General features: G+C 40.0%; 5 protein-coding genes across 14 annotated transcripts in view; 1 reads left to right on the top strand and 4 right to left on the bottom strand.

Moving 5' to 3' along the window:
- The window catches only part of LOC131592650 (protein kinase C and casein kinase substrate in neurons protein 2), a 53,864-nt gene extending 10,643 nt beyond the window's left edge, over positions 1 to 43,221 (bottom strand). For 3 of the 4 annotated variants that reach the window (XM_058864304.1, XM_058864305.1, XM_058864307.1), the window contains exons 1-6: positions 43,067 to 43,221; positions 15,457 to 15,567; positions 4,484 to 4,640; positions 3,529 to 3,764; positions 2,648 to 2,803; positions 1,425 to 1,600 (exon numbers count right to left, since the gene is read on the bottom strand). In XM_058864304.1, the coding sequence (XP_058720287.1) occupies positions 1,425 to 1,600; positions 2,648 to 2,803; positions 3,529 to 3,764; positions 4,484 to 4,640; positions 15,457 to 15,516 (785 nt within the window). In that variant the 5' untranslated portion in view covers positions 15,517 to 15,567; positions 43,067 to 43,221. The remainder of the gene's footprint in view (positions 1 to 1,424; positions 1,601 to 2,647; positions 2,804 to 3,528; positions 3,765 to 4,483; positions 4,641 to 15,456; positions 15,568 to 43,066) is intronic. The other variant, XM_058864308.1, reaches the window with a different exon arrangement.
- An 11,510-nt stretch (positions 43,222 to 54,731) lies between these two features.
- LOC131592651 (polyglutamylase complex subunit TTLL1) lies at positions 54,732 to 74,679 on the bottom strand. Of its 2 annotated transcripts, XR_009280687.1 has the most exons (11): positions 74,592 to 74,679; positions 71,109 to 71,241; positions 69,711 to 69,919; positions 68,310 to 68,490; positions 67,089 to 67,223; positions 66,821 to 66,929; positions 62,924 to 63,067; positions 61,137 to 61,223; positions 59,873 to 60,036; positions 57,832 to 58,373; positions 54,732 to 57,171 (listed from the first exon to the last, which is right to left on the bottom strand). XR_009280687.1 is itself a non-coding variant. In XM_058864309.1 (10 exons), exons 2-10 carry the CDS (start codon positions 71,219 to 71,221, stop codon positions 58,244 to 58,246), a joined length of 1,272 nt encoding a protein of 423 aa, XP_058720292.1. In that variant the 5' UTR covers positions 71,222 to 71,241; positions 74,592 to 74,679; the 3' UTR covers positions 54,732 to 58,243. The 2 variants fall into 2 exon arrangements, 1 of the variants encoding a protein (XP_058720292.1); XM_058864309.1 differs by having other exon boundaries at positions 54,732 to 58,373.
- An 18,014-nt stretch (positions 74,680 to 92,693) lies between these two features.
- Positions 92,694 to 96,476, bottom strand: LOC131592876 (malonyl-CoA-acyl carrier protein transacylase, mitochondrial-like). The gene is made up of 5 exons (XM_058864725.1): positions 96,385 to 96,476; positions 94,721 to 95,721; positions 94,536 to 94,623; positions 94,055 to 94,272; positions 92,694 to 93,779 (listed from the first exon to the last, which is right to left on the bottom strand). Exons 1-5 carry the CDS (start codon positions 96,464 to 96,466, stop codon positions 93,357 to 93,359), a joined length of 1,812 nt encoding a protein of 603 aa, XP_058720708.1. The 5' UTR covers positions 96,467 to 96,476; the 3' UTR covers positions 92,694 to 93,356.
- Positions 95,348 to 105,900, top strand: LOC131592877 (translocator protein-like). 4 transcript variants are annotated; one of them, XM_058864729.1, is made up of 4 exons: positions 95,348 to 95,477; positions 101,271 to 101,471; positions 103,960 to 104,098; positions 104,953 to 105,337. In XM_058864729.1, exons 2-4 carry the CDS (start codon positions 101,284 to 101,286, stop codon positions 105,127 to 105,129), a joined length of 504 nt encoding a protein of 167 aa, XP_058720712.1. In that variant the 5' UTR covers positions 95,348 to 95,477; positions 101,271 to 101,283; the 3' UTR covers positions 105,130 to 105,337. The 4 variants fall into 4 exon arrangements, with proteins under 4 accessions (XP_058720712.1, XP_058720711.1, XP_058720710.1 ...); XM_058864728.1 differs by lacking the exon at positions 95,348 to 95,477 and adding an exon at positions 95,594 to 95,721; XM_058864727.1 differs by lacking the exon at positions 95,348 to 95,477 and adding an exon at positions 96,384 to 96,482.
- Positions 105,901 to 110,471: 4,571 nt separating this feature from the next.
- LOC131573134 (tubulin--tyrosine ligase-like protein 12) lies at positions 110,472 to 142,974 on the bottom strand. 3 transcript variants are annotated; one of them, XM_058826766.1, is made up of 14 exons: positions 142,855 to 142,974; positions 130,815 to 130,990; positions 125,274 to 125,472; positions 123,939 to 124,098; positions 123,220 to 123,353; positions 121,630 to 121,706; positions 118,037 to 118,153; positions 117,716 to 117,910; positions 116,072 to 116,183; positions 115,125 to 115,276; positions 114,967 to 115,048; positions 114,463 to 114,531; positions 112,841 to 112,979; positions 110,472 to 110,985 (listed from the first exon to the last, which is right to left on the bottom strand). In XM_058826766.1, the coding sequence occupies exons 1-14, from the start codon at positions 142,972 to 142,974 to the stop codon at positions 110,834 to 110,836; spliced, it is 1,884 nt and encodes a 627-aa protein (XP_058682749.1). In that variant the 3' UTR covers positions 110,472 to 110,833. The 3 variants fall into 3 exon arrangements, with proteins under 3 accessions (XP_058682749.1, XP_058682751.1, XP_058682750.1); XM_058826768.1 differs by lacking the exon at positions 142,855 to 142,974 and adding an exon at positions 135,555 to 135,622; XM_058826767.1 differs by lacking the exon at positions 142,855 to 142,974 and adding an exon at positions 135,107 to 135,296.
- Positions 142,975 to 144,179: the final 1,205 nt, after the last annotated feature.

The raw sequence follows: 144,179 nt of genomic DNA, 5'->3' as shown, positions 1-144,179 counted from the left end.
TAAGCAATAGAGAATCATGTATTTTGAGAAAGGGAATACATAATTTTGAATGGCTTACTAGCCATCAGTTAAATCAACAATAAACTTTAGGTCTACATCTCTGGAAAACGTGTCAGGCCATTTTCTGGAGTGTGCTCTTTAGCATCATTAAATTTAAAAATCAAGCTATCTCTCTACTGAAACAGGCAAAGATAAGGAAATAGATAAACAGCTATAGCTGCTTTTCCCCTAGTTTCACCCTAATAGTTCTGTTCTTTGTTTGCACCTTATTATGACCAGTCCTGGAATTCTAAGTATCTTAAAAGGAAATCATTGCCTCTCCACTTGGTCATTTTCTGCGGTCTTCCCCCAACCTCGTCCATTAAGTCAACTATTTCTCATTTATTTCTGTTTTGTAGTTTCCTTTAATCTGATGAAACTGAATTAAATGGGAAGCAATTCTACCATCTACTCTAAAAAGTAGTAAAAGGAAAAAGAGTAAAAAGAACCTAACTCCCACAGCAGTTCCATAAGAAGTTTGAAGCAACCCAAAATGGCAACGATGCCAAAATAAGTGGTTTTGCCCTTACCTACTGCTTGCTCTGTTTTTGTTCTTGTGTCTATGTTACTCCTTTCTCTCATGCCAGCATTAACATTTGTGCGACAGCATAGCAAGCCAGTTTGGGACACCGTTCAGGTTAAAACTAAATTCTGCTCTTCCTTTTCTCCTTGCACTTGAAGTGCTAACCACAGTGCAGGTGACCTCTGCTGTTAGAAGTGGGATGTAAAATACCACCATGGTTACAGCACTCACTGTGCGTATTTCTGTGTCTGGAACTCCCTAGCAAGAGTTTAGCTTTCTTGGAATACAGTGAAGGCTCACGCAGAAAGAACAAAATACAAGGCATGCTTGATACATATGACAGTATAAAGAGCAGACTTTGAAATACAAAGGTTGAAATTAAGATGGACAAGAGTTCAGAAGTGGTTAACTTATGTATATTAAATTTATCCCCATATTAAGGTAATTTCATTACTGAGCTCTAATATTTTAACAATAAATGTATTGACTATAAATTTCATGCTGTCCTGCACTAATAAATTCTAGTTTGTTCTCCAATAAACATACAAGACACATAATACACCAAAATCCTCTTTTCCCAATCTTGATCCAGCATTTTTTTGTTCTAAGCACTGAATCCTTTCTAACTGGAACATATTTGATTATAAAATACCACAAGAATGAAGGTGTGTTGGTTCTGGCAAATGTTAGAGATAGGTGCTAATCTCGTTTTAGACAAAACAAAGCATTAATCTCTTTCACTTACACTTTCAAACTGAATCAACACATTAGAAAGAAATCAGAACTCTGATCTACTTGAAGTATTTATTACTTTTCACAGAAAAGTGTATTAAGCATTAATTTTGAAGTCTTACAGTTTTACCTTGCAACGTTGGACAAATCAAGGTGTTTCTGAACTTCCAGTAACACTTCTCGGAAGAAACGCAACCGTTTCTCCTCAAACTGCTGGCACTGTTCAAATACCTGCTCCATGTTCTCCATATATTGAGGAGTAGCATTATCTAATTCTTTCAGTGATTTTTCATACTTTTCTTTTGTCTGGGGGTACAAAACCAAACTGTTAGCAATATATTTTATTACTGCCTTACAAAATAGACTTATCTATGCAGTAATGACCAAGGTTTAGACCAGAAGTTGCCAAGCTCCCATCTCCTCTCACAACCATTGTACCCACCTTAGGGCACAATGAGAGTTATCTAAGTAAACTGCCGAAACAGTTCCAATAAACCTCCAAGCCTCTTCTCTGGCTTTTTAACAGAAACCATGACAAATGTTAATGTAACACTAAAGGTAAAAAACAAAGGAGCTACAGAGTAAATCAGAGCAGAAAGTCTTTCAATTTATTGAAGGTATTTGGAGATCTTTTAAAGCGCTGTCTTTTCTTTAGTAATTTACACAGTGCACTGTGAGTTATGACCAAAACCCCAAACATTGTGTACATCCTTGTGAATATAAATTGCACACACTGTGAGCTCTGCTAACAGATACAATCTCAGACTGCACTAATTTACAGAAGTAGTCCATAGGCAGAAATTAAAAGATCCCAGCTGGTGGAACACAACATTCCAGATCCCAGAACAGCATTCTCAAAGGAAAAAGACATCCTTGAGGAATCACACATTAAAAGCCTCTCAGCTGCAGCTCACTAAAGAGATAAAGCAAATTGTGTAACAGAACAGCATTTATTTAAGTGGATTATATCAGCTTAAATTTTTTTAAAAAATGCATTTTGCATTAAAAAATGATGACATATTCAGTCGTCAGCAAGTTTTAGGCATATATCTCTCAGATTCACAAGTGAAATAGCTGAGCTCTCACTAGTAAATAAGTAAAACTCTGCCCTAGAAGTTTGCTGGCTTACTGTGCTTAGTTTCCTTGCCTAAAGAACTTAAATGAAATAGAGGCCATACATTATTCATTTTCAGAGAAGAAAAATTTGGCAAGAACACATTTTTGGGAGAAAACTAAACTTTAGTACAGGACTACAACTGACAGATCTATGCAAACTGGTGTTCACAGCATATTCAGGAGGAAAAAAGAGCTTAAATATGCACAAGCTATAGGTTAAAAAAACATCCAGTATACCTTTAGTACATCTTGTTTGCTTCTCTCCACCTTGTCTTGTAATTTCTTGAGCTGTTCAGGATTCAGTGCTGGGTCAGCTTTGCTGTTTGTTTCTCTGGATATAGCCAGCTTCTCCTCCTTGCAGGCAGCATGGTAAGCTTTCTTTGCAGCTTCCACCTACAAAAGAGTTTTAAGTCTTTGCATCTGGAACAGTCTACAGCAACATAAAACCTTAGCCATAAAATCATGTTGCAATGAAGAAACTGTCAGGGTTTTTTTCAGGATGTTTTCTATTTTGGGTGGGAAATTGTTTTCATTTAGGCCAAAGAATGAACAACACATAAGAATCAACATAAGGAAATTTTTTGAGCATTCTTTCACCACACAAGAAATGTCACTCATACAGCTTAGAGGAGTGCTGAATACTTCAAGTGAGTGTTGAATACTAATACTAAGTGTTGAATACACTTAGAGAAGTGACTCAATAAAAGGTTTATAGAAAGTCCCGACTAAACACTTTTCCCTCGTGCTCATGTTCACCTGCACCCCCTTTTTCTATCAACCTGTTACTTAAGAATAACGTTATATGAGAGGGGAAAAATCCCACAAACACATTTATTTTACCCTCATTTATTTGAGCAATTCGTAACTTTCAATTGCATGAAATACGATACTGTTAAAATGATAACTTAAATTCCACTTTTTCCAGATTTTCACTGAACTCACCAAGATTAGGAGAGATCAAGAGAAAAGTATTTATTTTCAGAAGAGGACAGAAAGCATGAGATCTTTAAGAGAAAGGAGGGTCCAGCAGAAAGAATAGGGAGTTTACTCCCTTACAGAGATTTGAAACATTAGTATATTATAACACAGGATATCTAATACATAATCTACTGCTGTACCTCTTTTAGCTTTTTTGCCCAAGGTTTTTGAGCTTTCCTAAATCCATCTTCTGCTTCTTTGGTTTCCTTAAATCCTCCCATCATTTGTTTATGAAAGGCTTCCTTCTGCCAGTTCTTGATTTTTTCAAAATCTTCATTCATCAGTGAACCTTTTACTTCTAGATGTAGTTCACTCACTTTTTCAGCTTCTGACATAAAAGCACACCAAGCCCTTTCTACTGTTCCATACTGTGGGCCTAAACACAACAAAAAGTGTCATTCTCAGTAACCATCACTCCCATGGAACTTAGATTCCCAAGAAACTACCTGAAACTATTGACTTATATTCACTTGTAAACAGCAATGGTGATGCAAACCTAGAAAAGGGAAAAATTTCTTTTTGTATAAATTTAGAGTATTACAGACTTTTAGGCCAGAAAAAAATAGTTTTCATTTAGTCTGGAGTCCTTACCCCCAGTACCACAATTCTCAGTATTCCACATGTGAGCTCCCCTTTGAACTGCCTTCAGTTTCTCAACATACTTTTTGAAGAGTGAATAACCATGGAAGTACAAACTACTGCAGAATATATTAAATAGCGTCAGCTTAGCCTTCCATTAGAGCAATGCCTAGGTCTTTAATTACTAGTCTTTCCCCCACAGTCACTGCCCCCTTGTTATTCAGAATCCCTTTTCAAATTGTACTGGTAATTATCTAGAAACAGACAGTTCTCTAGTACTCAGTAGATCCATCTGCTTCAGCAAGAAACAAGTAAACTTGCAAAAGAGCAGGGCTTTGCTTGGTTGGGTTTTTATCAAAAAGTTCTTAGTCATTTGTCACATTACTGAGCCTCTTGCAAAGACTCCATTTTAGGCTAAAACATACTGTATTTCTATTTTGTACTTACCAAAACAAAGATACACAGAAACATTTTTTTCCATTTGAGAAAGTTGTCAGAGTTCAAACTCAGCATTACCTTTCTCCACAAGTTGCTTCCACCTTTTAGCCCATTCTGTGAGCTGCTGAGCATAGACCTTCTCTATCCGTGCCCGCTCATGAATACAATTCATAAGATCATTGCAAAGTCTGTGGCCATCATCAATTCGTTTTACTGTTCTCTTGTAATTTCCAACCTACCAAGAGACAAAGACTTAATTTCTGCTTGAAAGGTCCGAAAACAAGACAAATCTCTAAGTAACATGAATACTGTAAACTAAGAGTAAGATAATACAATAAAGGCTACAAGTTCCTCTGTAAAAAAAAAAGACATTAATTTAAAAAGTGAAAGCTATATTATATTTTACTGAGTGTGCAATGTAATTATGGGCAGTCACCACAATTGTTCTGCATTATTATTTCTTCGTAATGTTCTAGATAGTGGAGAAAATTAAGAGAAATAATAGAGTATATCTTTTCCTCTTCAATGTTTATCAAGTACCTAATACCTTAATTTTATGCTGTATTCAATCTTTCAGGATTAATAAAACTGCAGAGACTTGCAAAGGAGCATTGCAACATCTCTATCAACCATAATAACAGGTTTTAAGAATGCGGTCACTGTTGACAAACCAGACAGCAATTATTTCCAAAGCATACTCTAGAATTTAGTGTGGGAAGATACTGACTGCAATGACATGGAGTTACCACACTTAGAATTGTAAATACAGGAGAAAGAAAAACCCCACAGTTGCTCAAGGTACAAACTACAATAAAATGAGGACATGGAGCAAAATGCACTTTATGTAATGAACATCCATTATATAACTAACACTCCCTTTTCACTCTTGTGCACGCACCAACATGGAATAACAAATCTAAATGTCTGAAAGGAAAAGAAGCCTTACACTGCTCCCAGAGTAACATTTCCACTTAATTCAAGGTCACTCAGGTTGGCTTTTGTAAATATTAAACAAGACCTAAGAGCTCTGTTAAGAGAACTTGCACAGCCTATAAAATATCACAGCCAGTTTCTTATCTGCCATAAGAACCTGACTGAAAAACAAAGATTAGTAGCAAGACAGTAGATTAAATATTCAAACACTCCAAGTGCATTAGTAGTTTTTACATTTGAATCATATCTGTTTCACATCTGACCCAGAGAAAAACATCCAACTTTTAGGTTCACGTTTATTCAGAATTTTTTCAGCAGATGTACATGCAAGCCATTTGCTTGAGAAAAATGGTATACAGGGAAATACTATTTAAAGGGGAAAAAAATCCCTATACTAAAAGCTGAGGAATAAATGACTATACCAATAAATACAGACATATGCTAGGTCTTCTCATTAAATCTGGGCAAAAAAATCAAAGCCATCAATGACATGACAAAACCACTTCTCTTAGACAGTGGCTTCAAAGCATTCATTGAGCATGTTTTATTTGGTTTGGACTAGATCCACTTAAACAGATCAAAGTAACTTAGTTAGCATCTAAAAGTAAGACATTAGTTAGCAGCCACTGATTTGCCTAAATCATGTAAACAAATGCATACACACAGTCCCTGCACATTTAAACATAGCTACAACATAACTGAAGAGAAATAGCTACCAGAGATAGTCAATACATCCAAGTCAACTGATTGCATCTGTTAACAAGAAAGCATGAAAAATAACCTTCTATTTTCAGGAGAAATGGAAATGGAGAAGTAGGCAGTTATAATACATCATCAAAGTGTTAAGGGAATTAAATACCTCCAAGAATATCTACAGTCTTTGTAATGAAAGACAAATCATTCATCTGCTCAAAAGTACTCCAGCTGTAGGTTCACAGTCAAGCAGACTTTCAGAACAGGTTATGTTAGCTTACTGAAGCCTTATATTAACATCAATTTGTGTCTCCAGTTAGGTGTCCAGGGATTTATGTGTGTAGCACAAACATTTCCTTTCATAAATTTTCACTATTAAATTAGCATTTCAAATACTAATATTGGATGATAGCTGGCTGCCTTGTGATATATTTGATCCTTTCATTTTGCATTGTCTGGGCAAACTCTAACCTCATGGCAGCATCCAGCAGTTGCCAAATTTCAGGCGGGTATTCAGAGAACTGAACTGAGCTTACCTGTGATGGTCCATTCACTGTTATCACATAAGGGCACCTTTAAAGAGCTGCATGCACACCACAGATAATTCACCCGACCTCCTCCTCCTCCTAACAGGAGGACTGAAGGAACTCAGCATCACAGTTTAGAATGAAGAGGAACCACCAAGCCTACGATGCTAGAAAATAACCAAGTATTGCAAAGAAAGCATTTTACACTGAAATTTGCCCTATGAGGAATGGTAGAATTTTGGAAATACAGCATTTTTTCTGTGTTGTATGGCAGAGAACATAACTTATATAACTTGGCATGTAACATGTTGAAAACCTAGTCGTTTCTTTTAAAAATTGCATTTTAAGTTATGGACACTGCAATGACACATTTTAGAAATGTGGGATGTGCAGCCTGCCACTGTAGGATGCAAGATTTGAGACGCAAGGTCTTTAGGCCACAGAGCCAAGTAAACTGAACAGAACTTTGGTCTTTATGTGCCCAAGGAACTACTACATTAACTGTAGATAGGTTGAAACAATAAATGAAAAACTTAGAAACACACTCAAGACACCTGGAACTCTGAAAAACATGATGTTGTACATTATTTATTCAAGACCCTTTTCTCCAGTTTATGAGGTAAAGGGCAAACATTCTGCAAGACTTCCTCTTTCCCCTTCTCAAGAAGTATTTGAGGAAATGAAAAATGAAGAATTATTTTATTTGTAGCAACTGACCAGGAACCACACAAACAGAAAATTCTGTGCTTCTTTATTTCAGTCAGAGCCATATTTACATAATGCCTGGAAATTTTCAGATTTCTCAATTAGCCCTGTACAGTGCATGAACATAGATGATTTTGCTAGTTAGAATAATTTCCTGATCATTCTGAGCATTGGGCTACTTCCTGCTAAACAGACAGCAGACGACTAAGACATGAATGAAGTTATGATGTGCAGTTATAAGTTTTCATGTTCTACAAATAAAATATTTGTTTCAGGAAAGTGAACTGTAAGATTACAAACTTTCTTACAATTTCAAAAAGTAAAATAGATATTTAAAAGCTATATCCCACTTTCATTTTAACATCAACACTACTTCCATCTGAAAGAGATAGTTTATTTCACGATATCAAATTCAGTTGCTGTTTACCCACAGATGTCAGAAACACTTCAAAATAACCAAGAGTTTATTTCTTAAAAAAAACACTATAATGGTCACTTTTTTTTTATGCAATCAGTCCATTCTGGGAAGATTGTGATTCATAGTGTTGTGTCACTTTCCCTACCTGTTCTAATTTGAACTAACCATCAGTTTTAACCCTTTTCCACTGCAAAAAATACTGAGTTATGCTACTAATAAACCTCAGTTGATCTTATTTTGCCCCGTTTCTCTTTTACAGGTCTCCATTTAGCTTAATCAAGAAAGCATTCCTTCTGATTTTACAACTTCCTCTCAGGCATGAGCACAGCAAATGCACCTCAAATCCTCTGCCAAATCTAATATTTAGGGAATCTGTTAACATCCAGAAAAAACACAGAGACACCCTCTGATGAGGCACTGATAATCCTATAGTTGGCAGCGCAGGCAGCTTTCCTTGGACCAAGGGAGCCAAGCACTGTCACTGATAGGAACTTTAGTGGGGATATCTAAGAGTTTACAACCTCGTTATTCTACAATTTTGCAGCACTAAACACAAAGGGAGTCTTAAATTATGTAGGCTCCTTTACTGTTAGACTCTTAAATTTTAAGGCATATTCACAGAGCAGCACGAAAGTCTAGAGTGTTAAACACACCTTGCAGGTTTTTCTGATACACTGAGAAAAAAGAAGAGTATTTTCATTTATTAGCAGTCCAGAAGGTGGCAAACATTCAGCTATTGCTAAACTCCTGTTAGGTAATTTCAGCATGCCATGATAAACAGTATACCACAAATACTTCAGGAGTTTCAAATGCCTGAAGATAGATTTGATGTCAACTCTTTTTCCAAGCTTACAGATCTTATTCATAGCAAGTCAGCCTTTATGAACTGGAACCATTCAAAAGAAAGTCAACAAGGGTATTTTTAGGAGCAAATACTCCTAGGCATGAAACAGAATAATAAGCTTTAAAGGTTCATAGTCAAGCCCACACACACCACTGGCCAACATGGGGATACACACTATTTCCAGCACTCCATTTAACCATGAGTAAAATTTCTTTCCAGCTATATCAAACAGGAAGCTTCCAAACATTTCAACCAGCAATAACATGTATAACCACTATGTGGTTTTTATATATAAGAATAATTATCGTGGTGCACAATTAACACATATAGTCCAAGTACATATTAGCACTAGCTCTAAGTAAGTTTAATTTTATGCATATAAATTCACCTCTGGTTACAAGAAAAATCCTGAGGAAGCTCTTAAACACACAAAATCTTAAGGCAAATACACCATTAAAGCAAATACTAGCAATATAAATGAAAAATATTCCACTGCTCAAAGTTAGGAGATTTAAAAAACAACTATGTGACAGGAATCTATTATTTCAGAGCCCAAGTATTTTTTTATCTGGAGTGTTGCATTTGGGCCTTGCTTTGGGTGGGTTTTTGTTTTGGGTAGGGGTTTTTTAGTGGTTTGTTTTGTTGGTTTTCTATGTGTTTAGGAGGGGGCAGGGGACAATGGCAAATTGATTCATCCATACTACACAGGGGATCAGCTTCCACTTTATGAGGCTGAAAGTCTTATATTTGTAATGGATTCTCAGCAAATCCTTCAGAAAGCAACGGAAGTCCTGTATTCAGCACTTCAAAATGCATACCAGGTCCTGTCCTGTCCTCCAAGGGAATCACTCACAGGGCTAAAATAATCCCAGCTGCAGGTTTAGCAGCTGTTCAGCGTGACTATTTCTGTTTGGGTAAGTACGTGTTTTAAACACCCCTGCAATAAACGGGCTCCATACTGCTGATGTTAGCAGAAAAAGTCAGGGAGATAAGGAAGCACACCTAGGGGATAAGGAACACGCAGACTCTGAGGGACCCAGAGCTCAATTAAAATAAGTGCCTCCACAGGCAGGGTAGCTGCTCCTTTTGATGTCTTCCCTTGCAAGACATGCATACACTTTCACTTTGACCTCTAGGAACACTCACTCATTGGCTTTCTCACCTTCACAGGTATGTAACTGAACAAGACTATTGGTCTCATCTTGCTCAAGGCATTTTTCATTTAATATATCCCCAATAGTGATTACCAAGCATAAGGTTGGAGCTTAATAAACAGAAAAGCAAACTTTATTATACATTTCATTAATTATTAATATACTAAAGTCTTTCATGGGCATTCCAAAATGTCTAATACTCCTGAAAGAGAAGGCAAATTGTCCTCATGCCCATTTCTCATGTTTAACTAAAGCAACACAATATTGGAACTAACGAGTTTTGCCACGGTCTATTTCTGGATGCAGAAAGTGCCCTAAATGATAATGATGCATTTACAGCAGTCATGCAAATGCTTAGACTCCATATGATAGATGAGGACAAAATAGAAAGGCTTTTAAATTGTGTATTTTCCACTTTCCCTTGGAAAAACTGCTGCCACCCAGCTTCAGGCTATCAGCAACAACCTCTGATTACCCAAAGCACATCATCCTTGTCAGCTACTAACACAGATGAAGCAATTCCTTCTTGGAGCTTATCAACAAGATTCCTCAGTCTCCAGGATTTCTGCACCCAGAGAGAGTTATGAGCTTAACCAGCATCAAGGTACATTGAGGCCTGACAAAAAAAATAAATTAGGAGAGTGAAATTTCCATTTCTTAGGTAATTTAAGACACTACTACAATTGAAACTTTGATGAAATCCTCCACTGCTATTGTGGGAATTATTCTTCAGAAAGCCTTTTCTTAGTATTTTGCAGTTATTTGTTCTCTAAGCAATCTATTTTAAAACATCTACAAAATCCTCTGACTCCCAAAGTATTTCTGTTGACTAAACACCTGAAGAAGTTAGAGGGGAAAAAAAGGATTTGTTCTACTGAAAAGGATTTGTCATTCTGCTAGAAGACAAAAAAACTTAAAAGTTTTATCTTGGGTTTACCAAATATGAAAAAAACACTTCAATTTAATTATGAAAGCTGTTGCTATTTCTTTGGCACACTTAACAAAGGCTCTGAAAGCCTTTTTCTTTCAGTCATATCAGCTGTTCTGATACAACATACTACCCCTGCCTAAGCCTTGACCTACCCACCTTTTCTGACTCCCAGATCTACAGTAAGCCATCAATATGAATACAAGTCCAAACAGCAACTTGTCCAATTCCTTTTCAACAAGACAACAATTTTCCAACCACAAAGCAGAACCTGATAACAATATCTGTGTTGTAATAAAAAATACTAACCTTTAGAGGAAACAAGTTAGAATTTGTATTGTATTTCCAGCACTGAACTTAACTCTCAGTGCTAGAACTGGAAATTTCCATGAACAGTATTGAAATAGCAACTTAATAAAAACAAGCTTAACAGATAAAGTAACCTTCATTGAACCGCTCCATGGACAGTCTGAACATATGCAACCAGACAAGGTTAGAGTAGTAAATCTACTACGAGGCAACTACAAAAACTAGATTCACACATTTTAGTAAGAAAGAAAGCAAAGGCAATGACAGTTCCAAAAGAAACCAAAGCCTTCTAGAGTCAGAAAACTGATAAAGAAGAAAGTGTTTAATGTCCTAAAGACAATTAAATTTCTGTCAACAGCAATGGCAAAAGCTTTGAAGTTCACTTGTCAACATTTTATCAGGTACAGATCACATCAGCTCAACAGAACAACCAGCTTTTAACAACTAGAAGTGTTTTAGTTTCAATAGATATATAGTCAGCAAAAAACAGCTTTTGCAGTCAGTTTTTCAGCTAGGTACCACAGCCAGCTTCCTTACTCTTTCCTAAATGCCTTTACAAAAAAGATGGGCTTTGCAGCACAGTCCGAAGGTAAATAAATCTGAGCTATTTTGGATGTGAGGGAAAAAACCTGAAAGCTCACCCTGCCAGACTGTCACTTCTGTACCACAAAGTTCAAATACATTCACTGCTTTCAGCTACAGCAGCAAAACATAACAAGGTGGATTTTAACAAACTGCAAGCTGACTTCAAAAACAAAGAAAAAACTTACTGTGTCAAAAACCTTGAAAGACCTCTAACAAGAGCATAAATGTCAGAATGTGTAGTAACAAAACAACTTCCAAATAGATTAGGAGTTTTTTACTTCCTGTGACTGAGGCATGAAGCACTCAGCTGGCATTCCAGAGGCACCACGTCTTTTCTACTCAAATCAAGCAAAATACATTGATCAAAAATGTTTAACCCTTTTGAGAAAGATTAAGACCAGCAGTCAAAGTTGCAGTCTTCAGAAACAAAACAACCGATTCCTAACATATAAAAAAGGATGAGTTTTAGACTAAACTGCAGTCAAATTTAGTTTGGATAGATGACTCCAAACCAGAAGTATCATGGAATGGCTTGGGCTGGAAGGGATCTTAAAAGATCATCTTGTTCCAACCCTTCATGCCATGGGCAGGGACACCTTCCACTGTCCCAGGTTGCTCCAAGCCCCACACAACCTGGCCTGGAACACTTCCAGGGATGTGGCAGCCACAGCTTCTCTGGGCAACCTGTGCCAGGGCCTCAGCACTCTCACAGGGAAGAATTTCTTCCGCATATCCAATCTAACCCTGCTCTCTGTCAGTGTGAAGCCATTCCCCTTTGTCCTGTCACTCCAGGCCCTTGTTAAGAGTCTCTCTCCATCTTTCCCATGGGTTCCCTCTAGGCACTGAAAGGCCACTGTGAGGTCTACCCTTCCCTTTCCCAGGCTGCACAATCCCAATTGTTCCCTCAGCCTTTCCTCCCAGCAGAGCTGCTCCATCCCTCTGATTGCCTTGGTGTCCCTGCTCTGGCCTGGCTGCAGCAGCTCCCTGTCCCTCCTGTGCTGGGCTCAGGGCTGGATGCAGCTCTGCAGGAGGTGCTCAGCAGAGCAGGGCAGAGGGGCAGAATCCCCCTCCCCTGCCACCCTGGGGCTCTGGGTGCTGCCCAGCACAGGGGCGTTCTGAGTTGGGGCATGTCCTGCTCTCACCCACAGCACTCCCAGGTCCTTCTGCGAGGGCTGCTCCCTCTGCTCATCCCCACCTGAATCCATCACACACAGGGATGTGCCCAACACAGGGGCAGCACCAGCACTTGGTCTGGTTAAACCTCATGAGACTCCCATGGGCCACTGCTCGAGCTTGTCCAGGTCCCTCTGGATTGCCACTGCACCCTCAGCTTGGTGTCATCTGCAAAGCTGCTGAGGGTGCCCTCAATCCCTCCATGCCATTAATGAAGATATTAAATAACACTGGTCCCAGTATGGAGCCCTGAGGGACACCACTTGTAACCAATGTCCATTTGGATTCTGAGCCACTGACTGCTTCCCTCTGGATATAACCACCCAAGTAATTCCTTTTCCATCAGCAATCCACATCTCTCCAGTTTGAAGAGAAGGATGTTGTGGGGGATCATGTCAAAGGCTTTAGAGCAATCTACATATATGACACCTGTACCCTTTTTCTTGTCCACTGATGGAGCCATTCCACTGGAAAAGGCCACAAGGTTTGTCACGCAAGATTTGCCCTCGGTTGTCTCAAATCACATTCCTGTCCTCTTTGTGCCTTATCAGAGTTTCTAAGAGTCTGTCCTATGATACTCCCAGGCACAGAGGTGAGTTGGACATGTCAGTAATTCCCAGTCTTCCTACTCCTTTTAAAGACAGGTACAATGTTTCACTCTTTCCGGCCACCTGGAACTTCACCTGATTGCCATGGCTTTCCAAATATCCTTTTAACTACAAAGAACACTATTTTTGGTTATACATCAAAAAAGAGAAAGCATAGAAAAATCTATAAGGAAACCAACTGATTGCTATACAGAAGTCTAATATTTCTTTATCCAAGGATAAAGAAAGGTATGCTCATGCATTATACATTAGTCTACTCACACTGCACATGAAACAGACTGCAGTCCAGACCTTTTGTAAAGAATACACTGACAAGTCCAAGGAAACAGTCTTAAGTAGTAGTGTTTACAAAATGATGTAAAATAAGTCACCAAGACCACAAACACAAATAAGCCACCTATAATAAGCATCAAATACATTTAAACAAATCTTCATGAAGGTCCTCTTTTAAGTTAATTGCCATTTCTGATCATCCCTTATTGGATTTAATTCTTTGAGTTCAAATTTGTCCAAACATAATCATCCTAGTTTACAGAAATGATCATTCTTATTCACTCAGCTTTTATGCTTCCAGACATGATTATCTGATGGAAGGCAACAGCTTGGTACAGCACAGCCAGCCAGAAATCATGTTCTGCTGCCAAGTATACAATGCCCAGCAGACATCAAAATACCCCTTTTTGTCCAGAATTCTTTTTTCCTGACTGCCTCTTTATTTTATTTTGAAACACTTCTAGCAAGGAAGCCTGCTCAGGAAGTTGCCTCAGCATAAAACAAACCACACAGCAAAACTGAGGTTGGAAGGACCCTCTGGAGATCAGGTAGTCCAATCTCCTGCTCAAAGCAGGTGTGGTATCTCAGATTGCTCAGGATCATAGCCAGTTGAGAGACACCTCCAAGAGCAGTAGTTCCCAGAGTCATCATTCCCACCCCTTTTAAAGACAGGTACAGTATTTTACTCTTTCCTGTCACCTGGAATTTCACCTGATTGCCATGGCTTTCCATGTATCATTTTAACAACAAAGAACAATATTTGTGGTTATACATCAAATGATCCCACAGCCTGTCTGTAGTCATCCTACAGAGTACCCCTACAAGAGGGGTCAAGGCTTAGAATACAGTGATTTTAAAAGAACTTCTTTATAAAGAAGACAGACATATTTAACATAGTAGTAAATATATCTCCTCAAAAAACTGTAGCTATCTGCTCAACCAGAACCTCACTAGCATTAGGTCTTTTAGAAAATATATTGTAAAAACATGGGAGATGATGGGGGATATGAATTAAAATGTAATATGCTTTCACCACAAACAGCACAGTTTAGTGGTCTAGAAAATCTTACATTTCAAAGGAAGTACAGGTCACCAAAATCAAGCTGCCTAGCATAGGTCTCTGGTAAATCCAGACAGATTCCCCTGAGCTGTTTTCATGTTTGCTATAGTTCAAATTCAAAAGAGCTCCCTCTCAAATGGTAGAAGTTTGTCCTACTGAATACAGCAAATTTGGACAGTGTACTTACCTCCAATTGTGTCAGTACTGACACTGCCAAACCTTTCTTTTTACTTAAAGAAAAAGACTTGTTTTTGTAAAAGTACTTCTGCTTTATGAAGCTTCCTTTCTTTAGAGCTTAAATTATCCCAGCATCTGAAAGTCTCTGTCACATTGGGGCAGCACAAATTGCTGATATTACAAAGTACTTCATATTATCTTTCATATGTATACTTTTACACTGAGACAAGAATAACTTGCCTCAAAAAAGTTTATACTTATATCCAGATACAAACATCAGACAGGCAGTACATCCACACAGTATCTGTTGTAATTTATGTATACTTACTGTAGGTTGGAAGAGTTACTTCAGATTTAACTTTGATCATTTTAAAAGCTACTTACATGTGGCCTTCCTTGACAATAAAAATTGACAAAGGTTCAATTCTGAATCCTGTACCCTACCCAAGTGGATAATCCTCAAGTTTATGCCCATTAAAGCTCTCAACAGAAGTAGGTCAAAATCCAAAAGGTTAATTTCTACCCTGAAGGCTATTTCTGCAGATCACAATAATGATGGTGTATTGCAGCTCTCTCCACAATTTCATAAATTGCACAAAAATAATATTTTCTACAATACGAGTAAAAAATAAAATCAAAATATTGAATAAAATATTTGGATTACCTCCCAGAAGCTATCACTAGAAACTTCTACTCCAACAGAATCATCATATGAGCCAGACATTGCTAAGTAGGAAGAGCTTGGAATTATTCAGAGCTTAAACACCTTCAGAATCTGTAGAAACAGAAAAAAATCCACATTTATGAGCATTATCAATGAAGTGGAGTTATGAAATTATGAAAATATGTTAAGCAACTTCATTCAATATTTTGATATCTAGATATTTTGATATCCATTAAATAAAAACAAGAGGTAACCACACAGAGCATTTTGGAACAGAAAAATTCTACCACACAGTTTGTAACTCTTATCATGACATTGGTTGTCCAGAAAACACTCAGTGCATCTACTTACATCACGTTTCACTAGACTCTTGAGTTTATTTAATGATAAAATTTCCTATCGTGATAAAAAAAAAAAGATTGAGCAATGAGATGCTTACTCATTAACTACTCCACTTTCAAAGCATTCCTATGAGACAATCAGCTGACCTTTGCTTCTACAACAATAACCTGCACTGATTTCTATTCCTTTTCCACTGGAAATCTGTTATACAATGAAACCCACTGGAAATATTTAAGGCCAAAATTTGTTGAGTTAAAGAAAAATAAATGTATTCTTGTCATTGCTCTATTTTAGCAAATCAAACAAACTGAAAACTCATCAGTTTTGAATTCTGAGTTTTATTAAAAAATAAATCATTACTTTAACAATTCAGACATTTTCACCTTAGCTGCAAAGAAGAAAAATATAATCTATCCTCATCGAAGCAGATGACTTAATGAATCACTGGGTATGAAAAAAGTTACGGTTACCCTAAGCTAACAGGTAAGATTAACATCAAAAACATTACTGAGACAAAAATCCAGGCACTTGCATCCACAAATGCAGTTTGTGGGCTGGAGACCAAGAGGTAGGAGAGAAAGGAAACAGCTGCCTCCCAAAACATAAACACACACACAAATCCCTATCCCATTTCTGCAGATATTTCACCAGGTTCTCCGGTTTAGATGTCTCCTGCCAAGTTTATCCCTAACTACTACCAGGGATACATACAGGTAAACAGATTTTACCACCCTTTGTAGGATGAATACTTTCATCAGTCTGTGAGTTGTAGCTCCCTCTCTTTTTTTTTTGCCTTGTCAATCGTGCTTCCCTTAAAATACCATGGGCCCTTCAAAAGGGGGCAGAAAACATCTCCAAACCTGACCTTGCTGCCCAGTGATTATGACACGCTGATGAGAGGAACAGCATTGAAAGCCTCCCAGGCAAGGAAAATTTAACACTAAATTAGAATTTCTGGGATACACTGAAAATAACTGCCATAAGGGTAGGCACTTATTCATAACAAAACCCAGCTACTGAAATGAAACAGTTCTTTGGACAGTTGCAGCACAAACATAACAAAAATACTCTGGCTAGGAAGACAAGATATTTCTTCTTATCAGTTTTTCATCCAATTAATTCATGTAATGCAATTCACAAAAAGCTTACATTAATGCTGAATATGGAACTAAAAACCACAACAGGAACATCAATTGTTACAATTTTATTTTTAAAAGACAGCCAAAATATAAGAAGGGTTCTGCAAAATGGCAAACTAGAAAGGAAAATCATATAAAGGGAAATTATTTTTACATGTTAGTGTAACAATCTTTAAATTACATAATGAGTAATTACCAAAAAAACAGTTTTTCCACCTGTACTTTTACTGAGCCAAGAGGGAAAAGTTTAAACACTATTCAATTGTCAGTTTCTCTAGTAGCACATCTTTGCATGGAATGTGTTCTTTCCAGAAAAAATTTGTCCCTTACAATTTTTACAGTTAAGGTAAGCAAAGATCACATTTGTAAGTGTGTTTTTTCACATCCTTTTCTAGAGAGCTATAAGCAGCATAAGGAGGAAACCGAAGTGCAACAAGCTTGCAACTAGCTGGACCAATTAATAAAAATAGTTTAAGATTAAACAGCTGGACATGCCATGCAGAACGAGGGAGGAATGCGGTTCTGAAGGTCATCAGGAAGGGTTAGGGCAGTTTTTCTCCACTACACCTTTCAACCAAAACGTTCACTGCCATTTGGAAGAGGTCTGGCAGACAGCTGTAGAGTTCAGCATCTCGGAAAAAGAAACTCCGAAGTATAAACTCAAAGGAAAGTTTCAGCCCATCCCATCCAGTCATCCATCCCACTCTCCCAAACCACACCAGCAGTATTTTTCCCCCTCCAATTACAGATAAAAAAGACAATGAAAGTGTTCTGAAGTAATAATACCATGTCCACTTACCTCTAACAAAATAGCTTAAACTGTATCATTCCTGCAAATTAACTCTGAAAAATTACATAAAAAGATCGAAAAAGCTCAAACACAGGAACATTTTCTTAAATGAAGGAACAGGTTGTGGTAACTGTTTTTTTTTTAAAAAAACAAAACCTTTTATTCCTTCTCAACTACAACTACATAATACATGGAGTTATCCTTTTTTTCCATAGAAGCATGAAAATGAACAGCACTCAGGAAATACTGATGGAATTAAGGTTTTAATATGCCAAATACTATGCTGTGAGAAAGTATGAGCAAGCGTATTTAGGGAAATATTGTGAAGTCATAGCAACAACTGGTACAGAAAAACACTATTTACACAGTCCTACTTAAAATAAACTGTATACTGAGATAGGAACATTAAGTGGTGTGAGTCATGCTACCCTCACAAAATAGAATTATTACAGCAGCCAGGCCTTTAGCACATTTTTTGTCAGGGTTTGGTCCTCCCATCCTCCAAGTGAATTTGCAGAGGTTTCACAAGTTCATTGCACTTTTTGTTTTGCAGGGTCTTCCATTTCACTATAAAAGTAAGCCTATGAACAACTACAGTTTGTCATGTAAAATCTAGAAAATTTAGATGGAAACAACAAGAAAGACGAGCTCAGCACAGATTATCCACAATTGATCACGTGCATCTCACAGAGCTGGGGGTTCTTTGGTCAGCTGGATTGCAGCAGAACCAATAACTCCATATGAAAACACAGTGCTCACACACACTTCCTATGTTACCACAACAGTTTGGCTTCATCCACTCTTCTTCTTCTCATTCCACAACTCCCAGGCCCATCTCTTTAGCACCTTTTTCTTGTCCCCCAACTGCTAAGCAAACAGTAGCACAGTGCTGTAGCTACCAAAAACAGCAGCCCAGAGAAAGCCTTACCAGTTGAGAGCTCCTGCTGCCTTTTGTCACAAGCACACTTTAGCCACAAGAGCTTATATAGGCTAAAAATAAACCACAAAGTCCAACTGTAGAAAGTAACTCCATCCTAAACAGTACATACTGTAATAGCTACAGAAATGATGCAAACAAACAAGGCTCCAGTTTCTTGGTCCCGGCTTTTAAGTAATTCTTGTAAATTAGGATACATTGATCTTTGACACAGGGAAACATACCTTAATAAATAAATGTGGCTTTTGTTTTTTTAAAGCTTCCTCTTAGGGAACATTCTAGCCACGCTTTATGCTAAAGACCTTGAACTTCTTCCTCACAGCTAGTGCCTCACTATGTGAAAAGAAGTGCTATAAACATCCTGAGGGCTTAACACACAAGGATTTTAGAAAATATTAACTAATAATGAGCAAGTAGACCTTCAGATACCAAACACAAAACCAGCTGAACACAAGACACTGCCTCTGCTCTCATAAGTTGGTTTTGATATTACTTTGAAAGCAATTTGCAAAATTCCTTGCTTTGTTCATGCTGAAATACTTTGGGGTTTTTTTTGTTTGTTTGTTTGTTTTGTTTTTCTGTGCAACAAATGCGGACTATTAAGCTAAAATAATGCAGAGAATCCAAAAATTTCTTCCAAGGCATTTTTCAACAGGAAGATGGGGAAAAGATTTAAAGAAATCCTTTTGTTAAACCACCTCAGGCTTTTAACAACAAATAACTTTAATGAACTCTTACTGTGAAGCAGGTAGGATTGTTTAAAGTGAGATTTTAACATTCTGATTTCTTTTGGAAGATTATGCCTATTTTGAAAATATATTTCACTAAACTCAAAAAGATGGCATTAAAAAAAAAATTTCTAATTACAGACCCATGTACTGTGATGAGCTGCTTTAAAGCATGGCAATCACTAAACCGTGGCCCTAGGCGACGAACTGGTCCACAACAGAGAAACATCCTAGAATCACAGCATGACCAGCCCAAGCTTCTAAGCATGATCAGCCCAAGTTGTTCAGGGCTTTTATACGGATGGATCTTATAAACTACCAGGGATGGAGCTGGCACAACCTCTCTGTGCAACCTATTCCAGTGATTAACTATCCTCAAGATGAGATACAGAAGAAAAAAAAAGTAATCCATATTTAGAAAACCAAATGGTGTTGCCATGCATTGTCTCCAAGGACTCTACAGATGCAAGCTGAGACAGAGACAGTCTATCAGCATCTGGAAGAGAAAAGCACCCGGTCACACTACCTTTTGAACTTATTTTTGGATTGACAGCATTTGTTACTATAGATCTCACTTGTCAAGATTCCAAGTTTCATGACTAAGAAACGAATCACGTATAAAGACATGACTCAACTTCAATTAGCTGCTCATAAGAACTTTCAGCTGTAATATTTTTCCTTATTATTCACTGAAGACTCAGGTTTTGTTCCACACAAGATAGGAAAGAAACGAGACTTGTACAGAAATACATATAATCTATGCTTTAAGTGTGAACTACTGTGGTTGGCTACCAAGTGTACCTGCCATGAATATGCTCAATCTCATATTCTCTGGTTAAATAAAGCAATTTAGATACTACTTTCTCTTAACTTGCTCTATAAGAGTTTCCAGTTTTCAGGGTTGCAATCAGTTTACTATTTACATAGAAAAAAGTGACATAATTTCTTTAGCAATATGTGAAATCATGTACCAAAAGCTTTTAAGAATCACAGCTACTGACACGGCAAAGTCCATAAATAAATATGAAAAGTAAATACAGGAAAAAAGAATGCTTTGGTTTACACATTCAAGTGACACCAAAAAATTCCAGCCCCTGGGTGCAGGGAAGAAATGCATCAAACCATGATTAATCACTGCTACTCAATGCTGTGAAGTGTTCCAATTGAAATCAGTAGACATGACTGCATTTTAGTAATAGAGGGTAGGCCTTAGATTTTCAAAGGTAGAGGCTCAAATTGATGGCTTGGACCTAGTTCCTCAATCTATAAAAAAGGGAGAATAGCACCCTCCTCCACAGGGATCTAAAATAATCCCTTAGTCTCCACTAAGAAAACAACTCCAGCAACAAACACCAAAGAAGTCCATAAAAGGAAACTGAATCACTGTTTATTGGGGAATTCAGCCTTTATGTTATAGTTGGCAAAGTCATGCACCAAACGATATTTGGAAAGAAGTTTACAGCAACCTATTTGGTGAACCGTGAGCACTAAAGGACGGAATCTAGGAAATGCATGCTGTTATAGACTCAGCAAGCTTATTTCCTACCAGGCACACTTCTCTGAGACAGAGCAGTGCTTATTTCCTGGACTTTCTAGTTTGGATAACTGAGTAATTTGCCACCTAGACATTTTTCAGTTAGCAAATAACATAAATTGACATTAAATAACAAAAAGCTATCAGATCATAGTAGTCATTCATAACCCTGAATAACAAGAGACTCATGGCACTACTCAGTTAAGGAAATCGCCTGTGTTCAAGGCTGCTTGGTCCACAACAATCTCCTTGGTATTGGATTATATTCACCCATGCCCATGTTTGTTAAACGCTGAATGTGAAAACACTGAAAGTAGCACTCATTCACTGCCCTAAATATACAAGCCATGAACACACATTCAAGCCATAGTTTCAGCACACATCAGAAAATCACTAAAGAGATTAAACTTCTATGATAATTACACATGTAAAAAAATCCCACACAACTAGTGAGGAGAAAGTCTCTAAAATTAAACTCTTCAGGCGCCTTAACACTGTGCATTGCAATCTTACAGATGATAGATTTCATAATGAATGATAAAAAGAATAAGAACAGCCATTTATTTTATTAAATAAATGAAACTTATAATTACCGATCAAACAATTTGATTAACACACAGCACAGAAGTGTACCTGAAACACGAAGCAATGACCCAACACTCTCAAAAAGACTTAGCCTGCACATTTTGTTTCATCCATGTACAAATACTACCTCTCTATCACACTCCAAAGACTGGAAGAGCCCTGGAGTTAGCAGCTCTTATCTCCTGTCCTCCTTCCCCATAATCAGTGGCCAGACATGCTGGTTAGACACGTTGCTGTTACACATGCTGGTTTTTTGCACACTCACAACCTAACCATCCCTATGAGCTCCCACATGCTACCAGCACAGCCTCCCTCTAACTAATCCAACTAACAAGGAGATACCTGAAATAGTAGAACACTGACTTTGAAGAAAAATTAATTTTTAGTCTCAGCTTGACAAGCCAATGCATGTAGGTATATTATTTTAATTGTGCAATTTTTGTTCTGACCAGGAAATGTATTAGTTGTCTTCAGAGGCTTTGCAGAGGTTTCTATTTGCAGTTAAAAAGACGCTGACCACAGAAATTATTAACACTGCAAAATATATGCTTTAAATGGCATAGATATACCAGCTAAGATGCAAAGTTGATGAAGTGATGTGGGGAGCTTTAAAAAATTTGCATCTATTTAAAACAAACCATAACATTTTCAGACTATACTTTTTTTAATCTGGAATTATGAGGGAAAAACCTACACTAATGTTTTCTTCACTGCAAAGGAAAAAGTGCATAAAATTTGTCTTTGAATAAGTTTTGCCAGAAAACCAGCTGAAGAAGTCACAATTATTTGTCAATTAAAATAACATTAAAAAATATTCTTTGACTTTTCAAATTGAAAGTTTTCTACTGTTTAGGATCAAGTGATTAAAATGATAAAGTGCAGGAAGAACCTTAATTTAATTACAAGTGTTCACCTCTTTCAAATGTCCATTTTTGTAATGCCTGTGACATCACAAACTAATTTATATGTCCTGTCAAAGTCTCCCAAAATGAAATTTTCCATAATATCTTGGCATCCTTCCTAAATAAATAAAATCAGGATAAATATGCTTTTAGGTTTGTTTCAAAAAAAGCATGAAGGGGGCAAAAGAACACATCTTCAACTTGCAAATTATACTTTGTAAGCATTTAGTTAGAAAGAAATCTTTTAAAAGTGTCCAGATATTAAAAAAATAAATAATTGACCCTTTATCTAGTGGAATTAGATGACTTGTTATATACACTCATAATGAAAACTTATTTTCATAAAATGTCAAGGGAAATATCTAAAGCATATACACTTAATATTTAGTTTCAGGAGAATTTTACAACAGTGCAAAATCAAGGACAATGCAGAGGAGTGATATTGATGGATTCTTCAGGAAAGAAACCATGAAACAGCATTTACAGCTGCACTGACAAACAGTAGCAGACAGCAGTGACATGTACACAACTGTTCTAAAATGGCATTAATTAAGAAGCAAAATAGAGCATTACAAGAAGCACTGCCTCAGACATCAAAACTTACTTATGTGACCACCCAGCACGAACACTGCTCTACTTCAAAACAGAAATCCCACAAAGGGACATAAATTAAAAGCAATACAATAACCAATCTAGAAATAGATACGTGTTGTGGACAGCAGGCTGCATGAGCCCCGAACCATCAGTCCAAACATGATAAACAAGCTCCCCTACATTCAAACAAACATCGCAAAATATCACACCCAGCCAAAAATACTTTTGTATCAGCTGTGTCACGGTAGAGTACATTTTGGTAGGAAAAAGCAACTGTAACAGTTGTTTGGAAAGTCATTCCACATTCTGTTTACAAGCTATTTACTTAAAAAAGCATACCTTAATTCACTTGTATTTTTTCCAGCTATTGAGCTGGGCAGCATAACTGCACAGATAACCACAATACCTGCACAGCACTGCCTGACCTCCATTTCCACAAACACAATTCTCTCATCAGTGTGTACTTTAGCACTTCCTGTGGGCTGATGAAAACCTTGTAGCTCAAGCTAATGTCTTGTTTATCCTCCCCCCACAATGCAGCACTCAAAACAACACTGGGTTTTCAGTCATAATATGATTCTGTATAGTTGCAAAGCCGAATATTCAGTGTACTATACCAAATACTATACTGTACCTTTAGGAAAGGTCATGAGTAGCCCATTTTAAAGGAAAGTATTTTCAATCATACAACCGGCTTCAGTGGAGGAGAGTGTTTTTAAATATCTCAGTGAAACACGTAGGCACACTTTGCAGATGAGTCACTTAGGAAACAGATGTGTTGTTTCATAGTCAAAAGCTGTACTTTTCCATCTCAGGAAATACAGGGCTGTAATGTTAATTAATGAAATACTGACGTGCATTGAATAGCAGTAGATCTAAACCCTTAAATGAAGGTGAAACAGGACAGTCTTCCTGAATCTGAAGGTTGCACTGAGGAGATACTGTTCTTTACTTCAGGAGAGAACCAATTCAGATACCTCACCTGAACTAAATTTAGCCTGGTCTTTAACAAAGACTTGTTTCCAAAGCCTAAATCACTGTTAGAAACTAAATCTGTGCATTAACAACACATCAGAATTCCCTATCTTCTGATCATTTTAGAGAGATACAGAGATTGACAAAAACTAGGAAGGCTGACTGGGGGGCAGGGGAAGCTGCATGGGTGAACCCAGGAAAATCTGTGCACTCTTCAAGTACTAGTGGATTTTTCTGTCACTTTTTGGAGCTATAAATAAAAGGAGAAGGGGAAGTGATGATTTCCTTACCATGGATAAAGAAAAAGCATAAAGAAAACAGACCTTCCTGTAGAGTGTCTCAGAAGGACACTGCTGAAGGTGAAAGAGAAGACCCCCAGACACAGCAATATAACAGACTGCAACGTGCTCATGTTATACTTCATATAAACACTAGAGAGACACCACATTTCCACACAAAACTCCTTGGGGCTGAATGGATTTTTCTCTAGTAAGCAAAACCAGCAATTTTCTAGGCTAGATCCTCAACACAAGTAGCCTATAACATCAGAAATTATTTGCTAGCATAGCTTTTGCTCAAGGGATAGCCAAAGATAGAAGAGAACTGAACCCCAGGACTTGTACCCTAAAGCAGAAATTAAATGACCACTTTTATAATGGCTGTCTTAGATCAAAGCTGTGAAAAGGCTCTAAATAGTAGTTTCCATAATTACCAAATCTTTCTGCAGTTATTATCCCCTCACTGCCATAGCCCTGCTGACAAAAAGCACGTCAAATCATCATGCAACATTCCTCAACTCGCAAAATACATTAAAGGGTAGTTCAGTATTTGAGGAAAACACTACCAATGTAAAAGAAAGATAGCCTTACAACTTAAAAGCAACACTTTCAGCTGTGATAGTCATGAGATTATGCTCCATTTAATCAGTTTTATTTCTGGAGCTGAAACAAAATGTACAGACCTCTGCAGAATACAATTCATAAATGCAGAAAGAAAACAACCACAGGCACATTTAACTTCAACTATCCTTCTTTACAGTAAGTCAAATAAGTAATTATTCATTTAGGAACAATAAAAGATCTGTTCAAGTGTTTAAAAATCAGTGCTATACTGTAACAGTATAAAAGACCATATGACTTCATTTCATATTTAAGATTAAACAAGATTAATTCAGATTTTAAAGCAAACTGAATGCAGCTTCTAAAGAACTATTAAGAGAATTTAAATTGCTTGCTTGTGTTAAAGCTGGAGGGAAGGTTACTCAGTACTTAGTTTCATTAACATGGTCACAGAAAAAAGAAACTCTTGAATTCTATTTAAACAGACTTTCAGCTCAGTGAATCTGAAGTAAACTTTAGCCAGGACTTCTCATGTTTCTAGGCAATTAGGTTTTCTGATCCTGAAATGCATTACTGCATTATTGCAAAAAGGTCAGAAGACCTCTACTTACAGCTTAGTAAGCTAGACAACATGGGCTGCTGACTAAGTAGAATTAAACATTCCCTAAAAACATGTAACTATTTTCTTTAATAAATACAATGAAGTAACTCCTTACATATACTAGACTCACTGGCCTAAGCTCTCTGGAAGTATCCATAAATATGAGGACCAGAGATCATATTTTACTGCTTTCCCTGTACATGTAATTTGACAAGGAAAGACAGAAGGGGAGGGGGGGGTGGTGCTGGTTCTGGTTTGTCTGGGCTTTTTTTTAAACACATATCGTACACTTACACCTACTTTAACCCTAATGCAACTGAAAAATCAAGAGTTTTCAATGTGTAAAATAAAGTGCTGCTTTAAAAGAGGCACATGAGATTCAGGTTAGGTAAGAGAGAAGATGAAGGTTTCTCTTTGGTTTGCAAAAGTTTCATTAATCTTATTAAGGGTTTAGAAAAGAAAGCACAGCAGAACAGCCAGTCTTCCCCATGATTTTCCGTGATCTGGATACATGTTATGTGACCTTATACAGCTCTCAAACACACAAATCACTCAGCTGTAGAATCCCTAAATGTAATAATGTGAAATGAATGCTTAAATTTAATTAAATAACGTCACAAAGAGTAGTCTTTCCTACTCTGCTGCCGCTTTTCAGGAAAAGCATTATGTCATTTTAAATTAATGCTTGACCAAAGTATAAGTAGGTCAGCCATCTACTCTGCAACCTAAATTGGACGGAAGTTCAAGGAAAGCGGGACAAGAGGCCACGTGAACTGACAGTTCTTGCACTCACCATCACCATTATGTTTTTGCAGTTAATAAAGCTGTGCCATCACTGACTGTGAAGCACTGAAACAGCTGCAAGTAACCTGAATTTGGGGAAAAATCAGAAGACAGAAAAAAGAAAGGTACATAACCCCAACCAAATTCAATTTAGTGCTCTCTCAAGGGAAGTCTGAAAAACTGCTGTTGAAAATTCAAGTACACAAGACTAATATCAAATAAGACCAAAAAAGATCATGGTATTGAAACAAAGTCTTAGAAAAGCAAGTGTCTTTTTTCTCATATATGCTGCTAACTTCAGCATTTTAAATGGTTACATAAGGATGCAAAATCAATTGCTACTACAGGTACAATATCACACCTTTTTTCTTTTTGAATTTAACTTAACTCATATGTCCATAATCCCTACACTCACAAAATAGCCATATGATAGTCATAACAGCTGAAAAACACCGGCACAAATAGCTTCAGAATAAAGTGATCAAATTTCTTTAGCTATTTAGTTTACTGCAAATCATTCTACACATAATCATAAAACTGCTGAATGTTAGACTCTAGGAAGTCTGGAGTCATTATATTCAAATGGAACATCATCTTCTAAGTGAAAATAGAATTCAATTGGTATTTCTGCATGATGTGTAATAACATGAAGCAATCTCAGTAGAAAAAAGTTAGTATCATTTAATAAAATCATTCTGGAATTACAACATCCAATTTGCACACACTCAAAAGGAACAGCTTGAGCTGGATTTCTAACATGTACTTTTTGCATAAACCACATATATATAATAGTCTATATGCACACAAACACATAAACCCAGATACAGAGTTTTAGCCTAGAGCTATGTTTAACACGTTGAGATTTTCAGCCATCTTATAAAAGGCACTACCAGGGTCCACCTCGAAGAGATTTTACTACTTAGTAAGTGATGTCATGCTGCTGAGTTCAGCCTGAATTTCTCACTAGATTCCATCCCACATTTGTCTCCCAAGGTTTGTGTTTGAGCTGACAGCTGGGATAGCCCCACACTCCTGTCCAAGACCAGGGTGGGGTGACAATGAACACAACAGAACTGCACTATGACCCTGCAGGCAGGGTTCTGTGTCCCTGCTCACAGTAATATCTCAGCCAGTGCTCTACAATAGTTTGTGGTGACTGAAATGAGTCACCTGTCTACATATGACTGCCATTATAAAGCTATATCTCCATATGGCTCGTCAGTTAAGACGCTGAGCAGCAAAGGAATCAAAGGATTAAATGGTTCAACAGCTGAAACAGCTGCAAGGTGAGAGCTTCAATTATACAGAAATACCTTCCAAGTTTAACTGAAAATAAGATTTCTATTTCCCCAAAAATAAGAAAACCAAGTGATGTGCTTACTCAACAATAAATTTCACATTTAACTATCTTTATCATATGGTAGAATAAAATAGATATATAAGACTTTGAAACACTGCAGAAAAAAGTATTAGACAATGAAGAAAACATGACAGAAATTGATGATAGAAAAATATTATTTATAATATTTTACATGCAATACATATGATGCTTTTCATAATCACACTCTTTAGCATCACAATTCAAGTCAAGTGCATTTCAGCTGAGATTTCACCTATGAAACTTAAGTACAGACATTTCTCATTTTGGTTCTGAAGGCTTAAAGCCTTAATATAAACATTATGAGAAAAAGTAGGCCCACCTCTAGCAAATCTCCTAAACCCACAAAGCTAATGCCACCTCTAGTAACAAACAGTGCCCCTGGTAACTCCTTGGTCACTTTAAGCCTTCTGGAGAAAGTGAGAAGTTTCTCTACCCCATGAAGAGAATTCCTCCAGTAACTCCAGCCATGAGCTCATTGACATTTGTTCCTAATAAAGGCATCTTAACAGCTGAAGAGTCAGGGTCACAAGGGACTTCACACAATCAAGTCATGTCTCAGACCACAGCTGTTTCAAAGTTGCTTTGTCCTCACTGCTAAAGCTTAAGGGCACATGAAAGAACAATTGTAAAAATTATTTTAAAAACATACTTTGGAGTATCTACTAAGCTTATCTCAGAATAGGCATAGTCATGTTCAAGATAGATGTGTCATTTAAAAAGAAAATACTAAAAACACAAAAGAGATGGTGAGTCTAGCTGTAAGAGTTTTCTTGGCATTAAAGAAATTATTATTATTAACCTGCGGTACAATATCTAAAGGCTACACATAAATATACTCCTATAGTGGTTTCCTTCTTTCCTTTTGTGTTTAACTTGAAATTCATTTTATACTGAAAAAACTTGTGCAGCTGTCCATATCTGAAAGGTAAGAGCTGCTTCACTGAGGCAAAGTATCTAGTTGATGCATCAGTCACCCAAAATTATAAAAACATATCAATACACTTAAAAAACAGATATATTTTACACCTAAAAACCAGCATTAGTAAAGAATGTGCTTGTAGAGTATTCAAAAGTTTAATAATCTTGATTCATTAGACAACATGCATTTATTCTCTATCTTGTGATTTATGAAACTGAAAATGAAATGTCCAACTCTTGGCACCTTCCAGCAAATTGCCTACCTTTTCCCCTTTTAAGAGCTATGAAGAATTTGAATATTCAGTATTTTTCATGGGAAGAGAAAACACTTTATTATCTACTTCATATTTGTCACACTATCTTAAAAAGCCTGTAGCCATAATTCCACCTGAAAAAGCCAATTTCAAACCAAGAAAGGCTAATGTTCATTGATCCTGTCATGGGCCAGTGACATGTTAGCATTGGAAATTCTGCTCATTTGAGTCTAACAATTGATGATCTAGTTAAGTGTGACAGTGAACAGTCTAGCAGACTTTGCTTCCATCAGGAAAAAAATCCATTGCTTTTCAGGTCTACAGAAGATAAATGTTAGATATGTTTGCATTTTTAATGCAAGATTTTAATTGTGAAGTCAACACAATAACTGATTAAATTGGGAAAAGATGAAAATTATGGTAGGGTCACAGGACCCTGAAAACAAGTCCTGGGAGCAGATGAGGCTGGACTACCCAATATATCTTCAAAGAGTGTTCAATAGCCATACTTTGCTACAGTAATCATATCCCAGAAGAAATACTTCAGCTGAGTATTTGTCAAGTTATAACAATCACAGAACTGTGCAACAGCCTGACCTCCCTAGTCCAAGCTTTCATGGGAAAGGGAGCCTTGGTGAGATTATCTAGCACCCTGTCCAGTCACAGCTTGAAAGTGTTCAGTGGTAGGGACTCTACAATCAATTACCTACCAATTCACAAAACATCACTCAGCTTCTTAAAGAAAAAAGCTAGAGTCTCATTCTCATGGCCAATTACATTTCAATTTCTTCTTTACCTTCTGCACACACACACAACTCTAGTGCATTTTTCTTTTTTTTTCTTATGCTGAAGCACAAGGCTACACAGTTGAGTCTTGCAGCCAAAGCCATTCACTAATCCTTAACTATGAATTCTAATATGTGAAGAAAAATTTTATGGTACTGGTACAACACAAAAAGTTCACACTATACTTAATTCATGTAATGACATAGGTTTTCCACTATGGTCCATTTTGCATGACATAAATTGCAGATACTCAAGTATTTAAGCTTGAAAAAACACTCATTTGGTGCACACACACTTAACCATTAGTCTTTGTCCTGGCCATGGTATGTCCTGGTATAACTATCTGTTCCTTATCATATGAACATATTTTAATTGTAACATCCACTGGCATGAGAAAAAGCTCTAAATCCAAACTATTTCAGACTTGCATTTACACCACTGACACCTAAAACTTCTTTCAAAGGAAGACAGCTATTCTTTCAGAAATATTTGTGTGTCTATTCTTATTGATACACAAATTGAAGAATTTTAATGACACCAAACCAGTCTAGCCAACATTTTGTTAAAACTAACATCCACCTGCAGTTCAGCTTTAAGAACATCTTCTAAAAGAAGATATAGCAGCTGACACACAAATCTTCTGGTGGTCTTCACTCTGAGGTTCTCAATGATGATGCCTGGTACCAAGTGGAACAATTTAGAACTGCAGCATAACTGTTCTGCAACATCAGAAGAGTCTAAGGTTTTTTCAAAGTTCTCCTTGGATGCTTGTATGAGAATATGTGAACTGTATCCCTACAACGTTCAGCAAATACAGAAGTTTCTAAAGATAGCTTCTTTAACCCAAAAATAGAGTAGCAATAAAGTAGGCCATTTGAACAGGTTTAGTGCTGGCTCACATCTGTGACTAAGTCCTAGCAAAATTATCCTTAAAATTACTTTACTAACTCCTCCATGGTTCCAACTGACAATCAAAATGCTTCACCACTACCCATATTCTTGTGTCTGGGAAGGTGAAAATCAATGGAAGACAGCACCAGCATAGATAGGTCGGAAAAAAGTTCCTCCTAATGTCACTGATACAAAGTAATCAGGACACAATGATACAGAAAGGCCTCTTTTACCTATGGGTAAAACTTTTGGCTCAAGGGATCCATCCAATATATCCAAGAACAAAGCCAGCACTTTTGCCTATAAGATAAAGGCCCTGAAAACTTACACAAATTTTGAAAACCTCTAAATTCATATTTTACAGTCCTCTAGTTAAGCATTTCAACAATAATATTCCAGAACATATTCAATGATTGCAGGATTTGGAGGCAAGTTTTTGTAAGGCTTTCTTATCTTAACACAGATAACCAGTAACTCTGTATCAAGTTCTGAATTCTAGACAAAATGAGAAGAAATCAAATAACAAATTGTTACATGATTTTTTCAAATACCTAACTTCCTGCTTAAATATTTAAGTTTCAGCAGTCTAGCTCTAGATAAAATTCCAAGCTGTTGCATTTTCATTTTAAGTATTTGACATATATATGCCAAATCCCTACTAGAACTTGTCTTTCACCTGAGATGATTTTTTTTCCCACCCCCTTGGGACAGAAAAACAACTGGGAAACAAGACATCAATGTCTTTTAAAACTTTTGTAATTAGACTTCCAGCAGCCCTTTCAGTATTCACAGCTACATAAATTCTAGTGTCAGAGCCTACGTGCAGTATGCTATTCTTTGCACATTCCAATAATCCTCACAAGCCACTTCAGCTGACTAGACTAGAGAAACTAGAGAAAGTAGCTCAAATATAATTCATTCTGGGAAGCAATATGGAGATTCCTGGAGGATTGTAACAACAGTTAAGAAAGCAATTTAACAAGAGCTGTAAGTTCTACATTGCTTATTTCTCCCCACTTGCAGGGTTGAACACTGCACAAGTTAATTGCTATTGCATTACAAAGAGTGTTTCACAAGATTTTCATAAAAGCTTTTTTTTTCTGAAATGAGATTACATAACTTTGTTCTCTAAATATTCATTGCAATAAAAAAAGGAAGGATTAATGTGATACATTTTTCCTTGGCAAATTCAAAACATATTTTGAGAAGCATTTTTATAAAAAACTTCATCTTTAAAGAGTCAATTTGTACAACAGATTTTCATGGTATTTCATGGTATTTTTCCTACCTAATAATAAATTGCATTCCACTAAGCTAGATAAATTAGATGCTTTACACAACCCTGAAAATTAAAAAAAAAACACACTATAAACTTCAAAACTGAAATACTAACATCATTCACAACTCAGACATTCATATCAAAAGATATTATACTGGGATATCAATATTCACTCAGAAAATATAGTATTTTATCCACATGCATGAAATAACCCATATGTGAAGTAAATACGGCATGTGCAAAAAATAAAACACATAAATCCAATTAAATACCTTTAGATGTACTTGAAAACTTTGAAACCTGTTCATCCCTTTCTTGCTGCACAATAAGATACCTTTGTAGTGGCATAAAAACTTCTAAAATTATTACTGTAAAACCAGTAATTTTGTTCAGCCACACATTAATTACATGCTAAATTTAGCACTACTTTCCCTTAATTACACAAAGGGTTTCTGCAATGCCTAACAACAAATAGAAACAAAGGTGCTTCCTATCCAGCCTCTTTTGCAAGAAAGGGGAGAAGCGCTAAAGGGGAGATCTCCAATACCAGTTTTAATTTCTGTACAGTGCTAGTAAAAAACCCCAGCTAAGTGGATCTCTGTAGAAAGAGAAATATCCTCATATTTTATCAGACTAATCAAAGTCTAAAGCATAGAAACTACAGGTTATCTTGCACAGCCCAAAATAAATTCAGAATCACTGTATCATACTTGTTTCATCTATTCGAGACTCTCAGTTACAGAAATGTTTGGGGCTGACCTGACAACAATTAACATTGTATAGCACAGATTTTACTCATGACACTACAATACCACAGGATTTACCTTCTACCAGAAACTATGGAGAGCCTATGCTAAAACCACAGGAATTTGAATTGATATAGACTAAACCCACATGTTACTCTCTGATATAGGGATACAAATCAAAGCAGAAGCAGCTGCTTACATACTACTTTGGACAAAGAATTTCTTAGCCAAATTTAAATCAATTTTAAGATCAAATCTCATTTCAAATAAATTTTAAGGTTCACATACAGATAATTTAAAACTATACGGATTGTCCTTTAATCTCCTCAAATTTGGGTGTATGAACATAAACAATAAATTTGGTCCTAGCTTAATGAACAGACAAGACATTCATGACATCCCAGGCACCTTTCCCAGTGCAGATAACAATTAAACAAAGAAAATCACAAAATGTTCTGCAATACTGTTCTAAGATTTCTCTGCTAGCCAATCTAAGCACCTGCCTAAAGAAAAATAAATCTGGTGGAATAGTAATTCACTCTGAATAGTCAAGAAATCAGACTGGACAGTATCACAGTACAAAAGTAATAAGAATCCAACGAAATCTATTCTTGAATTCTCAAATTCCAGTAATTCTAAAAAAACTGAAAACCAAACACAACCAATCAACAACAACAACAAAAAAAAAAACCCTAAAAATCACTCCAACAAAACCCAAACAAAAAACCCAAATGAAAAAAAAAAACCCTCACAAAACCAAAAAGCACATAAAAGAAACACCCAAAAACACAAACCCAAAGACGTTTCAGTAAGGTAGGGAAGCAGTTTTTCCTTTCTCAGTCTAGGAAATTATAGCAATGGCATGGGTTTTTGTACACCTAGATTTTACCCGAGGAAAAGGAAAAAAAATGGAAAGAAAATACTAACTCTATTAAATTTGATCCTTTCCACAAAATTGCATCAATTTTGGAAATTAAATATTGAATTGAAATTCAAATCTACTTCTTCAAAACTTGGTTTAACAATAATGTGCTAACAGTTCATAATGTGCTAATCTCAGTCATCTGCTAAGAGTTTCAAAACAATTATTTAGGATTCACTTTTTTTTCCTATAAATACTGTATTTCATTACATAAGAATAAAATATCAGCATTAAACCTTAGAAACACCTACAGTATTTAGAAGTGAATATTCTAAAAGTAATTTTAGATTACTTAATTTTAGATTAATTTTGGCTCCTTTCTATTTGGAACTTCAATACTTCAGAAAGTATTTCAATTGTTTTCTGGTTACTTCCACTCCAAAATATTTTAATCATAAATTCAAGAAAACACTCACAAACACATTTACCTTTAAATTGATGGATTTAATATAATTTTATACTTGTTTCCTATTCACCCATGTATTTAAAATTGGTAAAACTCAAGAAACAAGATAAAGGATATGTGCAATTCCCTTAACCATAGACAGTGTAAGGGCTGAGCCTGAGTGAAGAAGTGTCATATCTTTCTCGGTTGTATTTCAGCTGCTCAGGTAGCTTCAGCTGCCAGGGCAAACAGCAATGTTGCATTTATATCCATTCCATTTCCCTTCCTTTATTACACCTGACCATCTTCAGCATGCATCTGATTATAAAAACACTTATACAGAGACTTGTTTACATACAGGTCAACTTTACAGAAATTATTCACTGCACTACACAGCTCAGTACATGGCCTGATCACTTGGTTATGGCATAAATTCATTCCACTGACAGTGACCGATATTGTTTGTGCCACATCCCCAGTCATCCCTCTTAAGTCATCCCTATGCCATCGATTTTGTTTGGGAAGTCAGGTGCAAAGCTTTATCCAGCTGAAAATGACTCTGCGAAAAAATAAAAAGTTTCTTTCTGGACCAGAGAATCGACCCCAGACACAGCACAGCCAGATAAACACAACCACCACGGAGTACATAGCGAGAACAAATAGCTGAGCATCACTGAAAAACTTTGATTTCCTGTTTTAGTCACAATACAGACTATCACTGGTTTTGAAGTAACTTATCACTGTGAGTAAAAGCAGCAACAAACTTTGGAGATAGTTTAACATGCTACAAAATGTTATGCTAACATAAAGAATAAGCAAGTACACAGACTACACCCAAGACACACTTCAGGAAAATGGCTGGCGCCCTGAAAGAAAGACAAAAAGATTTTTTCATTGCTTATGTGTAAGCAGAAGGCATACAAGTAAGAGATCATATTATTGCCTTTAGGAACGTAAGTCAAGTCTACTTAATAACACTGAAACTTCACTGTACATGTCACACAGCTGAAGAGTTTGTATGTGGTTATGCAGGGAGAGAAGACTGGTCAAGAAAGGAGTGGTGACACTTCTGCAATATTCATTACTCATTTGAAATATTAGCAACTTTAAAGAACACTTAACACTCCGCAGACATTCTGCACCACATGAGCACTGACTGGTATTTACCAGAGGCCACTAATGCACACTAAACAACACAGCACACACAGCTCCTTCTGCAACAAACTGCTGTGGGAAGGAGAATGGCACATTATTGTGGGGTCCTTTGGTCCTACCCATGTATGTTGCACGTTTCACCTTCCCTACTCCAAAATTTGTATGGGATTTATAGGTGACACTGTCCTAACTCAAATAGCACATTGCATTCACCACGAAGGAACTCCATGCATCCATACCTCAAAAGAGAATGGATGACAGAACTAGAAGTGACTACATGTCCTGAGCTCAGCTTCGGCAATCTGATAACATAATATTACTTCAGTATTATTTTAATATTATTATATCATGCGAGAATAACAGATAATCACTCAAAACCTTTTTTAATAGCTGTCCCCAAAGCCACATTAGAAGAAGAAAATCACATTACCTACAGAAACCTCTATGTGAAGTGGAAAAGAGGGAAAGTTCACAGTAACAAATATAACAAAAGCTAGGAATGACAGAAGATAGCAGAATGAACACAGAAATAGTTGTATTGGTAGACTGCAAATATATTTAAAGCTCCTTTATTATCCTTACTGCAACAATCTTTGCAACAATGCTATCATTCACTTTAATGTAGTAACAAAGGCAGAGAAGTTGAATGTTGACAAATAATCTTATTTGCGTGATGTGATTATTAGCCTTCAAATGAGAAATTAAAAGGACTTAGAAGCCCAAGCCAGCTTTTGTTCAAGAATTGTAATATATAATTTGGGATGCTCCAGCATGCTCAGCACAAAGAAACACCCTGACAATGCCCAGGCATTCCCTCCTTCATGCTCCTGAAGGGAGCCTTTCCTCCATTCCTGGAAAATTACCTGAGGTGGTACAGAATTACCTCCAGGTCTTGGCTATGCCCCTCCTGCCTACTGCATAAATTAACCTGTCCTGGCCAGAACCAGAACAAGTCAATTAGAACAAGTGAGATTACATCTGAACACACCAAGTTGATAATTATTACATAGTAAAAAGAAAGATACTATACAACCAAATTCTTAGCATAACTTTCTTTTTATGAGGACACCACCCCGAGTAACAATGACTATGCTGTCAGCGTTTCAACAGAGCACTGAACTTGCTTTCACAAGGTATTCTGATCAAGATACTGAATAATACAAGCTCAGTATGATATTACATTTATTTTAAGCTCTGAAAAGACAGAGCCAAGAAACCTTACAAAGCTGGATGTGTTCACCAAGCTACTGCTAAGCAATCTACCGTTATTATTGGTGACCTGTGAACAGATCAGGAACCATGACTGATCTACTGCCCAGACAAGTTTGAAAAAAGCCTGAGAAAATATAAGACCAAAAGCAGTGCTGATAAACCTATCTGGACTGTTTGCTGAAATGAGCACCACCTAAAGATCCTAATTTTCAATTCACATTGGATTCTACCAAGAGAAAGTTTAATTTCCCTATCTCATAAATATGAACTAATATTTTAAGCATCAAGTTTGAGGAAGTAGAGAGAACACTCAGATGAACTTGCTCAATGAACTGTAGGATATAAGTAAAGTGCTGTTAGGTAGGCAGCTGGAAGTATATATTATCTGACTATACATCAGAGAGATTACCCTGCAGAGAGATTACCCTATTAGATGCAGCAGGACTAATTAGCTAGCTGGGCACCTAAGAGGGTGGTGGTAGACTCTACATCCATTTTATCTAAATGGAAATTTTCTTTGTGGATGTATCAAATTCCAACAGGGATTCATTCACACAAGTCCTATGGATGGTCTTTTTCAGAAAACATCAGATGATTACAAATGTTTTTTTCCTGGATTAAAATCTATTAATCATTCTTTTGCATTTCTTCTGCATACTATTAGCAATTGGATAATCAACCTAATTATGTATTTTAAGAGCAGCAGCAATTAAAATTTGTTTAATCAAATGATATCAAATATCTTAAAATGTCTATAGAATGCTAATGCTCCTGAGGATATGGCCAAATGTGCAGCCCAAGAAGGACCCCACAGTGGAGCCATGAAAGCGCAAGGGAGACTGTGACTCCACCATGGGAAGCTCAGGCTGGAGCAGGCTCCTGGCAGGACCTGTGACCTTGTGGGGGACACACACTGGAGCGGGCTGTTCCTGAAGGACTGACCCCCTGGAAAGGACCCACACCAGAGCAGTTTGTGAAGAACTGTAGCCTGAGAGAAGGACTCATGTTGTAGAAGTTTGTGGAGAGCTGTCTCCTGTGGGAGGGACCCCGCTCCAGAGTGGAAGAGCGAGTTTCTGGAGAGAAAGAGTGTGAGGAGTAAAGAGTAGCTGAGGTAAATGTGTGAAGAACTGACTGCAACCCCCATTCCTTGTCACCCTGTGGCACTCAGGCAGAAAAATCAGGAGTGAAGTTGAGCCTGTGAAAAAGGGAAGGGTTGGTTGAAGGTGTTTTAAGATTTGGGTTTATTTCTCACTAACCTACTCCGACTTGATTTGCAATAAGTCAGATTAATTTCCCTGAATCGAGTATGTTCTGCCCATGATCATAACTGGAGCGTGATCTCTCTCTCTCTCTCTGTCCTTATCTCAACTTGTGAGTCTTTTGTTATAGTTTCTCTGCCATGTCCAGCTGAGGAAAGTAATAAGGTTGCTTGGTGGGCAGCTGGCTCCAACTATGGTCATCTCACCATAGGCAATCAATGACAGTTACAGAATAAAGCTTTTTTTCACTTAACTTTCCATTTAGAGCTCTGTTTGCTTAAGACAGTGTGCTTTTAAGTGTGCTTTGGGAAGTGGTACTGTGAATCAAAAGTTATTGCCTGATCATACTTTATCCATATGTGCAGGTTACTACTACTTCCAGTCACACCAGTTTTCAAAAACAACAAAAACCTCATTTCTGAGAGTCCTAAAATAATAAGTGAGAAGGCAATACTCCCAGGTGTGGGAGTTTTGCAACAGTTTCTAAGAATTTATTTGTCCAAAAGAGGAAAAGCTAACCACTCAATTTATTTCTCTCTGTATCTGAGACTAGACTGACAGCATTCTTGATATGAAGCTCTCTAACACATGAAAACTAAAGAAAAGTTGTGTAAAGGAAATAGTTGCCCAGTTTCTCCTATATAAAACAGCATGTTCACATTTTGGAATGGAACCACAACCTCACTCAACAAAGTAAGAACTTAGGAATAATTTCCTTCAAATTAATTTCGTCTAGACATTAAAGCAAGCTGCTCAGCAGCTCCTACAAGTTAAGCACAATTGTATGTTGACCAGATAGATATCAGATTACTCTGAGTGCTTAGATTATTTCAGTTAACTGAAAAATGAGTTTTGAAGCTTTTATCTTTAACTATCAAGGGATGAAGAGAACCTGAATACTTTTGAAAAAATGTTTTTAAGAATATTATTCAAGGACTGTGGAAGTAAGCATGCCTACAAGCTGATGTTGCATACATGTGGTTCCATTAAATAGTTAATTTAACAGATCTGTACCTGTTTATTATCCATATATCATTTCTCCCAAAAAGAAAGCAACATTGTTCCACTCAGCAGGGAGGTAGGTATCGGTCACACTGCCAAGAAAGCCTCAATTAAGGGAGAGGATGAGAGGCGTAAGTCAAACCAAAACCATGTCCCATTTGTCCTATGACTCACTGCAGATTTATTTATTGAAATCTGTACTTCACATTACCCCTTTTAAAAAGGGCATATTAAGCATATTCACCCTGCACATTTTCTTTAACCTATTAAGTCAAAAATTAGAAAAATATCCAGCTCATTATATTCTTTGTCATACTATTCTAAAGTTAATCAAGTATAGCTGTGCATCTGCTATTGAGAATAAAAAAAAAAAGAAATTAAAAAAATTCTTCTTTTGATATTCAGCTACTATTACTATGCCAGGTAAGAAGTTCTGTACAAGTTGGTTTTGTAAACCAAAACCCTGGATGTGAGATGCCAGGCACAAAAACTCTGCTAGGCCTTTCACAGCCCAGTCAACATACACATTTTCTTGCTACAATCACCAGGTAGCAACAGACTTGCCTAGTATATGGGAGAGATTAATGTAATCATACATGAAAGTCAGTTTATGAGCCCTGTTTGTGCTACTCATGCACAAAGACACAACAAAATAAGACAGAAAGAACACCTTCTACAACAAGGACTTCAGGATGAACAGTACAGTAACAACAAGGTCAGCCAGCAAACAACTTATTACTTTATATCTAAAGCTAAGAGTTTGCAAGTACATCAGGATTCTGTGGAACATTAATCACAACAGGCATGAAGAAGATAATTAGAACATACTTGTGAACTCCTCTGAGTTTGCACTGTCACAGTCTGAGTGGCGACCATTTTCAGGGCATATATTATGTTACATTTACAAGTTTATGCCAAAAGATGATAAAAAATCCAGTCTTTTTGGTTTCAGTAAAACTCTGTCAAATATTTAATAATACCATATACACTTCTCATTCTCACAATTTCTGTTGTTTATACTGTTGTCTGGTTTGTCATTCACTGCCCTAGGGTATGTGATAAAAGACAAAGAAGATTATTCAAAAATTTTGGTCTGTAGATGCCTTGGAATTAGTTCTTAAAGCAGAGTCCTATGCAAGCAAAAAAGTTAAAAATATGCACTGCCCAAAGCCAAAAAGTTTGAGATACAGGTTTCCAATACTAGCAAAATATTTACAATACCTTGTGTAAACCAGAACAGATTTTAAATATTTGCATAATCTAAAAATTTGAACCAAACCACCTTACTTAAAGCCTGAGAGACATTTTCTTTTTGCCTTGGAGCTCTTTACTGTGCAGCATCACAATAGCCATGTTAGTTCTACCCCTATTTACTAATTAGGGCTGGGAACCTCCTCAAATATTGACACATCCTGTCCACCAAGATTCACAGGATTCTAAGCAAGTACACCAGTGGCTCAAGAAGAATCTCTCACACTCCAAGGAGCATTCATCAAGGCAGATTCTAGACCAATATCATTAGAGAAATTTGGATTATTCCCCTCCCCTAAGCAAGGCACCTTAAAGGATAACACATAAATGAACAGTATTCAAGTCTTGTAACAAATTGGAACTACGGAGGCTGTGAACCAACCCCAGAATACAGCAGCTGCTTTACTGTCAACTCCAGGGTATTCTTCTCAACCCCAGTGAGCCAACCAGCCATGTAACAGTCATATTAAATACAGCATTCTATTCAATCACAGAATACTTAACTCGATTTATCTCAGCACAGTTACATCACTCTTTTATTTCCTACTTCTTCCTTTTCATCTCCTGGGAATAGTTCATCTTTACATTAAGTCAAAAATCAGTAACTGGATTTAGTTGAAAGGAACAATGTCACCGCTTGAAGTTCTGGGGATTATGACAGATTTTGAATTAAATCCCATGTTACAAAGAAGTTGCTATTCTCACAGACTAGTTTTAAATTCAAGCATTAAATTCACTTCATTCCAGGTCTCAGGCAACAAGAAATTAATTAAATCATAGTATTTTAAAAAAAAGCAGAGATTCTAAGAACCAAAAAGGCACTCATGTATTAGTTGATCGGGACATTTAAAAAAATATATTAAAAAAAAAACAAACCAAACCAAACTAAACCCGACCTTCAATCTGCATCTACTCTTCTCCTGGCTTAATGTATGAGAAGATAAAATTCTTCCAACAGCTACTACGCTAAGAAAACCAGGTATCAACTCAGAAACAGAAAGCTACATTTTAGCTACTATGTATTACAACACAGATTTGTACAAGCACAGGCAACTTTTGACTGGCAGCACAGCTAAGAATTTCATCCAATTTCTGCAGTAAGCACGAAATTTTCTAGGCCTGCATTTATAGCCTCCCATTCAACTCACAGTCACCTTCAGGCTCATTTTAACCACAATCAGGGAGGCACAGAATTGACATATGGACATCTTTAAGCACGTAGCTCACTTAGCTCTAGAGCAGGAAAAGGTGCCTATATGCTTCACAGATAGACCAGGAGAACAAAACTTCTCACTCCTGACATTAATTCATCCAAACATGTCACCTGGTAAAAGTAACAGGTTCACTGATTTCAGACCAACATTCAAGTGGCTTGTCACAAGAAAAGAAAGTAGACATCTACCCACTAGAAAAATATATCCTCTAGGTATTTTCTGAAGGCACTGTTTAATAACATTTAATAACATAATGATCTAGACCACAGTCAAAAGGCCATTTTATTATAATGGTATTTCAAAGGCACAAAAAAAAATTTTTTTTTTTTTTTAATCCAGATTTGTAAACGACTCCCCAAGGGCATTTGGAACACTTGACCACAGAACAGTCACATCAAGCACCTGCACACCTCTCCTGCTTGCCACACTGAAGCTGTGGTGTACAGAGATCGGGGATCTCTAAAATGATGCTGCACTCTGCTCAACAGACATGCTCCTTATGCTAATACATGCTCCTATTTAAGCTGATTCAGTTATAATTGGGAGAATATTACTACTATCTTTGAAGGCAAACTGCAAGTTTGACAAAATATAATTTCAAGCAGGTACAGGTATAAAATAACCAGCACATGAGCGCTTGGTGTTAATAACCTTAATAGTAAGGAATGCAATTAACAAGTTTTGACCATCTGAAACACAGCTGGCAAACTTAGTTACGGCTCACCTTTAAGCAGAAATAAAAGCCATAATGTCATGTGTGACCACCCTACCCAAGAAAGCAACGAAGTGCTGCTTTTCCAGTGGTCTCATCACAGACATATGAGAATGATCCTTGTGTTGCACTAAATCCAGAATGAAAACTCAGTTGCTTACATAATGCAGCTTTCACTATGGCTCTTATAATAATGCACTACTATTCATTTAACTTTTAAAAGCAGGGGAAAGATTTTTGGCTTTAAAGAAGAGCTGAAAAGATGCCGGCATTAAATCCAAATTAGTAGAAGGGAATCCTCACCCACCCCCCAATAGCAAGAGAGAACAGTCTCGTGGCAGCCTTTTAAGCAGGAGATAATGGAGCACAACAGAAACAAAAGTGCCTAGCATACCCACGGCTCATTTTTTTTCCCCCAGTCTGTATGAAATGATCAAACTTACACAAACATGTACAGGAAACTTGAGCAGTGGTGTACTAGTTTTAAATTATCCTACCTAATTTACGATTTTAATCAAGTAATCCAAGCGTTTAAAACCACAAGACTGCATTTAGTTTTCAAACTGTTCACTTTACAAAGCACAGTATATGGCACTTGCGTCCTTCTGGCTTCCTTTAGTGCTCAGGCAAAAGGATGACGCCTCAGAAGACTGAATCTATCAGCTTCTGAGTCAATCCAAGCAGAGGGAGCTGAGAAAGACAGATACAGCCAGCCAAGCAGACACTACACATCCTGTTCTTCTGTAACCAGGTAGCCTCAGTGCACATAAAGAGATGTCTGTCTCTCACACAGGCGTTTTGGGCTGGGACATGAGTAGATTCTTTCCACGGGCCAAAAAAGGGAAAATCAAGATAGAAGGAGGCAACGGCAAGACCAAGAACCTTGACTGAGCTGGGTCATTACCAGTCCTCAGGAGGCCCTGAGCTGTTTAAAACTTCACTCTTCCCCGTAGAAACACCTCCTCCCACCAAATCAGCATCGTTACCTGCCATCATCCGAGGCGCCGGGATTTCACAGCCGGGAGGGAAAACCCAGCTGCTCAAGTTTAGGACTCTATCCTCTCCTTCTTTTCCTCCCCAAACCAAAGCCGCCGCCACCACCGAGTGGTGACCGAGTGGGTCACTAAACTTCCCCGAGCAGGGAGCTCACCCCTTCTACAGGAACCGAGCCAGTGTCGTCATCCCTCGCAAGCTCCAGCCCTGCCCTTCCCCGCCTGGCGCCGTGGAAGGAGAGCCTCACCTTCCCCGCGCCCGCCGCAGCGGCAGCCCCGGAGCAGCGGGGGGTGGACGGCCCGCACCCAGCGGGGTCCTCGGGGGTCGTCCCCTGGCCCGATCCCCTCGGCCAGACCCCAGCACGGGCAGCGCTGCCGGCGCAGCGGCAGCAGCGGCTTCCCCCGCCAGGACCCATCGCCCGCCATTGCCCATTGGCTCCGACGGGGATCCCAACCCAGCTCCCAGCTCGAGCCTCTCCCTGGGGCGTGGAATGGCCCTCACCTGCAACGCCGGGACCTGCCTGTCGCCAGTGCCCGGCGGGGGTGGGGGTGACGAGATGGCGAGAGCGCGGCGGAACCGACCGGACCCCTGCGTTCCGACCGCCGCTGCGGCCGCCGCCCCCGCCTGCCCCCTGGCGCCCGCCCAGCCGCCTTCCCATTGGCTGAGAGCCCGGGCAAGCTCCCGCTCCGCAGCCGTCTATTGGCTTCCGAGACTGCCAATCAACGCCACTTCCTCGTCGGAGGCAGTGAGGGGTGGTGCGCGCGCCCGCGGCCAGCGCGCGCTCCCCGGCGGCCGTCGGGGACTGCCAGAGCCACGCGCGTGGTATACTGCGTCCCCGGACCCGACCCGACCTCACCCTGGGGGGCTCCGATCGCCACCGGACCCGGCCTGGGCTGGGCTCTCCCCGGGGGCAGCGGCTGCCCGGCCCGTTCGGCCGCAGGGTTAGCTAGATACCCGAGTGTAGGAAACCGTGGCAGGAGCACGGCGGAACGTGGCACGGCGCGGCGGGAGTAACACTGCGTTCGTGTCCCGTTTCCACTGCGGGGCACCGTGAATAAGCAAATGTCATTTCCCGAAGCGAAATGTGAGCGAGCTGACAGATCGCGGGAAGTGTCGGGGACTTTTCCTTGCCCGGCAGCGATGCAGGCGGCGATTCCGCTCTGCACAGCGCGGTGCGCTCCGCCAGCACTGTGGCACCGGGAGCGACTGCTCGGGGCCGGGCTGGGTCGGGCTCACAGCTGCCCCGCGCACGGGATCAAGGACAGAGCCACCTCTGGCATGGCACTGCTGGTTTGGTTACACCGCTCTCCGCGGAGCTACGCGGTTCTCGCCCGGTCTCAGACCTGTGACTCTCGCCTTCGCCTATCCAAACCGTATTTATTTGTTTTAGACAGAGGACTGTTTCAAGTTCCAAGCAGCAGCCACCACCGTGACCTTTCGTCCTTTCGGCCTTTGCCTTCTCCGCTGCTAGTTTCTGCGTTTCCCTCCCATCTGCCTTTCTCATCACTGCTGCGCCTCCAGCGCTGGCCCCGGGCACAGCCTGGTTTGAGGACAACAAGAGCTCTGGATCACTGGGTAGGGCTGCAAAACAGTCCTAAGATTACTTTCCTCTTGGCTGTGTTTCTTATACAAGTCCGCATATAATCAGATCGACGCCAAGTCTTCCTGTACTCTTTCACTCAGTCTGTGACTCATTAACTTCAGTTCACTTAGACTAGTTCAGTAGAATTGCAAGACCATAGCACCATGGGATAAAATTCATCTTCTGAATGTCCTGGACCAATAGATTTGAATTAATTGCTATAAACAATACTGTGAAATTTGATCAGGCTGGTAAGCTTCCTAAGACTGAACATGATTTCTCCCTTCCCTTGTCTCCCTTTCTTCATTATCCTGTGCTAAAAGTTAACATTTGAGAGGAGAAATCTTATAATTTGTTTTCTTAAACTTCTGACCAGAGCTGCACTTTTGTTTTCTACAGTCTTATTAATGTGAGATAAAGCTTTCTTTACAGCACACTACAAGGGACATATACAATCATAAATACAGCTCTTTCTGTAAGGAATTAAGCTTCCATTTTGCCTAGAGCATTGTCAAAGCTGGAAATTCTCTGTGCCAGAACACTTAGACTTTCTTCAATCTGACATCAAAACAGTCATTCATCTCTTTGTTTGCTCTAACTTGTTCAAAGCCGGAAGAAACAGAACAGGAATTCAGTGTAAATCATAACAGTCCCTGGCAGAACAGAGTTCATACTGTGATGAAAGGGAATTCCAGTTTGGCAAAGGACAAAACCTGCAGCCTGGAGTGGACTGACGCAGAAAATCCCCAACTATTCCACACAGAGTTCCTTGAATGCCCACCACCTTGTGCCCCAAAATCACCCCACTGTGCACAAACCCAGTGCTGACTGCATCTATGCTACTCCCTGTGAAAACCAGAATCCACGTTCTTATCTTAGGCCAGTTTTACAATTACTGTAAAGGGAGTAAGAAATGTATCTTCAAGTCCTGAGTCTGGTGGCACAAACTAACAGTCAGTCTTTTAACAATGAAGAAAATACTCTTCAAATCAGCTATTCCCATGTGTTGACTTTGGTAGGCTGATGTACTGCTTATACATTTAGATATATACATTATAACATATAATTATATATATTACATTATAATAAGTGCATGGAAACTATACAATTTATTACTCTGTTTACATATATTTTACTGCAGTTCCATATGTACACTTACTATACATTTTATATATATAATATAGAATACACACACGCATATAGGTACAATATATTTAGCCCTTGTGTCATAGTGGAAAGGCAGTGTGTTATTTTGGGAGTTGTCTTCATATGGAATTTGGACTGGTTCTGACTCCCAAGGGAATGGAGATTGATCAAAAGTGAAGACTTTGCACAACATTTTTGTACAAACAGCTAGAATCAGATTTTAGTACAACTCGAGAAATAACAGTTGTGTTTTCCAATGTTTCACTGAAACATCTTTAAAATTCAATTAGCATCTTTATAACTGCTATGAAACATATTTTAAAATGCTATGAAATCATAATTTTGAAGATAAAAAGTCGGATTATGAGCTGGAAAAAATAAAGCTTACCAAAAGGCAATTTTTACAAACATCTTAACTTTGGAGGTTTCTCAAGGCACCACTTTAGGGAACAGTATTTTCAAGCTGCTGAATATTCTTTTGACACTTAAATGAAAAATGCCTGGACACTTTTGGAAGCCAGTAAGACAGTAACTGTTATCAGAGTTTTGAAAACACATTTTTAACTGCCAAGTTTTTACCCCATTCCAAGTGTAGCATTTGAAACAATTTGGAAGCAACATTATTAGAGTCACCTTAGCATATTTTTGGAATCAGCACTATTGCTCTTCCTGTGAAGAAAGCAGAATTTGCACTGGGGTTAATACACATGCAAGTACAGTAATTTGACTGCATTACCTATAGTAATACACTTTAATGTCAGCATAAATATATACAGGACTTGAGGCTACATGCACTCGAAAAGCTGCTTGGGGAAATACACCTCAGTGGTTAATAAAGTATTATTTTCTTTCAATTTATCAAATGTAAATTAGTTTTATGTATATTCAAAGATTAAGTTTTTCTCGTAGTGAATTAAAAGTGGTCTAATTATATCTATCATCAGGTGATGCAAGATCCCAGCAAGATGACAATATTATGATGCTATAAATAATTTACTTATGTAGAGAATCACACTACTATATTAATAACTTTAATTTTAGTATTTTGATTTTTTTTTCCTAAGTATTAAAAAGCAGTTTTTCTCTGCACATTTTCAGTTACCTTAAAAATGTGACATCCAGTGAAAGATTACCAAAATCTTTTTCCTTAGAAGAACAGCTGACAGTCTATCCAGCCCCACTGGTGAGCATTTGATTCAGACTGTTAGGAACAGGACAGGAAGTTTGTGGGGGGGAAAAAAATCCTCCCATTTTAGATAAGTATCCCACAGTTATTTTTACTTTTAACACAATCTGGTTTTATATATACTTCTTGTTTCTTCTGCTGTCCTCAAAAATTCCATGTGTCCTTTATGCACTGGTACTTTCCCTGTTAAGAAATTCTGTCTCTTGCCTTCACTCAGAACAAATTTTGTGTTTCTTGACTGCTGCCACAACATTTCAGCATTCTCTTCAAACTCTTTCTCTCTTGTTAAGAAACTCCATATATTATAACGTTTATTTACACTTTAAATGTAAATTTAAATCCTGGACCATATTTTGATTGCAAATGTAATGCTGTTAGTGACTACATGCCAACCAATGATAACGAATTTCAGATTATTAAATTTAATTCCACTCAAATCAATCAATTTCACTGTTTCACTGCCCAACTTTTTTTTGAAAGAACCTCTCAAATAAAAGCCATGTTCTTGTCTGCAATATTTCTTGTTGTCTCCTCATTTTTCACATTGCTGTTTTTAATTACTGTTTCATACTGTCCAAGTTTTCTATTTGACAATTGTCTATGAGTACCTCATATGTGAATGACTGGCTTTTAATAGGTACGAAACTGGAGAATAATGAAGGCGTAGAAGACTTTCTGCCAATAGTAAAGGTATCTATGTCATCATAGTAACTGGGAAAGTTCAAGTATGGACAGCTTGCCTAGGCTTTGATGGCAACTTAAAAAAGGTGGAAAAACATAAGAGCCTATATTGAAAGACCCCCGAGCTGTTCACCAGTCTTCACAGAAGTAATCGTGAATACCAATTTATTTCTATCTTTAGCACACTTTTATAGGGTTCTACAGGGTCTGCAGGCAGAGCAAGTTACTATTGGCTAAAACACACAGTTTACATTTTTTCTCTTACACACAGGGATATTGTTTTGCTTTACTCTCTCTTCTGCATGAAGGTTTCAAGGACTTTAGCCCTTAATATCACGACTTACTTCAAAGGCTGGTTTGTGCATACAGGCCTTTACTAATACATAAAATATATCAACAATTCCCCCTTTCTCTTTTTGCACAAACCAGGCTTTGGATAAGATAACATACAACTTAGACTGTCATCTCAATTAACACTATAAGTAAAGTCCGTCCCCCTTCTAGCACAAGAGACCTCAACCATCCAGTGATGCCCCAGCTGGCAAACCAACCTCTGATGGGATCACTATCTTCTTTCAGGGCATGTAACCCATCCTGTAGCTGTTGTAGTTGCTCATGGATGGAAGCTGAATGATCAGTAAGATCTAAGCAGCACATGCCTTCAAACTCTCCACAACCATGTCCTTGTGCTAAGAGCAAAAGGTCAATTGCAACTTGATTTCATAGTACTGCATGATACACACTACTCACATCGGCTGAAAGCTCACTTAACATTGTGGATGTTAAGTTTAATTCTTCCTTAGTCTAACAAGCGAGCCTTTTTAGAGTTGCTAAGCCTTAATTCATTCAGGCTTCGCTTTGACTGTTTGATGTTCTTCATTTTGCTAGCTACATTCAACAATTGATGTAAGCTTGGGTGGAACAAAGTGAGTTTCCCAAGATAACAGGGTCTTCTGTTAGCAGGAATCTAATTCCATGCTCTATCTCCACAGATTAGGAAGATGGAACTAGGTAATTGTTTTGGTAATTGTCCTGTGAGATTGCACCACGAATAAAGGCTTTACTTACAGTGGTAGTAACGAGATCAGCTATAGGGTTGACTGCAGCCCAGTGCCACATTACTTTGTTAGAATGACTTTTTGTTGGGGGTTCAAACATTATCTATCCACCTGAGGTATTGGTGGAACATAACAAATCCAATTCTTCTGAGGGTTGTAACATTAAGAACTTTGGTAATTTTTGCTTGCTAACAGGCTTCAAGTTGTCTTAATGTGAAGCCAACAGTGCGACTGCACTCTTGCAACACTGCCAATCGATTCAGTCGAGTCTCGTTACTAATTAAACCTTTAAATGCCTGAGGATCCCATTCAGGGGCTCCTGTGAGACAGGTGCAAAAGGATCTCCAGGGGTGGCTAGGCTCAGACACATTGACCTTTGGCCAGTTCAATGTGCCAGAGTGACCCATATATTCTGTCACTTTTGGATGTTAGTTAGCAGACAGTTGGTCAGGACTATACACAACACAATTACCATAAGCATTTTACCATGTAAATGACACCATATTTGCAAACTCACAGCTAGAACTTCAATCGTTAAATGAACTTTCAAAGATGCTTACACTACCTCTTGAAGAGGGAATACTTATACTTTATACTAACATAACAATTACTACACAAGCTAAACACTTAAACTATTATCTAACTACTTTTAACACACGTGCTCTGGTATATATGTAGTCTAAGCGTGAAAGCAATTTGCTGAAAGGGTAAACACACAACTACAATTTGCCTTATATACAATTAAATGGAGTCTCTACACTTTTTAGATCTTCTACAGAATTTCTCCAGCACGATTCAGTCCTGGAACGTTCACTGCTCCCATGATGTCAGCTGGCAGTTGATCGGTGACTGAGGGCTTTGATGTTCAAGTTGTTCTTCAAATCCTTCTAAATCTTAAAACAAAGGATACCTGAAAAATTGGTAGAGACACAACATCATAATAACAACATAAAATTTCTGTTGGCAACTGTCTGTGTAGTGTTCAGACACAACTGTGTCCTGACAGGTCCACTTCTGATCCATGTCTGGAGTACCAAGGCTGTGTGATGACATCTCTGTTCACTGGATCTCATGTGTTCAGAGGCAGACAGTCTGGTCAGATGGACAGGTGACCTTTTTGAACCTGCCAACAAAACACAGACACTTCTCTCCTTGAAGTTAATAAATTACGCTAATTAAATGCTTGTGGGGCATCCATTTCCCCCGTTTTTCTTAAAAAAAAATAAGAATGAGATGTACTTCTGTTATAAACATCAACAGCAACACAAAACCATATACACAATTAATAAGAACTTATACTAGTTAAAAATCAATTAAATCTTAAACATTATTAATAACATATATAATATAAAACTGCTATTAATTACTAAAACACTGCACTAGCATCCCATAGTTAGCAAACAAACAGAAACAAAAATCAGTGAAGGATTGGATCATCACCTCCGGAAAATGATTCTCCAAGCCCACTTCAAAATTGATCCAGCTGTCGTATTAATAGGGTCAAACTGTTGAGTCAAAAAGTGACTCAAATACAGTTTTGGTACAAAAAATATCTGGATTTGTTGGCAAACATTCTGTCCAGGTAAAGTCAAGGCTTGGCCAGGGCCTGGCTTTAAACTGGAAAGATGCCTCTTAACTCATTTCTAAAACAAGGTTCTCAATAGTAGCAGCTATGAGATGCTTACAGCACAGCAAACTGTTAAAATGCATTTGTACAAAGCAAATGATCAGGAGCCTTAGGTACCAGACCAATTAAACCATGCAGCAGTTGGTTTAATCTGAGGCCTCCCCAATGGCAGCTGATCCTCAGCAATGGCACATCTTCTTAAAATTCTGGAAACACTGAAAAATAAGAAAACTATAACAAACAAAAACTGCAGAGATTGCAACAACCAGTAGAACTCCTGATGGAGTCAAGGGTGTCACAGACTGCATTCACTTCTATCCACAAGCAGGTGTTCACCAGTGCTCCATCACAGCTGTCTCAGCTGTGGCCGTCCTCCTCTCTCTAGGAAAACAACTATACTTTGCAGTTTAAACAAGTGTCTCCAACAAAACATAAAACAATTTAAATTAAACAATATCTAAACCCAACAATAATTACATATGACAAAAGGAAATAATAAACTTAACTTTAAAAGAATATCTAAGTTAGAAAACTTAACTTAAAAACATTCAAGCCTAAACATTATAAAACTTGACTATCCTTAATTCTATTAACACTTAATCTATATTAAATGAAAACTTAACTTAATCTTATTCTGTTACTACAAAAAAGCAACTAAAAGTTTAATATATACCTTTTAAACACAATATAACAATAACATGGATTCACTATAGAGATTATAAAAATGTAACAAATCCATCACAATTCTATGTCATCTAGCTTTGAGAATAACCCACAATAACTGCAAATGTTACTAAAAATACTTATTCATAATAGAAATTTGCCTAATATATGCTTAAATTGGTTAGGATATTAAAGTGCAGTTTTTCTGGAGAAAAACCGCCACAACAACATGGGATTTGGCAAGTTGCCATCCAGCTTTTGTAGCACTTTTCAAAAACATTAAGTCCAATTTTTAAACTAAAATCTAAAATCCAAATTGGTATATATGCAGTTATATGTGTTTTATATAACAAAAGGACTCACATTAAAATTACCTTATTAAAACTGTGGAAAAAACAAGCAAATGGATAATATATACTTTAACTTAGCTTTGTCTTGTACAGTTAAGTTCTCTTAACTAATTTTTTTTTTTTTTTTTAAACCACAAATCTCTTCTATAGATAACACTAATTGGAAGAAGGTTTTCCTAGAAGTTGTAAATCACACCATATTTTAACCTTGGGTTTTAAAACCAATTATTGCAAGGCAACTTCTGTTAATATTCACCTTAAACACCTTTTCTTTTTTTTTTCTTTTTTTTTTTTTCTTTTTTTTTTAACTTTTAAAAAACCACAATAATTTCTATAGTAAAATCCTAAAAACTGCAATTGCATAAACTCATAATTACTTAAAACACAAAATTAACTCTACAATGGTATATAAAAACATTTTGAAAACCCAATAAATCATGACCCTGCAACAAACCAGGCACCATCCCAGTGCCCCCCCCCCAGAGAGAGGGAGCGGGGGGGTGGACTGCCCGCTCTGCTGCTGCTGCAGCTCTGCTCTTATCTTTCTTCACATTCTCCACATACTCTCGCAGAGAGGAAAAACGGAGAGAAAGAAAAAAAAAGCCTCACAAAGTTAACTTTAACAAATGCAGTTTTTTCTCTCAATCTCTCTTGTTGTTCGCTGATAGAGGAAAAAAAGGCATGATTTTGCAAAAGCAGGCGATTTTACACGAAAAGTCTCTCATGGCCAGGTGCTAATAATGGCGATCAGAGTGGCCTTGGAACTTTTCTTGCACTGCTTCTACCCCCAGGGTGCCTTTGTTCTCTGTGCCTACCTCGCTCCCTCATGTCCCTCTGGTTCGGGTGGAAACCAATTTAAATTTGGCTTCTTTTCTTCCAGGGTGGTAAAGATGGAACTTAAATAAGGTTGTAGTGCTAAAAGTGACTCCAAAAATGAAGCAAATAGTTCTGGATGTATCACATCCTGCCATAACTGAACGGATTCTGTTCGTTGTTTCAGCGTTCGCTGTGGAACTTTTTTTTCTCATTATTTTCTTCTCCCTAACTCTCCCTCCCTCTCTCCATGGGCAATATAGATAGGAGAGCTTGCCCAGCAGTGGGAGGTAAAGGCATCTGCCGCTGTGACGCAGGTAGAATTACAGGGCTCACAGCCTCAGCATATCTCACTTTTCTGTTTTTTAAGGTATTAATTACAATCTGCCAAGTTTGACCGAGAAACACAGTGTCCTTGCTCTTTTCCGTAATTGCCGTTTCCCATATATCAGAGCCGACATATCAGTCCGTTCTTGCCCCGCAAGAAGCAGTGAGCACTGCAAATGCTCAAGACAATTAGCCCATATAATGAGCATATCCAGGTCCTTTTCCTGGGCTGCTTCGCCTCGTTTAACGAGGATGCAGAGAAGCAGTTTATCTGCCGCCGCAAATTCTGCCTCCATGCTGACGGCAACCCGCAAGAGGGAAGGTTGCGACCCTTCTACACACGCCCTTGCCTTCTGGGCCCCCCCCAGCAGCCCTACTTCCACGTCTAACCGCTCCGCGTCTCACCGCGCTCAGGCTGCCTACTTGGTGCCGATCCAAGCCCACAACGTAGCGCCCAGATCCACTCCGATGACTCCAAAGCCCTTCTGCCCGCAGGGGTGTCCCTGTTCGGGCACCAAATATTGAAAGACCCTCGAGTTGTTCACCAGTCTTCACAGAAGTAATTGTGAATGCCAATTTATTTCTATCTTTAGCACACTTTTATAGGGTTCTACAGGGTCTGCAGGCAGAACAAGTTACTATTGGCTAACACACACAGTTTACATTTTTTCTCTTACACACAGGGATATTGTTTTGCTTTACTCTCTCTTCTGCATGAAGGTTTCAAGGACTTTAGCCCTTAATATCACGACTTATTTCAAAGGCTGGTTTGTGCATACAGGCCTTTACTAATATATAAAATATAGCAACAAGCCTAGACCACACAACTTCCTACAACTCAGTATAAACCAACCAATTTTTCCAATATGTTCCTATTTCCTCTTAATAATAAAATTTTTACCAAAACTGAGGCTGCAGTCAACTTCTCCCAGCTATCCACACTTGTTTTCTGCAGAGAAGACAGGAATAAAGTTTCTGGTTTTGTTTGTTTGTTTTTTTTTTTTATTTAGAAGCCCTGCAGGTCAGCATAAATGGATACCTCTGCACCACAAGACACAGAGTCCTTCCCACTGACCCAAAACCTGGAGTGAACTCTTGTCATAAAGCAGTCACAGAATGTCAGCTCCCTTCTGTAATTTCCATCCAAATCAACAGAACAGCAACTGCTTGAGCCAACAGCACCAGCTCACAGTGACACAGTAAAAGCCCTTCCTTTACCACAGATAAATGAGCTCTGCCTGACATGTTCTGCTGATGAAATGCAGGGCTATATATCTTCTGTGAAATGTCTATTGTTTTGCAGTTTATAGCAGGAAGTGAATCAGGAGACAGGGACATTTTAAGCAGAAGTTCTATTGTAAAGCCAACTGTAATGAAGTAGCTTTACGAATAATACTGTTTTCTTTTATACTAATTAAGTTCCTCAAGCCATGTACAGAAGCTATTCTCTTGGAATCTTATTAATTCCTTCCATGTCAAAGAATTAATAGGAAGAAAGGTTAGAGCCCAGGAAACAAGCCCCACTATTCAACTCTAACAATAACCTCTTTCTACACTGATGCCATTACAACAATTAGTGTAGCTGTTTAGAGCTTGTCCATTTAACTTTTCATGCAATACTGTCCTTATGCCAGGGAGCACTGGAACATATGAAGAACAGTATTTTAGGACTAAGACACACACTTGTATCAGCTCTGCCTAGCAAGTTATTATACTAGCCAAAGTCAGAACTATTGAGAACTGTTATTTCTGATTTATTTTGCTCCCCTGAAAGCCAACACAGTTTCTTTGTGAGATATATCTGGAGGATGACTGGCCCAAGGCCACAGTTAGTTACTTAGTTCTAAGAGCTTGTCTGCTCACAGTCACTCAGATTTAAGCCCTCTCAGTCAGAGTTGAAACAGGTCTTTTGGAGAATCAGACTCCAGCAAAAAGAGCTACCTTACTTCTGAATGAGAGCATCCACATGACGTTTGTCATCTTTTATTATACATGTAAGCTTTACACCTGTAGTCAATTCCCCTTAACTCCTGCAGCAGACACCTGCCTCAAGTGAGGAACATATCTTCCTCATCACCTCAGTTCTAGCTCTTCACAGAACATGCCCCAGGCTCTCACCAGCCTGGGCACCACTTGATTCCATTAGTTCTGTCCTATTTCAGCAAGAGATTTAGTTAAAGATGCAGAAGAGAAAAGGTGAAGATTTTATCTCTGAGTAAGCAATTTTCCTTTCCAGTTTCTCTTCCTCCTAACTTGATTTTCAACTTTACCTTTCAAGACCAGGCACAAACCAGCATCTCACAGCTTAACATCCACATATCACCCTCTTCCTCCTCCCACAGAACTATTAGCTATGACTACTTTTGTTTCCTTGGCACCCTAGAAGTCTGCAGAAAAGCTGTTTTATGCACACTCATTCCAGCCAACACATTCTTTCCTTACTCATATTCCTTCAGAGAATTTTTCAATGAGTCTTAAAAGCAGACATTATGTAGCAGCAAAGCTTCCTAATTTTGAGTTCCTCAAGAACATTTCACTTGCATACACAAGGCCTCAAGTTCTGCATAGAAAAGGAAGAATTGCTGCTCACAGTTTATTCCCTGGGGCTTGTGTTGTGGCTTTAAGCCCAGCTGGAGATGAAACACCATGCATTCAGTCACTTAGCTCCCTCTCTTCCCCTTCCCCTTCCCACACTGGTGGAGTGGGGAGAAGAACTGAATTGGAACTTGTGCATTGAGATAAGAATTGTTTAATAATTGGAAGTAAAATAAAATGCAATAATAATGGTTAGTAGTGGTAGTAATAATAATGATAACAGGGAAAAAAATCACAAGTGATGCACAATACAACTGCTCACCACCTGCACACCCCCTCTTCCCAAACCCAAATCAGCCCTGTTGAGCAACACCTCCAGTTTAGAGACTGGCCATGACATTTCATGGTGTGGAACATCCTGGCCAGTTCCAGTCACCTGTCCCAGCTGTGCTCCTTCTGCGTACCTCCTCACTGGCAGAACAAGAGACAACACAAAAAAATAGTCCTGGACTTAGGATAAATACAACTTAGTAAAAACCCAAAATATCAGTGAGTTATCAACACCATTCTTATTCCAAACCCAAAACAGCACTGCAACGGCTACTGAGAAGAAATTAGCTCTATCCCAGTTGAAACCAGGACAGTTTAGTACTGATAATCAGAAAACCAATCTTAGTATATTGAAATTCCATGTTATTTCAGTTTTGTTCCTTAAAACTCCCTTTACATACATAGGTTTTCATATGTTGGAAGTGAAAATATAATTAGGCTTCAAACTTCAATGTCTGCAAAAAGCCTGTCAAGAAAAGGAATGAGGAGAAAGCAGTCTGATGTATATAATCACTAGACTATTGTTTTCAAAAAGAAAATGTAATGCGATCAGGAAGAGTCACTGCATTTGCAGTGTCCTTGAATTCTTGCTCTTTAAAGGGAACATTGCATGACTAAATCAATGTTTGGGTCAGCAAGATAAATTACTAGTAATACATTGGTTGGAGATATAACTAATATGTGGTATCAACATTTGAGATCTTAATTCTAGTTCTGAGATTATTTACTACATAGTCAAAAATTCCTGTCAGGTTTTTATTTTTGGTTTTTTCCCCCTAGTTAGTAATGTTTCAGTGCTTTTATTTTGAGGTAGTACTGATAATTTACTAGATATTTCACAAAGATGTTTCATCCTCAAGGATTTGAAATATGCTTTCCCAATACTCCACTTGGCCAGAGAGAAGGATTTGAATGTTTAAAACTGACAGGTCTACTGCAAAAACATTTTCCATATAAATTGCTTCTTTACAAATACTTTATTTTACTGAATGTCTCTGCTATACACTGGGACAGAAATCTTTGAAAGCAACTGCAAGATTTCCAGTAATGACTTTCGAAATACTGAATACTGAGGATGCAAGTTTAAATGAGCTGACCCTTTCCAAGCCAGCAGAAACCCCCTCAACAATTAAATAAGAATATTCAGTATTAGTAATATCACAGATAGTGCCATTAGTATTTTGTGTTGTTAATGTCTATGCTCTGGAGGCCCTGATTCAATTCACTGCCTACCTGCAATAACACCACTACCAACACAGAGTACCACCAAGAAATTTGTTTGGAAAACCAAGATAATTTACATGCTATTATCAGTACTGGGTAATTGTGAAATTACACCTAAAAGTATCCCCTGGATTCAGTCTCCACAGCCTTCCACAGCAGTAAGTCCTAAAAACCCGGACCTAGTTTCACTGTCATGTGAAGCCTTCCCCAAAAAGGAGTGCCACTGTTACAATAAAAGAATACCACAACAACACATCCTCTGTCCCAGCCACTATAGAAATTAATCACAAGCAGTGAGAGAAAGCTTCATTTGCCTCCTATCACAGTACCTGTGTTATGTTACCTGTCTACCAAAAATAAAATCATACTACAAAATACTATATACTACAGGCCTACAGTCCCTAGGGCTGTTATTATTTCTCACTTTATCCCTAACAGGTAGTTAGGGGTAAAACCAGAAACATCTGCCCACTAAATACCATGCAATTAAAACAACACTACTGATGATTAACACATCTGACTACACCTTTACTTTAGAGTAGCTTGCCTGTCAAGGCTCAAATATACAAGCAAGACTCAAGAGTTAGGAACTGTGAAAAACTGAATCAACCCTCCACCACCACCACCAATAAACTCCACACCAAAAAACCCAAACAGAAAATCCCAATCCCAAAATATGAGACCTGGAATTTAGGTGAGTTTTACCATTCTGCAGTGATCATCTTGTCTTTGTCTTACTTATTTCAAGAGTCAACTAGAGTATGCTTTTGTACTGGCCAGTGTGAAAATTCAAGTCTGATGAAGAGAGAATCAGTTAGATTTTATTTTAGTGGAATATACAAGATTAATGAAGATTATGCTCTGAGTGACTCAGCCTACACATTTCATTCTTTACTGCAAGGATAAACCCAGATTCTGTGTAAGGGTATTGGTCAACCCAGCCCACATCTTCCCTCCCTCCCCAACACAAGCTGCTCTTGCCAGACTGTGTTCAACTGTCCCAGGGACTACTGTTTGGTGCCCTCTTCTAGGAAGACCTTCCAAAGCAGGTGAAGTGGTGCAGTTGCAGGTGGTCTGCCAATATCTGATGGAAAGTCAAGTGGAACAAACAGCCAATCACAGACCCCACTAATTTATTTATACACTTTACTGTTAGAAGACTGAATACCCATTTTTATCTTTTGCTCCTTAGTTTTGGTAGCTAAGTTTTGCATCTTAGTTTTGGTAGCTAATCATCACAAATTTTCTTATCATAGCTACCAGCTTGCCATATGCAACAATATTTTTGTTAAATAAAATATACAAAAATATGCAGGTATTTGACGTATGTACATGCATAAATACACTGAGACATTCTGGTGCAAATCAAGATTTATCATCAGCTTCAAGCAGTGAGATTTATCACAGTATCTGGTTGTTCTGTCTGTTTTCCGCAGACATGCACTATCTAAAAATAAAAATTAATGGCTAGTGAAGCAGTCCATTAATATACCATTGAAATACTCCCTCAGTCCATAAAACTTCCTACCTTTAAAGAGTTAGCACCTCAGAACACTTAAAGGAAGTTAAAAACTCCCAACCCTCTGCATATAAAGACTTGCTTTTCAATTTGTTAATACTAGTTATAAATCAATAGCTGCATTTACTGGCAATAGCCTCAAGTACATATACTGCTATTTTTTTCTAGTTGCTCTTCTTTTACTACAAGAATCTGAACCATCACTGTGAAAATATTAATACTTACCACCATCACCCTTTTATAGAATCCACAGCTCATTTATTACAGGCAGGAAGGGATAGGCTACTAGAGGAAATAAATACTATCCAGAACAGCAAGGAATTTCTTTCAGAATGCACAGTTTGAGTTGCCATCTTTATAATGAAAGTTCTTGATCATTATTGAGAATTAGTTTATACAAATTGTATAAACATAATTGTATATATATATACACACTCTATATGAATTGTTGTAATAATTATCAGGTCAGTGTATGTCTAATACAGTTTCTGGGTTTTGAGTATTTGCTTCACTTTTCAAAGGCTTTTTTGTCTTTAATATTTTCTACATGCAACGTAGCAAAACACAGGAATCTATTCCAAAACTTCAAGTTATTCTTGATGTCTTCCTACCAAGAGTGCAGCTGTTTTTTCTGTCATCACTTCCATGTGGTCAGGACAGGCTTTCCTGAATCTCTTGCACGGCTTCCTTTGACCCCTGTGGACTGTCCAGGACGACCTCGCAGGTCACGATCAGTCCCATCGCTCTGCGCCATCTCTTCATCATATCTGGAGGTAAGGAAATCCCTTCAGTGCCTTGTCCTGCTACACAAACAGCAGTGGGTCCTGTATATTCTACTTCTACTTCTATTCTGTTTACTATTTAGAACCGGAGTTTGATACCAACTGTTCACACAGCTTCATGCAGGTGTAGCAAGACATGCAACTGTGATTCTATGAATCTGTAATTTTACAATACAGATCATCTTAAATATCCTTAGCCTCTGTTTGAAAGAAACAAGTCATCTGGCAGCTTTAGCCAAACTCCTGAGTTTTTGAAATTTCATGCTTGTGAAATTCCCCATGTACTTCTGCAGGTCTGTGGTAAAGCAGAACATCATTCAGTTGCCAGTTTAAATAACTCCTGAGTTATTGCTTCAAAGGGAGGATTGCTAGCTGCAGCATTAAAACTCCAGTGTTACATCACAGAGAGAGAAGGGAAAGAATGAGGTGAACTGAATGTGATCAAACAAAACACATTTGATGTATTTGGCAACACAACCACAGTGATGAGTGATTCTGTAAATATCTAAATCCATTATAGCCTCAGATAACCTTAGAATAAATTGACATTTCAGCTGCTATGCAAATTCCAAGCAGAATTTGGTTATAGATAGGTAATTGTAATTAAGAAAAGATAATACTAAAAAATGTTTAGGAAAATCATAATATATACTTATACTGTTTTATAGGTATTCATAGCTACCATGTATATAACATTCATTAAATCTTAATTCCTAATTCAGACCACTTATATTTAACTGCTTTTACTACTATAGAGAAAAAATATTTGAGTATGAACATAGTGGATCAGCTATGTACATAAATGCATTCCTGACATACTGGGCAATTGCACCACTAGTGCTAGAGAACCTATCCAAACATTTTCTCAAAAAATATGAGAAACTGTGTCAGCAGTATGGTATTGAAATATCAGTGTTCTTCTGCATAAAACCAATCAATCCTATATAAATTTTGCAGACACTCCTATATAAAAATCTCAGTTTCCTTTATTTCTCTCTGTATAATACAGATCAAGGAATTAAAAAAATATCTGACCATTTCATTATTCATTATTACATTAAGAATTACACGACTCAAGAGGTATCATTTCTATGAACTGAGAGAAAATTTGCATGGAATAACTTTTAAAGCAGAACCAACTATTTTAACTGTTTAAGTACCATGTATATATTAGCCTCCATTCAATTAAAGTTCTGCACATGTAGAAGACATTCTCTTTGCTTCTGTCCCTCAGTTCTAGCTGCTGGAAGCTCAGAAGGTGCATGTAGGGGCTTATAAGACAACATTCTCTCTGGACATGAGGCAAGGGAACTTTGCTTTAATGTGCTCCCACCTCCAGCTCCAAAGAACTGAAGTGGAACTTTGTGCCCATTTTTCATATGAGAATGAAGTTCATCGTATCTTTTTGGTCTACATTACACATCAAAAAAAAGTGCAGTGACAGAAGAACAATGGCCTTTAGATGAAACACTGACAAAACTTACAAGACTTCATAATTGCCTAGAACCTCTTTTGGTGGAGATTTATTCCATTTGCAGTCAGGAATTTCCCCATTAGGCACAGCAATGTTAAGCGTGTCATTAATAAGATTATACTTCAAGATGCGATCATTAGCAGTGCTGGAAGTAAGAGAAGGGGAAGCATTAACCTACAAAAGGAAAAAAAAAATCCAGTCAGTTTTTAAAGTGTTCTCCAAACAGCATGTGTGATGTCTGTGTGTCCTGTAAGGGAAATTGAGCCTTGGTGGCCCAAAGCACATCTTTCAGTTCCTCAGGCACTGGAAGGAATTCCCCACTGGGCATTTTTCTTTTTACTTAGACAGGAAAGTACCGCCCTGTTAAGTGTCTCCCATGTCAGCCTGAAGATTTCTATTAAAATGAGATTTACCAGAGTGAATCAGACAAGACAAAATTTTTGTTTAATTTTCTGTTTACCTGGTTACAAACCCCATACATTTGAGTGTTTAAAATTTTCCCACTTTACATGAACAGCTGCTACACACAGAAATCTGTGGCTCTCTTCTGGGTAAACAACTTTTCTCTAAGTTATTATCTGAGTTCTCCTGTTATATTGTTATATAACAATATAAGAGCTGGAGGGGGCTCTCTATTCTATCTTGTTTAAATTAAACCATTTAACATATCTTCCACACTTATTTTGGAGAAGTAGTATCAGAACAATAAATAGGTAACTTATTTTTTATTAAATTTAGATTTAGATTGAGAAGGAAGAAGGATGGATAAAACTTATATCGAACATACAGATCTAAAGTTAATACACCAAAGAGAAAATAATGTAAAAAATAAAAAAGCTTTCCAAATATCCTAGATTGCCTTTGTATGTCCCTTTTGTTTCCTCTCAACCTCTAACATTAATGGCATGACAGCATTTAAAAATTAAATTTGATGTTAGGCTCCATCAAGTCAATGCCCACTTTCCAGGTACTGATCCAGTATTTAACAGGGCTGCTAACATTCACTGCCTCTGAAGTGCAGTTTTATGGATGCACTGTATTTAGAAACCAAAACAGAAAGCCACAAACAAATTGAAACACCAAAAAATGGGAAAGAAAAGCATGTGCTAGCTTGGTCATCACATGACTTATCTCACTTTCTAATGTTTTTCTTAATCCACTTACCTGATAAACAAAAAATATTATTTAAAAAGAGGAAGGACTACATTGAAATCTACTTAGCTTTGTTTGTGAAATTAGAAGGAAGTTTTTTCCTGTATTTTATAAAAACTTACCTCAATTAGCCAGGGCTTAAGCTTGTCATCAATGATAATGTCATATCCGTAACACTCAAAGCAGTGTTTATCATTATTCATCACAGGCTGGGGAAAAAGAAAAGACAGTAATATGTATTAAAATCTACTCTTCAGTAAGTAACTCAATTACACACTTTCTTTGCTACCAATCACATGTGATGACATTATGAATCTTTTACAACACTTTTCAGTGCTGTAATTCAAATATAAGGTTGCTAACTAGTAGGTTCTAGCACTAGCACTGTGTCTTATTTTGAGGCTGTGTGTAAATAATTATGTACTAATGATTGCATTGATGCCAAGTATTAAGTTAACTTCTCATTATGATTCCAGAGTGAAAATAAGTCTTTTTATGCTTTGCTAAAGTAATAAGTATACTTAAAGCCTGCGTGCATCAGGAGAAAACAAAGTTTGAAAACTTACAGCTTCATATAATTGTGAATTCTTTAAACTTTAGAAAAGCAATTCAAAGATCTTTCTTTTATTCTGCTGCTGTAACTATGCAGAAATTTTAGGTCAAACAATTACAAAATACATTTTAGAGGAAAGTACAAGGAAACTACAACCCCAAAGCCAAGAGAGACCAAGAATCAAGTTGTGCTTAGATGCACATCCCCCAGAGAACCAGGAGCTTTCCAGCAACTGCTAAACATTTGCAGTATGCATGGTATAATACTTTATGAAGGTTTCTGAGATGTTTTCCCCGTGACTAATAATGAAGTTTTTCATTTCTTCATGGACTGCAAGGGGGAAGGAGGAACAAGAATCTAATTACATGTGCCATTGTAAGAAGGACAGAGGAACAGCAGATTTCATGCTCCATCATTTTCATCACTTTTCCTCTTCTAAGGTTCTGCTAACATTTGATTATATCCCTTTTCTTCTCCCAAGCACCTTCAGAAATGATTGCACAGCAGAAGCCAGGTTAAGCCATGCTTCCCCAGCTCCCACTGATCCTAGCTGCACGACCTTGTCCCTGTTTTTCATGCTGATTCTGGTCTTCATCTGCTCCTTCCGTGACTCAGCTCATTCCCCTGGCAGAACACCAAGCCGTCAATAAAGCAAGGTAGTAATTGTCAGTGCTCAAGTGAGCTGATTCAGCTCTAAACAGTGCCAGCACAAGCCCAAAAGAGATGACAAGACAATGTACTTAGGACCAGGAGAGTCCTTGTCTACAGTGAGCTCCTCAGTTACGCCAGCTGACTCCCAAAGTGATACCTGCCCTGTAATGTGATCATAGAATACTACCCAAACACTAGAAAGTCACTCAAGCAGAGAACTGGTTGCTGGTTTTTTTTCATGGTAACTCTGTTCCTTGGGTATAGAAGTGGTGAAATTACATTATGTAACTATGATGTTCATCATAATAGCCTTAGGTTTCCTTTGATAAATTGTCCTCCAGAGATCTTCTTTTCTTTGACACATTTGTTATTGCTGGAATGACATCACACATTTTGGCAGAACTTAATACTATTCACAAAGGCAGTATCAAGGCATATTCAATCGTTCACAAATCCCTCAAGGAAAGAGATTCACTCCTTCAAATATCCACACACAGCTCAACCCCCTCACCCACCCAAGATTCAGTTCCCTCAAGAGATATCAAGAAATCAAGAGATAAGAGAGCTGCAGAAATCAGCATCAACACCATCATTCAAGGAGCAGAAAATAGATGAAGGGATTTGAATGGCAAGCTCACTTCCATGGTTATGGGAAGCCTGCATCTGGAATGCTATCGCTGGCAGCACTCCAGGAACAGCACTCACCGCAACAGCCTTCAGGGACTGCACAATTATCCAGTGGATTTCATCAAACAATTTGTTGGTGACTTCCTTTCCACGGGTGCTCTCCAGATACAGGCGTAAGTTACTCACTGTCCACTTGCCTCCATGGATATGGTTGTAATCATCCTGAAGAGTTAAGGAGTTCACTCAGTGTAAGATTTTGAAGTTGTTCAGTGTTGGGGAAGATGAAATAGGGATACCTTATGAATATGATTGTTTAGCAAAAGATTCTGAAAATATGAAACCTAGGATTCAAATAGAATTGAAAACTAGCTTTGAGCTATAGGATATTGAGTGCTAGTTACTATATAATCGAAGAACAATAGCCTATCCAGCTGAAAGAGAATCCCTGTTGATGAAAACAATACCCTTCTGCTGATAGTGAATCCAAAGGTGAAGCAGAAAGAGAAAATATTGAAAAGTAGCTTTTAGAGTTTAAAATGTAACATTGTATGGCAATGTAGTAGTTCTTATAGGCTATATGTAAATTATATAGAATGTGTGTTGCATACTGGTTGGTCACTAGGAATTAGAATATTCACTACAGAAAAAGATATTATGTATTGTAACAAGAACTTTGCTCTTCTTAACTTCTTACCTTCTCTTACTGCTCTTATTTCCACCTCTTACCTGCTCCTACTCTCTTACTTGCTTGTCTCTTACTCTCTCTTAAGGTCTTCTCTTAATTTATTCTCTTAACTTCTCTGCTCTTACCCGCTCCTCTCTCAACTTCCTCTGCTCTTAACTTGCTCTCTTCCCCTCTCTTAACTTCCGCTCTCACTCTCCTCTCTTACCCCACCTTGCCCCTATCTCTCTACCCTCTTAATTACCTTCAGCCCTCATGCTCCCCGACTCCTCTCTCCACTCTCTCTCTCTCCCTCTCTGACCATGTTTATGCTGTGGCTGGCAGCATAAATGGATCTCTTCCACCCTCTACCTAAATAATAAACTGCTTATACCTGAACAGCCTGACCCTGGAGAAGTCTCTCACTGTGAGCCTGTGCTTTTTACACATATAGTTCAGCAGGTTTCTTTCATCCCCACACAACGTCCCCTTACACTTACAAGCACTGATCTAAAAACAAACCTGGCTAATTGCTCTTCCAGCTTTATGAAGACCTCAGCTTTGAACTGCCCTCAGCATAAACAACTGCTTTTATTATAGCTCTAATATGCTTGTATCACACATTGAAAATTAAGTAATAAATCTTTCATAGGAGAAAAAAACAACAGATACTTTGACAGTTTTATAGTAAAGAATGAGTTATGATTTGGAAATAGAAGTTTTAAAGTGTGAAAGGAAAGAATTTAATGTTTTGCTCCTCTGGGGATAAAGAAAAAACAATTAATGAGCAACAGCAGAATTTCACTGAAGGTAGCTGTTGTAAAATGTTGAAAATGTTTGTCTGTGTTTATTTATTTAACAAGTGCAACTTGTCTGTTCCCTGGTATCTTCTTAATGGTGCTACTGATAAGTTACATTCAAGAACACAGTGAAATTATACCTGAATTGTTTTCAAAAGTTTAAATTTTCAAGTAATTCAGTAGAAAACTTCACTAAGTGTTACTGAAACTAAACAAGGGGAAACAGTAGGTTACCTTATACTGTCTTTTCAGAGGCTATCAAGGCTCCGCATTATTTCTCTTTAAATAGAAAGATAAGAGCAAAGAGATGGTTGTTCATACTGATGGAAAGGCATACATTCAGCCCTCAAGGAACTCTCAGGGCAAATGCTTTGTCCCTTTAGAAAGTGTTCTCCTCAGAGCATTTCTGAGAATTAATGATTCTAAATTACAAAACACCGAATGCACAGAGCAGAAAAAGGTTCTCAGAAGAACAAATTCTGTCGTCCTCTAGGACAAGGTCAGAGAAGCATCTATCTTATTATTAGGCTTTTTCCTACAGCATTAGTAAATTTGGAAAAACTGCACAGTACACATAAAGACCTGAAACATGGTTCTCAGGATTTGCTCCATGGAAACAATGTCTTGAGACCAGATTCCAGCAAGGGAACAGAGATCAGTTTCAGCCCTCTTTGCCCTTCGGAACAACAGATTGCAACAACGTAGAGCTTTACACAGTCACAGTTGTTTAATTAAAGACATGAAAACAAAGTAAAAAGAATTATGTATAAGAATTATTGTTGTTTTGTTTGTATTACATATGCATTTTCCAGCACTTCATCATAATTTGTACAAATTACGGACAGCTCAAATTAGGTACAGTTTTAGAAAACTAGAACTCTACAGTCTGAATGCCTCCAAAGTTACAGGCACATTTAAAACAGAACAAATAGGATGGGCAGCATAGCTTTACATTAAACTTTTCTTCTGCCTTTCTGCAAAACTGAACAGGTATCAGTGTTTTACAATTTACAAAAAGTTTTTCAAACATTCCAGTAATAATCCTGCATTCTTAGGCTGCTACTTCTATATTCATTCCTGTGGTCCTTTACCCTAAACAACCTCACCACCATAGTCACTTCTCTTATTTGGGAAAAATCTGGAAGGCCATTCTTTAACTGGTAGAGAAGATGGAAGGGTGAATAAAAACAAGGCAGGCAATGTACCATGTGCTTCATATTTTCACTGCTCAACAGCACCAGGATTTTTTCTCTAAGTTATATGGGACCTGCTTTCACAATAAGTAATTCTCAGTGTGCCCTGTCAAACCAAAATGTTTGAAGCACTTTACAAATCTGCACCTGAGCAATAAAATGTTTGTAGTACTGAAAAATGGCATATTTGACCACTTTCCCTGGTTTAGAAGTACTAACATTATCATTCAGATTTGTTGTTACAGCAATATCCAGACAAAAACAGTTCTGCTATACTGCACATCTTATGGAACAGTAGCAGAGAAGGCACATTAAGCAAGGTTTCAGTTTAAGATATATTGCATATATCTTGTGTATGAGTGCATGTGTTTAGCTACATTAATATAATCAGAGCATGCGTGTGTGTCCATACGTATTATTTTCCGTACCACTAAAATAAAGCTTCTGACATCAGGAAGTGCAGCAATAGAGTTTTAATGATTGTACTGGAGGCATGGTTTGTAAATCACAGACATCCGCTAAAAACACCAAAGGGACAATCATTATCAAGTCATTCCCTGAAGGAACAAGGCTTAGGAAGTGACACCATACCCATCTGTGTCACCCCTGGCCCACTAACCTTCCCTCCCCACTGCTGAATTTCAGTCTATTTTGACATAAGTAAGGGCTGTCAAAGCTCTCATGTTTCCACATGAATATCAATGGCAAATTACAGGACAGAAGTGTTCTGCGGGCAGAGGTCCAGCTTTGTGCATGCAAGAGGAAGCCACCAGATGGCCAGGCAGCACTCATTTATCTCAAGTTTGCAACTGCACATTCACTTTGTTTCCCACAGAAGGAAGGCAGGGGTAGGGGGTTGGGGGAACATTGGAAGAAGCTGGAAAGTTCTGTGATGAATAAGTGCTGGAAATAAAAAATTGAATTAACTGCATGCCAGAGAGAAAGGGAAGGGGAAATGAGGAAGGAGATATTAAGCCACTATTATAAAGTATACATCCACATGATCCAAGCTCATTAATTTCACTGTTCAATTCATACGTAAGCAAACTGGCTTTTCAATGAAAGGTGACCCCTGCTCTCAACTACTGTGAGTCAATACTGAAAATGTCACACTCTATTAGACCTTCAACTCATTATCTTGACTTTTGATTTGTGGTTTTCTAAAATTTCTATATTTTAGTTGATTTGTGAGTGCAAGGTAAAGTATTTTAATTGCAAGATGATGAAGAACATGATAAAAACCTTTGATTCCAAGTTTTTGGGACAATTTAAGAAAATCAGTCTTGCTGCAAAAGAATATCTAAGCAATCAGCACACTTACCCCATGTTTCTGAATGGCAACATTTGTAAGATGTACAAACATGTTATCCAGTTCACTTGTACTTGGTGTGTATTTCACTGTGCAAAACCGGCAAAATCCAAGCTTATACCTTAAATGCAAAAAGTCATTAAACTGTGTTAAATCCCTGTAAGAAACAAGGAAGTGAGCATCCTAGGATACCCTTTGCAGGTTATGTGTCTTTGTCCAACATTATTTTGACTATACTGGACATTATGTCTAAACAAAACACAAAGACATGCAACCTTACATATAACATCTCAGTGGACGATAGGTAGAGACCAAAACATAGAGACGAAGATCAAATTTCTTTCCACCAATTAGTAAGGGATTGTTGATGTAGAGTGAAATCACATAGGCTTCTTTGGACGACTGAGACACAAACCTGAAAAATGCAAACCATGCCTCACAATATGATATTTGCAACAATACAACCCCTGAAGTCTTCCACTTCTTTAGAAGTGTTCTGTAAATTTTGAGTCAACTGAAATCTTGCATATTTTGCTAAGACAATGTATAAAGTTGTGGTGGTTAATAATATTTGGTATCAGGTCTTATATACAAAAAAAAATTATACTTATATACCATAAAAAAGCTGAAAATACTGTACAGATGACCAAGATCAATTACCCATTTAAACTCACACAGCAACTGATCAAGCTATTCAGAATGTAGCCAACAAGCCAGCCTTTTTCCCTTGAAGAGACTTTAGAGCTTGGCAAGGTCCAGACAAGCAAAAAGAATGTAGTGCAGTACCTTCATTATTCAGGGTCTTATACTACTGGAATATTTGCCTATCTCCTTGGTGTGCAATTGCAAACCACTGTGAAAAGTTAATATAACTTTCAGATTGTGACATTCTCCAGATTCCAAATTCAAATGAGGGGAAAAATACTCAAATGATATTCAATCAGTCACTTGATCAGAGGAAAAAACATTAATTTTGTGATCAAAACTCCTAGTCAAAGAAAAACATAAAATTGCTAACCTATTTCATCTATTTGTAAGGATTTCATCAAGATGTATATGATTTTGTGTTCCAAAAGGAAAATACACTTATTACATAGAAATGCAGTCTTCCTTTGTACTAGTTTAAAAAGTGATTTAATATATATTAAACAATTATTGAAATTGCTGAAGGGAAGATTTTCCTCCTGCTTCCTGTTATTTAATACTGTGAAGCAGAACAATTTCCTTCTGAGCAAGTTTTTCCCCAACAACACCGAAGGCAATTTTATAAAGAATATTAATTGAACAGTTCTGTCTACCTCCTCATACCAAAACAAGTTGTATTATAACCTGTTGAAGGAGGAAGCCAGGTAACAACTGAGATTAAAGGCAAACCTAACTATAAAATTACAAAGCAATAATAATAATGGAATATTTTTCCCATGCATAAGACCATCAGCATGTTGATATAGTTCGCCTAATTACAGAAAGTACAATAAAAAGTTAGGTTTTAAGAACTTACGAAGATGTTTTGCTGTCTCGAGACCATTTTTTAATTTGGGAGAGTTTATTGATTAGAAATATTCCCTTTCCTTGAGCTTTGCCACAAGGTTTCATAATCCATGTGCTGGAAGGATTCTTTCTGAATTCTTCAACAAAGAGATTATAATCAGCAGGAAGCATAAAAGTCACAGGAACAAAATCTGAATTAAGAGGGGAAAAAACAGTGCACAATTAAAGAGACTATCTGAAAAGGCTCTTGACACAAAGACTGAAAAAGAAAAGTTCTGTATTTTCAGTATTCCAGTCTGGCATGATCCACCTTCATTAAGACCCACGTTGCTTTTTATCTTATTTACATCCTAGTTTTTACTAAAATAATTGCAAAATGTTGCACAATGCTAACTTCATAGATTGTAATTCATGTTTATTATTATCATATATATCATTACAATTATCATGTTATTTATTAATTCAGTTAGATTTTCTTCTTCCATTGATATGCTGTACAATTAGAGTATTAGATACCATGCCAACTAAACAATTAAAATGTCTCAATTTGCTATATCAACTTTGACCATTCTTTATCATGCTCTGTGCAGGCAAAAATCCCCTTAGGCAGTGTAATTTTTATTTCCATGTGATTCCCATTATTCTTATTTATTATATCTTATTCTGAACTCCTATTATTCTTCTTTGCTCCCACACTCAGTTTTACCATGATTACTGAAACCGAAAAAAAACATTTTTCACTTGTTACTATTAAAATATCTTCACTTCCATCCTTAAAGAATTGCCTTCTTACACAGATGAAGTGTTTTCATTTCACTTATCCAAGATGTAATTCAACTCCACATATCCCACTCTGTTTTACTTCAATGCTTTCTGATCATCAAACCAACTCTGCTTTCTTCATTCGCGATCTACTCTTGGTTTAATTTTGGGGTTTGGGTTTTTTGGGTATTTTCAATTTGTCTAGTTTGCTTTTTACTTTATTTTCTAGCAGTCATTATTAGTTCCTCAATTTCTCCCAAATTTCCCCTGTGAAGTGTTTGTTTATTCAGTTCTGCCTAGAGCCTTTCTGCAAGAAGTTTTAGGTTTTGCTCCAGTGTAGCATTTTCACATAATGTTTTTTCACTTTTGAATTAAACTGCAACCCTCTTTCATATGAAGTAGCAGAGCCTTTTGGTTTCACCACCAACCTAATTGCAAAATATCTTAAACCCACGATTTTCCCTCTCCAAAATAATTTTTGAGAAACTCCAAATGAATCAAACCCAAAAGATTAACAGAGCACTTCAAGGTAGCCACTTTAATGTCATAACACTCCAGAGGTTCAGTGCTTCACGCACAAAAAAGCTGATTTGATTCCAGTTATTGACTCCGTAAGACAAGCTGTAAGCTGATAATAAGAACAACATACCCAAATAAATATATTTCCCATTTTCATCCTTTTCTGCAAGAGGACTTCCTTCTTTCTCAAGTTCTTTTCTGTATCTCTTGATGTTCTTTACCATCAAATCTTTTCTGGTCAGTTCATAGTGGTTTGGGAAATGATTGACAATTTGGTCATCAGAGAGGCGGTAACCAGTTTCCACACTGAACACATTTCTGATTGTTTGGACGCTCATCCTGAAACCAAAGCCATACCAAATTATTTCTCTCAAGAAACACAGTTCTGGATGACAAATTAGAGATATTTTCACTCAAATTTCCTCATCTTTTCTCTCTCTCATTTCTCTTTATATTGAATATTTTGCTGCAGTGACAATCCAACATGTCCTGAAGTTCTATTAACAGAGCACATGAAATCCTGCTGAAGGTGTGATCCGTCCCTCTATCATTACTGAAATGGGTGCAGGAAGTGAGGACAGAAAGATAAAATGGGTCCTGCTAGACTCTGGCTTGTTGATGGTCAGATCAATCCCCAGCAGGGCCTAAAAATGACTGATGTGCACCCAAATGCTACAGAATCCTCACTGTAAAACTGTTAATTCACATTCTTGAAACTCACCTTTCCTCTTCAAAAAAGCCACAAATCCAAACTCTTACTGACTGCCTTGCTACTTGGATTACAAAGGAATTCAAACATATGACTTGAAAACTGGCTAAGAGATCTTGATAAAAACACCTGTGATGTTATATACCAGATGAAAGTGCTGCAGTGACAGAGTAATCAAATCAGTTATCAACTACATTTTTCACAGAAGATAAGAGCAGGGACATAGATGTAAAGAGTTTCCTATATTAGATGTCTCAATGTGAAAATTTAATAATATTTCCTGAATGCTACCAATCTGCTATATTATCATTTTAGGAAGAAATGAAGAAAACTAACCCAAAACAATACAACCACTCACCCAGCAATTTCCATGAGTGTTTCCCCACACTCCCAACTGCATCCCAAAAGCATGAGCAATTTATTACATTCCTGTCCATTTAAGTAAGTGGTTCACAAAGGGTACATTTGGCAGCACAAACTGCCGTCCTGATGTATTTGAAAGAAATCTCATAAATTGTTTGGTTTATTTAAAGAGTACCGTTTCTGCCAGTTAATAGATTACTACATTCGAGGACAGCATTTCATGGTCTTATATTAGACAAACACCAAATGGGAAGTTTATTTACTCTCCTCCTTTTACCACAATCTTACCTAATTTCACATTCACTCTCAGTATTGAAATGTTGAATAATTAGCCCGAATATAAATCTTTATCACTAAGAGAAGGAAAGTACAGTTTATTACAGAAGTCTGGACTCTGGTAACAGGGCAAGCCTCCATAACATTGATAAAAGAAATTGGTAATTGTAGCATACTTACCAATAAAAATTCCAGTCTTCATTTTCTGCCACCTGAATCCATCCTCTTTTTTCAAAGTTGTTTATTAGAACAGATTTTTCTATGTCAGTTACCCACTTTACTTTTCCTGCCATTATCCTAAAGCGGAATCAACCTGTTCGTACAGAAAAGTTTAAAGTTGGAAATAGGGGAGGATACAGGGAAGTAATAGCAGAAGAAAAGTGGCACCTCGACAACACTTTCACATATGTTTATTAGTTTAAAACCCAAGAAAAATAACATCTAGGCTCTGACTGATGCATTTCTCAGCTGGACAACTGCACACCAGGATATCGGTTACAGGGACTATTCACACCCACCACCTTTTATAAATAGGCACACAACATCTGTCTTCCCTTAAATACTACTGACAGAACCCCCTATTCTACACTGGCAATGTTTAAAGAACCAAGAGTGGAGCACAGACATTGCTTCTGACTTATGAACATGTATTTTTGCTTTGTTTTGAAGCAGGAAAGTTCATCTGGATCACATGCTGTCTGTAGAATAAAACCCCATGATTCCAAGAGAAATCCCTTACACTCTCTATGAACAATCAAGATTTGCAGTACCTCAGGGGAGGGAACTAAAGTTACTGACTTTAGTAAGCAGAAGTAAGTTCAACTGATATCATTAAACCCTCACAGGAGGATTTCCTCAAACATTGGGTTGTTAGAAGAGTGATTACAAACTGCACTTCAGCTCCTGACACCAGATGTCACTTTCTACATTAGATCTCTCACTTGCCCAGGTCAGCCTTTTGTTAGGCTCACTTGACCATTCTGGCAGGAAGGGACCTCAGCAAGTCCCCTGGTCCAGCCTCCTGCTCAGTGCAGGTCTGGACAGCTTGCTCAGAGCTTTACCCACTTTTTGAAAAGCCCCAAAGATACAGACAGCACAGCTTCTCTGGGTATTCCATCCCACTACCTCACTGACCTAATGGGGGTGGGGGTAGCGAGTGGTTGTCCCTATATTTTTATTATTTTCCCTATATTTGTTATTATTATTTACATTATTTTCCCAAGAACAAAACTCACCATGCAAAGGAGTGGGAGAGAGCTGGGTTATCACACACCCACAAGCAACACCATCTACTGCCCCTTCTACATACAATTTTCCATTGAAAAGTAATTACCTTTGCTAAACATAGTAATGTAATTAATAATGTTAATTCAATTTAATGTTAATACAATTTCTGAAAGTGACATGTTGGACTGGAATTCGAGGGGGGTCTTCATTTTCCAGGACTAGATGTGAAGATGTACATTTGCCTCTAAGCTCAGGCCCCTACAGTTTCTTTCTGGGAGGTATAACCCATATAATCCCACACAGACTATTTATCCTGTTAAATCCTAAAAGGCCAAAATGTTTGCTAATAAACTTCAATTTTAGAAAGTTTAAGACACACATTCTTTTACTCATGTTGGTAAAGCAATTTGACATCAAGCTTCAATAGAAAAGAGCATACAAAGACTCAGGGTCTGTCTTCTTGTGTCTGCTTTTATATAACCCCTAGTTCTACAAGGACATAGTCTTTCTCTGGGCCTTCCAGATATTAGCAGAACAAAATTAAATGAAACAATTAATTTATTTGTATTGAAGTTTGTATGACTCACTATCAGTGACTCACTAATACCACACACCACCTTGCTGTAGTTTTGAAAGTTCAGGGATTAGTCTGCTTGCAATACAATTGTCCCTTCAAAAGGAAATGCACTAAAGGCTACAATGGTATTAAGCAACCACAATGTAAACTTTTCAAAAGGCTTTAAACCAATGTTCTTCATATCTCCAAGCTACCCCATGAGATTCACCAAAATTCAAACCTAACATTATACCCGTTTCTCTTACTCCTTGATCAACTCATACACAGGAAGGTGAACTAAAATTAAGCCAGAACTGAACACTGGAGACAGGTTCTACCAGAAATCAAAAGAAAAATTACAAAAGTGCAATTCTTTTCCTGTTTTGGGAACTTAGTGCCTCACAGACCCCTCCTGCTACAGGACCGAAAGGACAGTAATACAAGAGCAGACTGAAAATTCCTCCTTGGTTTCTGCAGAGTTTGATCAATCTCAGATGATGTTTAAGTGGCCTGTAAACAAAATCTTCCTATTTTGTACAAATGGATTGCCAGAATGCACAAAAAATAATATCATTTTAATACAATGTAATTTTCTAGAAGAATCCTCTAATCTGCAAATAGGTATTTCTAGATAACACTATGAGATTGCACAAGATAGCTACACATTCAAACTTCTGGTCAGCTGAGATCCTTAGCTTCACAAAACCTCAAAGAAGAGCTACATAACACAGCTGCATAACATAGCCTGTATATTTGTAGTAAGTCAAATCCTTCACAAAACACCAGAACTCTTACTCAAGAGATAGTAGGTATGTGACAGAGGCACAGCAGGCCTGCCACTTCTCCAAAACACTGCCTTTCCTTCCCAGACTGCTCCCACGGGCAGCAAGGAAGCTTGGCAACAGCCTAACACCCAGGTGAGACCTCCTGCCCTGGTACAAACTGAACCGAGATCCAAAAGCAGCCTGGTTGGCATTACTGCCACTATCAAAAGCCAGTGCAGCTGATTGCAGAGTTTTCTCACCACAAAATACGGGTGAAGCTGTGCCTCTGGCACCCGACCCAGCAACCTCTATTTCCTTCTAACAGCACAAAATGTAACTTCATTATTAAGTTTACTACTTGAAAATCCAGTTTGGCTGTGCAATTAGAGGAGGTCAGCAGGGCCTGCTGCGAGATTCCTTTAGTGTTAGGGAGAAGAAGGAGCGCAAGACTGAAAGAGACACATGGCTGCGTGTGCGTGGGCGTGGGGGGTGTTTGGTGTAATGGAGGAGTGTGTATGTATGTGTGATGTGTGGTGTGGTGTGTCTGTGTGCATTTGCGGGCTGTATGTGTGGGGAAGGAGCGGGTATGTGTGTATGTGTGTGAGGAGTGTATGTGTGTGGGGAGTGTATGTGTGTGGGGAGTGTATGTGTGTGGGGAGTGTATGTGTGTGGGGAGTGTATGTGTGTGGGGAGTGTATGTGTGTGGGGAGTGTATGTGTGTGGGGAGTGTATGTGTGTGGGGAGTGTATGTGTGTGGGGAGTGTATGTGTGTGGGGAGTGTATGTGTGTGGGGAGTGTATGTGTGTGGGGAGTGTATGTGTGTGGGGAGTGTATGTGTGTGGGGAGTGTATGTGTGTGGGGAGTGTATGTGTGTGGGGAGTGTATGTGTGTGGGGAGTGTATGTGTGTGGGGAGTGTATGTGTGTGGGGAGTGTATGTGTGTGGGGAGTGTATGTGTGTGGGGAGTGTATGAGTGGGTGTATGTGGGACACGTATGGGGCTGTGGAAAAAGGGGATGGGACTGGGGATGTGTGTGGAGGGGCTGTGGGCGTGTAGAGGGCATGCTGAGGAGGGGAGGGGATGGACACCCACAACCCGCCCCACACCCCGCACTCACCTGCCGGCGGGAGCGCGGCCGCTGCTCCCCTCAGACCCAGCCGTCCCCGCCGGACGCCGGCATCGCCCCGCCCGTTCCGGCCGCCGCCCGGGGGCGGGGCTGCTGGGGCCGCCGCCGGCCATGTTATATGCGGGCCGGGGTGGAGAGTGGTGAGGCTAGGGCTTATATTTCGCCGAGGGATAGGAATGTGCGGCAGCCCCGACGGGAAAGCCCGGAACCCCGCCCAGCCACCTCAGCCTCACCCCCTGCTGTTTGGGGACGTTTTGGTCTCAAGCCTCCGCGGCCTGGGCCTGCCCCACCGTCTAGGAACAAGTCCCTAACAAACATCAGGCCATGAGTAAATAAGGGTTTGTGAAAGGCCATAGGGGGAAAAACCTTCCTGGATGTTACCAGAATATAAAAGCGCCAGGGACACTCAGCTGCCAAAGCTCCAGTCCGTGTTTGAGCCCATAAGGTGTTAAAATGCTCATCACCATACAGCTGCAGGAATAGCTGCTTTTGTATGGATACTGTTCAGAGGAAGCAGGCAAACTTTCACCCAAAAAATTTCATCACAGAACCCCAGACTGGTTTGTGTTGGAAGGCACCTTACAGCCCATCCCGTTCCACCCCCTGCCGTGGGCAGGGACACCCGCCAGTAACCCAGGTTGCTCCGAGCCCCATCCAACCTGGCCTTAGACACTGGGATGGGGCAGCCACAGCTGCTCTGGGCAGCCTGTGCCGATGACAACAACAACGCGATCAACAACTCTAATTTACAGTGAGAGCTGAATGAGAAAAATAGTACATAAGCAGTTAGTTTTAGTTCCTGTGCAGAGAAGCCTGATTTACGCATACAAAAATCCTTCCAAACAGAGATTATTGAGACACCTGCCATATGTTAAGGTCACCAACATTCTGTGATAGGCTTGATACAAAACAATAAGATACTATGTAGTAGACTCTAGAGATCTGAAAAGTCTGAGGGAGACACTGTAAGACAAATTACATCTAATACTTATTTAGTCTCTGTAAGACAAATGACTCATTAAAAAATAGATACATTAAGACAGTACCTGAAATAAGCAGTTTGCAGTATGTTGGAGTACAGCAAATTCCTAAGAGCCTTAATTCCCCAAAGAATCTGAGTACAATAAATATGCATTGTAATTTGCCAGGTGATGCTACAGTAATAGGCTATTTCAAGGATGCAACTACAAGGAAAATATTAATTTAATAATTCATATAACTGGGGCTATTAAATATGCCATGGTTTAGCTATGAAAGCAGCTGCAAAGTGCAGTGTCACGTGCATGGCCACGTGCAGTGGAAATTTCCTAGCACAATACCTCTGGCAGAAGAGGGCAGCCTTCATAGCCTTCTTTCAATCAAGAAGGTATGCCTGAATCTTCATGCTGGTCAATCCTTTCTTGTTCCTGCAGCCATCATACTTCAGAGGAAAGCTGAAAGGAAGTTCACTTTTTAAATGTATCAAATGTTTCATGAAGGACAGAAACAGTTGGTTTGTTTTTGGTTGTGGTTTGTTTTTTTGTTGTTGTTTATTTTAATATGATTGTTTTAGCTAAATTCAGCAGATCTTAATTGATGTTACAGTTCCATTGTATAAAAAGATGTTGTTTTGCTGTCTGTCTGAAATTTACGTTGATAGTATTCATCACAGCTAATAATAGATACCGTAGGTTTCAATATTAAGCCATCTCCACTTTTTAACGTTGTTAAAAAAGGGAAGTGGGGTGTAATTGGAAAGCAGCTTGGTGATGCTTACTATTATTATATCAGGAAATGCAGTGGTTATCTGGTGTGCTATCTTTGTGACAGAAATTACCCCTATGATGACATTTGTGTATTTTATTTTAAGCTTGAGGCAACTCAAAAGGTTACCTGTATGTGCAAAATTCAGCCTGGTTTCAGGAGAGGAACTATTATTGATTTGAAGTGGTAAATACAAGAATTGAAATATTGGAACTGGTGAATAGAAGAAAGTCATGGCAAGCAGTCATAGTACAGAGGTTAATTTACCTTTTATTATATTGTACCTTCCAGGCAATTTTTTCCAGCATGTGCAAATGTAAACACAGCACAGTCCTTGGCATGAGTTGGAAGATAAGCTTTGTCATGTTCATTTTACAGATGAGTAAACCCCTTGTACAGAGCTTGAAAGTGAGACAAGGGGGGTTGGTTCAGCACTGCACAGTGCTGAAAGTGGTTTGCATAAGACACACACATGCAAACACTTTTATACAATTAAAAACTTAGCCATGAAAGTCTTAAGGATATACCAGCTCCAGGTGGAGTGCTTTATCTGTGCTGCTGTTCTGCTTCTCCTGGTGTTTACCTTCACTCAGAGAGATGAAATCATACTATAAATAGAGGGCAAAGTCCGCTCTCAAATATTACTCGGTAAAGTCTCCTGTTTGACATGACAATAGTGTGGAGCAATAGGAGGGTTTGGTTCTTTGGAGCTCTTTTGCAGTACACTGTGCTCTCTAGTGAGGGGTGATACTGACTGAATCGAAACAGTGCTATGACCAGGACAAAAGAAAAACACTGAAAGTCCCATGACCTCACTAAACCTTTTGGGCAAGGTGTCAGTAGCACTTCAGCAGATCGATCTCTCTCTTTAACCTCTCAGTAACTCTGCATTGGCAGTGCTGCAAGGGCTTCCGTTTTCTGCTCCACACCCTTTTTTTAGGAAAAAGTACTCTCGAGACAGTTGGGGATGCAGGTGTATCTTAGTTGCTACGCTGAACTAAGAAAAGCTTGCTCCTCCCTCTTTAAGTGAACACCACCACCACCGCCACATTTCCAAACCAAAGCCCAGCGCGGGCTGAAAAAACACATGGGGCCACTGAGAGACAAGGGCAGCCATTTGGAACAGGGCTCCTTCTGCAAAAGGGGGTGCACAGGGCCTGCTCACGCCACATTGGCATCTCCATCGGTGCGACCGCAACGCCCACGCACGCCGTGCTGGCCAGCGTGCCGTGGTAACCAAGCGCCGTGGTGGCCACGCAGGGGTCCATCCCATGGCCGCTGTCGCACCGAGGGGTGTTACATGCCCGGGCCCCACGGGCTCCCCGGCGGTGCTTCCCGGGCGGGCGGTGGCGGCTGGCGGCGGCGGCTGGTGGTGGCGGCGGTGTCCCCGGCGGGGCGGGGCGCCACAGCCGGGCCGGGGCGGGGCGCGGGCGGACAAAAGGGGCAGTCAGGCAGGATTGCCGCCGTGAGTGGCCGGTGCGGGGGGCGCGGGGAGCCCCTCTGTTGACGTTGCTGTGTTCCCGCGACGCGGCGGGGACTGCGGGCCCAGGTGAGCGTTGGGGTCCCGGCGGGAAACGGGTGGCGCTTTTCCGCGGTGGGAGCCCGGCCGGGCTCTCCGGGCAGTCCCAGGCTGCGGTCCCGGAGAGCTGCGGAGTGCCGAGGGCTGCTGGCGGTGCCGGGACCCGCCGCCTCACCTGCGCCCGGCCCCGCGGCGTGTCCCGGGACGTTTCGCGGGCAGCACCTCCGCTTCGCCGAAGCATCTTGGGCTTCGGGAGGCGGGATCGATGTCCTGTAAGAAACACGGCGGGTGGGGGTGGAACGTACGGCCCCGGCTGCTCAGCCCCGGCCAGGACCTGTGCCCCTCCGAAGGATGCTGCGAGCACTCGTGCGCTTTGTATGCAATACGGGTCCTAAACAAATGAGGAGCGGAGTGCGTGTACTTTCACTCTTAGCAAAGCAGGAAATAAGCCGTCAAAATAAGTCCAAGACATGTAGCAAAATATGCCAGAGTTAAACATATAAAAAAAAATCCCTGAAAAACTCGTTTACTATATCTGTGTACGTTTAAAACTATGCTGTTGATAACATGAATGATCTGCAGCAGGAGAGATGAATATAGAAGTCTGTATAGCAGTGTATACTCAGTAATGTTTAAGTGGTTTCACAAGGAGTGATTTCATCAGCGTGGTGACTTCTGTGATTAAACAGATTTTGAAGTGTTTAAGTGCAAAATATCAGCCTGTGATTGCTTCTCAAGGCAATAGCAGAAAGACAGACACTTGCATAACAGGAAGACAGGGTAGACTCCATTGTCATTTTCTGTCACAGCTACATGGACAAAGTTATTTTGAATTAGAGTATTATGGGCACTTTTTTTTTTTTCATTTAATGCATGTCAGCTGAATGAGTTAGCACTGAGTATAATGAAGAAGAAAATCAGTGTTTATGCAAGGTGTTCAATATCTTCTGATGTAAAAATGTCCCCTCTGTAGAGACACAGTCTCTCTGAAAGAAGAAATTTAACAAAATTGTCTAATTCCCGTTTCGTAGATGTCTGTGGTAGTTTTTTAAAGTGATTTCTGTATTGATAGGCCACTGACCATAACAGCATTTAGTACAGACTAAAAAAAAATTGAATGCACTCAGCTTCTGCAGGGTAACAGCCTGCTGGGCAAAACAGGAGCTGGTGGGAGTAGAATAGGAACTGTGAGCTTGACCCAATACAGACAATCTAAGTAAAACTGCAAACACTGTAGCATTTTAATTCTCTATACTGATGTTCAGAACAAGGCAGCATCAATACTGAGGTAAATCTGAGTTCTTTGACTTACAGTCACACTATTCTTGCATATCAACAATTTCTCTCACCTTCCCAATGTGGCACCAGTGACTGGGATTCCAGAGGCACCTGCAGAAGATGCCACCAGAGGTCATAGAAGATGATGAATTTTCTGACCATAAGTCCAATAAAGTGTCCCTAAATAGGGCAGGCTGGAGGCGCAAGGTGACAGTGTGGGTGCTGTGCTGTGCAGTGCTAAGGGGACCAGGTGACGGAAAACATATCCCAAGTGTGCCAGCTTTTTAATATTATGAATTATCAAATATAAGTTAAAAATGTTATTTGGTCTGTTGAAGCTCAGCATCTGCCTCAGTATTTTTATAGGTTATGACCTTGGTGACCAGCATCCTTGAAATCTACATTTAATACCAAGGCATGAATCCCAGAATCTGCCTGCTGAGGCAGGGTCACTGCAGGTACTTTACCCTCCAAGTGGATGGGGTGGTTGAACGAGGTCTCTTGACTACATCAGATTTTCATTTGATTGAACACATCTTAAAATTAAGAATTCAGATTTTACTATGTAACTTTATAATATAATAATTATGGGCTTTGCACAAACTTTTTTGAACACCAATAACAACTTTTCTGTCTGCATAATTTATTTTAGAAGCTTTCAAAAATACAAAAATCTAAGACAAAATTTTGGCATAAATGTGAACAAAGAAACATTTTTCCATTCATAGATTATTGAACCATATATATTGTCATACTTGCCTCCAACAACTTGGCCATGCAATTCAACAATAAATTTTAAGAAAGTTCTTATTGTATAAGAATCTTGACCTTTTGGTGAGACAGAGAAGGGCAGAAGGACAAAGGGCAGAAGATGTTTGGAAAAGGAAATGTAAAGTAGAACAGAATCTGAGTCAATCTATACCTTAACTCCTTATAAACAAGTAGAGCAAAAGCAGTATCCCTGAGATAGGTGGTGCTGTCACAAAAACAAACAAAAAAAAATCCAGACCAGAGCCTGGCAGAATGTGTGTGTAGTTTTGGGTTTTATTAATAGAAATAGTTTCATTGTGGTACCAATATATTCTTCTCTTCAATATTCTTAGATCTTCCCATGAAACCTTTTTGGAACTGAATGTGTTCATTTTGATAAAAGCACCCCTTGTTTCTTTTTCAGTTTAGAAGCCATTGAAATAGGTTGGTGAGCACTGAAGGACTCTAAGAAAAATGACACTTTATAGGCTTATCAAAGGATGGCTTTTTAATGCAGACAACTGTGCTATCTACGTTTTAAGATGGAAATCTCTTGTTCTCTACAGTCACAGTCAGGACTGATGCTCTCTGAGTGCTCTAATAGACAACATAGAATGTTGATGATATACAAAAAACTTGAGTTTCTTGAAGTCTTGCCTCAATCAGGAGCCCCTTAAACTTATTTTCAGTAGAGACTGAAATCCAAAATAACTGTATGTGCTTTTTGCCTAAAAGGTTTCCCCCATTTAAAGTCTGCTGTATGCATTCTTTTGCTACTAAGGTTATGGAACTTAAGCTTAAGGAACACATTTTTTATGTTTAAATATAATCAAATGCTTAATTCCTATTCTGTTATGAGGTAAGAAAACCTATGTTACATTCCCAGTGGAGGCATGTTATCATACTAACTTACTGAGCATAAAAACAGAAATGAAGTAAAATGTAAGGAGTACAGCATGTATTTCTTAGATTTACAAAGTGTCCCTTAATAGCTGTTTGAGGCAATATTAAGAAGTGTTTTGTGTAAACAGTCTCCAAGGTCATTGATGTTAAGCTGACTCAAGAACATGGTAGGAGACAAAGAAATAATTTATCTTTGCTCCTTGACCTGATACTGATTTAAGAGTTCATCTAGCATCCTGGATTAACTAACCTGCACAAAATGAGTAATGATGACTTAACCTCTCATCTTTTGAAGAGAAACTCAGGTTGCTGAGTTACCCTGCAGCATTTTGCCATGAGCTGTGGTGGTTCCAAAGGCAGGTGTCCCTGTGAGGGTAGGGGCAGGGATCTCCTGGTGCCCACAGGCAGTGTGCTGCCCATGGCTTGCAGCATTTGACCTGCAAGGGAAGGCGGCCAGAAGTCGAGGGCAGCTGCTGCTCATTGACAGAGGTCATAGGAGAGCCTAAAGAAAACCAAACAAAAAATGCTGAAGCTTTTAAAGTGTATATTCCTGCCTGCCAAATATTCCTGTTTCTCTGAAACCTTAACTAGCTCTTAATCTTTGGTCACTACGTCAAAGACGTGTCCTTGTAAAATAGCACAGAGATTTGTGTTTGCAGCAGCAAGGATGATGTCATGTTTTGAAAGAGTTGGCTATGGGTTGAAGATATATATGCAAACAACCAAGCCTCTATTTGTTTTTAATTTAAATTTAGTCTGCATGGGCAGCTGGTAGAATATGAAGGAGTTTGTGATGGGCTTTGATACCATGGGGGTAAAGGATGAGGGTCCTGTCTGTCAATCCATATTTATGTAGGCAGGTGCTGGGAATTTTGAACCTGAACACTGGAATTAGAATATCAATAGTGATTTTCTGTTTTCATAACCAGATTAAAAACATAATAAACATATACTATAATTAATGCATTCAGTACATTATACTAAAGAATCATTGTGCCTGTCTTAAAATCTGTTAGCAAATCTAATTGTACTAACTACAAGTAGATTTCAGATCCTTTTTGTTTTCCCAACTCACCTGGCTTGCCTGGTTTAGCAATGTTCCTTTTTCAAGATGATTTTCTATTCTCTTTTGCTAGATTGAAAAACACCCTCACAAATAAAACCAACCTGACTACACAAAGTATAGACATTGTCAACATAGTCTTTCTACTGAAGATGCTTCATTATTCAATCAGTCTTGTGTTCATAAATTGCCATAATTTCCATGATGTAACTTGGCATTTGGAGAGGCTGTTTTTTAAAATTTGGATCTAGGCCTCTTTTTATCAGAACATTAAGTATATATTTGACTTGAAATACATTATTTATTCTGCTGAAGGCATTTCACCATTGAAACTAAGCTTTAAGCATGCTCAGTCAAAGCTTTACAGGAAAGCTTGAGCTTTTTTGATCTGGTTGCTTGTTTGGAAATGATCTCTGTTGCTGGCATGGGGTCATGCCGCCACCTTCTCAGAGGTGTTGTGAGGTAGTCACTATCTGAACTACAAGCAATTGCTCACAAACACATACAACCCTTTGATTTTTGTAAACCAAAATCAGTTTGCTTTTTCTTCCTGTATAAATGAGAGAAAGAAGGGAAGGGTGAGATGCGTGGTAGAATATTAACATATCCTGCTGTGGAGAACCAGAAGGGCCTGTAGAATGTGATACAAGCTCCTCTTCCTCAGCTCTGCACAGATCCAAACCTGATGAACAGAATAGGTCCATATTAATGTAGCTTTTGTGTGCATTTCTATATTACACTTATACAACCAGATTTTTAAATTGATGACAGAAATCAGTAAATGGCCTCAAGGCAGGTAAGTCTTAAGAAGATAATTGCTAAGCTTTGCTCTAAAACTAAATTAGACCCATTGTATACACTTCCAAGACAGTGGCCCTCCTCAGACTACCTTTGCCTCAGTACTGCCCATTCTGTAAAATGCATTTGAATACCCCTCCTTGCTGGATGGGCCGTGCATTGACACAGCTTGGTGGGCAAAACCAACACATAAGGCTGCAGCAGAGCTGTGGAGAGCATGACCCAACAACTCTTTTTTAGCCTGTGGGAGGAAGGTATTATCATGGTAACAGGTGTGAGGTAGCATATGTTGCACTTTGGGCTTTTGTTGTGGTACTGTATGGTTTGTTTACATGTCTGAGTTCTGTACTGCGTTGACTTATTATAGAACTTTTTCAGGACGCAGGTTTTATCTCACAGATACAGACATTTCTGTTGTATGGCCCTGTGAATGTGAAACTAGCATAGAGTCTAGAGATGAAGAAAAGAAGAGAAAAAGAAAATACCTTTTTTTAGTATTTTTTTCCCCTTGCTATGTCTTTGTGGAAGGTAAAAATAGTAATACATGTGCAGGAGACAGTTGACATTTTATGCTTGGTCTTACTACATTTTATCCACTATAGCACTTGTTTTACTAGGTAACTTTCAACAACTTTCTGAACTGTGAAGAAACACAATTAATACATTTCCATTGGTACCCACAGGCTACGGGAGTATACCACTACATCCCTAGATGTTTACTTTGTACATGTGAGCCAAACAGTTGGGCTGTTAAACCTCCAAAAGTCCAGCACTGCGTGCTTTGACTGTTTCTCTGTGCAGCTTACTGAGATTAACTGCATCCAAAGAACTGACACTTTAAGTGTCCAAGGAGTACTTCAGCATCCCTTGGATCCTCCAAACTCTGCTCTGCCATTCTGTTTCCCATTCATGGATCTACAGGACACCTTGGAACTCCTGCCTGAGCTCTGGTGGAGTTCTCAAACCAGGAGCAGCCCTGGGTCACCCAGTCCATACTGCAGTAGTGTCACATTGGACCTTGCACCAAAAGGGACAGGGATGCACTTGTGGGAACGCGATCAGCCTGTGGCCACCACTACACCCAGTAACCCACTGGTCTAGATGTTGCCCTGGGAAATGGAAGATCCATTCAAGTACCTGCTCAAGTGAATATGGATTGATTTCATGTGATATAGCTTCACTCTGGTGTGTGTATGAAGCCTTGGCACCTGATTCAGAGCTACAAAGTCTTTGGGGTGACTGGGTATCTGGAAGTCAGGTATGGTGCTGGAATGCACAAAGTTCCTCTATGGACATCACCCTTTTTTTTTCTTTATTTTTTTGGGGGTGGAAGAGAGAGACACATAGCAATACATAAAAGATACATTTAAAACAGGACAAGGCATCTTTTGAAGCAAATATATGACTCTTTTTTTAAAAAAAAATCTGAATTAAAAGAGCCTTTTAACTTGCCTTTAACATTCAGATAGGTGCTCCCTTGGAAAGAAGGCTGTGGTGTTTTCCCTTAGAAAGAGAGTTGGGTCTTGGGTCACACAGCTCTCTTCAAAGCTGGTGCAGTAAAATTCAGAAGACCTGACCCCAGCTTCTCTTTGTCACTGCTAAACTACACAGCTTTTCAGAACTCTGGACATACTTAAAATCCTAGATTCTAAACATCTTTGTAAGTAAAGAAGTTATACAAATAGGAGGAAAAAAACCCAGAAGATGAAATTACAAACTGTATAAAACACATATTTGCCATCTGACACTAGTCTGTAACATGATTTTCTCCAGACACTTTAAACACCATGAAGAGGATCCTATGATTCTGTAAACCAAGTATATTTTCATTTATTTAGTATCACATTTTTGTGAGTTTGCTTATGCAGTAATGCATATACATTAGTTATGAGTAATTTTGCTTTGCGAAAAATGTAAACTTAATCTAAATATTGAAAGAATATCACAAAGACCCTAACCTCATCCCAAGTGTAAAATTTAAAGTTTTTACAAGACTGCAGCAATGTAGCAAACCAGACTCATACCAAGCAGCATTATGACATTATCTTTTGCTTGGTTTAGTTTCATTTCTGAGAATATTTTGTTTGAGTTTTATTAATTTTACCTGCTGAGTGTTTAAAAATGAGAAAGAAATCCAGCTAGCAGAACTCCCCTTTGTTGCTGTCCAGAATAACTCCATCAACAAAAGGGATCAGTTTTTTAATGATGGAGCCAGGAAGCAAAAAAACCATAAAAAAGCTGGCCAAAACCAGTGCCAGATAAAACCAGAGCATCTACAGGAAGTTGTAATTAAGTTCCTCATCAGGAAGTCTTCACTAAAGCAAATGTTCAAGGACGTGTGTAGTTTGGAATAATCCCCATCTGCAGCTCTGATGTTGTTTCCCTTGATAAATGAAATAAAATAATCCTAATGACTACAAAAACATCAGCTCTGCTCTCCAAACACTGCTTTCTTTGTTAAACAAATGCTTGCAATATTAGACACAAGTCACATGTGCTGAAACCTGTTAAATTTTGCCATTGATTTTGTGGTACTGGTTGTGAATAACTTTCCCATTATACAAGCAGGCAGCTCCACTGATTATACTGGTTCCTACTGTCTGCTTCTCCATGTAGAAAGCGATTAATGGATTTAAATCTTTCTTATATTCTATTTCTATAGTGAGTTGCTTGTAATTTCCATGGTGGTAGCCTCCAGCTGAAGATGTGTAAGCTTAGACCTGAATTAAAGACTTACACTTAGGAAAACCTGTTGAAGTTTGTTTTAGGTACTTTGCTGCCTGGGGATCTCCATGGGTTAGAGTGATTTAATGCCAGGCAGGTTGTGGCAAACAATGCAGGAAAACATCTCATACTAAGTGAAACTACTGAGAAACTGTACTTGTCTACACTATTTATATTTATCAAGATTTTCCAATTTCTGGGTTGTTCTGAGCCAATATATAAATGCTTCATGTTTGAATTGCTGGACATCTGCTGGGTCACTGAAACTTTCCTTTGACTGCTCTTAAAAGAGTTATCTTAGAAGCACTCATGTTCTGACTGGAGAAATAAAAAGAGTAACTTTAAGAGCACTTTGAACAATTTCCATCTAAAATGAAAAGACCTTGCATAACATGAAGCCCTGAGGTTGTCTTTCATGACTTGTTGCAGAGTAAGATGTCTCATATCAGGAGAGCTCCCAGGCACTTTGTCCTCTCCAGCTACCCCAATGGAGCACCAGAAGAGGAAACCTACAGTAACCTCCAAACAATTCCAGATACCACAGAGCAAATGGAGTTTGATATCAGGTATCACACTACATTAATACTCCTTCTGTCCTTCCCAAGTACAAAGTGCCAGACTTCCAGAAAACTGCTAAGCCAAGTAATCATAGTGCATAATATTGGAAATGGAATAGATGCAAGTGTAGATAACCTGTAGTGCTTAACACTGACCATGCAAGATTATGCTGCATTAAATGTCTCTAAGTTTTTATCTTGCACAGTGGCACAGATATGGCTCTTTATTAGAGACCTACCTGTTACAGCAAGCAGCTGAAGAAGCCATTTTTATATAATTCTCCAGGCACCACTTACAACAAACTAGTAGTGCTGCCTTGGGTTTTTCTTAATCCCATACATACATTTTTTCCAGTACAAGAGTCAGGAGTTGCCTTTTTCCCCCATCCATGAAAATTAATTTCTGTAGTTTTTCTGGCCTTTTTTTTTGTTGGTGGACTGACCAAACCAAGCCCAAGGGTTTTTTTTTCAGCAGACTCTAGAATTAAGCTCTTAAGCCTACTTACTATTCCACAGATCTCATAAATAGATCTCAGCAGAAATGCAAATTAAAATAAAAATGTATACTCATATTATTTGTCTACCAGAACAAAAACATGTGTCTAAGAGCAGCTAAATCTAATGGGAACTTTCCAGCAGGAAATCATAGCCAGTTTTTAGCATCAACACGTGCCACAGATGTTGTTCAAGTTTCTGTCTATCTCAGGACCTCCCTAAAAGCCTTAAGGTTTTGGTCAGTTTGTACTTGGGCACCACCCAGTAGCTGGAGACCCACATTGCACAGTGGAACTCATTGGAGTAAATCTGTTGGATGACAAAGCCAACCTTTTTGTAAGGTGAAAGATTTTTAAATGTTTGAAGTGAAGACAGTTTCAATATTTTGACTGGGGGGGGGGGGGGAGTGGGACAATCAAAAACCCCAAACCAGAATCCCATTGTATTGTATAAAGAACTGAAACACCTAAAAAATCAACACATTTTTACAAAAGTGCCAAATATGCAACTTTTTATGAAAACATCAAAACACTTCATGTTTGGGCATAAAATACTTAATCAATAAACCATAAATAATGGGAAACAAAACCCCCTGTAACATTTTACTTTTACATGCCCAGTTTAGCCCAACAGTTGGGGGATTAACAGTACCTGACATTTACAGAGTGCTTTTAAAGAATTGCTGTTGCAGGGTTCTCCTCTAATCTGCACATCGTGACTTCCTTGCAGTTCAGCTACTCAGATTGGCCATCAGCTGGCCCTGATTGGGGATGAATTTAACAGAAGGTACCACAGTACGTTAGAAGAAACACTGCTTCACCTGGCAAGAGTGTAAGTTACCTTCTTGGCAGATCCTTTTAATAATCATGTTAGATAGACAAGAATGTTGCTGTACACAAAATACAAAAAATTATTTTTACTACTGCTGCTGCTTCATACAGGACATAGAAAAGCAAAGCAGCTTGTTTTACTAGGAAAAGCTTGTAAATTATTTCCATGGACTACAGCCATTTAAAGAAGACGTAAATAGTGTCTTGCTATTTCAAATTCCTCAGAGGCACAGTAACTTTAGACACAATTTTAAGCATAACTGACTTGCAGCCCAGTGTGAGAGTAACATGTTACTGCATGTAACTTACCCATGCACATACAAGAAAACATAGCTGGACTAGTTTGAACTGCCTTTTATCTACTGTGAGCTGAAGGGTTGCCCTGCATAGTAATTAACTGACATGCAGCATTGTCCTAACATGAGATACTCAGCTGTGTCTGAAGCCCCAGGTACTCTACCTTATCTTCTCCTTACTTCTGGGAAGGGATGGTCACTCATTGCAGACCTACCAGAATGCAGTTCAATTACAGCTGTGTAGCATAATGTATAAATGTATGTGTATATAACATATATATACACCTCCTACCTCAGCCAAGCTGGATTCACACTCCAGAGAGAGCCTGTGGCATTGCTGTGTCAGTCTTGTATTGCTGTCCTGATTAATCAGACATTAACATCTCTCATTGGGTTATGCTCTTCTAAGTTTGAAACAACCACAAAGATTGTCACTTAATCACTTAACTCTGAAACTAAATTATCTTTAGATTTCAAAGGTCTTCTTCTTAAATATTTAGATAAATATACATGTACACATACACTTTTAGGGAAGAATATACTAAAGGTTTTTGTTTGGGTTTTGTTTTGGTTGGGTTTTTTTCCCTAAACATTGGTATTTTATTTAGCACTTTTAGAATAAATTTTCTATCTTCTTTTTTTTTTTTTTTTTTTTTGTTGTTGTTGTTGTTGTTTTTGTTGTTGAAATCATAAGGGTTGCTATCAGTGTTTTTCAGACCTGGAATGTTATTAAAAGTGTTAAAAGAAGCTTTGGAGATGTTGTGAGCAGTAACTGGACAAAGCGGATCAGTGGCTGTGGAGGCTGGGTATGCTTTGCTTGCTCCCTTTTCTCCCACCTTTTTGTTGGCAAGCAGGCAACAGGAACATCTGACTCCCTTGTGATATCAGTGAGTGAAGCATGTAATGTGGCTTCAGGCTGGGGTTTATCTCTCAGTTTGTTGGTGCCCCCTTAGTGCCCTGTTTTATTCTCTTTAGGCTGAAATTTCTCATTTAAAGACAGAGGATGCCTGCCCAAATCTCACACAACTCACAGGGTTCCATTCAGAGGGGAGGCACCTGCCACTATGAAATGCTGCAAGCGTCTCCCTGGGGAGATGAGCAGAGCTGCTGCCAGTGATACTTACCCAGAGAAGAGAGGATTCTTTAGTGGCTGGAACCCCCAGTAAAATTGACCCCCCTCTGCATTTCTGCAGCAGAACTAGACCATGCTGTCGGTCCTCTGACCTCCCACATGAGCACTCTTTTAGTTTCCTTGCACCTTCTTTTTGCTGCTTGTTATTTCTCATTACCATCCCCTTTCTTCCTACAGACCTGCCGGCTTCCTGTCAGGTGCCTCTGCCAGAAGCTGGTGCCTGCAGCCTTGCTTGTTGCTGCCTTTTGGTGGGCCATGAATTATGGACTGTAGAATTAACACACAGAATTAAAACAGGAGGTCATTGCTGGACACTGACCAACATCACTAACACCCCAGTGGTGACAGCTGGTTTGTTTTTCAAATTTACACTGATAAAAGTCTCTTTAATATTTAAAACCTAGGCTAGTGCTGGGTCACTGCTGTACCGTATCTTTTTTAAAGAAAAATCTTTTAAAATAAGGAGGTTGTTGCTGGATAACTGCCTGACTTGCTAGTTTTGAAATGTGACTCCAGGCGATTAGAAAGTTTGTCTTTTTTGTGTTTATTTTAATGCAATATAAAGTGTCTATTTCCTATAAATGAGTTTGTTAAAGAGATTCTGGATGTGAGGAAAACTGAAGGCATGCTGGCCATCCTTTGAATTTTAAGACTGTAAAAGCAATAGTAAACATTAATACCATGATACTTTTTAAAAATGAAATTGTTGCTTCAAACCTCTTGCAGTGTTGTTTATTTTCCAAGACTCTGCTATCACACATTGATGGCAGTATGTTCTGCCCATTTTCAAAGTAAAACTAGGAGCTGCCCAGAACAAAACCCCAAAAATTTGATGGGTTCTGAGAGGGGATTTTCTCAGAGGATTCATGTCTTTTTGCAAGGCACGTACTCGGGGGGAATAGAAGCCTGAGGGGAACGTGAGAACAACTTACAGGGCTGGAGATAGTTGAGGTGTCACCCTCCTGGACTCCACAGGTGACCATTAGGGCACACTTGAGTTTTTTCTCTCTCAACATCTCCCATTTGTGCCCGAGTGCATCTTTTCTTCTCTGTTGAAGCTGGTTTTCCATATCCAGCTATAGACTCAGTGAAAGAAAACGAAAGTGCATCTCTGTGGTTTGGATATTCCCCTTAACACAGGGGATGCCTGCTTCTTGCTCAGAAAAGCAAATCTTACCCTTAGTGTATTTTTAAAACAGGAAAATACAATATTCAATGGATTCATGATCTAAGCACTCATCAGAGAAGCTGGACTTTCAAGTCCATGCTTTAAGTCAGACAAGGAATGTAAACCCCTCTACAGTGAAGACAAATGCCAAATCAAGCCAAATTTAAGCATGTTGAGGAACATGCTTCCTCTCTTTAATGAATGGTGCCTAAATCCCATTATGATCTTAAGTGCCCATCTCAAAAAATGTTTCTGGGAAAAAAAAAAATGAAGCTCCACTAGACTATTTCATTTGACCATTTCATGCAAAGGATTTTGAAATATCTTTGAATGACTTGAAATGCAGAGCAAAAGGAAAGCAGAAAGAAGGAAAGTAAAGGGTGATGGCTCAAGCATACCCCAGAAATTCCAGCAGGAGCAGCAGCAGCATACATTCCAGTGTCACATTTTTCCAAAATGCTCTCAAGCTAATGAGCCCTTCAGCAGAAGGTAGAAAAGTTTTTTCTAGAAAAGCACAGTTAATACACCTGGAACTGGAGTCACACACAGGCCAGAAGTTTGCACGCACAGCCAAAAAAGACTAAAGTTCTATCAGTGAATTGACTGCTCTGCTGAGCTCCATAATAGCAGTGTGATAGAAAAATATGCTAAAGTTATTATTTAGTAAAGGGTAAAATTTAACATCAGGAGGGTCTAATAAATTTTTGATGTGTAATAAAATTACTAGCTATGAAAAAATTGACTCCTCCCAGCTGAATCAATTTAATACTACCTAAATAAATACTATACTAAAATTTAATAATTGTTTCTAGATAAATAACCTTTATGCACAGGGGAGCAGTGATGAACAGGAGACTCTTCACTGCCTATTTCATCCAAGAGCTGTGTGGGGTGACTCTGCTTTTTCCCATTCTTGTAATCCATAATGTAAGGCTTTGAATCACAAGAGAGGGGAATTTCATCATCCACCATGTATGGGGCAAAACACAGTCTCAAGGAATACAAAATTCAATCCCAGCAAAGAAACAAGTTAAACAGAACACAAACGGCATCCAAAGCCACAGCAACCAGCACTAACTGGAGTACCACGGAGCAGTCAGGGCCAGGCTCCTCTTTCACCTGTGGAGCACAGTTAGTTAATCCTTTAGTCACACCCCACAGTAACCCAGGAGACCCAACATTAATTCTGGTTTTTTTGCACTGCACACTTTCTCATATGTGACAGCATTTATGGCACTTGATTTTCTTCCACATCCTGTTTCTGCTTGTTCATAGGCAAAGGAGCCACGCTGGTTTCTCACCTCTCAAATATTCAGTTTCCAGAAGCAGAGGGGATAGATGAGCAAATACATTAAAGAAAAGCTCTGAGATCTAGGATTTGCAATTACTTGGGCACTGTGTGCCCAGCCACAGCCAATGATAAAGCGCATGTGAGGTGAGGCTGTGCTAATGGGCGGGGACCACACAAAATCAAGCCCTGAATACTCTCCATACAGAGGTACAAAGATCTCCATCACACTTTTTCTGCTCCTAGAAATTGCAACATCAGCACAAGAGCATAATTCCCTCTGGCTTCTGCTTTTGGAGACACAAAGTTCACTCAGGAGAAGCCTCAGCTCCAACCACTGCACAGAAGAAAAGCAAACACCTGACATTGGTGATGGGTCCTTCTTCCCACTAATTTACCAAGACCCACAAGATTGGAATGCCCTTAGGATACAGATTTCCCTTCAGCATTTTGCAGCTGACAAAAGTGCAAAGGTTATCTAATGGTTCGCAAACAAGAGATTTCTAGATTGGATTTCCCAAAGAGCTTTAATTCCGAGCAAAGTGTACAACAAAATGAAATGAGGGGGAAAAAAATGAAAAAAATTACGGCAAGAACACTACAAATAGAAAACAGGTCTCCAACATTCCCTCAGAAAGGTTAAATAATTAAAAAGAAAGTCCAGAAATTTTAAAGCACTAAAATTAGTGCCACCAACATACCACACTCAGTTTCAGCTATCTTAAAACCTGGTTTGAAAGTCATGAACGTTGTGTTTGGTCTTAAAAGGTGTGGTCAGAAACTTCTAACACAGGACAACACAGTGTTTAATAATATGAATGGGACTTAATTGCAATATTCTAACTGATAATTCTAACTGAAGACTTTGGTATGCTTTTCTGAGTAATTAATGTAACCTGTAACATAGGAACCTTCACTGAAATAATAATTTTCTTTACAGTTATTCCAACCCTTAATCATCAGCTTCTAGCAGTCCGATGGTGAAGCTGAAAAACTCTATAGTATTTTACTGATTGTTAATGTTTTCACATACTAAAAGTGGAATTTGTACTGGAAAGGGAGGCACAGCTGCCAGCTGCAGTCCACAAAAGAACTGTTTAATAATACAGCCCACTTAGCAACAATAATAAGGGCCAGTGTTTTCAATTCACTCTCCCTGTCACAAGTGTGAAATTACAGAATGATTGGTACTGTAATTGGAAGTTCTCCTGCATTTCATAATACACTACTGAAGACATTGTCAGTCATTTGATTTAAGTAATATATCCTAATTTTTTTTCTATTTATCTGCTAAATACAGCATTAAAATACCAAAAAGAAATATACAAGCTGGGAAATGGGAAGCTCTTTCCAGGAGAGTTTGGGACAACCTGCTGCTCTCTAGCGCATCATTTCCTGCTGCCAGGAAATGTACATCATATTTCTGTTAAGCTTTTTTTTCCCAGTGAACATTTCTTGTGTAACTTAGCACAACCAATATGGCATTGGACAACTGGAGGGAAAGTTACTTCCATCCACATGCAGACAGAGCCAATAATGATGCACCCCAAAGTATTAAAAAGAGCAAGAAAAGCTTCATAGTTTATTTATAGTTTAACCATAAGAAAATAATTTTTTCTAGTAACATCATTTGCCTCACTCAGCTGCTACCTGGCAATGTGGACACAAAGTAAGAGAACTTTAAATAGATGAACACCCCACAAGTCAGTTGAGTAAGATAATGGGAACATCAACACACCTGAAAGCCATCCCAAGAAATGGCTCCTCTACACACACCCTCCAGCCCAGAACAGAGCCCTCTACAACTTGGAGCCAACAACAACCCCCACATTCCTGCAGAAGATCCCTGCATCAGACAGCCCAGGCTACCAACTGGAACCTGAATCCACATCCAAAACACTCCCCTAAAAACAACCAACTGAAAAAAAAACAAAAACAAAAGAAAAACCCAAGAGAAAAAGTTGCTTGCAGGATTGAGGCCAAACAATGCTACCTGGCCTGTTTGTTGACAGCGTTGCAGTCCCAACACAGATGGAAGGCCAAACTTTGCTCTCCGCTTTCCACACCTGAGGAACTCAAAGGAAAATGTTCATTGCAATTACACACATAGTTCTCTTTACAATATATGATTATTTAAGACTTCCTCTTTTGGGAGCACAAAGTTTTAAATCAGAAAAAAAAGGAATTGTGTGGATTTTTCTCAAAAGGTTATTTAAGTCTCCGCTGCTTCCTCATCTTCCAGAGCATCTACATGTTTATATTGTTTCCAGGCCTTCAAATTACATTGTTTGAGAATGGGTCCTAGTTGATTCCCAGGCCCCACTTCATATGTGTAAGGAAATTCTGTTCCTTGCTTTCTTTCGTACACTGAGTGCATGGTCTGCTCCCACAGAACAGGTGACACCACCTGCTTCACTAACAGCTTTTGAATGTGCTTTGAATGCATGTACTTTTTGCCATCGACATTGGAATACACACAGAGCAGCGGTTTCTGAATTTCAATCGATTTTAGGACTTCAGCCAGTGGCTCTACTGCTGGTTCCATGAGGCTGGTATGAAAAGCCCCACTGACTGGAAGCATTTTTGTACGTTTAAAATAATATTTTCGGGCATTCTCCTGCAAAAACTCCAAAGCCTATAAAAGAGAGAGAGAAGTGAGTCTTGCACAACAAAGGTTTGCTCAGTCACCCCCACAAGAATCACCTCATCAGACTTACTGTAATAAAGGTATTCCTTTCCCTACCGAACAACTGAACACATACCAGAAAAAAACAAAACCCCACAGATCAAGTACTTTTGTTTGGACAAACTAAGGCCGTACATAACACCCACACAGAAGTGCAAAGTAAAAGCTTTTTAAAAGTGAAATACTCAGTTCAACTGAAGGAATAATTACTCTTGAAGCAATACCTGTAAGTGTCCTGCAATGACTCTGCTGTCTGGAAACAAATAGTTTGAAACTGTGCACACGGGGTTCTCGATACCCAGCGATTCACAGTGTTTACGGGCTTCCAGGCAGGCAAATTTGTAATTTGCCTCTCGCCGGCCGACAACCGAAAGCATTCCACTGGCGACAGCTTCCGACGCCTTTTGCATGGCTTCGGCGCGCACTTTCACCGCGTACAGCGCTACGGAGAGAAACAGACGCTGCGTGAACGTGAGCGCGGGCACCTGCGCGCAAGAAAGGGCAGTTGCTCACTCTCGTGAAACCCAATGCTTTTAATGCCGCATTACACGTGTTAAAGAGAAAGGTGGAAGTAGAAAGTAAAATCTGTTCTCTAATTAAAAATAAAAAGCGGGAGGGACACAGTGATAACAGGCAACGCTTTGGAAACAGCACGGGCCCGGGCTGGGAGATCCTAGCAGGGAGCTCCGCACGTTCCCCAGGCACCTTCAGCAAAGCCCAGGGCTCCAGCGAAGACCAGCGCCGCGAACTCCCCCACGCTGTAGCCGGCGGCCGCCACGCAGTGCTCCACGACCTGCGGGGACACAGAGCCGAGCGCTGCCTCAGCCGCACCGCGAGCCAGGCCTGAGGCGCCGCCGCCCCGATTCCCCGCGCCCAACGCGGCCCCTCACTTCAGGCTGCAGGTGGTTGAGCTTCTCCACGGCGGCCAGGGAGGCGACGAACACGGCGGGCTGGCAGTGCTGGGTGCGGTCCAGCGCGTCCCGCGGCCCCTCCAGGCAGAGGGAGAGCAGGTCGTAGCCCAGCACCTTCTCGGCCAGGCGGTACATGTCCCGCACGCCGGGGTACTGCTGCAGCCCGCGGCACATCCCCACGAACTGGGTGCCCTGCCCGGGGAAGAGCAGCACCGTGCCCTCCCGGGGGCACCGCCGCTCCCGCCTCGCCGCTGCCGCGCCCGGCTCCTCGGCCTCCACCGAGCTCTGCAGGAAGTCGCTCAGGGTCGCCGCCCGGTCCCCAGCGCCGGGGCGGGAGCTGTCCCACAGCCGCGCAGCGCCGCGGAGGCCGCCGCGCCCGCTGCAGCCACCAAGCCGCCATGGCGCCGCGGCCCAGCCGCCCATGGCCGCCGCCCGGGAACGGGCGTTGCCACAGGAACGGGGCGGCCCCCGCCTGCAGCCGCTGCCGGGCCGGGCGCCGGCAAAGGGGACGGGAAGGGAGGGAAGGAGGAAACCAGAGAGGTCAGTCCGGCCGCCCCGGCGCTCGCCGCCCTCAGCCCCGCGCGCCGCCCTGGGCCCGGCCCGCGCCAGGCGCCTCCGCCCGCCCAGCGCTGAGAGCCCGCCCCGGGGCGGGGGATCCGTGTAGCCCCGGGGGCGGCGCTTCGGTGCTCCGGCAGAGTAGGCACGACTAGCGGCAGCAGCAGTAGCGGAGGACGAGGTAATGCCGGTGCGGGACGGGACGGCGAGCCCAAGGGGCGACGCAGCCCCGCAGCGGGGTTCGGCTGCCTCGGCCGAGGGGCCGCCCGCCCCAGTCCCCGCGCGGGTCCCGGCTCTCCTGGAGCGCTGCCGCCGCCGGGACCCCGCCGCGCCCCGCGGGCGCCCTCGGCTTGGGTTGAGGGGGGCGACCCTGCTTTCTGCTGCTGGCGACAGCTCCGTGCAGCAGCCGCGGGTCCCCCGGGCAGGTGGGTTCATGGAAACCGGCGGGGCGACACCGCGCCGCCGCTCACGGGCGGAGACGTCTTGGGCAAACACAGCTTTTCCGTGCCGCCGTTTAGCGCGGAAAGTCCTTTGAATAATAATAATAATAATAATAATAATAATAATAATAATAATAATACACACCAAGCTAGGGAGCTTGTTCTAAATTTTTATCCGGTACATGAGTTTTTCAGTGGTTCACAGCTGTGCGCGCACAGCAGAAAGGCAAAACCTGTTCCTCTGGTCTCTCAGAGAACACCGCACACGCGGTACATTCGCTCTCAGCACTCGGGAGTTTTCATGCTGTTGTTTAACTAAGGTATCTTCCTTCCTTCAGGGTCGCCGAGGAACATTTCTTTAAGAGTGAAAGTGCTTTGGTTTCAGTTCTGAGTTTTTGAGTGATGCTTGTAAATCAGCGCAAAATGCGCTGTGATATAATTTGAGCGTTCAACAGCAAGATTATTTTTTAAAAAGCGAAAGTTGTTGTGCTGAAGTTGTAATTGTGTAACGACTTTGCATGAAGTAAGGTTATGAAACAGTATCAAACATTGAGTCAGAGCAGCTCAGTAAAAGAGACTGTAATAAGTACAGCTTGGGAGAACAAAAATATGTCACAATAGCAGGAAATTATGTTGACTTTATTTCGGCGAATTCGAAAGGACTTTGGCCAGTTCGAAAGGATCTCACTTTTCTATCCTCTGTGATATTTTGTAAGATGATTTCTTCCATTTGTGTCAGCCTTCAGGTAAAATAACCGTAAGTGAGTTGCTCAAGTTAGCTGAAATATATGGGCAGTAACACAGGAGATATAAAACATATATGTGACCATATCCCAGCCCATGGCTGCCTCTACCTGTAACATAAGTGCCAATGAGAATAGATTGAGCAGTAAATGGCAAATTCTCCCAGCAAAGATTTTGCTTCAGTATGCATTTCAGTTCCTGTATGTGAATAAATCATAGACTTATTTGCACAGCTTGTGCTCTGCCACTTTAAAGGAAGTGTAACCTGGGGAGTGACATTTTTTGTTTCCATCTGTACACCTTGCATCACAGTCTTCAATAAATACTGTAATTTTTAAAAAAATCTAAATACATATTATAAACTATTATACACTTATTAGATATTTATATTCTATTTATATTCTATACCATTTCTTGTTTGAAGTGTCTGTATTATTTGAGATTAGATAGCAAAGATAAGCCTGATTTTTTTTTTTTTTCTTTTGTGGTAGTTGTATTCTTTGTCATAGACTGTGATATCAATTTTATTTCAGTGTTGCAGTTTCCCAGGAATTAAAACTAGAACACACATTAATAGTTTATCAATATAAATTAAGTATGTTATCTTTAATTTTTCAGATATCTATCTTAGTAAGCCTTCCTTCTGGGGAAAATTTGCATGCTGCCTCTCAGACCTGGGCAGAGCCTTATTTGCCCTTAAAAAATGTCTGGTAAAGGATGAGAGGGAGATTGTGTCTTGGGAACCCCCTTCCATGGTATGGTCCCAGCTTTGTCAGTCCATCTCCAAACACTGGGCACTGGGAACTGCAGGGCTGCCAGGGTAATTTAGCTCTACAGGGAGATTTTCCTTTGTGTTTTTAATGTGATTTTTAAGCTGCATATGATTGGGTAGTCAGCCCCAAGTTACACAAGAATGGAACTACTCAGAAGTTTTATCAGCACAGGGGTATAAGAAAATGGGATGAAAGCAGTTCTCCTTTCCTACCTTCCTTTTTCCTGCTGACAGAGTGCCCCAAGGAAGGAAAGGCACCTGTCTTTGAGAGACCTTCTCAAGGCAAAGAAGTTTTAGTTCATTTTTCATCAGGCTGATGCAAACCAGCTATCTGTCATGCTATATCTAATCCCACTTACAGCGTACCCCATCCCTTTATTTGGGTGCACAGTGTTTTTTCTGGAAGGAGGACACAGAAAGCTTCTGTTAGTGTTTTCTTCATGTTATGTCACTGTAGAAAAACAACAGAGAGAAGCCCATTAGGTAGCAAGTTTAACTATTCGGGGTTTTTTCCCCTTTATTTCTCCTTTTACTTTATGAAGCTGGAACCAACTTTGGGTAAGTCAGATGTTTTGAATACCTAGAATAATTATTCTGACATGTATGTAAAGCAAAGTGGCCTAGTGCAGCCCTCACTGCACTGCTGAAACTGCCTGAAGTCACACTAGGGATAAAAAGAAAAGGGACAGCATGATGAGGAATATCTTGCAGGGCAGAGATAAGAAGTAGAAAAGAAGTAAACAAGTTAAGTGTGTGTGAGAAGAAAATATTTCCAACCTTGGTGGTTCTTAGAGGCAGATATCTGCTGGGTACGCTGCAGATATCATTCACAGACATCCAGCATTCTTCAGTATGAAAATGAGGGTGCAAGAATATTGTGCAACTCACCCTGGAGCTGCGATATGATTGGGAAAGCAGTTACTTCTAGGTTGAGTAATACTGCTGCAACCAGTGGGGCTGTTTTACCAAGTCTGTGGTGTGTAAGTTCTCACCGATTCATTTCAGATCATCAGCACTGAAAGGAAGGCAGGGCTGATGAACTGCTGTGCTTACATTACTTTTAGAAAATGTACAGAGTGTTCTGTAAACATTGTACAGCTCTTGTATTGCACAGGTAAACAAAGACTGCAGCACCAGCCAACGCAGAGACTCTCCAGTGCATCCTTGCATTTTACTTATTCTCTTGCTAAAGACCTACATCAGGTAACCAGAGACAGACAGACGTGGCTTCTTCCATGCTGTTTTCTGAGTTACCTATATTTTTTATGGAAAGTTGATATTTCTTGGGAATGAAAACACAGGAACTCCCACTGCTGATGGACAACTGTGGTCTTGCTGCCAGCACGTCTTGCTGCATGGTTTTGTCCCTCCTTCTCCTTGTAAGACAGAGTATTTTGCCATGCTTGGGAAGTCCTGAGAAATACTACGGGAAAATACAGCACATAATTTATTAGTAGTAATAGTAGTTAAAAGACTGGGGCACCAACATTCAATTCCAGGCAGTATGTTCAATCTGTTAATTTCTATTTCCTGCCCTTTGCTATGTCTTCACTTCTCTTGTATCTTTGCTTTCCCTGTTTTGTGCCCTCCCTGTTTCTGTCTTCTCCCTGTTTGCTTGCCTGGTTTTCTTTCTCTTAAGAATTATTACAGTGTTCTTCCTCCAACATGCATGGGTACATCACTTACTCACTAATGACTGCCACAGAGCAGTATTGTTTCAATTTTATAGTATTTAGCACTTTCAATTTACAGAACACTTTCAGATTTTGTTCCCTGGGAACAGAACCCTGACAAAATCCAGTTGCTGAACGCTGCAAGGAAACATCCAAATAAAGCATTAGGCCTTTTGGGTTCTTGCTTATCACTTTTGAAAAAATAGTATTTGGCAGCCACGCTGGAGTTGCATGTATCACAGCATGTGTAGAGAGGTAAGCCTGGCCTCCCTGTAGGCAAAGCAAAAGGGTTAAAAAGTGAGATCTTACTAACTTTCAATTTCTAACTTAATGTTTGGGAATTACTCATCTGAAGGCAGCCAAAGAGAATCATTGTGCTCAAAGCTCTTGTTCCCATCTCACCTTGTTGCTTCACATCCCAGTAAAAGCAGAGCCTTTCATGCTGTCAGTGGGTATGACAAGTAGTGCACACAGCAGCTGACAGCCTGCTTCCTTAGGAAATAACAGCACAGCTCTAAGTGCAGGAGAACTGGGGAACTCCTCTGATCCACTCAAGATGCTTCCTCATAAGTAGAATCCACTAGGCAGAACTATGGCAGCAATGAGCCCTGCAGATTTTTCCTCCCTCCCTAATTGATCCTATCACAGCAGAGTACCACATTGTCCTCCCCTTTCTCCTCCTCAGCCTCAGTTCTGAATTCTTCCCTCTGCTTGTTTCTTTTCACCCATTTTTCCTCTGTTTTTGACCTTGACTCATATCTCTGGTGGCTTTTCCTGCTGCCTTTTTTGTGTGTATTTCTATTCATTGCCAACTTCCCCCAGGCCCTCAGTCCAGGCCTAGTACCCTTTGTTGTTTACCCCATCAACTTTTCTCATCCTGTGTGCCTTACCAGTCTCTCCATGGTCAGTTTGCCTTCAAAACTCTACTCTGCTTCTATCACCAGGATTTCTCTTGATCCTATGCAGACTGCATTGTGGCCTACCCACTGAAATCTCACATTTAATCTGTGTGGGCAGAGCCCTGAGTGCAGGGACAAAAACCATAATGCAAGAACTCCCTTGCTACCCAAGCTTACCCCGATCTCCAAACAGAAATTCACTGCATCAGCTGTGACACTGCAACCTCATCTGTGCCATTTACTATCAGTTAAAGCACTTCTATCACAAGTAGGATTTCCTCTTCCCCACTCCCTACCTCCTCATCCCAGCAACCATGACTATAGCAATAGAAGCTTTGAAATCCAGGGAAAGACAACAGCTAGGACAGTATCAATATGGCACTTTTTTCTGACAAGCGTCTGAAATGCTCATTGATCTAAAACCTTATTTTCTATCCTGGGCCTTCTGCAGTTGCTCTTTCCCCATTGCTGCAATCTCTCATAATCTCTCTGCAGACCAGATGAACAGGAATTTGGTGTATTTGCCTAATATTGATATTTGAAAAAATATCTTTCAGTTCTGCCCTTTTTAAAATTGTAGCTCTAATATTTACATTTCAGTAAACTAAGCACAGCTCTTCTGTAGCATCTGGCTTTTGGCCAGAATATCTGAAGCTTTTTCCTCTTTCCTTGCTTGCTGTTTTTCCTGCTGCCTGTACCCTAACTAAAGCAGCATGGTCTAGCAGAGCAAGGCCCTTAGCCCTACTTCTGCAGGCAAATTTAATGGGCTTGGCAGCTACAATTGCTGCAACTGATTGAACGCTTCATGAAGAAGCCAAAGGTGTACTCCCCATGTATCCAGATCACCTTCCTTGTTTAGCAAAACATTGCTTAAGTACTTACGTTCTTATTGTCTTCCCTGGTGTTTGTTTTCCAATGCACTTTCTTAAGTGTCTGCTACTGATTCACATCTTCTGGCTCCCACTGAGCATCCTGCAGACAACATCTCACATTCTTCAGCTTGAGCACAGGAAAGCACATGCTCTTTTCTTCCTTGGCTCTGCCATTTCATTGAGGGAATGGGCTTTCGGGTGAATACAGAAATACACACTTCTTACTACATTTATTTATTTTTCAAGTGCAGTTCACATAACATTAATCTGCATTATTCCTCTGCCATACTTATGGGTGAGGATATTTCTGTAGGTAAAATTCAGTAATCTTCATGCACTCAGCTGAGAGGGAAGTAAAAGCCCCACTTCTCAGCAGCTCCCCCCTCCCCAGGGAGGATTCCTTTACAGGTGTATTGGTACAAGATCCCTTAATTTCAGCTGCAGTCTCTCTCAATGACAACACTAGGCTGTGGATCAGATCTGACATGCCTGATTTTAAAATCTGTTAAAAATGGAAACTTCTGCAGTTGCACTTTGAAAGTTCTCTGCCAATCAGTGTTTTGTTTTGTTTCAGGTTCACTGTCTCAATGGAAGTGGTACCAGCCTGGGCCCCAGCAGTAGGTTTCATGCTCCTGCCACATGCAGGAGGATTTTTAGGAAGCCGTATAACCAAAAGAGAAATCCCAACATGGTATGAAACTCTGCAGAAGCCATCCTGGTGTCCACCTAACTGGGTGTTTGCTCCTGTTTGGGGAACTCTCTATACATCTATGGGGTATGTTTTTCACATTGTATTAAGGCACTGACCTGATCTCAAAGTTGCTTTTGGTATGATTCTGTACCAGAGGATATGACTGTACTCCTGTGGCTGTATGTTTGTAAGAAACTATGTCAAGCTGCATGTTTAACAGGTCAAAACATGTTTTGGGAGTTGTGTGTGGGTTTGATAGGACATTTTGTATGCAGAAGTATCCATATCAAAAGCAGGAGCTTGAAAATCTGCCATTAATTTGCTTTCCTCATTCATTCTGAGGGGAAGACCTGCCAAGCTGGAAACACTGGGGTAAGGCAGAACTGGGATTTCTTCTATGTCCTTCAGTAGTTTTAGGAAAATTTAAAAAAAGGGGTGGGGGAAATTAGGATAGAACTGTTCTAACAGACCTCAGTAGGGTAATGGATGAAAATGCTGGGTTGGCACTCCCATGGTCCCTCCCCACCAGTATTCTTTCTTTCTCCTCATACATATACTTTTTAACTTATTTAAATGCAATACGTGTGTATTTTAAGAGTTAACATTTGAAGGAGATCATTACTGACCTGTGAATAAAAACATGCCTTTTATCAAGGAGAAAAGAGCTGGGTGGCTTTCCCAATTTCCTTCAACTTGATTGCACAATGTGTAACCCCGTGTCTAGATTTCTCACCACGAATCTGGGTAGCAAGTTAAATAGCTTAAAAAACTCCAGATTGTGACAGCTTATGAATTACTTTGAATAGCAAAATCAGTGTATCCTAAGGTGGATAGTCTTGGTTATGTATTATACATTCAGCATAATGAAAAGCTCATACTTAGTAACAGCCTTCTCTAATCTGTCATGCACACACATTCCTTGAATGACCAAGACATTTAAGTTCTCCAGAATCTCTTAAATATATGGAAAGCAACAAATAACTAAAAGCAAGATTTAATAAGCTTACCTGCTTTTCTTGACACTTAACTTCCTAGATTTGTGCATCATGATCTTGGTCTGAAGTTGAAGTTAGATGTATGAACAAGTGCAAGTCCTCACTGTGCTCTGGAAATCACTTAGGAAACTGAAGTTTCTAATGCTTACCCTGCCACAACTTTCTTTTGTTTTCATTATTCTCTGCAATCAAACTGCCAGAATAGCAAAGCTGCATTGTTCAGTCCCTGTCAAAGAAATGAAAGTGGCTACAGAGCTCCCCATACACAACTCTGCTTTGGGAACCCACTCAATGCCACTCATTTAATCCTTCTTCAAAACTTCAAAAGTGGGTTTTAATTTTTATTTTTTTTTAAATCTATGAAATACCATGTTCCAGTATTAAAACAAAGTTCCTTTGCTATTTGTGTCTTAGAATTATTTCCATTTTAACATGGCTTTCTTTTTTAAGACCAAAATGCAGTAGGTTATCTGTTTCTATGCACTTTGTTACCTCTGTCTCTCTTTTCTTTGCCTCCTTTGGGCTCACTTCTCTATGAATATAACTTTCTATAGTCTCCCAGCCTCCTCTGGGCTGAATTCTCTGTAGATACAGCTTTCTATAGTCCCCCAGCCTCCTCTGGGCTGAATTCTCTGTGAATACAGTTCTTCTCTAATTCCCCAGCCTCCTCTGGGCTGAATTCTTCTGGGATCCTCCCTCGTGGGGAGTTCCACTTATCTCAGTTCTCATTATTTGAAGTAAACTCTCGAGCTCGTTAGAATCTTGTTTCTCGTGTTTATTGAAGGATCCTTATAAAACTTAACAGGTTTCTCTAGGCTGGTTACAAGGTTAATCTTTGCAATTTGGTACATTTCTTTCTTCTGATGGTACAAACAAGGCCTTGTGGCACACTTCATGTCTGATACACAAAATGGCCCCGAAATACGCAGTTCTTTTATCTTTATACTTATTTTTATCCAATTAACAATAGACACGTATATTATTTTTCTTAATGACCCAATGACCCATCACCTCTGTGATGCACTGCAGCATTCTCTATCCAATCACTAACTATTACCCAAAAACCTCCAGGAGAAGAACATGAAGAAGAAAGAAGAAGGACAAGGGACAACACCCTAAATCCTCCATATTGTCTCCTGTTCTCTAAACTACTTTTTTCACCCAGTGATTTAAGAAACTTTCTAATCTACACACCTACCTTTCTTATCTAACTTTAGCATTTGTTTTCATGTATCACTATGAAAACATGCTCATGAATTTCATATTATATGAAATTCAGTGCTTTCTTGAATCTCAGCACTAAACATTAAAAACAAGGGCACACAGTCTGTATTTCAGACTCCAACACACTTAAAAGTGAGAATTCTGGCATGATTGGAATTTTTCTCTCTCCATGTTGTTATCCAGAGCAGCTGATGAAGCTTGTGCTGTCAGTTACTTTCCTAAGATAGTAGGGCCTAGATATCTAAATCTTCTAAATTAATCCAGATCCTGGCACTGAAGTTATTTCATTGATCAAGAAGGCGTGATAGCTTTATACAGTGTAGTGAATGACACTTCCCCTTTGCTTTCTGCAGATACGGCTCCTACCTGGTGTGGAAGGAACTGGGGGGCTTCAGTGAAAAGTCAGTGGTTCCTCTGGGTCTGTATGCAGGGAACCTGGCATTAAACTGGGCATGGACTCCAATATTTTTTGGAGCTCACAAAATGGGATGGGTAAGTGGAACACTAAGTTTCTGAACCAAAGGCTCCTACTCTTATTTGCAAAGTATTAGCATGAAAGATTTGTGTCATAATCTTTTCTCCCTGAAAATGGCTCTGAATACAAAATATGGCTTGCAGAACTTTTCTAAAACTCTCTTTAATGCATGCCAGCATCCACATGAGAGAATGTACAGTTCTAGACCACCCTTAAATTGATAGACTTCAAGCAGCTTTCTGCCAGCCTTTGGTAAGAGCTTTGTGTGATTAGAAGATGTAAACATTTATGCCTTATTGCAATTCCTAGGTCTCTCTGGCAAACAGCAGTGATAAGCAGCTTATTACAACATTATTCAGGTGATCAACATTCCTTTTAGAAAAGACTCGTTTTCTGCAGCTCTCTGAAGAGAAACAGCTCAATTATTCTCAAAAATAAGAATTGGTAATAAAAAATATAAAATATTTACCTGGTTCTCTAGCTGTACATGCAATGCTGTAACAGGGAAAGACTGCCATCTATCACAGATTCATTCACAGTTCCTCTCTTCAGGTGACATGAACAAACTGGACAGGTTTGCTTGCTCCAAGTCACTTTGGGAAGTGTCTTACTGTCCACTAAAGAGGTTGTGGATGAGAGAGACTTCATTTTCCCTCTGTGCTCCCAGCTGTAATGAATGCCCTTTCTTCTACTTCTCTGACTTGAAGTGGTTTGCAACTCAGCAGAAAGCTGTCATCTTTTGCTGTTGGCTGATTTTTTGGGAAGGATTTAACTCCCAGAGGGATAGAACAGGTGCCAGAGCCAGGTAGAAAGAGCGCCACACAGAAAATGCAACAAGTAAAAATAACACTAACCACCTTTTGTGTTTCAGGGGTTGGTGACTCTCCTGCTTACAACTGGTACAGCAACAGCTACCACTGCTTCCTGGTATAACATCAACAAAACAGCAGCTTATTTGATGGTTCCTTATTTAGCTTGGCTAAGCTTGGCTTCTGCACTCAATTATCAGATCTGGAAAGAAAATCACAGCAAGAAAAAACCTGAATAAGCAGTTTTCAGCCAAAACCATTTTTTTTCCCCCAATTATTTTTTATATAAAGTTATGGCCTTATTTTATTTTTAGCTGAACTACTTCTACCATTACTTTGGTAACTACAAGTTGACAAAACAAATACAACTTTATTAGGCAAGCCACAATGGGGTGTATGTCTGACTGGGTTTTATAGCAAACTAAAAGAAAGTCTTGATTGAAAAGTAGTAAGTGCCATATTCTTGTATTGTATGTTACATAACAAGAGCATTTTAACCATTACCAGAAGAAAGCAGGAACTCAAACTTCCTTATGTTCAGAGGAAGAAATCCAGCCACACACTAACACAGTTTCCAGAAAGGTGTTCCTAGTGACAGGCATGATTGTGGCCTGAATCTTTCATATATTTACCACTAGGCACAGTGCTTTTGTGCTATGATGTGTCCCACTACAGTCACCAGATATTTGTCTTCTGGCCATTGTTTTCCAGAAATGTTTAAGACAAGCTCTTTTTAACAATTTATGCCTTCCTGCCGCGGCAACGGAAAGCCCGGAGCACCGCGACTTCTCTAGAGAAAGAGCCCTGAGAAGGGCTGGGCCAAAGCGTGTGAGCAGCTTCGAGCAGGCGAGTGATTTCAACTCGGCTCAGCGGCGGCGGGCAGGCAACACAGGAAGCAGGGATGAGAAAGCTGGTCCAGCGTTCCGCTAAAGCATAAACCTTTATTTAGGCAGAGCTTCGGCGAAGGGTGCCGGCAACAGCGAATCTCTCGAACAGGAGAAAAGCCGGGGTATTTATGGGGAAGGAGAGGGGCGGGGAGAAGCCCAAGATACCTGTATCGGGGTGGGACAGCACGGGGGAACACCAATGAAACACAACAGTTTAACATATCTAACTCAAAGACCCCTGAGAGTGATACATTGTGCCTCTCTGAGTGAAAGGTGTCTTGCCTCCAGGAGAGAGCCAAGATCTCAGGCTCTGCAGGCTCCCCCGCACCCACACCTTCCAACTTTGAAGAACTGTACATGCATTCAGCTAAATGCATTAAACTACATATAACCTTGTTCCTTGCTGATATAGTTTTAAATTGTTTTGAGCAGAAGAACACTGAAGGCAGCAGTATGCTACAGCCTCAAAGACAGCCCCTTCATCACTTTTCCTCACTTTTGCAATGGCTAACACAAACCAGAAAATTCAGAGCACCTGTAAAGAAACTGTGAGAACCCAGTCACAACATTTCTTTAACCAAATTTAAGGAACCCAAACATCTGAGCATGGTGTGAGCATCACTTCTGGTTGTGCAACCCTGCTCTCCCTTCTGTCCCACTTGCACAGCAGTTGGATTTTCCCAAGTTGATTTCTCCAGCCTATGCTCCAGTCAGTGGAACAAAGCAGCTTCTTGCAGACCAGCCTGAAATAGCCTGAGATATTCCTTCATGCTCCTTATCACGAGGGATATGCTACATGTTTGCAAAGTTGAAGCTAGGTTTAGAACACACAATTTTATGACTACTTTCCTCTCAAGCACATCCTAATTACTGCAAACTAGCTTAAATAATTACTACCCATACAATATATATGTCATGCCAGACAGAATTTTTTGCAGCTTGCACATAAAATTGCTGAACTTCAGGCAAGTGACTCTGATTTGAGGAAAGATAAGGAATGAATAATTTCAAATGAGCACCCCACTGCCAAACACTCTCTTAGGCCCTAGACTTTGAAGTCCAAAAACTGTTTGGACTTCTAGCAGAGTTTTCAAAATTCCTTTAATTTCTTTCAGCTTATGCATTCCTGTGCTGCTCCAGACATTGCCTCCTGCTGACTTCCTCAAAAATCTGGTTTCTTTAAGGGGCCGGCCAAAGATGATAGCCAGCAGTACAAGTTCCTAAATGCAGCAGGGTTTGTTTCTCTTGTGTTAAATAGGAAAAATGGGAAGATCCGTAAAATCTTTCGTGGATGATATCCTGGTTTGTTCATCAGAAAAGGCCTACTTGGACATCACTGTTAAAAGAACCATTGAAGCCACAGAGAAAGCAGGATTTGAGATTTGTGAAGACAATGTGCACCAAGTACACCAGCCCATTGACTTACTTCGGACTCCAGATCTGTGAGAAGACCATCGTACCCCATCAACTCACCATCTGAGATGACTCAAAGACCTGAGAGACTTACACAGTTTATGTGGGTCCATCAACTGGATACATCCCCTGGTAGGGACTACAACAAAGGACCTCGCCCCCCTGTACCATCTTCTCTGTGGCAGCAGAGACGTGGATTCTCCACGCACTCTCACATCAGAAACCTGAGATACCATCACCAAAATCCAAGAAGCCCTGTCTTCATGCCAAGCCCATCACTTCGAGCCTGGCCTGCCTTTCCAGTTTGTCATTTTAGATAAGGCCCCCTGTTTCTACAGGTTGAATGGGATCCTCAACTCGGAGACCCTTTATTGATATTTGAATGGATCTTTACAAGCAATCAACCTATAAAAACAATTACCACCTTTCAAGAAATAATGGCACATCTAATTAAAAAGGCCAGAACTAGCATCCGCTCTCTTGCAAGGGTGTGAGTTTACATTAATATACTTGCCACTGACTACTGGGGATCTGGAGCATATGCTCCAGCCAAGTGAAAAGCCTCAGTTTGCCCTGGATACAGGACAAATTTCCATCCACATGCCAAAGCATAGACTTTTTAATTGTGATTCATCCTTTAATCTGATCACAAAATTAAACCAAAGTAGGACCCGTCCCAAAGCTCTAACAGTTTTTACAGATGGCTCAGGGTCATCCCACAAGTCAGTAATGACTTGGAAGGATCCCAAGACCCAGAAATGGGAGTCTGATGTCCAAGTAGTGGAAGGATCTCCACAGATTGCCGAGCTAGCAGCCGTCATCAGAGCCTTTGAGAAATTCAGAGATGAACCCTTTAATCCACAGATTCAGCTTACGTTGCTGGCATAGCTATGAGGGCTGAACATGCTTTTCTCAAGGAGGTCTCCAATCCAAACCTATACCAATTGATTTCTGCATTAATTGGTTTAATCTCCCACAGAAAGCAACCTTACCATATTATGCATGTTAGGTCATGCACCGACCTGCCAGGTGCTGTCACAGAAGGGAACAAGAAGGCAGATGCGTTGGTCATGTCGGCAGAGACTGCTAACATCCCTGACACCTTTGCCCAGGTGAAGCTGTCACATGCATTTTATTATCAAAATGTACTTGCCCTCATCAGAATGTTCAAGCTCTCAAAATATCAAGCAAGAGCTATTGTCGCAATGTGCCTAAACTGCCAAAATTGCCAGATACCATGTATGGGTATCGTGGTTAACCCCCAGGACCTGAACAGCTGTCAATTGTGGCAGACTGATGTGACTCACTTCCCATCCTTTGGAAAGACAAAGGAGAGAGCAACAACACAAACCCCCCCTTCCACCTTAAAGCTAACAAACTTTGCTTATATTCTCTATCAGAAGCCCTATCCTTGTCCAAAGATGAAATTTATCTGCATTGATGCAGCCCTCACTGCTGCCTGGATGCTCCTCACTGAGCCACATGCCTTCAGCTGGGTTGTCCCACAGCCTAGCCATAATGTTTGGGTTACCTTAGCAAAGACACTAAAACAAGATAACTTGTGCCTGTCCATGGGCAGCCTAGACAACCCACTTTCCATGTGTCTGGTAAGGATTGCCTTGGTATGAATGGCCTATCACCAACTCAGATCTCCTCTGCACCACAGGTAAGAGGCCCAATCCAGTAGACACTTGGGACGAGTGGACAAAGATTCTGACACATGCTCCAGAGGAACCCCAAGAACTAGATTTGCTGGGGTACTCCAAAGCAACGTGCTGTGTTTAAGTTTACTCTAGACAACCACGTCACCATTGGCCAGAAATTGACCAGGCAAAAAACACATACAGAAAAGACATATCACCAATTAACAAAGCCTATAATAATCTAAATTGGTGTAATTACACCAGTTGCATACTCTCTGTGTCCTCACTCCACCCTAAAGTGTTGCCCTGGGGAATGTTTCTTATCTGTGGTGACTGAGTATGGGCTGGGATCCCCTCATGTCTCCAGGGGTGTCCCTGTAGCCTTGGCAAACTTTCTACCCTCACTCCAAATAACACATTATTACATGATTGGAAAGAAAAGAGAATTGACACACCAAGAGACCCTATTCAGAATTTGATGAAAATTGCGACAGCAAAATTTAAAACTGAAACACAGGAAAGGGAGTTGCAGTTTCCCTGATTCTGCCTTGGGTAGCTGCAGCTAAAGCCCTTGGTGAGCTAAATCACCTGGGGTGTTGGCTTAGCAAGCAGGTCAATGCAGTATCTGCTGCCCTGAGAGATCTTTTAAGGGATGAGGAGACTACCAGACATGCATCCCTACAAAATCAAGCAGCAATTGACTTCCTACTACTTGCCCATGGACATGGCTTCCAGGACTTTAAGGGGGTGTGCTGCTTCAGCCTCTCTTTGTGCTCAAAATTTATCCACACCAACATCCAGAAACTGAAGGAACAAGCGAAGGGCATAAAAGTAGAAAACCCAGACTGTGTCAATGAACTTTTCAGACAATGGGGATCAACAGGATGGGTTTAATCTTTAGTTAAGGGAATTTTGTGGATTTTTGTTGTAATCCTTACTGTGTTACTTATGTTCTCCTGTCTTGTATGTTGCTTTAGGAGTCGTTAAGAAGGCCTTTTTACTAAATACATAAGGGGGAATTGTGGAGGCAGGTCAGCCTGCCAAGGCTTTCCCTTGGAGGAATGTGCCCTGGGGGAGCTGTGACAAGCTTATCCCAACCCTCTCCTGGAGAGATACCCCTTAGATGGGACCATCCTCTCTTCTCATGGTGAGGTATCCCACCATGCCTTGATGACTATATTGGTCCTTTGTAGCCCATTGGTTTTCCCCCCTGGTACAACCCTGGCCTTCCCCCATAAAAACCCCAGCTTCTGCCCCAGTTCAGCAGGGAGCTGCCATCCCGACACTCCTGTCTGTCTATCTCTGAGTTGGCCCGGGATAACCTTGAAAGCAGAGCTGAAATCACTGAGCTGAAATCACTTGCAATCACAGGCTGCCCTTTGCTGAGGTTACCTGGTGGCCAGGTATCACCAGAGACCTCCCTGTGAAGGCTGTCTCTTGTGGGACTGCTCTCTCTGGCAAAGTCATGGTGTCCTGGGTCAGATCAACGAACCCAGTCTGGCCAGCACAGTCTTTAGTCTCATTAACCCCATAGTTCATTGCAGTGAAATACCCTATTAATATATTATTTCCCACCCACCAGAACAATTTAGATCTTTGTATAGGAGTAGATAAGTAAGGAACATACAAACCCCAATGTGATTCAGTAAATTATAGTTTTAATGTTGACACAAGGAACTTGTGCAATGTTTCCCAGCAAGCAAACAATCAGGCTACCTGAAAAACAAGTCCTACTCTGAGGTCTCAAATATTCAATAAACAAGCCACTTTGTCAAAACACCCCTATATTTTATAGAAAGAACGAAGCAAGACTTGGACAGTGCAGACAAAGGGATTATCAATACAGTATATGGTATATGCATCTTCTTCTGATATGGTATTTTTTTCCCCTGGCGATCAGCATAGGAAAACAGTTGTATCAGCAGCTCATAGAACTGAAATATAAATCCTGCTGTTAAGCGTATCTGAGAAGGAAATTGATGGAGTCATGTCTCCTGTGGTTAGACAATGCGTGTCACATGGCAGTTGTCTGTTTCATCCAGAAAAAGTGTGCTGAAGACATCATTAAAAAAGGTAGGGTGGTATTGGCAGGCTCTGTCACAGTCAGGATTAAAGTTCACCTCCAGGATCTGAGGCTGCATAATTTTTTTTCCTGTCAAGGCAAACACAAACATTGCTGCTTAATACAAGCTGTACAGAGATCTTAAATCACTACTTGTCTTTAATCCAGAAATTATAAAAAAATACTGGGAAAAGCATCTTTTGTGACCCAAACTGCTGAGCCTGTAGGATGTTTTTGTTTCAGTGGGTTGGTTTTTACTGGAGGGACAGAAGTATGTTCTGCCATCATTATCCAGAGGACAATTATCCCACAGATTCTGCAACCACTGTGCTAATTCAGTGCCTCCTCTGGAATGAGAATTTGTGGCCAGTCAGTACAATCTTCCTGAATCAGCTGTTTTGCTTGTCAGTGTTAAACATCTTCAAGAAAACTCTGCTTCTCCTTTCACATTTCAATACAAACCTTGTTTTCTTAAACCTTCTAGGTATTTAGCAGTCCTTTTCTTTTAACTGCAGCCACCCCCATCTGCCACTTCATGCCACTCCTAAAGGAAGTCACGAAATTTAATTTTCTCTTAAAACTTCATCAGTTCTGGATGAAATCCGTTCTGTGCAGAGAAAACCAAAGGATTTTATTTCATATCTGGTGTTGAGATTGTTAAGTGAGGGAAAAACCTTCTGATGGATAAGCAAATCCTACTCTGCTTTGCACAGGAGCAATGAATCTCTTTGTCAACAGGCTGCCCACAGCTTTACAGCACTGACACTGGCACCACCCCTCATCTTCAAAAGGCCTGTGCAGCTCATGTTCTGCCAGGCATGTAATGAGAGGTTGGTTCTTTTACTACAGTAGTTTTCCTCAAGCTAGTAATGTTTGTGAGCTGCTTTGCTTCTCCCATTCAGGACACCTCTGGGACACGTGAAAGACCATCCAGTGTGGATGTAGCAAACCACATTCAACCTCTTGCTCCACCTCATCTAAGCAGTAAAGGTTCCATCTTATACCTCCTGTTTCTCAATCATTTCCCTCCATGACAGCAACTCAATCTTTATAGAATCAGTCCCTGCAGCAGTGGCCATGGGGCACTCACCTAACACACATCTGCAGGCAAACCTGGGCACAGGCAATCAACTTCTCCTGTGTCCCAGAGAACCCAGTACCAGAGGAAGAGAGTATGGTCAGCTCTGTTCAATACTCCCTGGCAGCTCTCTTTGTGTTGATGCCTCTGCTATTTTTTTACCTCTACAAAAAACACATGATTGGGTCAGGCACATTTACAGAACATTCTTGAACCTCCTAGTGAGATAAATTATTCAGTCTGTTTGGCAGATTTTGCTACCATTCCTCCACAGCTGCCTGGAAGAAAGGCTTCAGGAAGTCACCCATATGTGGTACTAACATGAAGCAGCCACACTCACATGTTCTTTCAGAGACTTGGCAACAGCTGAATGTCAGCCCTGAGGACATCAACAGCACTGGGGAATAGAGAATGTGGTCCCTTCCCTGCTGTAATAAGTCACTGTGCACTGAAGACACTACTCCAAGTCTGGAAGCCACAGACAGTTAGATGTCTCCAAGGTTTTCACAGAGAGTGACATGAAATTTCAGACATTTGTTTGGGGTTTTTGTGTGTGTGGTGGCTTGACTGGATTCTTTTGGTTCTCCCCCCCACCCCTCTGTTGTTTTGCTCTGTTTTTCTCCAAAGAGAGAACAACAGCAGCAAGGAAGCAAAGATGCAGCTGTTGGCAGTTGGCAGCTGCCCGATCACACCTGTTAAGAAGCATGGCAGATGCTATCCCCATAGGTTTGTAACTTCAGGTGTCAGTGGGAGGGACAGAGCACACAGTTCACACTACTTGAGAAACAGTACAAGTTAGAAGAAACAGACTTCTGAAAAGGTCCACAAGCATAAACAATTCAACACTCAATTAACGGAGCTTCTCACCATCTCTGCTGGTGTCCCACTTAAGCATCAAGTCAATGGCATATATTGCTCTTGATGATGGATAATCGCAGATGCCAAGAGGGGCAGGTTTAGACGAAGCAACTTGGAACAAATCAGCAAATGCCCTAAAAATACTTGCCTAATAACAGAAAAAAGCCTCTGAATGAGGAGTGAGGTTCCATAAAAGCAACACACATGTCTAATCACTTCATTCATGCAGTGTTTTAAAGGTTTGTATCAATTGTACTACATAACAGATGAAGATCTACACAGTATTGGCTTCCAAATGTGCATTTAGACCTAATGCCAACACAGAGAAAGAACTCAGCACCTGGCAATATCCATGGACTTTTCTGGGGAGGCAATGAATACTATGGAAATCCTGAAAATAGTGCATTTTATATTAGAATTAATTCCCTTCTCAGGCATTATGCCAAGTATTGTACTTATGTGTAGAGGAGGGGGGAAAAAGAAACCTAGGAGAGTTCTGTGAAGACCAGCAGCACAACTGTGAAGTTCTGGCTTTTCTTCCTGCCTATTCAGTTGTATTCTAGCTTTCTTTAGTTCTATTCTACAATGAAAAATCTTCTACCAATTAATACCCTGAAGAAGGGTGGGGGGGACATGGAGATTTTAAGAATGTACTTCATAGGTATTTTGAAAAACAGTCAGATATCCAATCTGAAAGTTAAATAAACCAGGAAGAATACACAGATGTGAGTTTTAGCATTGAATTTATGCTGCAGTGAACCATTCCCTCTTTTTTCTGTACACTGCACTTTGGGTAACCTCCAGGATGTATTTTGACATCTCTCTTTTCGCCCCTTGTAGCTTCTTCCAGACTATTTTAAACCCTGTCATATTCTGAGTATCATTAATTGGACACAATGGTCTAGTTAAAACAAATGTGAATTAATATATGGAAATCAAGTCACAGTTGGACAATTTATGCACTTTTGAATAAATATGCCCATATAAAGGCTCAGTTATCATTCACTCTGTTTCTTCTAGCTCCTAATAAATATGGAAGAATGAAAGAATTCCGTTTTGTGCATGTTTCTGAACCAGCTCTTCACGTTCAGCTTTTTCTTTCAAGCATGAATCATAGGAAAAATTAAAATCAATGACAAGGGCCTCATCTGCCCTCCTGCATGTTTTATGGAACTGTAGTATTTTGAGCTTCCTTTTTACAATCAAAGATGTCCTGGTATCAGAGAACCATCTGTGTTCTTGTGAAAAGTCATCTGTGCAAGGAGCAGGGACAGGGCTCTGGCAAGGCTGCTAACACAGAGAAGCTGAGGCAGCAGCAGGAAACTCTGCACTTTAGAGTAGGACTAGCTGTACTGCTAAGTCCAACATAAAGAATTACCATAGTGTGAACATGAAGTAAAATTCTCAAATGATAAAATACAATTTTCTAACAAGCAAGCATCTGAGGGCAAATTACACAAAATTCTGAAGTAAAGGTTAACATATGATCTCCTTTGTGAAACTTATACACATGAAGTATGTCTCCTGAGAGAAAAAAAAATCCTAACAACCCAAGACTTTTGGAAAAGCTGAGTAAAAAACCCCAAACAGATCACGAACATTTACATAAGAAAGATGAACTGCTGACTTACTTGTACCATTGTCCAAGGATATTCAGGATATTGTTTTTCAAACAGAGGAATAAAGTCTTCACAGTGCACCTAAAACAGTTTAGTAACATCAAAGGCTGTCTTGCTCGGGAATGACAAGAGAATGAACGTCAAATATATTTGCCATTCATACAAATGCACGTAGAGAACTAGGGAATTAAGACAGCTCTTGAATACCTTCCTTGTTCCAGGACTTCTTGTTATAAAAGATCAAACTAAGGCTTTGACAATGACAAGTGGTCATTTTATTATAATTCCGTTATTGTCTGTCTGTGTGTTTTATTCAGAATGTTTGTTTGTACTACCTTGGATAACCACAGATTATTAGGGGAAAGAGGGGAAAGAGTCTAGAAAAGTATTTCCTTAGGACTTCAACACCTGTTCAAATGGATGTAAAATAGACTATTTGCTAACAGCCACAGAGCAGGCACCAGAAGATTTTCTACCAACAGAAAGGTGAGGAAGTGTTTTGGGCTGTTTGCTTACCTGTTTCAATGTCACACCAGGAGCATAATTCATGACAGTGAAATGCTTCTCATAGTCATCCAGGTCATCAAGCGAAAATGCCCTAAGGAACAGAACAACTCCTCAATTTCTAAGGTATGCAATTCCAGCATGTGCACACTGCAGGGGGAGGGGGGCACCTGTTGGAAAAGCGCAGCCAGAACACATCGTAGCTGTAGAGCTGCAGGGGCCGGGCAGAGCGCAGCAGCACCACGTAGCGCACATCAAACTTCACTAGCCCTGTGTCCTCACGCTCAAACAGGACCGGGTCCTCGATGTATTTGCACACCACCTACAGCAAAGCACATGAAACACAGCTCAGGTGAGATGTGTTACTGCCCCTCCATGACTTAGGGAACCCCTGCCTGCATTTCAGCTTTTCCTCAGAAAATGTTACTTTTTGTCACACTCTAACTACAGGGTGTGGAAATAAGACCAAGATGTTCTCAATTTTAAAAAAGTACAGATTTCTAACTCTGGTGACCTTGTTCTTTTGCAACAATTGTGAAGCAATTCTGTGTGCATTTCTGCACCCCAGAAAACACACACAGTCCACACATCACCAACAAATGGCACTGAAGCGAGCTCCAGTGCTCAACACACTGTGATGTACAGGTGGATGTTGCAGGGACACTGTGAGGCACAGGTGGATGTTGCAGGCTCCCTGTAAAAAGCTCTGTGATTCATCTCTTATTGGCAAAGGTGGTTCTTTGTGCCACTAAGCAGAGCAGTAACAATCAACCAGGGGACAGAAGCAATAATGTTCCCAAATTAATGATGAATACTAACTACAGCCAATGTGTTTGTCTGAGCCTGAGGACTGGCTTTACAGCAGCACCATGCTGGAATATCCCTTATTGTCAGGGCAAGTTTTATTTTCTAAATAAGACAACATCAGGCTCTGAGTTCATCACTGCAACAACTGGAGTTGACCAATTTGCAACTGATTCTATTCTGAACTGTATGCTTATGGCCAGCATATGAATTCTGAAGAAAATTAATTTCCTTTGTATTTTCAGACATTCTTCGACAAAGCGGTTTTTTCAGCTCTGCCTTTTAAATCCTGTTCAAAGCCAGGCTCTCTCACCTTTGGGCTGCTTTCCCTGTGCCTGATGATACTGTTCAGGTTGTTGGTGATGTGCGTATCCAGGCTTCTGGCCAGGTTCCATGGTTTGCATATCCAGTGATTGTCTTCTCCTCTGGGAGAGAGAAATATCTCTAAGTATCTACCTCATTTATCTGTCTGAACATCCACTTGGCTTGATCCAGGCCTTCTCCTGGAAAAATACTTTATAAAGCTGTGGGCTACAGTGCAAGAATTAAGAGTTTTGCTGACAGCTGGGAGGAGTAGGCATTAGTAATAAGGGAGAGAAAAAACAATGTTACCCTTCACAATTTTTTTTTTCCAGTTAGGGCCTATCATGATCTCACTGTTTATCTCCTTCTACTGCAAAGACTCCATCAAAAAGGGAAAACAACCCATCAACAGGACAGCATCACCATGAACATGCACAAGTCATGGTGTGGAATTGTTCTGCCAGGAGCCTGAGAACATTCTGGTGGGGTATTGGGCAATTTTCCAAGTTGGTTCCCTACTGACACCTCCAAATCATTCACATTAAATGACACCAGAACTCATCTCTTTGGGAAGAAACTAGTGTCTCAAAAGTTCACACTACAGGAATGTAAAAACACACCACCATTGTCTCGCTTTCTAGCACACAGACACCTCCCAGGGCAAAATTCTTTGAGATATCCTTGAGAAAATCCAGCACTATGCTGGTCTTTCCATCTATTTTTCCAAGTCAGGACAGGATGATGCTTGATGTTCTTTCCTCAACCTATTAAAGCATCATAAAGTGAGCTGAAGATAGCAGTTAACTTCTGTTTTGTTAGTTTGAAAATTCCTGCCACTCCTTCCCATTCCCTACACACACACTGCATTCACTGTCAGTCTTTGATGTTGAAAAACAATTAAACCACACACACTAGGGACATGTGGCAGGTGTGCTCTCTCCTGGTCAATGCCAGTCCATAACAGACTATGTATAGCAAATAACAGCCAAATGAAACACCTGGCAGGAGTCACCATAATAAGCAAGCATCATCAAAGAAGCAACCTTTCAACCAGAATACTCCATGCCAGACAGAAGAGGTTATTCAGCAGTAGCCAATGATCTCTTTCTCTCTTACAAGAAGTATAATTGTAGTTTCCATTCACTTCAAGACAGCTGCAGTGGCAGCAGTGTGGATTTAGAACCCTAAAGCTCCACAACTGCTTCAGTCTAACACTGAAACAAAATTTTACTTTCACAACCTTACAGAACCCAAGTACTTTAAACATTTTCCACTCTGGCTTAAGTGCAAGAACAACTGCTACTGTCCCCTTGAAAAAAATAAAATTCCACACTTGTGAACACATTTTGAGGCTTTGTGTATCTGTTGAACACAAGAGGTAAGATCCTGACTAGGCAAAGAGCAAAGGACTTCAACTCTGTATTCAAATCACAGCAAAGTTTCTGGGTTTCAAACTGCACCGCTTAACTACTCTTACCTAAAATAAAAACCTAAAAGCCCCCACTTTTCAGGCAAAATTCACTTGAATGTAAATGCAGCAAGAGCTAACTCATGGTGGTGAAACAGCTGCAAAAACCAAACTGCGGGCTTCTGGTCTTTGAGGAAAGTGGGATCAAGACAGGACAAAACCTAAGGAAGAGGAAACACACGTCACCTTCTGTCACGTTGCTGGAAGTAGCTGATGAACTGAGGCAATTCTGTCTGGAGGTTAAAAGTCCGAGGCAACCACTTGGGCCCATCTGGTCCTCCAGCTCGTCTAGCAATGGATGCAAGGCAGTCTTTGACTGTCAGGAGGTTCTCACATGGGAACTGATTCACCATTACCTCAGGCCTCTCCTCACTTAGCTTCCTACAAAGTAAACAAGTGCTTGGTGAAGGGGGAAGGTTGTGGAGGCCTTTGGGAAAAGTTTTTATAGAAAAAAAAAAAAAGGAAAAAATATTATCAGTGGAATAATGAATCTTATAATTAATTAACCTATAATCTTTGAAGTGTGAGAAGTTGTAGAGGATGTCTGCTTCTCCCTCGTTGTCTGTGAATACAAAACGGGGATGCGTCAGGTTGTTGAGGACTTGCTGAATGTCAGTGAACACCCTAGGAGAAAGAAGCACATGAAGAAAAATGTCAGTTTAGCTTCTGAAACTGATAAACTCATGCTTGAATAGAAAAAGACTTTAAAGTTTGACCTTCTAGAAGAATTACGTTTTTCCTGTATACACTCTCTGTGACAATCTCTTCTTGACACAGAAACAATTTAAATTGGAGTGGGATAGATTAAAAAATTGTGAGAGATTACCTAAAAACTACCTATTTTGAGATAGAAATCTCAAAGGTAGTTTAGCTCTGACAGCTTCATAAAAAAAACTGTTTAGAAGACGATGATTAAACCCATGACAGAGAAGCCTGTAAGAAGTAACATGAATTCACTGTTTTACATTAGAAGTCCAAAAGGGAGAGTGGCCTTGTGAATACCTTCACTCCTGAAAGAGCTCTAAAAATCAATCTGCTGTCATCTACATGAAAGAAAGTCATAGGAAATCTTGTCAGCTTAATTCTGTAGCTTCAGAAGATTATTTTTACTTGTTCAGAACTTTAAATAACCCAAACATACGAAAGTAGGTATATGCTGAGAATATACAAAGCTTTGAGGCTTGATAAAACTTCCCTCTGAATCCCATTTAAAATCACCCAACCCAAACCTGACAGACATTTCAGAATGTAACTAAGAACGAGGCAAGTCGTTGCATATCTTAGGAAATTTCCCTCTCAAATAAAACTGGTGACTTGGATGCTAAAATAAGCAGATAGAAATAATGGTTGTTTTGATGACTTTAGAGATTAAAGTGAGGCCACTTAATTCAGAATTCAGCATGTTGACTCAAAAAGCAAGACTGTTTTTTTATATCATTCTCCTGGTAAAGGAACATTTAAACAGAATAAAAAAGCCCACTAATTTTTTCCATGAAAAACCACTGTATTCTTCCTCCTCTCCAGATCTGTTCTTATCAGCTGTGGAACTTTCCTCTCCTCCTTCCACAACTAAACAAGTGGAAGATATATTCCCCTGAGACACTTTTCTAAAAAGATGAATTGCAGAAATAGCCCAGTCACAGGAGAAAATAAATTCTTTAAAAAGCAAAGTATGTAAGACGCTTTACACAGCTCCATGTGTGAGCTATTACAATAGTTATACTCTTTATGCTGAACCCTATGAGAGAGACGATGTTACTGTGGATGAAGGGAATCAGCCTGTTGAAAGAAGCCACCAGTCTTTCCTCACTGCTGCAACAGAAAGAAATTAGTATTTCCACAGAGTCCCTCTGGCATTTCTTTCTGCAATTTGTGGCTTTTTGGCTTCTCCTTGTAAGTCTGCACACTAGGGGAAAGTGTAATACCAGATCTGCTGTACTGGATCCACTACAAATTCTGCCAAACCCACAAGCTCCCCTAACATCCACTGGTTTGGAGCAACTGTGAGTCCTTGCTGGAGCAAAAGGAAATCAAAGTGGTGACCTGAAGATAAAAGGCCAATTACACAATGCTGTAACAAAGTCCTGAAGCACTCAAAATCTGCACACAAATAGGCATGAAACACAAGAAATACTGAAATTGAAGTTGTTCAGAAAATCCCAAATTGGTTCCTTACAAACACACCCTACACGTTACCATCCTGCAAAGACCTAGTGCCAGAGCACTCAGGATTGTATTTGAAGACTTGCTTAAAATTCAGCACAAAAGAAATAGGGGAGCTCAATCTAGTTTTGTTAAGTGCAGGAACATCACTGTAATAAAATGAGGGAGATTAATATTAGAGAGGAAATAAGGCCATTTCATTTGTTCTAAGGTAATACACTGATAATACCGCAAAAAAGATACAGAGAGGTAAGAAATGCACCAAGTCTCATTCTGGCTTTGGCAGAGGGCAGAACATCTACACTGCAATGCTGCAGTATCAGCCAAGCTATTTTGGACCTTTTAGTCCACTATCAGTGACACACTGAACTAATGAAGCCAGCTAACCATTTTTTCCCCCTTGTCTCACCAAAGCCCAGGTGAAGGGCTATGAAGTCTGGGATAAAAGATGACATTCAGTGAAATTATACAAGTAAGATAAATATGTTTAGATATTAATTAATTTACTCAAAATATTTAAAGCTAAGAAGCAATTATGAGAATCAACTCCCACAGCACAGAGCTGACAAGACCAACCAAAACAAAAACTTGTCTCATAACAGCTCTTTGGACATTTTAAAACAGTAACTGATGTAGCTGAAGAAAAACATGAAAGAGAAGATCAGAAGAAATAGAGATGATCATACCCAACACAAACTGGAAAGACTTCCCTAATAAATCCATCTTTGAAGCATTTAGTTCTTTGATTTTTTTTTTCCATTCAGCAATCATCACAGCTGGATAGAACTAGGGCAGCCATTACTATGCTATAAGACCTAATTAAACCTATAATTTTGCTGTATCAAACTACTTGTACTCACTCCCCTGCTTTTCAGGATTCAGGTTAAACATTTATTTCATCTTCCATTCTCTGTCTTAGCTCTGCTTGGATACAAGATGACTTTGTTCCAAGTTCTAAACTTTGCTACCTTGTGCCTTGAATTTCTTTTCAATCCCCTAAAACAGCAGCAATCCAAAAAGCAGAGCACAAATATTATTAAGAGACTACAACCATCTATGCAGCTCCACGTGCTCCCACCTGTCTGCCCATGGTGACACCCCTAAAACCTTTAAAGGAGGCCAAAAGCACTGGAAGGCTGCAGCTCACACTCAGTTGTCTGCACTCTGAGATCCTGCTCTACTTGTGGAGGAACTTTAGTAGACAAAATTCAGAGCATGAGAGGAATCTTACAGCCTTCTGTCCAGATATGAAGAGGATAAAGGAAAAGAGAGGGAAACCCTTAGGAGTACATCGATTGAGTGTGGATTAAATTCCTTAGAAGAAAAGCAGGAAGAATTTGAAGTGTTTCCCCCTCCTTTCTTGCCTAATGTGAATGCCATTCATTTGAAATAGAAGATACAAACTAAAAAGATAAGCAGTGAAAAATCTATCAGTTTCCCAACATCCTCAGTATTGCTTTCTACCTCTATCAGAATGCATCTGCCTTTGACTCCTGTATCTGAGTACATCAGATGAAAAATATCAGCTTTTGCTTATCCTCACGGTCATGTAACCAAATGGAATCTTGACTGTCACCGGGCAAGTTAACAAATGCCTCTCCCCACACAGTGACACTGATTTCCAGTTCTTCTCAAGTAAAGCTGATCTAGGGAGTAACAAATCAATACAAGAAGCTGGTGTGTGAGTACACCTACCAAATATATTTTAGTGCAACTTTACTATTTTTTAGAAATTTTGTAAGTGACAATTTGTTCACTCTGAAGAATAAATCTAACAGGAGCAACTAGTAAGTCACAATCTTAGGCAAGTAGCTCCATATAAACACACCTTTAACTTGCCTCTGTTCTTCAAAGGTGGAAGAGGCTATTTAGCCTGAACACACTGCAATTACTGCACATAATCCTGGTAAGAAAACATTCTGTTTGTGGATACCTACTTGAAAACTTTGTCTTTGGCATAAACTGGTGGATTTATTGCTACAGGAAGTTTTTCCTTGTTTTCTGCTAAAATTGCCTAGAAAACAGAAAATCACAAAAAGTTAATTCTAGGCAGAATGAAAGACTTCATTGCATGTCTTATTGGTCTATTCTTTTTCGTGCAAGTGAATTTCAGCAAAGTTATATTTTGACAATTCTATTATGTTGTGTAATATGCTGTTCAGAAAAAAAATCTGTACAAGAACAGAGGCAGAAGGAAATCCTATCAATGAAAAGGAACAAGAAATAAGGCTTTGAGGCCAGGGCACATCAACACTGTTTAAAGACCCTGAGAAACTCTTGCCTCCTAAACATTAAAAAAAAATAAATCTCAAATCACAGCCAACCATATAAAATAGAAGACAAAGTTGCTATATTTCCAACAAAATGGAAGACCGATCATTTACTTGTGACGCTTTGTTACAGACAACTAAAGAACTTATAGGAGGTTGAAAGCCAGTTCTGCTCCTATGAAAACAAGCAAAATGTTTTTTGCAGTCTTCAGCAGTAACCATGCCTGCAAAGTCACTCTCCATCCTGTACAGCTCCCCTCTGACTGATAAAAGAAAATACACTCTTGGATCATTGCTGATGCCCTGCCAAAGGAAGCAGCTGTCAGAAATTCCAGGATAGAAGTGTTGATGCAAAGTACACCTCTTCCAAAAATGCAAAATCCCAACCAATCAATCTGCCTTAGGTTACAAGACAGCCTAGCTATTATGAGTGTACAACTTTATTTAACAGAAGCAGGTTAACTTCATTTCTAACTAGATATTGTTAATAACAAGCTGAATAGAGCATTTTCTGCCTCTCAGCCATCATAAAGAAACAGATAGCTGAGCTACAGATTCATCTTTAGAAGCTGTACTTTGAATGCCATTAGTAGCCAGTACAGCATCCTCATAGGTATCAAATTTCCTCATTTTTCTGAGGTGAATCTTGTGCAGATATTGTTCACGAAAAGGAAATTTCAAACATTAATTTCACATCCTTAAAATATCCCAAACCTTTATTAGAAAGGAAACAAACTGAATGAATACTTCATAAGAGTGCCATCAAATTAAAAATGTTCCTTCTCCAATATTTAATGGCTCTAAACAACATAGCCCATTAGCCAGTCTGAAAAACGTAGCTTTTCCTAAAATTGTAAAACAAAACTTTCTGTAATTCAACACTGAACAGCAATGCTACAATAACAAATCCAATCAATAAGCCTATTAGACAATGCATCAAATATCTAACTGGAAAATGGATGCCTCAATATGAAGTACCTTGTAGTGTGCTTATAAAAAAAAACTATGCCATGCAGAGCAATAAAATATTAGAACTCATTTATGTTGCTCCAGTATTTAAATACTTAGAAATCACATATAAATTTAAGACATTTCTTGTCTCATGGTGCTTTGAATTGTTTTTTTAGTTTAATGGCTGTCCTCTGAATCAGTCTTTAAGCTTAAAAAGAAGCAAAATCGGAATTCCTGCCATGCTTTTTTAGACACTGCCTCTTCTTAACAGAGATAAGATATGGAATTAACTTGTTAAAATCATACCTGGTAATGCTCATCTGGTGGTTCTGGAGTAAAACAGCTGACATCCAACACTTCAGTAGGCACCCAGGGTAACAAAACACACTTCCTGATCAGGCGATCCGTCTCCCCGTAAGTGTAATCACGAGTGACTTCATCTGCAGCAAAACCAGGAGAGCCTTTAGGAACTGCCTTTCATTCCCACTGAAAATCTTCAAATAACAGCTGTACAGTCAATACCAGCACAAATATTGTTATTTATATAAAAAATTAGAGATAATTAAAGAAACATGAATAAAAAGAGTATTATTTAGGATGCTTATCTTCTCCACATGATGGAGGCACAGGGTGGCCCCTGGTCAAGATTACAGGAATAAATCATTGGACTGGTGTTTCCCAACTTTCAGATCCTGACTTTCTGACTCAAAACTACAAACACAGACTTTAAGGATTTTTTTTTTAACCCTTCAGATGACTGAATTTGCAGTTTCACTTAGGCAGTGATGCAAGATTTAAGTTCTCTGTCAATAAAACAATAGCAATATTTTTTGACTGGTAAAATGTCTCTATCTTAAAACACAGAAATACCAGACAGAACTTTTATACTTGACAGTGTTATGAGAATATAGCTATTTTTGGTCTTGAAACATTTGTTCTACTGTGAAATGCTCAATGATTTTGTAACAACTGGCCCATTTTCTATTGCAAGCATTAAAGAAAACCCTCCTCAGACACACACTCACCACCAGTTTCAAGGTCTCTCAAAGGCCAGAGAACTGTGTAAGCAATTTGTTGAGGCATATAAAACAGAGGTGCTGCTGCAAAACTCGGCTGGTCTGAATGCTGAATGCGTGATCCGAATTCATCCATGATGTACCAGACAGGAACCTTCTCCTCTGCAGTCTGCATGAATAAACAGAGGGAGACATCTCACACACTGGACTGCAGGAAAAGCTCTGTGAGACAGGCACTGGCAGCACCCCTACACCACTTCTCAGATTCCTGCTTTAACCTCCTCTTTCTTGTGCTACTGCTATTGCCTACCAGACCTGCTTTCCCTGAACCAAACCAGCTGCTTAAGAGAGCTAAGCCAGCAGAAGGCTGCTTGGTAGGACTAGTTTTCATTCAGTTTCTCTCAGAATCAATTAGCTAAAAAGTATTTGAAGTTTGAGAGTGAAGGAGAGCAAAACTGCAGCCTGCACTAACAGTAGCTACGAGTGTTGAGGCTGCATCATCAAAGCGCTCCTTCCTGCAACACCCGTCGTGAAAAAATATCCTGAAACCTTAAATTGCTTGGTAGCACTACTTTGGTATTTTTATGGAGGCAGGAATGGAGCAGAGAGATTAGACTTGAGATATTTCCCAGAAAAGTGAACAGAAGATAAATTCAACCACACGTTGAATTAACTGTCTTCTGGAAAATCACTTTTCAAGTGGTAACACAGGTAATTCCATTTGACTCACAAGCTATTAATAATAAATTGAGTAACAAAGAGATAGCGTAGAAGGACAGAGATACTGTTCTGATTTTCCCTTTCATTTACGGAAAAAATCACAATGAATCTCCTCAGGGACTTTTCAGACCTGATTCTAGTGTGAGCTAAATTTGAGCTTAATTCATCAATTAAGATGACCAGTCCAGAGAACAATCTCAAGACCCTGAGCTAGTAGGGGCAGTCTGATCATGCTCTCACTGCTCAGGGTTAGCCTTGTCCATTCTGCATAGGGCTGAGGCTAAAGAATTCAACTTTCTCCTCTTTAATTTGAAAGACTCAAAAAGACCTTGGAGCTCTGCTGCAAACCCTACAACACGTTTTTCACCTGCACCCCAAGGGCTGTATTCCCTCAAAAATGGCACATGTGCATTTGAAAGTGTTTAAAGGCTCAAGAAATGCTGGTACAGTGCTGAAGGACTACAGAGAGCAGGGTGGCCAAATCTGGTGTAGTCCTACCCACACACCCTAAAAGTAGCATTTCCTTTTCTTCCAAATAGAAGGAATGCCTGTAAGGATCTTAGTTAATATTCATGTACTGGAGCATCTTCACCCCAAAATTTTTAGCAACCTGTAGAGTCTTACCCCTTGAGAGAGTTGGTAGGTCTGGTTGTATTTCCACATTTCCTGCACCACTTGCTCGATGCTGCCCTCGTCTGGGACCTCTCCGTGGAAGGGGATGCCCATGAGGTTGGCCATCCTGTGCAGCAGGCCAGGCACAATGCGCAGCTGCTGTCGGGCATGCTCCACACGGTACGTCCAGGCGTGGTCGATGAGGAACACGCTGCAGGAGAGTTTGGGTTTTACAGTGTTACACCCTGGCGTTCTCACACACATACAGCCACATGCTCTGAATAAAAGCTGCATTAGTGGGTGACTCCCTTCTGAGGGGAACAGAGGGCCCCATATGTTGACTGGACCTAGGGCACAGGGAGGTCTGCTGCCTCCCTGGGGCCTGGATACAGGATATCACTGAGGGACTTCTGGGCTGATTCAGCTGTCTGATTATTACCCACTGCTGATACATCAGGCTGGCAATGATGAAATCAAAAGGAGGAGTGTTAGGGCAATTAAAAAGGACTTTAGGGCACAAGTAGTCTTTTCCTCAGTCCATATGATGGCAGATACAAATGATGGAAGGAACAGGAGAGCCCCCATTATCAACCAGTGGCTCAAGGGTTGGTGTCATCAGCAGAATTTTGGGTTTTTTGATCATGGGGTAACTTTTATGGCACCTGGCCTGCTAAAACTGGATGGGCTCCATCTCTCTGTTAAGGGCAGAAGCATTTTAGCTCATGAACTGGCAGAACTTATTGAGAGGGCTTTAAACTAGGTTTGAAGGGGGAAGGGGATGCAGCTGGGCTCTCTGAAAGGAGGCCCAAGGATGGTAAGCCTGAGTTAGGGGTGAGATCAGCAGCTCAGCTGAGGGGCATGTATACTAATGAACACAGCATGGGTACTGAACAAGAAGAGCTGGAAGCCATGGTGCAAGAGCAAAGGATGTAGTCACCATCACAAAAATGTGGTGGCATGACTCACACAGCTGGAGCTCTGCACTGAATGGCTACAAGCTCTTCAGAAGAGACAGAAAAGGGAGGAGAGGTGGAGGGGTGGTCCTTTATATTAGGGAGGTTTTTGATGCCATGGGTATTGAAACTAATGACGATGAAGTTGAGTGCCTATGGATAAGAACTAAGGGAAAGGCCAACAAGGCTGACATCCTACTGGGAGTCTATCATCCATCCAACCAGGAATAAGAGGTGGACAACTTATTCTATAAGCAGTTGGAGAACGTCTCAGGATCACCAGCCCTTGCTCTTGTAGGCAACTTCAACCTGCCAAACATCTGCTGGGAACTTAACATAGTAGAAAAGAGGCAATCCAGGAAATTTTTGGAGTGCATGGAGGACAATTTTTTGTTGCAGCTGGTGGGTGAACCCACCAGGGGAGGGACTATGTTAGACCTGTTGTTTGCAAATAGAGATGGGCTGGTGGGCGACGTGGTGGTTGGACGCCGCTTGGGGCACAGTGATCATGAAATTATAAAATTCTTGATATTTAGTGAAATCAGGAGGAACAAAAATAAGACTTTTATACTGGACTTCTGGAGGGCAGACTTTGGCCTATTTAGGAGACTTAATCAGACAGTTCCTTGGGAAGCAGCCCTTGAAAACAAAGGAGTGCAGGAAAGGTGGACATGCTTCAAAAGAGAGATCTTGAGGGCACAGGAACAAACTATCCCTGTATGCTTAAAGACAAAGTAAACGTCCAGCCTGGATGGGAAAGGAGGTTTTGCAGGAACTTAGGAACAAAAAAAGGATGTACCATCTTTGGAAGGAGGGTCAGGTCTCTCACGAAATATTTAAGGGGGGCTGTTAGAGCATGTAGGAAATTAGAGAGGCCAAAGGTCAGTTTGAACATAAAATGGCAACTTCTGTAAAAGACAATAAAAAAAGTTTTTACAATATATTAATGGTAAAAGGAAGAGCAAGACGAACCTTTGTTCTTTATTGGATAAGGGAGGGAACTTAGTAACTGCAGATGAAGAGTAGGCAGAAGTGCTTAATGCCTTCTTTGCCTCAGTCTTCAGTGGGAAAGCAATTTTTTTTCAGGACAACTGTCCTCCTGGGTTGGTAGATGGTGGCAACGGGCAGAATGGTCCCCGTTATCCAGAAGGAGGCTGTCAAAGAACTGTTGAGCTGCCTGGATGTTCATAAATCTATGGGACCAGATAATCCATCCCAGGGTGATGAGGGAGCTGCCAGATGAGCTTGCGAAGCCACTCTTCATCATTTACCAACAGTTCTGGCTCACTGGTGAGTTTCCACATGACTGGAAGCTGGGCAATGTGACACCCATTCATAAAAGGGTGGGATGGGGGATCCTGGTAACTATAGGCCAGTCAGCCTGACCTCAGTACCAGGTAAGGTAATAGAGCAGCTTATACTGAGTGTCATCATGCAGCACTTAGGACGGCCAGGGGATCAGACCCAGCCAGCATAGCTTTAGGAGAGGTAGGTTGTGTTTGACCAACCTGGTCTCCTTGTAGAGACCTCTCAGACCAGGTGACTGCCTGGCGGATGCTAGAAAGGCTGTGGATGTTGCCTAGTTGGCCTGCAGCAAGGCCTCTGACACTATCTCCCACAGCATACTCCTGGAAAAACTGGCAGCCCTTGGCTTGGACAGGAGCACTCTTTGCTGGGTTAAGAACTGGCTGGATGGCTGGGCCCAGGGAGTGGTGGTGAATGGTGCTGCATCCAGCTGGCAGCCAGTCACCAGTGGTGTCCCTCAGGGGTCTGTGCCAGGGCCAGTCCTGTTCAGTATTTATACTGATGACATGGATGAGGGTATTCAGACTTTCACTAGTAAATTTGCAGATGACACTAAGCTGGGAGTGTGTGTTGATCTGCTGGCAGGTAGGATGGCTCTGCAGAGAGACCTGGAACATTCAGATGACTGAGCAAAGTCCAATGCGATGAAGTTTAATAAGTCCAAGTGCCGAGTCCTGCATTTTGGCCACAATAACTCACTGCAGTGCTACAGGCTGGGGACAGTGTGGCTGGACAGTGCCCAGGCAGAAAGGGACCTGGGGGTACTGGTGACAGCTGGATGACCATGAGCCAGCAGTGTGCCCTGGTGGCCAAGAAGGCCAATGGTATCCTGGCCTGGATCAGGAGTAGTGTGGCCAGCAGGAGCAGGGAGGTCATTCTTCCCCTGTACTCGGCACTGGTGAGGCTGCTCCATGAGTGCTGTGTCCAGTTCTGGCCTCTCAGTTCAGGAAGGATGTTGAGACGCTTGAGCGCGTCCAGAGGAGGGAATGAGGCTGATGAGGGACTGGGAACACAAACTCTGTGAGGAATGGCTGAGGGAGCTGGGATTTTTTAGCCTGGAGAAAAGGAGACTCAGAGGTGACCTTATCACTCTCTACAACTTCCCGAAAGGAGGTTGCAGTCAGGTGGGGGTGGGTCTCTTTCACCAGGCAGCAACTGACAGAACGAGAGGCCGCAGTCTTAAGATGTGCCAAGGAAAATTTAGGTTGGACATTAGGAAGAAGTTCTTCACAGAAAGAGTGATAAAATACTGGAGTGGTCTGCCTGGGGCGGTGGTGGAGTCACCATCCCTGGATGTGTTTAAAAAAAGACTGGATATGGCACTTGGTGCCATGGTTTAGTTGAGGTATGGCTTGGACTCGATGATCTTGAAGGTCTCTTCCAACCTAGTCATTCTGTGATTTCCCTGGAGACAGTGTGATAGCTAATCTGCTCTTAGTCACAAAGTCATTCCCAGAGCACACACTGCAGCATTGCAGGGTAGGAGCAACTCTCCAGCAGTAATTTACACTCTGATTTCGCTCTAGAAAGCTTATGGTGCATTAGTGAGCATTTCCATGAAAATGAGGAGCAAATAAAGAACAGGCACTCAGTTTGTGAACTTATTCCCTTTAAAAACCAACTACATAAATGGCTTCCCTTTTAATCACTATTAACTCTACTGCATCAACCTGATATTCTTGCCTGAAACAGAAAAAGTATTTTGAAAAATATACACCATTTTGAAAAATTACTTGAGGACCTTCTTAGCCATGAGGTCTGTGACATCTACTGTCATCTGTAAAGCCAGGTGGAGAAGTCTGATCATCAGAAGCCTGTATATGCTATTGAAAGAAAATAAGCGATAATTTTTGATTGTTTCTATTTGGTTTGTTTTCTTCTTTTTTTGGTAGGGGTGGGGTGTGTCATCAAGCTATTTTTAGAAAAAAATTGCATTGTTAAAAAAATTACAATCTAAACCAAAATAAAACCATACATATCTGGTGCAACTTCCCTTGACAAGTTTAACCCTTGTTTAGGCCACATGACTTTTAGAAGAAAACGACAGTTTTTCAAACAGAGGGGTTCCACATGTTTTGATTATATCATCTGACTGAACCAATACAGAGAAAAATCTGAATTCTACTTGCTAGCAAAATGCCCAAATCATACAAAAAACCCCCCACAACACCCATATTTCAGAAAGTTAAAAACATGTCAGCTGTCACATAGGGCAAGTATGGTTGAACAATTATTGTATCCCAGATTCCACACACATTAAACCTCACTTAATGTTAAAATTAGAGGCTCCAGAGAATGCTAAAGTCAAGCTCTTTGAAAATGTTAGCAAACAGGTGTGTTGGTGTTCTGCTCCCATATTCACACACCTGAATGTTGCAAGGAAGCCCAAGATTATCACAGGAGCTGGTTTTGAACTTGATAATTTAAGTGCATTCTCAGATTTAGAAAGGTGATTACTTAGGTTAAGGCAGGGATGTAAAGGCACATAACTATGATTCTTTGTTGATTTTATTCAACAGGCCTAATTTAAATGTTTAGATTTTGCATGTTTACCTAATATCTAAAAAGTATGAAAGGTCTCACAGGAGTTTTATAGAACTGAGCAGAATTGCATTTCGATCTTCTGCAGAGGCATCTCACTGCTTTTCATTAATGTACGACAAATACCCTCTTCTATGTTTGAAACCAGTAAGAACACAAGAAGCAGTACTATAATGTAAAGTTTTCTTACACAACTTTATTCTAGTTTTAGATGCCTCCTAGTCTTGTATTCATGACAGATAAGCTGATTTGTAAGCAAGAGAACAGTAATTTGATACATTCAATTCTACATGCATGCACATGACCACGCTCTTGAATTATACTTTAGCCACCTGAAGGATATGTAATAGCCCACAGAATATTACTGTGAGTACCTTCTTGGCATGAGATTTGTGGTGATTACAAGTAGTTAGTTGTTTTTTCCACAGGCACACAGTCTTGAAGATACAAAGGTTTGCTTTATTTCTGCAGAAATCATTTCAAGGTTGCCTTTTCCCTATTTTCTCCCTGAGTTTACTAAAACCAATTTTTAAGTATCTTCCTGCATGATTTAAAAAGGAATCACATTAAGATATTTGCACTCCCAGTACCCTTTGCTTCAAAGCATGCATCTTCCTTCAAATATGCAGCTATGTCTTAGAGTTGGAAAAGAGGATTTCTGAAGAGAATCAAACAAGTCTCAAAGTAAACTATCATCATTTTAGGGTTTCACACTACTCAAAGACTGAACACTATTTTCAAAATCACAACTCACCTATCAGGATTGGAGGCTTGAAGTCCATTCTCATTAGTTACAATAACTTTGAAACAAGGCCCATTTCCAGGATTTGGTTTCTTTTTAAACTGTTCTTCCATTTCTTCATCAACTTCTTCCTCCTCATCCACCTCTTCTACTTGCATTATTCCAAAGTAATCACCAGCATCAAATACCTGAGATGGGAAGTGCACAAAATATCACGCAACTGGATAAGGCAGTACCCTGACATGCACAATGCAACACCTGCAGACATTTCTTCCCTGTAATCTGATAAAAATTGGCATTTTTGACTTAAGATTTGAATGAACAACAGTATTTATTCTTTCACATTTTAACATAGCTGTTTGTTTGGGAAGTCTCTTTAGTTAATATTGGTAGGAAGCTTTGTTGGTTTCTTTGGCACCAACACGTCTACTGATGATTGTCTATCAGTTTAATGCCTCATTAAGAATTTTAGAGGCTGAAAACAGAATACCTTTGTTCAACCTTTGCTAAATTAAGTAATTTAAGATCTGCAAAACTGAGGCTCCACAACTGTACTAAAGTACCCTAAGGTCCCTGAAGAAAAAGAGCTTTTCCCAATTGAGTTCTGAACCAGCTAAGAAATCTCAGAAATCCCTCTCTTCTTTCCCTATGAAAGAAACTGTCAACGCTCATTCCCCTCCAGGTAAATTGGGAGATTCCTTATGCTGCTATATATGAAGATAAGTTTTATACACTTATCTCTACCAAGGTGCTGAAAGGGGTTTGTTTACATTCTTGCCTACTCTGGGTTCACTACATCTAGAATACATAGAAGTGAGGACAGTCAAGGCTCCCTTGCCAAACAGTGAGCTTGCCTTTCTGGCAGAACCAAGACCCTGCTGACAACTTTCATAGTTTCAAAATGAACATACGCTTTTAGGAAGACAAAAATAGGTAAAGCCTCAAAAGACAGCTGAAATTTTTCAGAGAGAATTATTTTGCTAGAATCACTCACACACTACCTAATAAACCAGGCATGGGCAGACAAATCCTTTGCCTCAATCTGACTAAAAAGTAGCAGGGAGGGAGAAAGGTCTAAAGTGTGAGCTCTAGAGTTACTGGTTCAATACTCCAAACCTGCAATGGTTCAACAAACAGCCTGCAATGCTACATTAAAAATGATTAAAAATCATTACTTCTGTAAATTGACAACTTCTTAGCTGTAAAATGCCAGTAGCAGCAGCAAGTTTTCATTTGTTCAGGTGAGTGTTTCCATAGGACAATTATTTTTGCTAAGTGTCAACAGGAGGGTGAGGAAATCAACTCCACATTTGTGAAGAAAGGACAGCTAGAAAAAGCAGACAGCTGCTCAAAGATGGAGGAAGTCAGCAGGGGAACAACAGCTACTTCTCATCTTAAGCCACAGTTCATAAAGCAGATACAAGTGGAGAAGTATCTGAAATTCCCTTCTGAGGAACAGGGGATGATATTTTCCTCTGGAATGGTGGAAGGCAAGGGGAGGGGGCCATGGTGGATAAAAAAATCATAGAATGTCTTTGGTTAGAAGTGACCTTAAAAGATCATCTCGGTTCCATCCCTCCTGCCATGGTCAGGGATGCCTTCCAGGTGCTAACAATAGCTAACAGCTATTAGCTGTTATTAGCTAACAGCTTCTTAGCACACAGCTTCTTACCTAAATGCTAAGGGGATGCTACCAGTATGTTGGCTAATACATACATACGCATTTTTTTAGGGTAAAGAAAATTACTCTGCAAACAAACTTACAGGAGATTAAAACACACCTATTTAAAAAAAATAAAAATCAGAAACTTAGTTTCTTTCACTTCAGCAGGTATCAAAATAGCAGTTCCACCTTACTTCTAGTTTTCCAGCTGCTAGAAGAGGACAATATTACTCAGTATTAAGCAGTATCATAACTTCTTGTTGTTCTAATAGTAGCCTCTAATGATTTTTTAAGTCTGCACAGTTGCCTTGAAAATTTGTAGTCATTGAAATTCACGTAGCTGCAGGCAGATCCCAGCAAAAGAAGAGCCCCTCCCTGTGCTCACAATTAATTTTTGTCAGGTTGGCTCCCAGCTGGGTAAGCTCCCTGGACTGGCTCAGGGCACATATGCTAACTCCAGCCCATGGCAGCCAGCAAATGCAGTGTGCCAGGAAACATGTTCCACTCTTCCCTGAAGTGACACTTGACTGCGCCTGCTGCTGGATCAAGGGCCATCCTCAACAACCTCATTAGCCAGCAAAGAAGTGACAGACAAGTGACTGGGAGCCATTAGAAAATGAGAAGTGCAAGTGTGATGCAGGGGAGCCACTTGACATGTGCCGCAGTGTGGCACTATGTGTGTTTTCCACACTTAGCTTTTGTCTTAAAGAGTTTGTGAGAGGGATACAAGGTGAACCAGCGGCTGACTCAGACGCAGCCTTTGCTCACGACAGGCTCCATCCGTTTACCAAACACCCACAATGAATACCAAGTTCTTCCACAACACGAAAGGGAAGCTGTTGGGTTTATATTTTATTTTTTTAAATTAAATATAATCTCAAGACTTCAAAAAATGAAGGGATTCCAAACGCCCTAAGGCAAAGTTTTGGTCTCTCCTTCTGACAAATCACCAGATGCATGAGGCTGCAGCAGTTGTATTTAGCAAAAAATCTCCTCTTTTAATACCTTTACAGAATTATGCTTAACACAAAATTTATCCCAGAGAATTTATAAACTTATAAAAGTGAATTATGTGTATTCCTCATCCAAAGCAAATCATGCTTGTTGCAGCAGCAGCTCAAGACCACCTTAATCAGGCTTTTTGTGGTTTTGTTGTTCTTTAAACTCATAATTGATAATACAAGCAGTTCAGTAGTTCACTGATGGATTTGGCAGAAGCACCTCGTTGTCAGTGTGGATACACAGATAGTTTTGTGTCTCCCCTCTTCCTCCCTCCCTTTGAGCCAGGCTGTAACACTGAACCTATTAACTCAGCAGAACCATTAAGGGAATCTTAAGTAAGCTCCTTAAGCAAAAACCAGCTGGATAAGATCACACCACCAATCTGAGAAGTAATCTTCGGCTTGAAGCAGGACAGGGAGAGCTCACATTAAGTATTCCATCAGAGCAACCAATAACCTCTAGACAGCAAAAGGGTACCAACACATTTCAGCAGCACTACTTCTTGCAAGCAAAACATGTTTGGGCAAAATCCCTCCCTCTCCATGTTCAGGTGCAGTTCCAAAGTAACCAACTGCAGCAAATGAGAATTTGATACCAAAGCAGGCACATGTCATGACAATTACACGCAGGCATCTCCAGAAAATTCTTTTAAGGCACACTGCAAACTGCTTTGAAGGCCACAGGTAACCTCTGAGCAACAGGCTGCCCTCCACTGCTCTAAAAAATAAAGCCTAGGAGTATCATGATGCTGCATTCCTTCTAAGTTTTTTCTTATTTTTTTCTAAATTAATTAACAGCCTCCATTTCTAACTGGGAAGAAACTCTAAGCAGTCTTTTGCCAGCAACATCTGAGGGCTAAAAAATCTTCCTGCAATACAGAGAAGCCTGCAAAATAACTTAGCGTATGGCTGGAATAGAAAAAAAATATTATTAATAAAATTAGATGCAGGCATTAATACTATATATACAGTTTATCCACTAGCATAAGAAACAACCACTACACTAGAAATAAAATTTTAGCACTTATAGTGAATGATTACACATGCATGTATTTTATTTTTCAAATTTCTGCCAGAGACACAAAAAAATTTGCTCTCAACAGAAACTTGAATGCTTCTGTTGAGAGGAAGCATTGAGAAGCATTCTGTTGAGAAGAAGAATGCCAAATGCAAAATCAATAAATAAAGGCAGGTTTACCAATCTAGCAGTTATACCATGTTTTGAATGAGCAATCCAATTACACAATGCTGTCAAAAAGAAACCAGCAGATCCCAAGGTAAATTAAAAAAAGAAACCCAAACCCTCCACTTCTCACAGGCTTTGGTGTACACAGTGGAGGGAGGGTGCATTCACTCTCTATGTTGAAACATGTGTGAGAGTGTTGGAAAACAGCTGTTGGGGCTGGGTTCTAGAGGTATTAATGCAAGAGATATTTTATCTGTATTACCGATGCAAATTTTTCACGTTCTATGCTAGATAGTTTTAATCTTTGCAGCAGGTTAGGACAATTGAAAAATTCCTATATTTTACATATATAACAAGGAAACTCATCCTACACTCTGTGTTTTACTGGGGTTTTGTACCCTGAGTTATACTTTATTACCTAGATTCCCAAAACCATTTCACCTCTTCCCCTCACCTCCTTTTCTTTCTTTACTGCTGCTCCTCCAGCCTGGACCATCCTGAGTGGTCCAGTTCTAAGCAAGGTCCTGTAGCTTTGTCTCTACCTCCTCAAGAGGTTATCCCAGTCCACAGCACTCCTCACAGTAACTTTTCCTGGACATCCCAATCTTCTCAATATCCTTTTGTCCTTCTTCTGGACAAAAAACAGAAGCTGCAGGAGTAGAGACAAGCAATCTCAGCAGCTTGCTTCATCTTCCAAAGCTCACTGAAATAATTAAGTCTCTTTCCATACACACTAGGAGACCTACTATGGAACAGCATGCTCAGCCACCACTGTAAGTAAAATGAAGCAGCAGGAGCAACCTGCTGCCTTAGGGCACGTGCTTTCTTCCTTCTGCCTTTCATCATCCCAGACTCTGTAAAAACATCACCACCACGGGTCTCTTCTCAGTCTACTGTCTTACCTTCTCAATGTGACATTCTCCCAGCAAAGCAGGTAACAAGCAAGTATTTCAGCCACAGGTCACTGTTGATGTATTTTATATATTAGTAAAGGCCTGTCTGCACAAACCAGCCTTTGAAATAAGTCGTGATATTAAGGGCTAAAATCCTTGAAACTTGCCTGCAGAAGAGAGAGTAAAGCAAAACAATATTCTTGTGTACAAGGGAAAAAATGTAAACTTGTGTGTACTAGCCAATAGTAGCTTGCTCTGCCTGCGGACCCTGTAGAACCCTATAAAAGGTGTGCTAAAGATAGAAATAAACGGTGCTCACGTTTACTTCTGTGAAGGCTGGTGAACAGCTCGGGGGTCTCTCAATATTTGGCGCTCAAACGGGACACCCTGCGGGCAGGGGGGCTTCAGTGGGTCCATGCACGGTGGGACGGAGCCTTGGACTGAGGTTGGTGGAGCGGATCTGAGTGCAGATAGATGCTGCCTTGGATCGGTACCAGATAGGCAGCTTGCGAATCAATGAGGGCAAGTTGCTGGGGGAGTCCGAGGGGCGGGGGCATTGTAGAGGGATCGCGACCTTCCCCCCCGCTGTTTGCTGCTAGCATGGAAGTGGATGTGCGGCGGCGAAAAAACTGCTTCTTAGCATCCTTGTTAAACGAGGTGAAGCAGCCTGGGAAAACAATCTGGATGTGCTCACTATATGGGCTAATTGTCATGGGCATTTAGTAGTGCCAGCACTGCTCTTTGCAGTGAATGAACGGGCGGATTTTAGGGTTCTGATATGGGAAACGGCAATTACGGAAAAGAGCAAGGACACTTTGTCTCTCGGTCAAACTTGGCAGATTGTAATTAATACCTTAAAAAACAGAAAAGTGAGATATGCTGAAGCTGTGAGCCTCGTAATTCTACCTGCGTCACAGCGGCAGATGCCTTTACCTCCCACTGCTGGGCAAGCTCTCCTATCTATGCTGCCCTTGGAGAGAGGGAGGGAGAGTCAGAGAGAAGAAAATAATGAGAAAAAAGTTCCACAGCGAACGCTGAAACAACGAACAGAATCTGTTCAGTTATGGCAGGATGTGATACATCCAGAAATATTTGCTTCATTTTTGGAGTCACTTTTAACACTACAATCTTATTTAAGTTCCATCTTTACTACCCTGGAAGAAAAGAAGCCAAATTTAAACTGGTTTCCACCCGAACCAGGGGGACATGGGGGAGCACTGAGGTGGGCGCAGAGAACAAAGGCACCCTGGGGGCAGAGGCAGTGCAAGAAAAGTTCCAAGGCCACGCTGATAAGCTGCAAAGATCACCATTGTTAGCACCTGGCCGTGAGAGACTTTTCGTGTAACATAGCCTGCTTTTGTAAAATCATGCCCTTTTTTCCTCTATCTGAGAACAGCGAGAGAGAAATTGAGAAAAAAAATCTGCATTTGTTAAAACTAACTTTGTGAGGTTTTTTTTCCTCTCTCTCTGTTTTTCCTCTCTGCGAGAGTATGTAGAGAATATGAAGAAAGATAACAGCAGAGCTACAGCAGTAGCAGAGTGGGCAGTCCACCCCCCCCGCTCCCTCTCTAAGAAAAAGCACCGGGATAATACCCAGTTTGTTAAAAAGTCATGATTTATTGGGTTTTCAAAATGTTCTTATATACCCTTTTAGAGTTAATTTTGTGTTTTAAGTAATTATGAGTTTATGCAATTGCAATTTTTAGAGTTTTACTAGAGAAATTATTGTGGTTCTTTGAAAGTTAAAAAAAAAAAAGGTGTTTAAGGTGAATATTAACAGAAGTTGTCTTGCAATAATTAGTTTTAGAACCTAGGGTTAAAATATGGTGCGATTTACAGCTACTAAGAAAACCTTCCAATTAATGTTATCTACAGAAGAGATTTGTGGTTTAAAAAAATAATTAGTTAAGAGAACTTTACTTTACAAGACAAAGTTAACATAGAGCATGTATTATCTATTTGCTTGTTTTTTCCACAATTTTAATAAGGTAATTTCAATGTGAGTCCTTTTGTTATATAAAACACATATAATTGCATATATACCAATTTGGATTTTAGTTTAAAAATTGGACTTAATGTTTCTGAAAAGTGCTACAAAAGCTGAATGGCAACTTGCCAAATCCTGTGGTGGTGTTGTTTTTCTCTAAAAAACTGCACTTTAAAATCCTAACCAATTTAAGCATATACCAGGCAAATTCCTGTTATGAATGAGTATTTTTAGTAACATTTGCAGTTATTGTGGGTTATTCTCAAAGCTAGATGACATAGAATTGTGATGCATTTGTTACATTTTTATAATCTTTATAGTGAATCCATGTTATTGTTATTGTTATACTGTGTTTAAAAGGTATATTATCAAACTTTTAGCTGTTTTTGTAGTAACAGAATAAGATTAAGTTATGCTTTTATTTAATATAGATTAAGTGTTAATAGAATTAAGAATAGTCAAGTTTTATTATGTTTAGGCTTGAATGTTTTTAAGTTACATTTTATAACTTAGATATTCTTTTAAGGTTAAGTTTTGTTATTTCCTTTTGTCATAAATAATTATTATTAGGTTTAAATATTGTTTAATTTAAATTGTTTTATGTTTTATTGGAGACACTTGTCTAAACTGCAAAGTATAGTTATTTTTCTAGAGAAATGAAGATAGCCACAACTGAGACAGCTATGATAGAACACTGATGAAACCTGCTTGTGGATAGAAGTGAATGCAATCTGTGACACCCTCGACTTCATTGGGAGTTCTATTGTTTGTTGCAATCTCTGCAGTTTTGTTTTTTATAGGTTTCTTATTTTTCAGTGTTTCCAGAATTTTAAGAAGATGTGCCATTGCTGAGGATCAGCTGCTATAGGAGAGGCTTCAGATTAAACCAACTGCTGCATGGTTTAATTGGTCTGGTACCTAAGGCTCCTGATCATTTGCTTTGTACAAATGCATTTCAACAGTTTGCTGTGCTGTAAGCATCTCATAACTGCTACTATTGAGAACCTTGTTTTAGAAATGAGTTAAGAGGCATCTTTCCAGTTTAAAGCCTAGGCCCTGGCCAAGCCTTGACTCTACCTGGATGGAATGTTTGCCAACAGATCCAGATGTTTTCTGTACCAAATCAGTATTTGAGTCACTTTTTGACTCAGCAATTTAACCCTATTAATATGACAGCTGGATCAATTTTGAAGTGAGCTTGGAGAATCATTTCCAGAGGCGATTATCCTTCACTGATTTTTTTGTTTCTGTCTGTTTGCTAACTATGGGATGCTGGTGCAGTGTATTAGTAATTAATAGTAGTTTTATATTATATATATTATTAATAATGTTTATTATTTAATTGATTTTTAAACTGTTATAGGTTCTTATTCATTGTGTGTATGGTTTTGTGTTGATATTTATAACAGAAGTACATCTCATTTTTATTTTTTTTTTAAGAAAACGGAGGAAATTGATGCCCTAAAAGCATTTAATTAGTGTAATTCATTAACTTCAAGGGGAGAAGTATCTGTGTTTTGTTGGCAGGTTCAAAAAGGTCACCTGTTCATCTGACCAGACTGTGTGCCTCTGAACACATGAGATCCAATGAACAGAGAAGTCACCACACAGCCTTGGTACTCCAGACATGGATCAGAAGTGGACCAGTCAGGACACAGTTGTGTCTGAACACTACATAAACAGTTTACCAACAGAAATTTTATGTTGTTATTATGATGTTGTGTCTCTACCAATTTTTCAGTTATCCTTTGTTTTAAGATTTAGAAGGATGTGAAGAACAACTTGAACATCAAAGCCCTCAGTCACCGATCAGCTGCCAGCTGACATCACGGGAGCAGTGAACATTCCAGGACTGAATCGTGTTAGAGAAATTCTGTAGACCTAAGAAAAATGTAGAGACTCCATCTAACTGTATATAAAGCAAATTGTAGTTGTGTTTTTACCCTTTCAGCAAATTGCTTCCACGCTTAGACTACATATACACCAGAGCACGTGTGTTAAAAGTAGTTAGATAATAGTTTAAGATAAAGAGTTTAGCCTGTGTAGTAATTATTATGTTAGTATAAAGTATAAGTATTCCCCCCTCAAGAGGTAGAGTAAGCATCTTTGAAAGTTCATTTAACGTTAAAGCTTTAGCTGTGAGTTTGCAAGTATGATGTCATTTACATGGAACAAACTGCTTATGGTAACTGTGCTGTGTATAGTCCTGACCAACTGTCTGCTAACATCCAAGTGACAGAACATATGGGTCACTCTGGCACATTGAACTGGCCAAAGGTCAATGTGTTTGAGCCTAGCCACACCTGGAGATCCTTTTGCACCTGTCTCATAGGAGTCCCTGAATGGGATCCTCCAGCATTTAAAGGTTTAGTTAGTAACGAGACTCGACTGAATCAACTGGCAATGTTGCAAGAGTGCAATCGCACTGTTGGCTTCACATTAAGACAACCTGAAGCCTGTTGGCAAGCAAAAATTACCAAAGTTCTCAATGTTACCATACAGCCCTCAGAAGAATTAGATTTGTTAGGTTCCACCAATACCTCAGGTGGATGGATAATGTTTGAACCCTCGACAAAAAGTAATTCCAACAAAGTAATGCAGCACTGGGCTGCAGTCAACCCTATAGCTGATCTCGTTACTACCATTGAAAGCAAAGCCTTTATTCATGGTGCAATCTCCCAGGACAATTACCAAAGCGATTACCTAGTTCCATATTCCTAATCTGTGGAGAGAGAGCATAGAATGAGATTCCTGCTAGTCCACGTAGAAGACCCTGTTATCTTGGGAAACTTACTTTGTTCCATCCAAGCTTACACCAATTGCTGAATGTAGCTAGCAAAGTGAAAAACATCAGTCAAAGCGAAGCCTGAATGAATTAAGGCCTAGCAACTCCAAAAAAGGCTCGCTTGTTAGACTAAGAAAGAATTGAACTTAACATGCACAATGTTAAGTGAGCTTTCAGCCAATGTGAGTAGTGTACGTCATGCAGTATTACAAAATTGAGCTGCAATTGACTTTTAGCACAAGGACATGGTTGTGAGGAGTTTGAAGGCATGTGCTGCTTGAATCTTACTGATCATTCAGCTTCCATCCATAAGCAACTACAACAGATACAGGATGGGTTACATGCCCTGAAAGAAGATAGTGACCCCATTGGAAGTTGGTTCTCCAGCTGGGGCATCACCGGATGGTAGATCTCTTGTGCTAGAAGGGGGACGGACTTTACTTATAATGTTAATTGGGATGACAGTTTAAATTGTATGTTATCTTGTCTTCATAAGAGTATAGAATGAGTCACATCTAAAGCCTGGTTTGTGCAAAAAGAGAAAGGGGGAATTGTTGATATATTTTATATATTAGTAAAGGCCTTTCTGCACAAACCAGCCTTTGAAATAAGTCGTGATATTAAGGGCTAAAATCCTTGAAACTTGCCTGCAGAAGAGAGAGTAAAGCAAAACAATATTCTTGTGTACAAGGGAAAAAATGTAAACGTGTGTGTTAGCCAATAGTAGCTTGCTCTGCCTGCGGACCCTGTAGAACCCTATAAAAGGTGTGCTAAAGATAGAAATAAACAGTGTTCACATTTACTTCTGTGAAGGCTGGTGAATAGCTGGCGGACTCTCAATAGGTCACAAATCTCAAGCTTGCATTAGGTCACAGCATAGATTCAGTTTGCTACCTCCAGGTTCATACTGGCAAGTGGAAACCCAGCAACTCTCAACTTTGGGTTTCCTTGGCAGCTTTATACTGCCTTCTGTTCCATCCTCTTCCAGGACGTCCCTTCTCATACCCTCCTACCTAAGAAGAGCAGCAGATATTCCTGCCCCAAGTCCCTTACATGAATACTTACTGGGGGAATGTAATTCCACAAGGAGCTTTTGACTGGGAATATGCTTGAAATAATGTAGATTTATCTTCTCTGTAATAAACATGTATTCCTGTTATTAACAGTACCACAGAAGAGCCTGAAAGCAGCAGGAACATATTCAGACCCTTCCTGACTACAAGCACTCATATCATGACTTGCAATGCTTTTCTCCTGTCCCTACTTTGAAGCTGAGATGGGGAAAAGAAGCACTCAGGTAACTGGAAATTACTTTACCAGTACATGGTGTTAAACTGCAGTTCCCTCACCTTCCCTACTGTCCGATACTATTGTTCAAACTTCTCACCCCATCTCACTCTTCTTCAGTGCTTATCCTGCCTTCCAGCAAACTACCACTTCTCCCCTTATCAGATTTCTTTCTCGCCCCAGAACTAGAAGTTCACCTAATTCATATTTTCTTCTCCAAGTAGACTCCTCCAGACTCCCTCGAGCACTCTCAACTCTACAGATGAATGGTTTTGGGTTGCTTCTCTTTCCTGCCTCAGTTCCTTGTTCCTTTACTCCCACAAATCAAAGACAGCTTTCCCCACCACCGAGGCTAGGCTGCAGCTGTGAAAACCAAATTAAAACAAAAAAAATGTAAATACTACCCGTGCCTTTACAATCTGTTTAAAATAATTTCTTTTCTTGACTTTGTCTCTCTTCCCTTTCCCATCACAAAGCTCCAGGAAGCAAGCAGATGGTTGCTATAAAGGTGAAAAGGGATACCTCATCCTGGAGTGTGCCTGTGCCTCCATACTCCCTTTAGTTCAGGGCCAGGGGTCAGCTTCACCCAAAAATAACTGCCCAAGTGAGGTAACTCACATGAGATGATCTGTCCAAGCTTTGCACAGTTATAAATGACTGAGGGCAGGGCAGATCTGTGTGGAACTGAACCGGAAAAAAAAAAAAAAAATCAGGCAAAAGTCAATCCAAGATGGATTAGGATATGACAACATTCTGGGTCTAACACTACCACCGTTGCTGTTTTTTCTTAATTCTCTTTGGCATAAAAAGCTGAAGGGTTGAGGACACTGTCTTGCATTTGGCTGGGACCGAGTTAATTTTTTTTATTAGTAGCTGGTAGAGTGCTGTGCTTCTTTAGATTCATCACGTCTCTTCAGTACTGTATCTCTAGTTACCAGGATTTCCAAACTCTTCCAAACTTCACGACAACAAAAAGACGAAATTAGATACACACAATACACCTGACGTCTTTCACAGCCCCGAGCTGCAGTCTCGGTAACACAACCCGCACCGTGCCTTTCCCACTGTCCTCTGCTTAACAACACCGTGACTCTCTTCTTCACCCAGGGGTGGAGGGGCTGCCCTCAGCACCGCTCTTCCACAGCCACGTCCCACGGCCTCCGCTCGTCCCCGGCTCGGGGCTGCCCTCCGGAACTGCTCCCTCAGCGCTGCTCTCCCGTGCGGAGCCACCCCCAGCGTCGCTCACCCACCTCTCCCCGCAGCTTGCGGCTCAGGCTTTCCCAGTATTGCGTCGGGACCTGCGATGCCCGGAGCGCGGCCCCGTGAAGGGCCACAAAAGCCGACAGAGCCTCCTCGCTGTCTCCCGCCATGGCTGGGCCGGAACGGGCCGGGCGGGGCCCGGGGCGGGCGGGGAGGCGGGAGCGGCGTTCGGGGCGTTCCCGCAGCCCGGATAGGGGCTAGGCCCTGGAACGAGCGAGGGCCGGGGGTATTGGGAGCGGAGGGCCGCTCTCAGGCGTCGCTGAGGAGAAGAGGTCTGAGTAGGCTTCAGTCTGTTGAGCAGATGGGGGTTCTGCTTTTGTTCTTCTCCTGCCCTTGAGCTTTAATAAAATTCACAGCATTCGTGGTGCAGTGCTGGCCGGAAGATGTTTTTTGTTTTCCCGATGTTTCAGGGACTCTTCTGGAAGACCCCGCCATAGCCTCTGAAGTGGGTTACGGGTGGGGTGTGAGGCATGGCAGGCACTGAGTGCCGAACGTAGCAGTGGGAATTGCATTAAATGGTCCTCAGGAAAAACATGAAGTGTTAGTCATTTATTAAATTAAAGTTTGAGGTTTTTTTTAATTCTGAACGTTGACAAGTGAATTTTAACGTGTAGGCCCGTCTTTAATATCTGTCAGTACAAGAGGGAGATGTGTTTTTTGCAAGTGCCTGTAGCAGAATGCTGCCTTCCCAGTTCTTTCCTTGCATGGTTTAGAAGAGATTTCTAAGAAAAACTCTTCCAAGATTTTGTGGGGAATAACTTGAGGCTTTTTAGACATTACTGGTAGCTTTGGTCTCACCTCAGGTATGGTTATAAAGCCCAAGAGCAAAGGCAGGTGTCTGACACTGCTCAGAGCACAGGTCAGGGCTTTGCTGTGCCTGCTGCTGTTAGCATTCAGGAACACACATAATCACGAATGATTATTTATCACACTTCATATAATCATTCGTTATAAATAAATGCTTTATTGAAGAGCTCTAGGTGTCAGGGGTACACATACCCAAACCTGACCCGACTTGGTTTTGAGTTGATTTTATACTCTATCGTTATGCAACTTACATATTAATTATTAAACTTACATTGTTCTATTGTATGCATTGTTTTTACCCAAGCATGGATTTCTCGTGATCCCCCCTTAGCCCCCCAACATTGTTCCTCATGTTCTTTAAACAATAATTATATCTAATCACATCTAACAATTGTATCATTTATCATATACTGATTATACAGGTGCAGTTTGACCTGATCTTTGACAAGCACAAGGCCTAACATTTCTCAGGGCCTACTTTTCCCAGGGCTTACCAAACCTAACTTTC

This window comes from Poecile atricapillus, chromosome Z, assembly GCF_030490865.1.
Source record: "Poecile atricapillus isolate bPoeAtr1 chromosome Z, bPoeAtr1.hap1, whole genome shotgun sequence".
Lineage (NCBI taxonomy): Eukaryota > Metazoa > Chordata > Aves > Passeriformes > Paridae > Poecile > Poecile atricapillus.
The sequence above is the reverse complement of the archived record's forward strand: the minus strand, read 5'-3'. Positions and strand labels throughout refer to the sequence as shown.

Excerpts from the sequence above, each read along its gene's own strand:
- LOC131592651 (XM_058864309.1), bottom strand. The coding sequence starts at position 71,221 with ATGGCAGGAAAAGTAAAGTGGGTAACTGACATAGAAAAATCTGTTCTA. Across the intron at positions 68,491-69,710 it reads TGGGAAATATATTTATTTGG|ATTTTGTTCCTGTGACTTTT; the intron begins GTATGTTGTTCT and ends CTCTTAATTCAG. Across the intron at positions 58,374-59,872 it reads CTAGGCAATTATGAAGTCTT|ATATGATGAAGAGATGGCGC; the intron begins GTAAGTTTTGTC and ends CCTTACCTCCAG.
- LOC131592876 (XM_058864725.1), bottom strand. The coding sequence starts at position 96,466 with ATGGAAGAAATCATCTTACAAAATATCACAGAGGATAGAAAAGTGAGA. Across the intron at positions 95,722-96,384 it reads CCAAAGTCCTTTCGAATTCG|CTGCCCGGGGGACCCGCGGC; the intron begins CCGAAATAAAGT and ends CCATGAACCCAC. Across the intron at positions 94,624-94,720 it reads TCAACCACCTGCAGCCTGAA|GTCGTGGAGCACTGCGTGGC; the intron begins GTGAGGGGCCGC and ends GTGTCCCCGCAG.
- LOC131592877 (XM_058864726.1), top strand. The coding sequence starts at position 101,284 with ATGGAAGTGGTACCAGCCTGGGCCCCAGCAGTAGGTTTCATGCTCCTG. Across the intron at positions 101,472-103,959 it reads ACTCTCTATACATCTATGGG|ATACGGCTCCTACCTGGTGT; the intron begins GTATGTTTTTCA and ends TGCTTTCTGCAG. Across the intron at positions 104,099-104,952 it reads GAGCTCACAAAATGGGATGG|GGGTTGGTGACTCTCCTGCT; the intron begins GTAAGTGGAACA and ends TTTGTGTTTCAG.
- LOC131573134 (XM_058826766.1), bottom strand. The coding sequence starts at position 142,974 with ATGGCGGGAGACAGCGAGGAGGCTCTGTCGGCTTTTGTGGCCCTTCAC. Across the intron at positions 124,099-125,273 it reads CCTACCAACTCTCTCAAGGG|ACTGCAGAGGAGAAGGTTCC; the intron begins GTAAGACTCTAC and ends TTATTCATGCAG. Across the intron at positions 117,911-118,036 it reads TCACACTTCAAAGATTATAG|GAAGCTAAGTGAGGAGAGGC; the intron begins GTTAATTAATTA and ends TTTACTTTGTAG.